The sequence below is a fragment of the Microcaecilia unicolor genome, chromosome 6, assembly GCF_901765095.1.
Source record: "Microcaecilia unicolor chromosome 6, aMicUni1.1, whole genome shotgun sequence".
NCBI classification, from domain to species: Eukaryota; Metazoa; Chordata; class Amphibia; order Gymnophiona; family Siphonopidae; genus Microcaecilia; species Microcaecilia unicolor.
The window spans coordinates 42,545,847-42,663,719 of record NC_044036.1 but is presented as its reverse complement, the minus strand read 5'-3'; the positions used below and the strand labels follow the sequence as shown (position 1 = coordinate 42,663,719).

At 42.9% G+C, this 117,873-nt stretch overlaps 1 protein-coding gene across 1 annotated transcript; it reads right to left on the bottom strand.

The window, feature by feature from the left end:
• Nucleotides 1-3,432: 3,432 nt before the first annotated feature.
• On the bottom strand, nt 3,433-92,791 carry LOC115471817 (leptin receptor-like). The gene is made up of 8 exons (XM_030205656.1): nt 92,716-92,791; nt 61,069-61,124; nt 42,401-42,709; nt 38,488-38,611; nt 17,025-17,221; nt 7,324-7,469; nt 5,358-5,493; nt 3,433-3,659 (listed from the first exon to the last, which is right to left on the bottom strand). Exons 2-8 carry the CDS (start codon nt 61,106-61,108, stop codon nt 3,433-3,435), a joined length of 1,179 nt encoding a protein of 392 aa, XP_030061516.1. The 5' UTR covers nt 61,109-61,124; nt 92,716-92,791.
• Nucleotides 92,792-117,873: the final 25,082 nt, after the last annotated feature.

The following is a 117,873-nucleotide window of genomic DNA, read 5'->3' as shown; positions in this document are numbered from 1 at the left end:
AAATTAGTTTGACTCCTAGTTTTGACTGACTCCCTAAGTTAGTTTTGAAACCCATTTTAACTTTCTAAATTAGTTTTCACTCCCTAATTAGTTTTAGATACCCTTTTGACTCCTAAATTAGTTTTGACTCCTTCAATGTTTTGACTCCCATTTTGACTCCCTAAATCAGTTTTGACTCCCTAAATTAGTTTTGATTCCTAGTTTTGAATCCCTAAATTAATTTTGACTCCCATTTTGACTCCCTAAATTAGTTTTGACTCCCTAAATTAGTTTTTTCTCCTAGTTTTGACTCCCTTAGTTTTGAATCCCTAAATTAGTTTTGACTCCCATTTTGACTCCCTAAATTAGGTTTGACTCCCTAAGTTAGTTTTGATTCCCATTTTGACTCCCTAAATTAGTTTTCACTCCCTCAATTAGTTTTTGAAACCCATTTTAACTCCCTAAATTAGTTTTGATTCACATTTTTGACTCCCTAAATTAGGTTTGACTCCCTAAACTAGTTTTGAAAACCCATTTTAACTCCCTAAATTAGTTTTTCACTCCCTAAATTAGTTTTGATACCCATTTTGACTCCTTAATTAGTTTTTAGGTCCCTAAATTAGTTTTTGATTCCTAGTTTTGACTCCCTAAATTAGTTTTTTTCCTCCTAGTTTTACTCCCTAACTTAGTTTTGACTCCCTAAATTAGTTTTGCTCACATTTTGACTCCCTAAATAAGTTTTGACTCCTAAATATTTTTTGACTCCCATTTGACTCCCTAAATTAGTTTTGATACCCATTTTGACTCCCTAAATTAGTTTTACCCTCAAATTAGTTTTTGATTCCTATTTTTGACTCCCTAAATTAGTTTTGACTCTTTAAATTAGTTTTTTTCCTAGTTTTGACTCCCTAAATTAGTTTAGACTCCCTAAATTAGTTTTGACTCCCATTTGACTCCCTAAATTAGTTTTGATACCCATTTTGACTCCCTAAATTAGTTTTGATTCCTAGTTTTGACTCCCTAAATTAGTTTTGACTCCCCTAAATTAGTTTTTTTTCCTCCTAGTTTTTGACTCCCATTTTGACTCCGTAAATTAATTTTGACTCCCTAAGTTAGTTTTGATTCACATTTTGACTCCCTAAATTAGTTTGACTTCCTAAACTAGTTTTGACTCCCATTTGACTCCCTAAATTAGTTTTGATGCCCATTTTGACTCCCTAAATTAGTTTTTTCACCTAGATTTGACTCCCTAAATTAGTTTTGATTCCTAGTTTGACTCCCTAAATTAGTTTTTTCTCCTAGTTTTGACTCCCTAACTTAGTTTTGACTCCCTAAATTAGTTTTGACTCCCTAAATTAGTTTTTTCTCCTAGTTTTGACTCCCTAAATTAGTTTGACTCCCATTTTGACTCCCTAAATTGCTTTTGACTCCCTAAATTAGTTTTGATACCCATTTTGACTCCCTAAATTAGTTTTGACTCCCTAAATTAGTTTTTTTCTCCTAGTTTTGACTCCCTTAGTTTTGAAACCCTAAATTAGTTTTTGACTCCCATTTTGACTCCCTAAATTAGTTTTGATACCCATTTTGATTCCCTAAATTAGTTTTGACTCCCTACATTAGTTTTGATTCCTAGTTTTGACTCCCTAAATTAATTTTGACTCCCATTTTGACTCCCTAAATTAGTTTTGACTCCCTAAATTAGTTTTTTTCCTAGTTTTGACTCCCTTAGTTTTGACTCCCTAAATTAGTTTTGACTCCCATTTTGACTCCCTAAATTAGTTTTGACATCCATTTTGATTCCCTAAATTAGTTTGACTCCCTAAGTTAGTTTTGATTCCTAGTTTTGACTCCCTAAATTAGTTTTGAAACCCATTTTAACTCCCTAAATTAGTTTTCACTCCCTAAATTAGTTTTGATACACATTTTGACTCCTTAATTAGTTTTTACTCCCTAAATTAGTTTTGATTCCTAGTTTTGACTCCATAACTTAGTTTTGACTCCCTAAATTAGTTTTTTCTCCTAGTTTTGACTCCATAACTTAGTTTTGACTCCCTAAATTAGTTTTTTTCTCCTAGTTTTGACTCCATAACTTAGTTTTGACTCCCTAAATTAGTTTTTTTTCCTAGTTTTGACTCCCTAACTAACTTTTGACTCCCTAAATTAGTTTTGATTCCTAGTTTTGAATCCCTAAATTAATTTTGACTCCCATTTTGACTCCCTAAATTAGTTTTGACTCCCTAAATTAGTTTTTTCTCCTAGTTTTGACTCCCTTAGGTTTTGAATCCCTAAATTGGTTTTGACTCCCTAAATTAGTTTTGACACCCATTTTGACTCCCTAAATTAGGTTTGACTCCCTAATTAGTTTTGATTCCCATTTTGACTCCCTAAATTAGTTTTCACTCCCTCAATTAGTTTTGAAACCCATTTTAACTCCCTAAATTAGTTTTGATTCACATTTTGACTCCCTAAATTAGGTTTGACTCCCTAAACTAGTTTTGAAACCCATTTTAACTCCCTAAATTAGTTTTTAGTCCCTAAATTAGTTTTGATACCCATTTTGACTCCTTAATTAGTTTTTAGTCCCTAAATTACTTTTGATTCCTAGTTTTGACTCCCTAAATTAGTTTTTTCTCCTAGTTTTTTTTTTAACTTAGTTTTGATCCCTAAATTATTTTTTTTTTTTTTTTTAATATTTATATACATTTTCCAATATTTTACAAGACAATCCGCTTGTTCAGGAAAAGTATCTAGTAATTTACAAATTGTAAAAAATAATAAAAGGAAAAAAAAAGTGAAGCTAAGCTTCACATAACAGGAAAACTATACTCAAGTCCATACATATGATCCAAGATTTCAGGAAAATACTGGAGACAAATTATCTAAAGGTTTATCAAAAAGAAAAAGGAAATTATACAAATACTGTTAAGTAGAGCAAACATTTATAATTAACGCTTATCCGTTTTCACTGAGGTTATGAGTGAAGATACATGAGACGGCTCTGTAAATACATATTTTTTCTCCTTAAGCCTTATTATACACTTGCAGGGGTATCTTAAAAAAAGGTACCCCCCAAGTAGAACTTCAGGCCTAAGGAGCAGGAATTGTTTCCTTCGTCGTCGAGTCTCCTTAGAGACATCAGGAAAAAGTAAAACTTTTAAACCCAAAAAAGGGTTTATCTCTATTTCGGAAAACAAAACGAAGATCCAATTCTTGTTTGGTAATAATGCAACTGTAGCCACCAATGTACCGCAGTTGCTAGTTTCGTTATCAGAAGTCTCAAGCAAGAGAGAGACATCAATCGAGCTTCGGGTTGAGAGGTCCTTTCCCAGGAATATAATAAACCATAGTCATTGGGTGGCAAATTCTGTTCGGAAATTAGTAAATTTTCACGCATATAGCGTTTCAGCATATCCATAGGAGTAACATTTTGAAGTCTAGGAAAGTTGATAAATCTTAGGTTATGAATTTAGTGTAATTGTCAAAGGTTTCCATTTTATCTCTAAGACTCGTCATGTCTTTCACCATAGTAGGTTGTAGCGTTTCAAGCTTCATAATTCTCTGATTCCAAATTAACAATTTCCCATTCAAGTCTTTAATCTGCTCCTCTTGTACCCCTAAGTTACTTTCCAAAGATTTAACTTTAGGCTGAAGATCATTTATCTGCTTAAGGAAAACTTGTCCTAGATTGGAAACCAAATCCCACAAAGCTTCTAATGTCACACTTTTGGTCTAGTCATAAATTCTTTAGGTAATTCATCCCTAAATTAGTTTTGACTCCCTAATTAGTTTTGACCTCCCATTTTAACTCCCTAAATTAGTTTTCACTCCCTAAATTAGTTTTGATACCCATTTGACTCCTTAATTAGTTTTTAGTCCCTAAATTAGTTTTGATTCCCTAGTTTTGACTACCTAAATTAGTTTTTTTCTCCTAGTTTTGACTCCCTAACTTAGTTTTGACTCCCTAAATAGTTTTGACACCCTAAATTAGTGGGAACCAGGTCACCCTGAGTGAGAAGGGGTAGCACACTAATTTGCATATGATCTGCATATTGAGAACTAGGTCACCCTGAGTGAGAAGGGGGGATATCACAATATGGACTATGTAGGAGGCTATAAAGGACAAAAAACTTATTATTATCATTCATATACTCAGTCGCCTACCATTAACCATTGTATTGTGGAAAATAATTTGTATGTGTATAAGGACATGTTTGGTAACATCTATATGAGCAAGATAATAGCACCACAGCAATACATAGAAATTTCAGATATATAAAAATATAAATCTATTCTTATTCTTTGCTATTTAATCTTTGAAGAATAGTACTAAATAATTGTCCCTCCTTTTAGTTAATTTCTATATTGAATATCCAGGGTCTGTGCTTATGCGGGCTGCCTTCTGCAATCTGAATATCAGGACCACTGTGTCCCCAAGTTTTTAACAATTCATGGGTATCCAGATAATTTATTTGTGGGTTTTACTTTTGGGTAGAAAGTGATCTTGCATTTTGCTTCCTACAGTAGATAATGTATTTTTATTTCTCCTGTGCTGTACTGCTTATAGAGAATGTGATTTCTTAGTGTTTCCTTTTCTAATTTTTGGTCCTTATTTTGTAATTGGTGAAGATTGGTCTGTATTCTGTGAGTGACTGAAGTAAGAGATTTTAAAAATGTCAGTGTTTCCAAAGCTTCCATAAGTATGAATATGGTTTATGTTGACACAGAGCAGACTGTTTACTTAGAAATCCATCATAAAGTTCACTCTAAGGCACTATTTGGTATACTCCCAAACACTAGTCACACCTATATGCCCCCCCCCAAAAGGTTAACTGTAGCCCCCCCCCCCCCCCCCCAAAAAAAAAATGTCAAGTCTGGCTATGTCCCTGTATTGCTGGTCTGCTTCTGGCTGTTTCCTGCTATGATTTCTTGTAGTTTGCCGCCTCTTGCCTCTCTACTGCACTGTGCTGTACCTCTAATGCATTTATTTACAATTAAGGACAGATGTATCAAATGTAGCTCCAGATTACTGATGAAAACATTCCAGTAATTTCAATAGGGATTATCACCAGAAAAAAACTAGAACAAAACTGGTTCAAATATTTGCTGTATCCATCCAGATCTGGTCCACAAAGAATTAAAGGACAGCTTTCTAGAGAATGCCTGAGATTTAAAGGGATATCTATCACAGTATGGGTGTCACAGCTCGAGTGTACATTTTAATAAGGACAATTTGAGGAATAAAACAGACTGACTGGATTCCTGACCAAGAACAACATAACTGAGTCAAGAGAGATGTGAACATCAATGCTGCAGCACAAATATATACGGACCATGAGTCCTCAAAAATACCAATACTAATATCACCATGAACAACGTACCTTCTGAATTTAGATCATAAAGGCTACTCCAGTCACTCCAGAATCCTGGTCCGTGAAGCCTCCTGCAGCGCACTTGAACTAAGTGTGAAGAGTCAAGCTGCTTATTATCTATGGTCACAGAGGTTTCTCTAACAATCTGTAAAACCCGGCAACATAGTCAAAAGTCTTAGAAATGCCAAATTGCAATTGTTTATTCAAGATCCAAAACACAAATTTGTTTTTCATTGACTATATCAGTGCCTTTCTCTTGCAACAAAATCAGAACAGTTGGACCAGGCCAGTGGCTTAATAGCAGTACTGGGCACAATTCCTAGGCCAGCTATCAGTGGAAATCTATCATCAATGTATAGATGATCCCATGCACAGAAAATGGGAATTTTTTGCCAGCACCCATGGGCTGTGTTGTAAAATAACCCATGGAGTCAACTACCAGAGTGTTAGATTCAGGATAGATCTTAACCTTGGGTCTTTTTTGATCCTGTATCCCCATACAACCTTCACCTCAAGCTCTCAGTCCTCCAGATCCCTCCAAAGAAGTGTTCCATTTTGGGCACTGGTCTGGGGCTGCACCTCTTCCATTCTTGTTTTTAAAGCACCAGTAAGCACTGCTTAGAGACATTATACTAGAGGTCAAACCAGTACGCCTCCTTTGGGGTATGCATAACGATCAAGGCAATGTACAGTAGCGATGGGTTGTCATTTGCAACAACAAAGGAAACGTCAAAGGATCTGTTATATTGCCTTTCTGTGGTACAGTCAAAGAAGTTTACAATTATTATATGCAGGTACTTTCTCTGTCCCTAGTGGGCTCACAATCTAAGAGCCCTATTTACTAAGCTGCGCTATAGGCATGCTAGAGTTTTTAGCATGCGCTAAGTAGCGTTTAGTGGAGCGAAAAATGCTAGCGCAGCTTAGTATACAGGGCCCTAAGTATTGTACCTGGGGGGCAATGGAGGGTTAAGTGACTTGCCCAGAGTCACAAGGAGCTGCAGTGGGAATTGAACCCAGTTCCCCAGCTTCTCAGCCCACTGCACTAACCACTAGGCTATTCTTCCACTCGTGTTGGTGCATGCTGTTAAATAAAAGATAAAGAGACATGACATTTTGTGCTTTGCCAATAGTCTGCACTCTTTCCAAAGAGGATGCAGTATTTATGAAAGAGCACACCCTCTTTGCAAACAGTATACCACGCATGAATCACTGCACATTCGCGGAATAGTGCGTGCAATCTTTCCAGAAGAATGTGTCCTCTTTGCAAAGTAGGTGAACTAGTAATGACATTGGGGTGCTTTAACTAAGGTGTGCTAATGATTAGCATGCACTAAATGATAAGACGTCCATTATATTCCTATGGGCATCTTATCATTTAATGTTCAATAAATCTATTAATGCACCTTAGTAAAAAGACCCCATTGGCCTTGAAACTAAAATGAAGACTAACCAAAACAAATCAAAGCTCCAAATGACGTGGAAAAGGAAATGAAAAAAAAGTTTTGGCTGCCCATCCCTGGTGTACAGCAAGAATAAACTGAACATATGTAGGCAGGTACACTGCACCTTATGTACAATGCACAGAAAACTATTTCTTAATTCGGGGATTCCTCAACTTGTTCTGGGGAGCCCAGAACTAGTCCAGTTTCTAAGATATCCACAATGAATAAGCTTGAGGTACATTTGCATATATTGGGATTCTAATATATGCAGCTGTCTGGGGGTCCCCAAAACAGGTTGAGGAAATTTTCTAATAACATCATACTTGCACTCTGATTTATTCCTATATAAGAACTCTTCCCTTAAAATATTTTCCCCATAGACACAAAATAGGAAAATTTCCTTTAGTATGCCACACTCAATGTCTAATATTATGTCATTGATATTCCCACTATTTCATATTACTGACTTTGTCCCTGAAAACCTCTTATGATATTCATCTCTATAGATCATTTTAACAACATATGAAAATTACCTGCCAGGCATTTTCAGTAGAATTTACCAAATGTCTCACTTCATATTGAAGCTCGTATGGCACTGGTGCAGGGTTGCTCCAGCAGAGTTTTAGTTCACCTTTTTCTGTGATTTCCATGTGCAGGTTGAATGGAGGATTGGGCTTCACTGTTAATAAAAAAAACAAACAAACAAAAAAAGAAACCAAAACTAGCTTTACTAATCTTAATGGGGGAAATTCTATAACTGGGCACGCTGGGTATGAGACTGTTCTATAAAAGAACCTAGGTGCCTAGGTTCTTTTATAGAATACAAGCATAAACAACATCATACCTAATATTTAGGCATAGGAGAGATAGGGTAGCGGATAGGTCTTCCAACTTGAGACAAACATACACCAGATGATGCAATAATCAGTCTTTATTAGCCTGAAGATGGAGAGGCTGATGGACCCCTGATGCAGACCTTGTGCTGAAACATGGTCCCATGTCGGGTCCCAGAATTTTGACTAATAAAGACTGATTAGTGTATCCTCTGGTGTATGTTTGTCTCAAGTTGGACGACCTATCCACTACCCTCTCTCTCCTACTTCTTGTGGAATCTTCACAGTGGACATCTGTTCCTTTACTTCGGTGGTCTTCCATGTAACATTTAGGCACCCACACTTACAGAAGTCACAGAGATTGCTCTGGTATCAACCTCACCCATCCTTGACATCAGTCTTTCACCTCCTTCCTGAATGATTCTCCTCTCTCCAGCAATCTCTAAACCCTCCCACCCCCCATTCCTTGGCTTCACTCTTTACCCTCCACTCCATTTTCAACCTCTCACCCTTACCTCAGCAAACTCCTCCAGTTTCAATATCTCCCTCTCTATCCCTTCGCCAGCAACCTCATTCCTTCGGCATCAATACGTCCCCCTAATCAAAGCATCCTTTCTCCTTGGAATCAATCTCTTTTCCCTACTTCAGCAGCAACCTTCCCCTTTTCATAGCTGTCCTCTATTAGGCTGCCTAACACACATCTGACACCCATCTTATTTTATCCATGCTGGCTATGTTGCTCTGGTTTTGAGCCTAGCACTCTTTCTGTGCTGGTGAGGTCGGGAGATCTCTGTCAGCCATTTTACTCCTCATCTTTGGCCCTCCGCTGGCATATGCTCCAAGATCCCCAGAATGTAATAGGCACTCAGTTTTTTAAGGTGTACTAACATATGCACATCCCTATTGCTCATACTTTATGGGCATACTAGCTGATTCATCCCTGAAGGATGTAGACTCCAGCTGACTGCCAAGCTACCCAAGTTCTAGGAGGGAGATTTTAGGCTAGTCCTGGATTTCTAACAACTTTATAGAAAACATTTTGGGACTTGCAGCACTAATTTTAGTGAGTAGAATCAGGGACTACAAAGACCGTGCTGACTCCCAAGAAAAGGATCTACGTGTCATCATAAGAACATAAGAATAGCCATACCGGATCAGACCAATGATCCATCTAGTCCAGTATCCTGCTTCCAACAGTTACCAATGCAGGTCACAAGTACCTGGCAGAAACATAATTACTAGCAACATTCCATGCTATCATTCCCAGGGCAAGCAGTGATTTCCCCCATGCCCATCTCAATAACAGACTATAGACTTTTTCTCCAGGAAATTATCCAAAACCTTTTTAAACCCAGATATGCTAACCGCTGTTACTACATCCTCCAGTAATGAGTTCCAGAGCTTAAGCTATTCTTTGAGTGAAATAGTATTTCCTCCTATTTGTTCTAAAAGCATTTTCATATAATTTCATTGAGTGTCCCCTGGTATTTCTATTTTTTGAATGAGAAAAAAATTGATTCACTTTCACCCATTTTCAATATGCTGAAAATCTTCTGCACAGTGTGCAAAATGATGCACATTGGGAAGAATAATTCTAATCATAGTTACTCTGATGCTAGGGTCCACCCTAGGAGCAGGCACCTAAGGAAAAGATCTAGGTATATTTGTAGACAATATGCTGAAATATTCTGCCCAGAGTGCAGCGGAGGCCAAAAAAGCAAACAGGATGCTAGGAATTATTAGGAAAGGGATGGAAAATAAGATGAAGAATACTATAATGCCTCTGTATTGCTCTCTGGTACAACCTCACCTTGAATATTTTATATTTATTTTAAAAATGTCTATATCACCTACAACCTAGGTGGTTTCCATATGAACATACATAATAAAACATGTTTAAAACAAAATACAAATAAAAAAATCATTAAAACCACTCTTCAATACATAACTGCGCAATTCTGGTCACTGTATCTCAAAAAAGATATAGCAGGATTAGAAAAGGTTCAAAGAAGGGCAACCAAAACAATAGGGAATGGAACTCCTCTCTCATATGAGGAAAGGCTAAAGAGGTCAGGGTTCTTCAGCTTGGAAAAGCGATGGCTGAGGGTGGATATGACAGAGGTTTACAAAATTCTAAATGGTGTAGAATAGGTAAAAGTGAATCAATTTTTTTACTCTACAAAGACTAAGGAACATAGTAACGTGGAGGGGCATAATCGAACAGCGCCGGCGAAATACATGGCCGGCAATGTATTTTCGCGGCACCGCAAACAGCTTGCCAGACCCATATTTCAAAAAAGATGGCCGGCCATCTTTTGTTTCGACAATACGGTTCCGGCCAGCCAAATGCCTTGGATTTGGCCGGGGTTTGAGATGGCCGGCTTCGTTTTTTAGCGATAATGGAAAGTTATGTCGGCCATCTCAAACCCCGGCAAAATCCAAGGCATTTGGCCGTGGGAGGAGCCAGCATTTTTAGTGCACTGGCCCCCCTGACATGCCAGGACACCAACCAGCCACCCTAGCCTCCCAAACCCACTACCCACAAATGTACGGCACCCACTAAAATTGCTCCAGGGACCTGCATACAGCCTCTAGGACTTATTGCTGCTGTATAACTTTGGCACACCAGTTCACACCTGAAGACTAACTAATCTCTCTGAAAAAGTCCTTTCTTGAAATAAGCACGTTTACTCACAGTTAACTGCAGATCAGAGGTTGTGCCCCACTGGCAAAGAGTGCCCTGGTACTAAGATTAGCAGTAGGTCAGAGCTGGCACAATGGTGTACAATGCCCTCTTTCAGCACCATTCAAGGTAAGAACTACGTTCTCTAACGTGGGTAACACAGGAAAGGGAACTAAAACTGGCTTACAAAAATGGCCACTACTGCATGGACTACAACAGGAAACAAAACAGGGCACACTCTGACCTGGTTGGCAGGAGGGAAAAGCACCATGGGAGTAGAGCCCAGTACCCTACACCCAACACAATGCATTGGTAATGTGACTCTGCAGGGCACCTAACAGAAAAGGTGTCACACTCATCCGAGAGCCACATCGCAACCAGGGAAAGGCTGTCGGAGGATACAACACATTCAGCAGCTGTCATGGAGGTGGGTACGGCATTTGAGGCTGGCATACAGGCTGACAAAAAAAGTTTTTAGTTTTATTTTTTTTAGTTTGGAAGGGGGTTGGTGACCACTGGGGGAGTATGGGGAGGTCATCCCCCATTCCCTCCAGTGGTCATCTGGTCAGTTGGGGCACCTTTTTGAGGCTTGGTCGTGAAAATAAAAGGACCAAGTAAAGCCGGCGAAATACTGCTTAACGCCGCTTTTATTTTCCACTAGTAAAAAAGGCCCGTTTCTGACTGAAATGAAACGGGCGCTAGCAAGGTTTTCCTCGGAGTGTTTATGTTTGGGAGAGTGTATGTGAGAGTGACTGTTTGAGAGTCAGAGTGAAAGTGTGAGTGTGTGAGAGAGAGAGTGAGTCTGGGTGTGAGTGTGTTTGTGAGAGAGTGTGTGTGTGAGAATAAGAGTGTGTGCAAGTGTGTATGTGAGACACAGTGTGAGAGAGAGTGTGTGTGTGTGGGCGAGAGAGAGAGTGTGTGTGAGACACAGATTCTCTGTGAGAGTGAGTGTATGAGACCAAGCGAGTGTGTGAGTGACTGTGTGGCACATAGAGAGTGAATGTGATACAGTGTGAGACAGAGTGTGTGAGAGTGAGAGTCAGAAAGAAATTGTATATGAGAGAGAGAGTGTGAGCCGTGGCCTCCCAATCCATGGCCATCTGTCCCCTGCCCCCTCCATTCATCCTTTTCCAGCAATTCCCCTCTCTCCCTGAGCCCTGCCCTCCCAATCCATGGCTATCCATGTTTCTCTGTCACCTGCCCCCTCCATTCATCCCTATCCAGCATTTCCCCTCTCTGCCTGAGGCCTGCCCTGCAATCCATATCCATCCATGCCCATCTGTCCCCTCCATTCATCCCTATCCAGCAATTCCCCTCTCCCTGAGTCCTGCCCTTCCAATCCATGCCCATCCATGCTCCTCTGTCACCTGGCCCCTCCATTTTTCCCTATCCAGCATTTCCCCTCTCTGCCTGAGGCCTGCCCTGCAATCCATATCCATCCATGCCCATCTGTCCCCTCCATTCATCCCTATCCAGCAATTCCCCTCTCCCTGAGTCCTGCCCTTCCAATCCATGGCCATCCATGCTCCTCTGTCACCTGGCCCCTCCATTTTTCCCTATCCAGCATTTTCCCTCTCTGCCTGAGGCCTGCCCTGCAATCCTTATCCATCCATGCCCATCTGTCCCCTCCATTCATCCCTATCCAGCAATTCCCCTCTCCCTGAGTCCTGCCCTCCCAATCCATGGCCATCCATGCTCCTCTGTCCCCTGCCCCCTCCATTCATCCCTTTCCAGCAATTCCCCTCTCTCCCTGAGCCCTGCCCTCCCAATGTATGCACATCCATGCTCTTCTGTCCCCTGCCCCCTCCATTTATCCTTTTCCAGCAAGTCCCCTCTCTCCCTTCCATGACCCCCCCCCCCTCGCATCCATGCTCCTCTCTCTCCCATGTTCCAGCCTGGGCCGCCCTCTTCCCCCCCCCCTTCGCATCCATGCTATCGTTTCTCCCCTGCCCTTACTACTACTACTACTGGCCACCCTCTTCTCTCCCCCCAACATCCGTTTTTGTTTTTTTTCTTCATTTTAAATTTACCTCCGTGGCGGTTCCGGCAGCGAAGCGTCAGGGAAGGAGGCGGCGCTCCTGACATCTAGCTTTCCCTTCGCTCTGTTCCGCCTTCTTTTGACGTCATCCTTGACGTCAGAAGAAGGCGGAACACAGCGAAGGGAAGGCTAGAGGTCGGGAGCGCCGCCTCCTTCCCTGACGCTTCGCTGCTGTTTTTTTTTTCCGCCCTCGACGTCATGACGTTTGACGCGAGGGCGGGGCAGCGAGTCTTCGTCAGTGGCTTCACCACCACGAACTTACGAACCGTTCTGAGAGAGAGTCTGAGTGACTTCAGAACGTTGTCCTCAGAACGTTGAGGGAGCGTTTTATTATATTAGATTATCGGCGAAAGCCAGCCATCTGGTAACCACGCCTATGCCCGCCCATGTCCCACCTTTGCTAATCTACCGACATGCCCCCTTGAACTTTCGCCAGCGAAGCGACGGGAAAGCGGTGATGCTGTAAAAAAAAGCAGCTTTCCATTATACCAATTTCGCCGCTTTTCTGAAATCGCCGGCCATCTCAAGATTTATGTCGGGAAATGGCCGGCGATCACTTTCGAAAATAAGCTGGATAGTAACATAGTAGATGACGGCAGAAAAAGACCTGCACGGTCCATCCAGTCTGCCCAACAAGATAACTCATATGTGCTACTTTTTGTGTATACCCTACTTTGATTTGTACCTGTGTTCTTCAGGGCACAGACCGTATAAGTCTGCCCAGCACTATCCCCGCCTCCCAACCACCAGCCCCACCTCCCACCACCGGCTCTGGCACAGACCATATAAGTCTGCCCAGCACTATCCCTGCCTCCCAACCACCAGTCCCGCTTCCCACCACTGGCTCTGGCACAGACTGTATAAGTCTGCCCAGCACTATCCCCGCCTCCCAACCACCAGCCTCACCTCCCAATCTTGACCAAGCTCCTGAGGATCCATTCCTTCTGCACAGGATTCCTTTATGCTTATCCCACGCATGTTTGAATTCCGTTACCGTTTTCATTTCCACCACCTCCCGCGGGAGAGCATTCAAAGCATCCACTACTCTCTCCGTGAAAAAATACTTCCTAACATTTTTCTTGAGTCCGCCCCCCTTCAATCTCATTTCATGTCCTCTCGTTCTACCACCTTCCCATCTCCGGAAAAGGTTTGTTTGCGGATTAATACCTTTCAAATATTTGAACGTCTGTATCATATCAACCCTGTTTCTCCTTTCCTCCAGAGTATACATGTTTAGTTCAGCAAGTCTCTCCTCATACGTCTTGTAACTCAAACCCCATACCATTCTTGTAGCTTTTCTTTGCACCGCTTCAATTCTTTTTACATCCTTAACAAGATACGGCCTCCAAAACTGAACAAATATTCCAGGTGGGGCCTTACCAACGACTTATACAGGGGCATCAACACCCCCCTTTCTTCTGCTGCTCACACCTCTCTCTATACAGCCTAACAACCTTCTAGCTACGGCCACCGCCTTGTCACACTGTTTCGTCGCCTTCAAATCCTCAGATACTATCACCCCAAGATCCCTCTCTCCGTCCGTACCTATCAGACTCTCCCCGCCTAACACATACTTCTCCCGTGGATTTCTATTCCCTAAGTGCATCACCTCAATGAAGTTATACAGTAATACTTTTAAAACAAATAGGAGGAAATATTTTTTCACTCAAAGAATAATTAAGCTCTAGAACTTGTTGCCAGGAGATGTTGTTACAGCAGTTAGCGTATCTGTGTTTAAAGAAGGTTTGGACAAGTTCCTGGAGGAAACGTCCATAGGCTGCTATTGAGAGAGATATGGGGGAAGCCACTGTTTGCCCTGAGACTGCTAGTATGGAATGTTGCTACTCTTTGAGATTCTACCAGGTACTTGTGACCTGCATTGGTCACTGTTGCAAGCAGGATACTGGGCTGGATGGACCATTGGTCTGACCTATTATTGCTATTCTTATGTTCTTATTTTATGTTCTTTGGACATAAGTTGAAAACAAGACTCCCTCCTGGAAATATGTGACTAGGGAGCTCTATGAAAAGGCTTATCTATGCCTGTTCCACCCCCAAAAGGTTTATTTTTCCACCTAGATATATGGCTTTTATGAATCTCCTTGGGGTTTCTATCTTTAAAACATTTATTTTAACTCAGACCAGGAATACGTTCTGCAGGCTTCCTGTTTGACAAAATGTATTCTTTCTAAACTTTCTTTTCCTCATGGAAACTCACAAAAGACAGCCCATGCCACAGTATTTTCCTTTGACTCTATTCAATATCACTGGAATGGAATCAGAAAAGGTCTCAGAAGTAGTTGCAAAAAATCTTAGTCTAAAGCCATTTTTGCATTTATCTGTTGTGAAGCAGCTTTATTAGACCCTACCTGTTGCACAAACCACAAAATATTATCCACACACATCCCCCTCAGCCCCCCACCCCTTTATTTACTTATTTATATATTTATTTATTTATTTACTTGAATTTTTGGCCTGCCAAACACGAGTACCAAGATGTTACAAAATAAACACACAAACCATAGACTGGACAATCAATGAAAACTGTCCCCCGATCACTCTCACAAGTATATACTATCTGGACCACATAGCCCTATATTTTTGGACAGAGCTCATGCCTTTCCAGTAGCAGTTCAAGGTGAGTTACTTTTCTGTACCTGTAGGGCTTGCAATCTAAAAACTTGTATCTGAAGCAATGGAGGGTTAAGTGACTTGCCAAAGTATACACATGCACTCATAGCCATCATTCATGCAGATGTCACACAGCTGCCAAGTTACTCAGTTCTAGGAGGGAAGTTTTAGGCCAGCCCTGGATTTCTCAAACCAAAACAAGCAGAAGCATACAAACTGAACTACAGACAGTGCTGGTATCTTTATATGACCTTTTTTTTACAAACACCAAAGGCACAAACCTTTTTTTACAAACAACAAAGGCAGAAACATAATGAGAGCCTATTCTATGAAGAAAAGTAGATATTACTTTCCATTATAGAATACTAGTATAACAGGGTACATACATACATATGTGTTTAGATGTGAGCATTTACGCCAGCCACAGAGCTGGAAAAAATGTTCATGTCTAGATTCGGGAGGTATCGTGTAAGTGCGAGTCCTACCCATGCTCTGCCAAAACTCTGCTACTATGTGCATAAATAAAAAAATTAATCTAATCACTATCCTATAAATATGTACCTATTTTAAAGGCAGGAGGAAATCCAGAAAGAAAACATTGCGAGGCTGGTACTAAGAACGGCTAAGGGGGAGCCCTTGACACAGCCTTTTAGGGCGAAACATGCATGTCGGGCATTGTTGAACCCCTAGTCTGACCGTTCAGTGCAAGTTAAGTATTGCTTATAAGTAACTTAGAGATTAAAAAGTAAAATGAACAGTTAAATAAGTAAATGAAGAAACAGTTTAATAAAATATTATCGCCAGTGAGGATTTGGGTGCTGTTGAATGTCCAATAAAAGAGTGAAGTTGGTCATGTGCACTGCTGAGGCGATAAAAAACATAAAAAAACATATGAATGATTTCTATATGATATATGGTTAAGGTGGAGGTTAAAACCATATATGAGCCTTGTTAGGGGAGTACCTATTTTAAAGGCAGGCATACATTTGGGTGGAGTGTGGATGGGGGTGGAATAGTTACTCATGTATCAGGGACTCAAGTACAAATCCACCTATGCATCCAGCTTTTCCTACCTAAGCGCACAAATATGGAACACATTGCCAAAAGTAGTAAAAACTAGTTTCGACCATTTAAACTTCGGGAAAGCACTAAAGACGGAACTGTTCAGAAGAGCATACTCCACCAACCCAACATAAAAAACTTGGACATTTGCGACACAATGCAACCAAAGACCGCAACTGAACTCTACTTGTACCTCATTCCATCACATTATCACTTTGTATTCATTCATACCATGTATTTGTTCTCACCGTAATCGCCTAATACCGCTAATGGTAATATGTAAGCCACATTGAGTCTGCAAATAGGTGGGAAAATGTGGGCTACAAAAGCAACAAATAAATAAATAAATAAACTTAGATGCCCATACACACCAGCTCTATGACTGGCATAAGGCTCACTCTATGTGAACAGCCATCTGAGGCTGAATAAGGCTAAGTCTGAAGTTGCAATTTGCCAGCCAATCATTGTAATAATAATCCCAAGATGACCAAGTAGATGAGCATTTGATATAAAGCATAGCATGCATTGCGCACTTCTGCAAGGTGCATTGAACACTGCATGTATGAATCCACTTTTCACCAGAACTCAAAGCAACTGTTACAACTGCATTACAATGAAGACAATAGGATACTAATCTAGACACTACCCAGACATGACTTAAATCCCGGCTATTCTAAATCTAGTCATTTGATATTTCTGGAGGGGTTCGTGTACATCTGTGTGAAACAGTGTTAAATAATCACTATAAACATTGAATTACAGAATGGTAATGCAGAATGAATCACAGTAAAAATCAACAGCTCCCTCCTGAGGGGTCATGTGCCCTTTCTAATGAAACTGTAATCTTACATTTTATTTTCCTAATGACATTTTCTGTTTACAAAGAGACGTTTCAAATATAAATTTCAAAGCAATGAATTGGGCATGTTTTGGCAAGTTGTGCTAAGTTGTCTTCCTCTGTGCAGAAAAAAATGGAGCCTTCCTTACCAATATCCAGGGGCTTGACCGACATTAAAGGTGATGACACTCCTGTTTTGATTTCTACCCACACAGTATATGTTTGTTCCGGTTTCACAGAAGGTATCAGGCATTCACAGATTTCATGTGCACTGCAGTTACATGAGGTAGCCAAAATATTGTCTTTCTGAGATATTATGGATGATTCTCCAAATGAGAAATTTGACCTGTTTAGAAAACAGAACAAACAAAAACCAGGCATAGTTTATTGATCAATATTCTATTATCCGTGAACCCCCTCATTCTATAACCTTAGTGCCAAATATAATTTATACACTAAATTACAGCATATTAGCTCTTATGCATGGCACTGTCACACATACATAGTTGGGCACTTAGACATAATCCATAGCTTTAGCAAGTAAGTTGTTTAGGGGTTCTTTTACATAGGCACGGTAGCATTTTAGCACACGCTAAATGCTAGAGACCCCCATAAGAATATATAGGCATCTCTAGCGTTGAGCGCACGCTAATGATTAGTGCGCAATAAAAATGCTACGCTGTCTTTGTAAAAGGCCCATTTAGGGGCCCTTTTACTAAGCGTTGGTAAGCCCAACGTGGGCTTACCACTTGCTATTCCAAAACTACTGCCGGGCTACCACAGGAGCCTAGTGGTAGTTCCCATCTCCTGAGCGTGCCATTAAAGAATTTGCACTTAGTATGCTGCATCTTAGCATCTATCTTTTGGTTCCCTTTATAGAATTGCCCTTATTTGGGTGACATTTTTTATGATTCTACAATAAGGAAGATGTGGACGGACATAATCGAACGGCGCCAGCCAAATAACTGGCCAGCCATCTTCGGGGCCGGCGCCGTAAGTGGGCGGAGCCAACCGTATTTTCAAAAAAGATGGCTGGCCATCTTTTTTTTCGCTAATACGGTTGGGCCCGGCCAAATGTCAGAGTTCGCCGGGTTTGAGATGGCCGGCATCGGTTTTTGGCCATAATGGAAAATAATGCTGGCGATCTCAAAACCGGCCAAATCCAAGGCATTTGGTTGTGGGAGGAGCCAGTGTTTGTAGTGCACTGGTCCCCCTGACACCAACCGGGCACCCTAGGGGGCACTTCTAAAAATTAAAAATAAAAATAGCTCCCAGGTGCATAGCTCCCTTACCTTGGGTGCTGAGCCCCCCAAAACCCACTCCCCACAACTCTACACCATTACCATAGCCCTTAAAGGTGAAGGGGAGCACCTACATGTGGGTACAGTGGGTTTTGCAGTTTTTTGGAGGGCTCCCATTTACCACCACAAGTGTAACAGGTAGGGGGGGATGGGCCTGGGCCCACCTGTCTGAAGTGCACTGCACCCACTAAAAACTGCTCCAGGGACCTGCATACTGCTGTCATGGAGCTGGGTATGACATTTCACGCTGGCATAGAGGCTGGAAAAAAAATGTTTTTTAATTTTTTTTTGGGTGGGAGGGGGTTGGTGACTACTGGGGGAGTAAGGGGAGGTCATCCCTGATTCCCTCCAGTGGTCATTTGGTGAGTTGGGGCCCCTTTTTGAAGCTTGGTCGTGAAAAAAAAAGGGACCAAGTACACCCGATGAAATGCTCTACAAGCCTGGCTTTTTTTTTTTCATTATCGGGCGAAGCCAGCCATCTCGTGAGTATGCCCCCGTCCAGCCTTCACTACCCTACCGGCACTCCCCCTTGATGTTTTGCCGGCTCCGCGACGGAAAACAGTTGAACCCGGCCAAAATCGGCTTTCGATTATACCGATTTGGCCGGGTTGAGGAGATTGCCGGCCATCTCATGATTTGTGTCAGAAGATGGCCGGCGATCACTTTCGAAAATGAGCTGGATAGTTGTGTAAAATAACCTTTTTATCTTGCTACTGTAGCAGCATTACAATCTACACTTCAAACCACTGGAAAGCTGCAAAATTCTGCACATATTTTTTGTTTCTTCACAGGTAACTCTTCAGCATTACATGGAACCATCATCAGATTGCCCACTAACATCCAATGCAAAATGTGATGGTTATAGCAGGCAGCATACTGCCTGCCAACGGCTAGACAGACCACACACTACTTCTCCATCTCACTGCCCTACCAACAGCAGCCCCTAACACCTCCACCGCAGGTGGGAAAATGTGGATACAAATGCAACAAATAAATAAACTGATAATATTCAGTGGAATATAACCTATTGTCTCCGCTGAATATTGCCGGTTAGTGCCTCCAAAGAAACATGACTGTTCAGGTCCTCCACGTGCAGGAGGTATACATGCATGCTTGCATGTGGAGAGAATGTGCTGTCGTTGCCAAAGACGTTTTCTTGATGCAAGGACAAGTACCACCGTTGCGTGTTTTGCGTAGTGTATTTTCAATTGGTGGAGAAGTTTATATCAGAACATCTATGATGTTTGCAGTGTGTCCTCTTTCTAAATATATTTTTGTTGTCTATTTTTGAGTATCGGAACATTATGGACTTGTGTTTTTAAATATTTTCCAGGAAACTTTTATTTCACCTTTTGAAAGTCATATCGAAAATGCTTCTTTATACCTCTTATGCTCACCAACTGATATGAATGGGAATATGTGTGTGTATATATATAGATAGATAATGCACACACACATATATAAATATATAATAAATATTATATTTAGATATAGATACATAAAACGTTTTTTTATAAGAATGGACTGGTGTCTTAACATTCAGTACAAGGAGATTTTTTTGGTTTAAAAAATAGGCATAGAATATGTACTTATTTAGACTTTCCACATAAGGAGCCCTATGACAAAATTACTCCATGTGACATATTTACAATGTTTTATATTTATTTATTTATTTACATTTTGCTCACACCTTTTTCAGTAGTAGCTCAAGGTGAGTTACACTCAGGTACTCTGGATATTTATAAAAAATTATTCATATTATCTTGTTTAAATTTAAGTGCCTGCCAGTTTATAGGAATTGCCAATAATTAAAAGCACTATATTACACACTGCAACAGATTCCCTTTTACGTGCAAAGTAAAGAGAATTAAAATATTAAAGATATTCATATTTCACCATAGCCTTCCTGTTGCAGGGATAGACAATCTCCAATCCTTGAAGACATCAATATGCTCAGGTAGATTTGCATGTACTTCAGCAGTGGGAATACAAATTTCATTAGGAACATCCTAAAAAACCAAGTGGATTGCTGTCCATAGGAAGTGGACATTGCCTGCCTTGTTGTTGTGTTGAGTTTCTCTATGGTCCAAGAGAGGACAAGAACTCCAACCTTGTGACTGCCCTGTGCTGATCTCCCAATCAATTTTGTGGAGGATCTCAGTGCAGCTCTGAAATGACAGACGCAAATCACCAAGATAACTGTACAGCAACTTCCTGACATTGTAGAAGAGGCCATGGTTGATTATCGAGGTGAAGGAAGGACCATTATTGCAGAGCTAAATCAACAAGCTAAGTAATTTGCTACTATTAATACAGTGTATGTAACACTAGAGCTGAGCCTGACATGAACTTATGAGGTTTTGGCCAATGACGAAGAAGTCCAGCCCCCGTAAGGATTATTAAAACTGGGGGCTTCTTGAGACCTTTCCTCTATATAAATGAACACTTTCGTCTAGACGCGTTATAGCTACATATTGTGATACTCCTCATTTTCTAGTGATTGTAGAAGAGGAGTCCATAACCTGGCCATGTGGCCAGATAAACAAAAGAGATAAAGGATATGGGGAGGAATTAAGGGCAGCGAGGATGCATGTAAAGGTCAAGAGGCTTTGCTCCCAACAGTCTCCCACAGCAGCTGAAGGTGAGGGAAGCAGTAGCAGTGGCAAGAGCCCTAACCAAAAAAAAAAGGGAAGTAGAATGTGAGGAGGCAGCAATGACATGTGACTGAAAGAAGATGCCAAGCTGAATGGGTTATTACTAACAGTCTCTGCAAGGCCCTGATGTTCACAATTCCTGGGGTTAAGCCAACAGTGCTGAAGCTATACTGACAGAAAAGCGCAGAAAATTAGCTCACCAATGCTCAAAGGAAATGGTATGCAAATTATATGTGCGTGATTAAAGCAAATGCAAGGAGGCGGGATGTGCTTGGCACACACACAGAAGAGTTTCATGGTAAGCCCAGCTCTTGTGTGAATGTGCCAGGCAATCCCGAACGTGAAGCACACATTGGCATCTGTTTTCCGCGCCTTTAAATATAATTTTCTCAAATGTCTTTTACTTGAAAGGCTTATATTTAAAATGCAGGAAACAGGTGCCAATGTGTGCTTTCACTTTTGGATTTGCTCAGACTCACGAACATTTGTTTCTCACTACTGGTGCTTAGGGGCTTGCATGGGCTTCCTTCTACTTCAAAATTAAAGAGCCCTTATTGCCACCCTTAGTGGTAAGGGCTCATGCGCTACCCACACGGAAACCATGCAGTGTGCACCAATGCTGGTTACCGCTGGGGAACCCCCCCCCCCCCCCCAGTAGAAAATTATTTTATAGTGCAAGATTCGGCATGCACCAAAATCAAAATTACCACTGGGCACACATGCTAACCCGGCGGTAGTGCCAATCGGGCATGTGCTACCTGCGTGTTAGCCCTCCCACGCCTTTGTAAAAGGGCCCCTAAAGTAACTGTTGTTGCCTTTACCTATAAAACTTTCTCTATTTATCAACCACTATAAAATGTTGTCCAGTACATCCATCTCAGAAATATTTTATTTTTGCTGTGGCTTTAAATTTGTTTCCATGCTACCTGACAAACTTCCTGTTAAGTTAAATAATTTCTTGTCATTTTAACATCTGTATATGACAGAGGTGGTGAGATTCAGTATCTGAAACCCACAGTTATCTCATCAGAGAGCAAAGAGACACATCAAATGTGCAATAGATGTGGCAAAGGAATCTCCTGGGCTTGCAAATAACTCAGATAAGAGCAAATGTCAATCACTGCCTGATACACAGTAACAAGAGTCCTAGAGTTCCATGTTCCAATTTACTGAATCAATCACATTGTTAAAAAGAAACACACTTGCGGAGTATCTGGGGTGACTGACTTGAATACAGCATGTCTTCTAACTACGTTCTGGCTGTACTTCAAGATTTCAGCTTGTGTTCCTATTAATGTTTTCCTGCTGGATAGATAAACTTGGAATGTGTTCCCCAAAGGTTCCCGCGGTTGTAAGTAAACAAACAAGGTACTATTGTTCTTAGATTTCCAAGAGCTTCACTGCTTCCTTTGGTACAAGACAGAGAAAGGGATGACGTTCCCATGGTTTAGCATCTACCAATTATTGCACACTAGTAAAACATGCCCGTTTCTTGCGGCAATGAAACGGGCGCTAGCACGGTTTCCTTCCGGACCTCCCCCCCTCCCTCCCTACTCACCCCGTCGGCGTTTGTCCGCCATTGTTGCGGACCTCGACACGCCACCTTCAATCTGCTGACATTGCTCCGCCTTCGACGTCATCACGTTTGACGCGAGGGCGGGGCCCCAACACTGTGTTTTCGGTGGCTTCACCACCACGAAGGCTTCGAACCGGAAGGAAGTGCCCGCACGACCTGACAGTGACATCAGTGTCCTCAGAACGTTGAGGGTGAGTTTTATTATATAGGATGTAGCTCTACAGCGAACATATATATAGTAAATGACAGCAAGCAAAAGACCATCTGACCTACCCAGACTGGCTAATTATTCACACTCAAAGATATATCCCTACTGGCAGACAGAAAGATGTATCCCAACTGCAAAGACAGTCTTTTTTTTTTGTCTTCCTCCTACATATTCCACCACCTCGAGTAGAAGACTTTTCAATAACTGAAATAGTCAGTAACATCAACATAGCCACTGCCCAAGAACCTGGCCTCCTGGGTTCCCTTTGTATTCTGTCAGACAGATCTGTCTATAAAAGCAGTTACATTTCCCCTAGGAATTCTAGCTGTCAACATAAACTGTAGCCTGCAAGTTAGGGTCAATATTCAAGGTCAGTTAACTGGATAAGAGGGCTTATTGCACAGTTAGCTGGGGCTGACCAGGCCCTGTGGTAGTGCAACTAAATACCCCCTCTAACAGCTAAAGTTGAAACTACTACTACTACTTAACATTTCTAGAGCGCTACTAGGGTTACGCAGCGCTGTACAATTTAACAAAGAGAGATAGTCCCTGCTCAAAGAGCTTACAATCTAATAGACAAGTGAACGGTCGGTCCGATAGGGGCAGTCAAATTGGGGCAGTCTGGATTCACTGAACGGTAAGGGTTAGGTGCCGAACGCAGCATTACCAGCTACTGTGTGGGTGGTCCAGAGGAGAGGAGCTGGCACTTAACTGGGTAAGTGCTGATATTCAGCCCTCAATCGGTTAAGCTAACTGGCCAAATAGGACTGCATAAATAGCAGTCCTATCTCTGGTCAGTTTAACAACCTTTTATTTATTTATTTAGAAAATTTGTATCCCACAAATTCACACCAAGGCAGGCTAACAACTTTTACGTTAAAAACAAACAAAAAAAACCCCATAGTAAGTCAGGGTTGGAACAGAAAGCAGTAACATCTTGGTTGGTGTGCACACAACTGGAGAGACACACAAGGAACGGCAGGAAGTTAAGTGACAGAGGCGAATGTTTTACCACATAGATAACTCTTAAGGGACTTTTTGAACAGAATGGAGGAGTGGCCTAGCGGTTAGGGTGGTGGACTTTGGTCCTGGGGAACTGAAGAACTGAGTTCAATTCCCACTTCAGGCACAGGCAGTTCCTTGTGACTCTGGGCAAGTCACTTAACCCTCCATTGCCCCATGTAAGCCGCATTGAGCCTGCCATGAGTGGGAAAGTGCGGGGTACAAATGTAACAAAAAAAATGTGGTCGGTAGTCTCCTTAAGTGTAGATGGTAGAGCATTCCAGTAACGAGGAGGCGAAGTTTAAGGGCTGAACATTAGAAATTATCTGGTTAAGTGCTGTACGTCCACATATACCTGAATATTTAATGCTGGTACCCGGAAATGGCCTGGCATTGAATATCCATGAATAATTTTGGCAACAGTGGTTAGTTAGCATTTTTAAAAATGCTGACTCCGATAGGCTGAATATTAACCCCTTTGATTCTAGCATCCCAGCCCGTCAGATAACTCATCCATATGGATGCCTATTATTACTACAAATAAACAGAAGCAAAAACAAAAAGGGAAATGAGAGATACCTTTTTATTATGTCAACTTAAAATACTTTTGACTAGCTTTTGAAGGACAGGACTTTCTCAGGTCAGGACCAATATTCTCTCTAAGGATTCAGTTAACATGAGCAAAACGTTTTCATCACAATTACCCTGTGAACACTTCTTACAGATACAAACACAGATATTCATATATGGGCATGCATGCATGCACAAACACACACAGACATACAAAAAAATACTTGCAGGGAGGTTGGAAAGAATTCCATGAGCCATGCTCTGCATGCTTTCCCTACTTGTCTGTAGTTTAACTATATATTTATAGCTACTCTGAATTTTACTCAGCTACTGGATGTTCAGACCAGCTTAGAGGGAACATTGCTTCTTCTGTATGAGCATCACTCTTTAAAAAAAATAAAAGGCGACAGTTGGGGCACATTAAAACACATCTTGGGAACGAGCCTTCATTGTATACCAGCTGCCTCCCCCAGTATCTCTGTTACTGAGGGTATTATGCATACTTCATACACTCCAGGGAATTATGTACTATAAAATGAAAATAATGCTTGCCAAAACAATACAACACATTAAACAGAATATTATTTGCAGCATTCTAGAAATATATGCAGGTACTTTAAGATTTGGCTCCCAATAAGCCCTAGCTCCCCAGTCCAGCATCATCCTGTTGGCCATATCATTTATTCATTTTATATACCGTTTCTTGAAGTTTGGTTACATGTTTGGGATCACTACTGTTGCGACAACGTTAGATTAAAATGTAGCTTGCGGAGGGTAGGGGGGAAGGAAGAGGGGGGGGGTTAATGTTGAAGAGTTAAGGGGATTGGAAGGGGGGGGGGGAGGAGGGGAGTTGCAAAGTATAACAATTGTTTCTTGAAGAGATGAATGTTATATATTTAGAAAATGTTGTATATACATATTTGTTTGAAAATTCAATAAAAACCGTTTAAACATGAAAAGTGATGTTCAGCAACACTGTAACAGAAATCATGAGGTTATTAGCAACCTATCAATGTTTTTGGCAGGTTGCCAAATGGCCACCAGGCTTCAGCTCTTCTAGCCTTTAGTTTTCTGTTTAGTTACTAAATATTAGGTGCAGCTAATACAGAGTAACAGGTTGAAAACCAGGGAAGTCAGGGTTCAAATCCCACTTCTGTTCCTTGAGATCTTGGGCAAGTCACTTAACCCTCCACTGGCTTAGGTACAAATCTTAGGGGTCATTTTACTAAGCTGCAGGAAAAAGGGCCCTGTGGTAGCAGCGGGGGCAATTTTTCCCTGCACACCAGGGCCCTTTTTACCACAGCGGGTTAAAAAGCCTCTCCAAAAAGAGCCATGCGGTAACATAACCCATTGAGGTGGCAGCAAGAGCTCCCATGGTAACCCAGCGGTAACCGGGCAACACACGGTAATGGTCGATTACCACAAGGTTAGCGCCACGCTAGAGAAAAAAAAATTTCTGGAGTGCCAGAAATGGCGTGCACTTCAGCCACAACTACTGTCAGCGGCTGCCTTGGGCCGGCGGTAGTTCCAATTTGACATGTGGTATTCTCATTCCTAAGCCAGGGTGTATGGAGTATGATCTCAGTCTCGCAAATTTAGTGCTAATGCTTGTTGTAGAACTTGCATCATGCAAAAGGGAGCTTCCCTCTGGAGTTCATAAGATGTAAAATGTATAGATAAAAACCATGGGAAATATTTTTGTATCTTTCTGCAACATTGGTCTTGGACTGCATTCCTTAGTACTTAAAAGATCTTCTGTCTCTCCAAACAATTCAGAGAGATCACTTAGGACTGACACCTACTACTACTACTACTACTATTACTTATCATTTCTAAAGCGCTACTAGACGTACGCAGCGCTGTACACTTGAACATGAAGAGACAGTCCCTGCTCGACAGAGCTTACAATCTAATTAGGACAGACAAACAGGACAAATAAGAGCTAAGGGAATATTAAAGTGAGGATAATAAAATAAGGGTTCTGAACAAGCGAGTAAGGGTTAGGAGTTAAAAGCAGCATCAAAAAGGTGGGCATTTAGCTTAGATTTGAAGACGGCCAGAGATGGAGCTTGACGTACCGGCTCAGGAAGTCTATTCCAGGCATATGGTGCAGCAAGATAAAAGGAACGGAGTCTGGAGTTAGCAGTGGAGGAGAAGGGTGCAGATAAGAGAGATTTACCCAGTGAACGGAGTTCCCGGGGAGGAATGTAGGGAGAGATGAGAGTGGAGAGGTACTGAGGAGCAGCAGAGTGAATGCACTTACAGGTCAATAAGAGGAGTTTGAACTGTATGCGGAAACGGATAGGAAGCCAGTGAAGTGACTTGAGGAGAGGGCTAATATGAGCATAACGACTCTGGCAGAATATTAGTCAGACACCTCTATGATCAATACCATTCTGGTGTTTTTCTCTTTTACCATTATGTCCAGTTTCCTTGCATCCAACTTTTTATGAATCAGAATAGGGGTGTCCAGGTAATCATAGCCTCTTCATTCTCCATATTTTTCTTATGGTCATAATCCCAGTGTTTTTCCAGTACAGTGATGTTATAATATTTACAAAGTTTCCAATGGATGCAGAAATCCAAAGGAGCTGCATGTGATAGGGGGTCAGAGGCTGATACACATGGAGCAGGAGAGGAACCTGGGAAGACAGTAACTGAGGATCCAAGGTGGCTTCTTATTTTATAGTTTTGGTCCTCTCCCTCCCCCCCCCCCCCCCCCCTCTAGTTATGTAAGATGTTAAGCACCGGAAGACTGTCACAATCTGTAGTCTTTTTCTTTCATAGCCCTACACACTACTATCCAGTTATTTGCCAGAAGGGATCTTTAGTGGTTTTGGAATGATGTGCATCCTGAATTGGGGTTTACCATATAACAGCAGACAGGTTTATTGCCAGAAGAACATTCTGTTTTAAACTGTGAATTTTTCATAAATGAACTAGCCTAAGAAAGTGTTGGCCAACAAGGGAACTGGCCCTCAACCAAATCCCCCTTTTTAAAAATTCCTTAGCAGGTTTGCAGAAAGAAACCATTGTTTCCCTTCTGCCAGGGGAAAAAAAAAAAAGAATTTAACAAGTCATTACCCAAAGAAAATGAACCACAACCAGAGTATACATTTTGTTAACAAACAAGTAACCAGTCAGAAGAAATTCAGCATTTAAACCCAAAGAAACATCCCTAATGCACAAACTCATCATGAACGCACAACTGAATTTTTCTAGGACAGGTTAGCTGGTTTTAACACAATTTCATTGGGTTTTTGCTTTTATATTACAATATTGCATGTGAATGGTAGAGTCAGGGTTTTTTTTGAGGGGGTACTGAGTACCAGCACCTTTTCCATTGTTTGCAAAAATTGATCCATGGACCCCAAGTTTTAAAGAAAGAGCTCAGGCTCTACACACCAATTCTGCCTTGTCATAGATTCTGTGACCGGTTGCAGGGGGCCTGGCTATTGTGGGGTGGGTTCATCAACTGTGCCTTTCTCTTCCCCCGTATATTCACCACACTTAAAACTCTACCCACAGATAAAATTGTTATACCCGAATGTTCTCTTGCTATTGCTCTATCGCCCTATCATTTTTCCATTGTTACATTCCATTGTTCTATTCCCCTAATGATATTTTGACTTTGACTTTGTCTTCCCATAACTCTTCACAATGTAACCCATAATCGTATTGTAACAAATTATATTTCCATCATTCACAATGTATTGTAAGCCACACTGAGCCCGCAAATAGGTGGGAAAATGTGGGATACAAATGCAATAAATAAATAAATAAATAAAAAATCACCACCCACCCCTGAAGGGTGGCCTAGCATTTGAGTACTGGCACCTTTTTTGCTAGAAAAAACGCACTGGGTAGAGTTAAAGATCTGACTGAATGAAAGCACTTGATGGCTTCAAGAACTGCCACAGCATTGTCAAAGCATTTCTCTTCCAGGTCACTAGATCAGATTAAGGGCTTTTCTACCATACGAGTTAACATCTGGAAATGATTTAATGGCTTAGGTGACATGACTTGGAAATCTCAGTCCATTTTCAAGTGAACAAGTATCTACATGCCAAAAAATGAAAACCATTAGCTCTCTGATTGAAACTCTTCAATGTCAGGCATAACCACGACTAACTTGTCTTTGGCAGCTGAGGCTTAGAAGATTACTTGATAGGGGAAATCTGTATAACTTTCCCAGTGCTAAATCCCTCGGGGCAAAACTGTGCCTTTCTGAAGAAGGCTCCCTCATTGCCAGTCGCTGTGCAAGTTTATAAAATGCCCAATATACATGCACAAAATGGTGTCACACACACATGCACGTGGCTGTTTAAAAAATTGAGTGCACACTTATACGTCTGTAACCCACTATGACACCACTCTTTTTCGGCATTTACGTTTACAAAATAGACTTTTCTCTTCAACACAGTGGCAAATATATGTGCATCTTTAGTGGCATTATACATATTTTATAAAGGCTTGGCATTCATACCTATATAATGACAAAATAAATTGCATTTAAAAAAAGAACGAAGCTGCAATAACATTAGCAGGAAAGTAGAACCCTGTAAAAATAAAGAGATGTCAGCCCTGACAGCCTCATCAGATAACTGAACAGAGGACAATTAAACGTAGACTCTTAAAGATGTATTGTGACACAATCAATCAAAACTTCTATCCTTTGGTATCCGCTAACAGTGCTCAAGACCTGCCATGGCCCACGCCCTCCAAACAGGAAGTTTGGAAGGGGTGAGTTGTGTCACAGATCTTAAGCATGTGCATCTGTTCAAGGCCCCACACTGGCTGCTGTCACTTTACGTTAGGGTTGGCCTGGTGGAGAGCAGCAGTGGCAGTAGCAACAGCATTGATGGCATGGGTAGAAATGAATAGGAGAGATGCTGCATGTACACCTCGAGGGAACATAGGGGAGGGAAGATGCTGGACACTTTGGGGGGGTATGGAAGGGATGATGCTGGACACTTGGGTGGGGGAAAAGAACAGAAGGGTAGATGAAAGGCAACTGTAGGGGAGAAAAAAGAAGAGATAAGCTAGGCACCTGGGAGGAAGGAGAAGGGAGATGCTGAATACCTGCAGGAGACAGGGAAGGGAAGATGTTGTATATATGTGGGGGGAAGCTAGAGCCAACTGAGGGTACATGGCTGAAGGTTCACTTAGGGCATCAGATACTCTTGGGCTACCCTGGCAGTACTATTTGAGTTCGATGAAAAAAAAACCTTCCCATTTGTTATTTGCTTGATAATTTTTTATTTATTTTATTTATTTGTTCTTCTATCCCACATTATCCAAAAACAAGTTTCAGTTCAATGTCACTTACAATTATCAATTAGAAGATGCTACAGTCTTTTGTAGTTATTATTGCATTACAATCAGTGGTCGCCATTTGTATCATGAGTAATTAGCCATAAAATTTCTTGAACAGATAAGTTTTTAGGTCTTTCCTGAACGTCAGATATTCAATAGTGCTTCTTATGGCCTTGGGGATTAAGTTCCACCATTTAGAACCCAGATAGCTAAATCCAGCTTTGTAAATTGATTTGTAGGTTATTTATTTATTTGTTACATTTATACCCCACATTTTCCCACCTGTTTGCAGGCTCAATGTGGCTTACAAGTACGTAAAGGCATTTGCCATTACGGTTGATAACAAATACAAAATTGTGTTGTGGTCAGATGAGGTAGGTGTGAGTCAGGCATCATTGGGTCAAGGGGAATGGTGGTGATTAGTTGGTTATGTATTTGCAGTTGGGCAGGAGAAGTAGTAGATAACTTCTAGCTTTAGGATGCATATTTCTTGGTGATAATTCAATCAGGTCTAGCATATAATCAGGAGACATTTCAAATAGTATCTTGAAGATGATAGTGCTGGCTTTGAAGAATAGTCTGGCCCTGATTGGAAGTAGTGTTGCAAGCAGTGGTGTAGCTCTTTCATATTTTGATTTTTTTTTGAGTATCAGTCTTGCTGTTTTGTATGGTCTGTAGCGACCTTAGTAGGTTGTCTGTGCATCCTACGTATGCTGCATTGCAGTAGTCTAGTTGGAACAAAATCATTGATTGTACTATTAGACAGAAGGATTGTCTAGGGAAATAGCCTCTGATCCTTCTTAGTTTCCATAGGATTTTAAAGCTTTTCTTTGTGACTGCTGAGACTTGATTTTCAAGAGATAGGTGTTTGTCAAGAATTATTCCTAGTATTTTGTGATTCTGTAGGGTATATCTTTTGGTTGAATGTGAAGTTTTGGTCGGACCTGGGATTGTGTTGGCTAGATAGAGCTAGGAATCTGGTTTAGTCTCTGTTTAATTAAAGTTTGGAAGTCGTGGCCCAGTTTTCCATGAGGTCCAGGCCCATTTTAACCTTGTCTGAGATCTCTGTGATGTATTTGTTGAACAGTATGTAGATGGTCACATCATCAGCATATATGAATGGATTGAATCCCATTTTTCCATTTTCCTGCTGAGTGGGGCCATCATTATGTTAACCAGTATTAGTGAAATTAGGGAGCCTTGTGCCACTCTGCAATCCGAGATCCAGGAGGCTGAGAGTTGGTTGGCCATCTTTACTAGGTATGACCTAGTTCTTAAGAATCTGTTGAACCAGGTTGCAACTGCCAAGTTGATTCCCATGTTGTCAAGTTGGGTCATTAGTTTTGTGTGGTCTACCATATCGAAGGCACTCGACATGTCAAATTGTAGTAGTAAGATTCTATAGCCTGGGCTCATCAGCCTTCTGAATTTTATCATCAGCGTGGTTAAGACTGTTTCAGTGCTGTGTAATGGTCTGAAGCCTGATTCTGAATTGTGAAGGATTGAGAAGTTTGTTAGATATTCCATTAGTTGTTGAGATACTAAGCCCTCCATCGTTTTGGTCAGTAGTGGAATTGATGTCACTGGTCTATAATTTGTGAGTTCGTTGATCTTATTCATTGTGTTTTTGGGGATAGGGGTCAATATGATGTTGCCCTTGTCTGGGGAGAATTGACAACTTAGAAACATGTATTTTGTGTGTAGTGTGAGACAGTCGATGAACCAGTCTGGTGGATTCATCATCAAGAAGTTGGGACACTTGTCCAGTAGGCAGTTAGCATGTGCATATTTTGTTAGCATTGTTTTAACTGATTTGGTTGTCGGTATCAAGAATGATGTCCACATTTTGTCTACTTTGATATGTTCATTATTGTTCTGTACTCGCAATCGCGTAGAAAGTCCATGATGGATGTGTGCACTTAACTAGATTTGAGCGTAGGTTAGCTATTTTTTGTTCACAGTTGGTGGTGTTTCATTTGATGCTAGTAGCTTTTTGGTGCTTAGTAAGTTGTTCATGAGTTTGTATACTTTTTTTCGTGTTAATCTGATCTTGGCTCACATATGTGCTGTAGTATTCGGCTTTTGCTCTTTTTATCTTGTGTTTGTATATTCGTATTGCTTTCCTCCATTTGGTTTTTAAGTCTGGTTTATTTTTGGCCCAGTTTCTTTCTAGTTTCCTACATAGATTTTTCATTTCTCATAGCTCACCACTGAACCACAGGCGTGGTTGTTTCTTGTGTGTTATTTTCATTTTAAGTGGTGCTATTTTGTTCAGTGTGTTTGTGCTTAGTTCATCCCATTTACTCATGAAGTGGATGTTGTTGGGTGATATATTTGTTTGTTCTGAAGTGATGTTTACAAAAGGTGTGGTTGTCCACTTTTCCTCTGGTTGTATACCTGTGTGATTTTTTTGTTTCTCTTTTCTTGCCTTTTTCTTTCCATTGAAGCGTGAATGTGAGTTTGTTGTGATCTGACCATATCACTTCTTCCCATTTGTGATTTTCTAGTTTGTGGTTGTTTTCCGCTGAGAATCTGTAGGTAAGTATGTCCAGTAGGTAACCGTTTGTTTGGGATGATGTGCCTTGTGGTGTTTTGAGGTCCCATTGGGTCAGGAAGTTTGATAGCTTTCTAGTATTATGGTCTTGCTGGTTTTCTAGGTGCAGGTTAATATTGCCCAGTAGAAGGACATCTAAGGTACACCACACCCTAGCATAAGCTATTGAGGTGGATCTTTTCCGAGCCTACAGCATTGTAGCGATAACTTTGTCCGGATACCCTCAACCTCACCCTTTCAAGGGCCAGGCCGTAAGACCAAAGGGGGAGGGATCCTCCATCGTGACTGGCCCCTACAGCAGGAGACCATCCTGCGCCGGTAGCAGAAAGGGACGATCGAACAGAAGCCTGATCAACATCTGCATACCAGGGTCTTCTGGACCAGTCCGGGGCCACAAGGATCACTCGACCAGGATGACTGGTGTATAATCCTTCCTATACTGCCATGTTGTGTGGTTATGGCCCGTATAAAGAATCAGCTGGATCTCAGGGCTCAGCTGGCTCTGGATCCCAAGGCTTAGCATGCTATCCATATGATGGGCCAGCAGGCTCCCAAGTTTTCCTAACCTTGTGTTCCTGCAGTTGTACTATGCTTTCTTAGGATATGGGATATGCATGTTACATGTCACGGTGACACAAGGAAGGAGCTGGGGGCCCTGCAGTCCATGTATAGCAGATATAATTGGATGTAACCTTGAGACTGAGGACCATGTGAGCTCAGGATGTTGCTATGGAAATATGTGCTCGGAGTGGAAGAGACACCAGGTGTTTCATGATATGTACTAGCTGGTTTCATGGTCATTTGCTATGAGCACAGCCATACTGATAAGAACTAAGTTAGTGGTCACATGTGCGCATGTGCATATAAGAGGAGAGGATGATATAATGTAGGAAATGTCCATATATGTATACATATAAAGAATAACAGAATATTACAAGAATATCCATATATGATCATAAGTTAGTTTGGGAGAAGTCACATGATTTCTGGGAAGGCAGAACTCGTAACAGTATTTATGTGATATCCGGGAGATGTTAGCTGAGCAGTCCTTGTCTTTCAGGGTGCGCACCTGACTGACAACCTGCTCCAGAGAGAAAACAATTATTTTGTATATTGGCTCTGTGAGATATAAATAAAGATATGGCTGATTGCACCTAACTGAGTCTAAGTTTTCTCTCTTATTTTTTACAGCCTATGAGGCTGTAATGTTTCTCCCCTCCCTATCAGGGCTAGGAGATGGGGAAAAAACACACTAGCAAAGCGAATCAGTAACCTGCCCAGCATTGGCCACGGGGGAAAGGCATAGAGCAGGCCCATGGGCCAAGGTTGAAGAAGGGCATCGATGCCTTTTGAGCCCAGCTCTCGTCCCCTGCTGAAGAAACGGAGAACCTTCGCAGTGGCCATTAAGTCCATCTTTGGCATCCCCCAACGGGCAGTTATCTGATCAAAGGCCAGAGGGGAGAGCGTCCACTCCCCCAACTCCAACTGGTGGTGACTGAGAAAGTCTGCTTGCACATTCTGTGGCCCCGTTATATGAGCCGCTGTCAAGAAAGAGAGATGAGTCTCTGCCCAACAGCAGATCAGAGCCGCCTCACGCGCTAGGGGTGAACTTCTGGTGCCCCCCTGACGGTTTACGTAGGCGACCGCCATCGCATTGTCTGAAAGAACTCGAACTGGGCAACCACGGAGAAGAGACAGAAACTCCCAAAGGGCCAGAGGAATCGCCCGTAACTCCAAGCGGTTGATAGACCATGACGCCTCCATCCAAGTCCAAACGCCCTGGGCCGTCTGTTGCAGGCAATAAGCCCCCCAGCCAAACAGTGACACATCCGTATTGACTATCTCCTAGTCCGGGATTGCCAGAGGAATATCCGACACCAGATTCTTTTGAATGACCCACCAGTGAATGATTGTGTGAAGACAGGCCGAACATGGCACCCGAACCTCATAATCCTCAGAGAGCGGAGACCAACAGCTCAGAAGGTGCCACTGGAGGGGGCGCATGTGAGCTCTGGCCCACTTTACCACGTCCAAGGTAGAGGCCACGGAACCTAGAACTTGTACATAGACCCAAGCCCGCGGGTTCGGAGTTTAAAACAGCACTCGAAACTGAGCCTGTAACCGCTGTACTCGAGCTGAAGGAAGAGAAACTATCCCTGTTTGGATATTAAAGCATACCCCCAAGTATTCCAGTGTTTGGGAAGGCATTAGGCTGCACTTCGGGAAGTTGCTCACCCAACCAAGCGACTGAAGCAACCCACACAAGCTAGTCATCTAGATAGGAATGGACCTGAATCCCTTCCTTCCTGAGAAAGGTTGCCACTACTACCAGGACCTTGGAAAAGGTCCGAGGCGCTGTGGTTAGGCCAAAGGGCATCGCTTTGAATTGAAAATGATGACCGAGCGTTGCAAAGCAAAGAACGCGCCTGTGGGGAGGCCAGATTGGAAAGTGTAAATAAGCCTCTTTGAGATCGAGAGAGGTCAAAAACTCCTCTGGCTATACCGCTGCGATCACCGATCGGAGGGTTTCCATGCGGAAAAGCCGAACCTGTAAGGACCTGTTGACGCACTTGAGATCTAAGATGGGTCGCCAAGAACTGCCCTTTTTTGGCATCACAAAATAAATGGAGTATCGACCACACCCTCTTTCTGCTGGGGGTACAGGCTGGATGGCAGGAGGGTGTGTCGAATGGCCCGCACCTTGGCAGGACATTTGCAAGGAGATTCCAGAAAACAGTCTACTACCGGACGAGTCAATTATAACTTGTAACCATCTCTGATAACTTCCAAGACCCATTCGTCAGATGTTACCCTGGTCCACTCCACCAGGAATAGGTACAGTCTGCCCCCAATAACCGGCTGGATATGGACCAGGGCCTCATCATTGGGCAGACCTGGCTGCAGGCTGGTTTCTGTTACCGGAAAGGAAGGCCCGCCTGTCACCTCGAAAGGGCTGAGGCCTCTAAGAAGACCTTGCTCTCTGAAAAGAGGCCCCGCGACCTGGATGGTAATGACGTGTATCCCTAAACTTAGGTCTAGGTCCCGCCAGTTGTACAAACTTGGACCTGTCCTCCGGGAGGCGCAGGCTCTTAGAGTCACCGAGGTCCTTCACAATCTGTTCTAAGTCTGTCCCAAACAAAAGCTTTCCCCTAAAAGGAAGCCTTGCTAAACATGACTTAGAGGCCACGTCTGCAGCCCAATACTGCAACCACACCAGCGATGCACGGTGACCGCTAGGGAAACCTCCTTCACCGAAGTCCTCAAAAGATCATAAAGAAGATCTGCAAGGAAGGCTAAACCGGACTCCAAGGCCGGCAAAACAGCCACGAGATGTTCCGGAGAGGAGGCTTTCTGTACCCACGGTAAGCATGCCCGCCCACGCCGCATAGGAGCCACAAACTGATGCCTGCAGGGAAAGGGCCGATTCTTCAAAGGACAGCTTCAAGCAAGTCTCCAACTTATGATCCTGAGGGTCCTTGAGCACTGTGCCACCCTTCACAGGAAGAGTGGTTTTCTTAGTGACCGCTGTGATTAAGGAATCCACCGTAGGGACCTTCAGCAAGTCTAAGTCAGGAGCAGGCTACGCGTAAAGACGCGACATAGCTCTATGCAACCTTAAGCCCACTCTCCGGCATATCCCACTACGCCAAAATAAGGATCTTCATGGCCCCATGCACATGAAAGGAACGAGGTGGGCATTTGGTGCCAGACATAATAGAGGGCATCTGACCTGTTCCCCCTGACGATTCAGGGGGGAACTGGCCAAAACCTCAAAAGCCCTAACAATCAGGGAGGGAAGCTCTTTCTTGCAAAAAAGGCAGGCAGCTGTCGGATCATCCCCCTCCTCAGAGGGCAGGGTGACCTCATCTGCCAAATTTAAAGATTCTGAGGGACAGCCCGGAGACAAAACCGGGCCATCTGTGTCAGATAGCTCCTCGGGATCCAAAATCTCCACCCGGGGACGTTTTGGCAGGAAAGACTGAGAGGCTGCAGCAACCAAAGTTTGCTGAGGAAGAGACGGGGCTGCCTGAAGAGAAGCTCCTGACTTCTTCAAAAGAAAGGCATTATGCATTAATAAAACAAAATCCGGGGGAAAAGGAACTGCAAGAGACGCCCCTGCTCCCTATACCTGTACATCGCTTCCCTCCATCAGAGCCTGTGTCTATCAACTGCCATGTGCGGAGTGGGTCGCGCCTCAGAGGGAAAAATGGCACCTGCCAACACGCGCTGCACTAACTGCCCCGAGGAAACCACCAAAACTATCCCCTGCGCTTCCGACTCATCGGACGCCTCAGGGGAACCCCCGCTGCGGGCTGACGGTGGCAGGACTCACACTCCCCTGATGCTGCTCTCTGGCCCCCACACAAGGAGCAGCGCTTAGCCGCCTCAGAAGGCACTGACATGCTCCACAAACTCTTGTCCCAAAACTGACTCGGCAGAATGTCTACTTCCTCCGTATGATTAAACAAAAACAAAGTCTCTTACCTTTTTTTTTAGTCAGGAGAGAAAGGAAACACCCGATCAGGCCAACAGCCCCGGGCGACAGAGGTAGAGGGAGACCGGGAGGGACCTGGCACCACCATGTGTACACAAGCTGCAAATAGCAACTCAACTCCTGTCTGTGCTAAACTAGGCCCAAAAGACACCAGTAGCCAGATCAAACCAGATCTGCACAGAGATGTCCCTCCACCTGCTAGATAGAGAGAATACTGAGGTTTAGCTGGCTGCACAGGTCCACATATAGAAAACCTCGGAGGTTCTCTGTACAACCACAAGTCTCTGGAATGATCTGTGGGACGCCATGGAATAAAAGCTTGGGAGAAGAGTCAGGTTTTCACCTGAAGTAGAAGTAGTCTCAAGTTATACGTAGCCCCTCTGGGAGTAAATTCCAGAGCGTGGGGGCTACTCCTGAGAAGGCTCGCTGGTGAGTTTTGGAGGGCTTACAGTTTCCACCACAAGTGTAACAGGTAGGGGGAGGTATGGGCCTGGGTCCACCTGTCCATAGTTCACTAGTATACTCCACCACTAGACTACTTCAGAGATTTGCATGCTGCTCTAATGGACCTGAGTAGTGAGGCTGGCATAGAGGATTGTAAGTAATTATTTTAATCACATTTTGGAGGGTGGGAGGGGGTTACTGACCACTGGGGGAGTAAGGGGAGGTCATCCTTGATTCCCTCCAGCGGTCATCTGATCATGTAGGGCACTTTTTGTGGCTTATTCATTAATAAAATAGGTCTAGACCAAAACATCCAACTATAGCCCTGGAAGTTTTTGTTTTGTTCCATTATGGCAGAAAAATATCTAGTGTTAGGAACACCCAGATCTCACCCTTAACACACCCCTGACACATCCCCTTGTGAGTTGAACGCACTTCTGACAGACTTCACAGAAAAATGTCCAAATGTAGATTTATGCCACTGTTTGGAATTTTCCCCTTTTGAAAATGAGCCCCATAGTCTCTTGGCATTCCTTTAGCCCATTTTTCAATGGAAACAGATAATGAAAAAGAATAGAACACGTGACAGTGAATGCATGATCTGCATGTCCCTACAAACTCTTTGGGATGGCCTGCCATTTGCAAAAACACAGAATATGTCAACGACAAGTCGCTTGCATGCTGTTGCATGTCAAACAAAAATGAGCAGGAAAAATATGCCATTTTGTATTTTTTTGTTTACCCATAATGGTGTGCACTCTTTGCAGAGTGAACACTATTTGCAAAGAGGGTGCACTCTCTTCCAATAGAGTGCAACTGCATGAACCATTTCATATGTGTGCACTCTTTTGCAAACAGTGTGCTCGCTTAATGACATTCCCCCAAATTCTGTACATGGCGCCATAAGTTGTGTGTATTAATTTGGCCGCATGGCCAAATTGTACACACAATTTAATTGACTAACAGTGTAATCAGAGGTGATAATTGGTACTTAACAACCAATCAGCAACATTAATTGGCTTTAATTAGAACTTACACACAGAACATTTTAGGCGTATTCTATAACACGGTGCACATAAATTCTAATGCAGACAGTTGAAAAGGGGGCATAGCCATGGGTGTCGAATGAGTGGGTTGTGGGCATTTAAAAAAACTATGCACACTATTATAGAATACACCCAATCTACATCTAACTTGGTCGCAGGTATTCAGGCCTGGTTTTAGGTAGCCTAAATGGGTGCATCTAAATTTTGGTCGCAAGAAAGGCACATGAGCGTATTCTAAAACCAAAATTGGTTTTATGGCGCCAATTTTTAAGGCGCCATATATCAAATTTCTCCCACTGCTCCCATAATGACAAAATGTCAAAGAAAACACCAAATAAAATTCCTGGAAACAGCATGGGAAATGACGCAAAACAAAAATTTTCCAGCTGCCTGACCCTACAAACTCCCACTGATAACAGGAGAAAATTCACAGATTTGGTACTTACAAAACATAGAAGAGATTAGCTCTGTGTTCACTATTCACTTGAGACTTCTCATCAGACGCTTTCAAGTTACAAATTACAGCCTCCATGTCTCCTCTAGTCCAACACCACATGTTCCACTTTAAATCTACATTACAAAAAATGTACAACATATCTGTAGAAGGGCATTTTCAATAAATTCACAAGAAAAATACTAAGCATAAAGAAGAGGAGAAAAAATATATAGATAGATGCTTATTTCCCACCACAAAAATATATTTACAGGTAAGTGTTACAACAGAATCAAAAGCATTTTGGCAAAAGTAAACACTACATTTAAAAAACCTGCAAATACTGGAGGAAGGGTTTTCCCTTCTTTTCTAAGGACAATCACCATAGGGGCTCTTTTACTAAGCTGTGGTAAGTACTAACGCGTGCTTACCGCAGGTTAAAATTCACTACCGCGGAGCATGATCAGATGTCCTGTGGTAGTTTCGGATTGGCATCCGTTTCCCACATACTAAACAGTACCATTTTGTAGCCCTGGGGCATGTTTGGGAGTGGAGAGGTGTGCCTGTGCTCTAATCGGTTAGCGCAGCTACACTGGCACAGGCCAACCAATTAGCATGTGATTAGCACGGGAGCCCTTACCGCCTAGAAAACAGGTGTTGGTAAGGGCTCCCGTGCTAATGGCCATGCGCTATTTGCAAAATTAGCACATAGTCATTAATGTGGGAAACGGGAAACCCAGCCATTTTACAGTCTCACTAATAGTGGCCTCAGCGCATGGGAAATCCACGCACTAGTCATAGTGTAGGCTACTTTTTAGCACAGCTTAGTAAAAAAGGTCCCATAGGCTTTCACTCTCCAAAATTCAGATACATGCAAAAATTTATGCACTGATGGGACAGTGCTGAATGTTGTCCAAGCTGTTCGAATATCTTTTATTTATAGCATGAAGTGAACATACAATGTTGTCTAGTTCCTCCCACTTAAGGAATTCAGAAACTGAAGTCTGGAATCCATAAGAACATAAGAAAAGCTATGCTAGGTCAGACCAAAGTCCATTGAGCCCAGCATCCTGCCTCCAACAGCGGCCAGTCTGGATCACAGGTACCCAGTATATCCAAAAAGGTAGATCTATTTCTTTTAGTTCATTTTCACTGTTGAACAATGAATGGCTCTCCCAAGTCTACCAGGCAAATAATATTTTATGGATTTTTCCTCCAAGGACTAGTGTGTTAATCAACTTGACCATATCCTTTGGCAACAGATTCAACAGCTTAATTATGTGCTGCATGAAAAATAAAACTTTCCACATTTTGTTTTCAACCTGACAGTCATTTGTTTCATGGTGTGTTTTCTTGTTTTTTGTTGTTTCAAAATACTGGCTGGTGCCCAGTTAACTTCTATTTTGCTGCCTCAACCTTCCAAGTGCCCCCCACCCTCCCTGCGATGCCATCACCCTCCAACTCTGAAGCCAAGTAAAGCTGACCAAGTCCAACCCCATCCTTCCCACCACTTAGGTCCCCCAGGACCTACTCTGAAGAGTCCTGGTGGTCCAATGGCATCCTAAGGGCAAGGAGATGCTACAATGACAGCCATTTTCAACAAGGAGCCACCATGGGCAGGAGTAGGCGTTGCTCCCACCCTTAGGAGCACACTGAACCACCAGGACTCTTCATGGTAGGTCTAAGGGGGGCTTATGGGCTCAGTTGGCCCTGCTTGCCCTCAGGGGTGTGGTGGGAGTGGGATCAGTACTGCAGGGGAGGGAAGCAGAATCAATAGAGCAGAGGGCACCTGCATCCTTTATGCGGGTCCTGGCTGAATGTCGGCCAGGATTCGCATAATCCCAGCAGTCAGATCCACTATTATTAGCCCCGGGTATTCAGTGCTGATACCCAGACATGGTTTGGCATTGACTATCTGGGCCTAATTCTGCTTGCAGCGATCAGTGTTTAAGAAAATGCCGATTGCCGCAGGCTGAATATCAGTCCAAGGAAATCTTATTTGAGCTTTCATAACTTTAAAAACTGATGCAGTGGAAGATTCAGAATAGGAAACAGAATCAAACATCTCAGCATTAGGGGGAACCTTGGCAGATTTATATGCAGAGCTATTCCTGAAGCAGAATAAATCAGGGGCACCATCTGAGACCCAACATTCCAATACATTCCTCCTCAACCCCTATTTTGTTCTCCTAGGCAGGAGGAAAGCGACACTTCTGAGCTGCGCTTGCTTCCTCCTTTGTTGGATTCAGTTTGAAGCTTGAAGTGAACAAGGCTGGCAACACTACAGAATGAAATTAGAAGAGGAGGTGACAGAAACAAGTAAGAAGTGTTGCACTCCTCCTCCTAGTGGAAGAACATAAGGAAAAAATTATGCTGAGATACAGAGAGTTGGAAAGGATGCAGGAAGAATGGAAGAATGTTGGAAAAGTTCATGCAGGGATGGGATAGGGTCAGAGAAGATCATATGATGGGCTGGGGGACACCCCACACAAGCATATTTACCTCATGCCCACTTTGGGTCAGCGTTGGCTGACGGTCATAAAGGTGGGGAAAAGGAAACTTGTACAATGCCTATCTTGTCTACTCAACTCTGATCAGTCTTTAAGCCTTCAATATTCAGCCTGTGTTTTTGAAACTGCTGACCACCATAGGCTGATATGTGCCTATACAGGTACCAGCACTAAATAAACGGGCACTCTGTAGATAGTACAGCAATTTATGTGGTCCTGTATGCCCAGTCAGTTATTCAGGCCTGCCACTAAATGTCAGCAGTGCCTGGGTAACTTCTGGGTCCACCCCAACTGTGCCCTGGCACTCAGTGGACAGTGCTGAAGTAGTCTTGCCTAGATTTTAATTATTTATTTATAAATGTTCAAAATACATCAAGTATCATGTGAAAAAAAATAGTGATATACAATAGATTCATCACTGAAAAAAACTAGGAAAAAGAGAAACACAATATTATCATTAACAAGTGAAAAAAAGAAAGGAGTGGAGGAGTGGCCTAGTGGTTAGGGTGGTGGACTTTGGTCCTGAGGAACTGAGTTCAATTCCCACTTCAGGCACAGGCAGCTCCTTGTGACTCTGGGCAAGTCACTTAACCCTCCATTGCCCCATGCAAGCCACATTGAGCCTGCCATGTGTGGGAAAGTGCGGGGTACAAATGTAACAAAAAAAGATGAGAGAAATGGGGAGAGGTGAAGAAAATCACTCCACATCCGGAGAAATGTGAAGGAAATAAAGGAAACTTTAAAAAGGCAAACAAGAGCTAAACTCATCAGGAGAGTCAAAGAACAAAAACTACCTGAAGGAAAACAATTCAGTTACAGCTATTCAAATGGATACTGGGCTAGATGGACCATTGGTCTGACCCAATATGGCTACTCTTATGTTCTTATGTAACAGTAACCACTAGACTCGACGGAGACTTTTTGCCATCAATAAAACTCTTCAATTCTTGAGGATCAAAAAACATATAATTACCACCCTCAACTTTACCACAGCATTTACAAGGAAACTGAAGGATAAAGGTTGCCCCCAAAGCCACCACTTGCAGCCTTGCACCTCACTTGCGTGGACCTGGATAAATCAGGAAATATAAACATATACGATGACCAAAAAACAAGTAATCTCTATAACGGAAAAAAAGAGTCTCAGAACCCAGTTCTGGTCAGGTTCAAGGGCAAAAGTAGGTATAAGTGTTGAGTCTGCCTAGATTTTAAACGGTAGCACTCTGGTTAAGTGCCATTGAAAAAAATGTATATAACCTGGTCACTGCGATTTAACTTGGTCTTTCCTGACCAGTTAAATTGTTTTAAACATTGGGCCCTAAATTTCCAACAAATTAAGGACAAGGCAATAAACTGCTTTTATGTGGAAGCTTGAAAGAAATATAATATTTTATTAAATGCTTTTTGGATACCCACCTGTCATATTTGACAAAAAAGGCTTAAGTTCTGTATCATTTTTAGGTGAAGAACAAGTCACATCTGTTTCACTTGAAATACAACAGAAATCATCTTCTTTGGCCTCTAATTCTGCTGAATTAGCATGTGTCAAATATATCATCATTAGATTTAATCCTTGATCTTCACTCATACTGTAAATGGTCTTTGGCACCCCAGTAGGCAAAGAGGAATGTGAAGTTTTGTTTGAGAGTATACAAGATAAAGTAAAATTCCATGCTGGAATCTGAAATATTGAAGCATGTGATGATGTTGACAGTTGAATAAAACCTGAAAATCCAAAAAGAGACAGGGGAAAGTGAAAATGTAGAAATCTGAAGAAATTAACAGCATGCACACACGGGTACTAAAGCCTTTGTGCTTTATGACAGTATACAATTAAAATCTGTTGAGATCTCTCCCTCTGATATTTAGCCCACAGCAATCAGTACTTTTAAAGCCTGAATCTAGCCTAGAAAACTGTTTCCTGTTGGTTTATGGGAGGCCTCTCTCTATACACTCTCTTGCAATGCACTGAATCTATTTGGTACTTCCATCTCTACGGTTGATTCTTTCCGTTATTTAGGTATTACACTGGACTCAAATCTGTCTTTACTCCTCAGATCTCTGGTCTGTGTAAATCAGGATTCTATATCTTGTATCAACTTTGTTCTGTTAGGAAATACTTCACCCCTACTTCCTTTCATGTGCTTATCCTATCCCTACTGTTCATCAGATTGGACTACTGTAACATCGTTTGTTTAGGTTGTAGCTGGGTCAATCTCAAACATCTTTCGTCCTTACAAAACACTGCTATCTGCACTCTTTGTCAACACGTAGGTTAAATCATGTTACCCCCTTGCTGCAGAAATACCACTGGCCAACTAGGCGCCCAGAATCCATTATAGAATAGATCATGTTAGCACCTCAATGTTGGCATTGCAAACGCCATCGCCTACACCATGTATAAGGCAAATTTAAATGTTAGCATCCAACTCTTGGCCCTTATAAGAATTCTTAAGATGCATACATAATGGGGCCAATATTCAGACTGTGGGAGTTCGCTGCTCTGCCTCCCACAGTTGACGGTGAACCCAGAAATTCAATGCCAGGCCGTATTCAGTGACCAGCATTGAACTTCTGGGGGAGGGGGTGGCCACTATGCACATAACCAGTTAAGCCAATATTCATCAGCTGACCGGTTCTTTATACTGCGCCTAAATCTAAGCACCGCTTATAGAATACATTTAGTTGGCAGTGATTTCCATGCCAATTTTTTAGGCTCCATATATAGAATCTCCCCCTAAGTGCTAATATTCAGCCAAGATAGCTGGCTATCTTGCACTAAATATTAGCGCTTAGCCGGTTAAATAGCTCTGAATATCAGGTGGACTATATATATATATATATATATATATATATATATATATATATATATATATATATATATATATATATATATATAATTAGGAGGATAGTATTTAGAAACATAAATATAAAAACCTAATACACCATAAGATATTAGCCTTTAGAGTATGTCAAAATGGTTTTCAAATGGGAGTATTTGCCCCTTAACAGCAGATTTGTGGTAATAAAATCTATATTGTGATATGACAAGGTAAAAGAAGGGGACATTTTGGGGCTGGCTTCCTATAAGCATAGGAAAGTTTTAAATGTCACAGTTGATTTCATGGGAAGTAAATATTAGATGTGTTACTGGAGTATAAAAGGCACATACCCTGTAAGGTGTTGAAAGAAAGGATGTTTGTGAATAGGGTTAATCGTATTAATAAAGTGCACAACTTATACAGTGAGTTCACTTGGCCAGGGTAAAACTTGTTGCCTAAATGTAATTCACCTTGAGCATGGATTTAGAAATGGTGAGTAATTAAGAAGGGTAATTATTAGGCTGAGGTAAAATAACACATTTCACCATACATAGCTCAATTTGCGTCACTAATCTGCACTACCTCAGTACAGTAGGTAAGAAATTGGCACGTGCCTGGCTGTACCAACACATAGACAGCAGGGCCTAGGGCGGAGCTGCTATCTTGTCAAAGAACCAGTGGTATAGGTCTGCCCCCATTCCATCCCTAACTTAATCAAACATACCCCCTAAAGAATCCTATCCAATCAAATATCCTCCATCCTCCCACCACCAACAATACCTACTTGGATTCTCCTTAATGTTTAGTTGGGGGGAGGGGGAAGGAGCAATCCCAGGTCAGTGCGGCCCTGTGGGCTGTCAACTTCAAAATGGTGCTTTGTGACTATTAGTGAAATCTGGTGTTACTACTGATAGAGGACAAGCTACCAAATAAGGGTAAATGCATCGGCTCACCCATTTTCTGTCCCCAGGGGCACCTATCTGTATATAAAATAAAAGCAGATGCAATGTTGTCTGACTGTCTACTTATATGTGCATATACCCCAAGGAAATTTGATGTGCCTACTTGAGCATGTAAAACGCTGCTGTAAATGTTCAAGTTACTTATAAATGTACCCTCTTTTGTGAACTACCTCAAGCAATATATAGCATTTCATCAGAATATCTCTCCTCTAACTTTTACAATGCCCACTGGACCTACTTGCGTTTGTAAAAATATTTTCCTTAGCTACAGTAGTCTATTGAAATTGTATATAAAGTATGCAAAAAGCTCTCTGAAAAAATATTAAATTTAAACTAAAGAACACACTGATAATTGTCTCTTGCATATACTGCTGTAAAAGCTTGAAAAATATACAGCATTAAAACAAACAGAAATGATGATCTCTGTCTTGGGTTATCTTATACAACAAGATCTGCTCATTAAATTTTCAATGATAATAAAACATGAATTTAGTAACATTGTGGGGCTCATTTTAAAACAGAAAAATGTCTCAAAAACAGCATAAAGTGGCATTTGGACATTTTTCTCCAAAAAACATCCAAATCGTGATTTTCAAAACTCAGATTTGAGTCATTTTTCTCTGCAGTGTGTGCAAATCACAATCAGGCTTGTTGGAGGTAGGAGTATGTCACAAAAAGGCGCTATAAATGACCAGATGACCACTGGAGGGATTAAGGCATGACCCCCCCTTATTCCCCCAATGACCCCTTCCCACCCCTCACCCCCCAAAGATGTGAAAGAAACAGTGCATATCAGGCTATATGACAACTTCAGAAGGTATGGCCAGTCCTACATATCTCACACTAACTGTTACACTTGTGGTGGAAGTGAGCCCTCCAAAACCCATCAAAAACCTCCTTTACACCAATCCTATCCTAGTCCACCTATTCCCTGCCCCCTGGAATGCCTTACCATATGTAAGTGGTCCCCACACCCAACAGCTGACTTTACCCTACAATTTACCAGATCAAAACTAAGGAACAGTCACAGGGCCAAGATCTACCTCAGGTAAGGAGCCCTGAAATGAGAGGCTCCATCTTATTTAAAAAAAGGATCTCGTATTTCTCTCTCAAAGGCAAAGAGGAAAAATAATGGCCCCGATATTCAGACCAAGGGAGATAACCGGGTTGTCTCCCGCTAAACCCGGATATATTCAATGCCAGTCCATTTCCGGTGACTGGCACTGAATATCCAGTTTAATTTTGGCCAGTCCGATTTTAACCAGCCACGCTGATATTCAGCATTGACCGCTTAAAGTGAGACCAACCAAAGTTACTCCACCTATTGTGGCAGCCAAACTTGGCCGCTCTCACTTTAAAAATTGGTGGATAGCTGGTTATATCACCCGATATAACCGGCTATCTTTAAGCCGCTAAGCAACGGAATTCAGTGCAGGAGAGCCAGCTATCCGGTACTGAATATCGTCAGATAGCCACTTAAGTGCTGTTAATATATATGTATGTGCTGAGAAAAGATGTTACACTCTGATTTAGATGTTGGTGGAGGAAGTCTTCAGAGGTAATGCACTCCAGAAACCAATCAGCCACATTTAATTTGTATGTATGTATGTACAGAGAGAGAGATAGAGAGAGAGAGCTGCATTTCGATTAAAATTTCTAATTGGCATTAATCACGAAACAAAAAATGTTAATCTCGTGATTTATCACGTGATTACAGGTGGGGCATACACAGCAATCCATTGGGTCAGCATGCATTTCTTCCCCCCACCCCGGCATCTTTTTGCGAGATGTAATTATCTATTTATTTTGAATAAAAAAATCAATTTTCTTTATATCTATAGGGAAGGCTAAGTTTGCAGGAATTACATCAAAGCATGTAGCTAATTTATTTCTAATGTCTTGCATATTTTTTGAAATTAAATCAAAAAATGTAAAGTTCAGAAGAGGAGGGAGGAGATTGAATTGTTAGTAGTGTATCTCACTTGCTTTTGTCAAAGCTAATTTGCATATTTTTGACAGGTGGCCATGCCCGCTTTTGGTCCTAACAGCCAATGAGAATCAAGGACATGCCAAAACCCTGCCCATACCTGTCCATATCCCCGCCCCCTTGATGACATCACCATATGTGACATTGTAGCCCAAATCCTAATTTTATTTTATTTTGTGTGTTTCAATTGTGAGCCGCCTAGAATCTTGGATGGTGCAGTTAATACATTTTTAAATAAATAAATGAATTCTTGTGATTAACAGAGAGCTAACCAAGCCTTTCATAGACAATATGATTTCAGCTGCACAGATACAATTAAATTGCCAAAAGGATAGGCAAACATGAATCTGAATATGCCAATTACCCTAAAAACTAAAGTTTTTCTAATGCAATTATCTGTGGGTTCATTAAACCTGTAACTCAATAGGGAAGATTCAACTGAATGAAAGGATAATTACTTTGTAGTCTATGATGAACAAAAGTAAAGTAGAATGCATAATAGCTTCATGACCCACAAATTGATACACAGGCAATAACATACTAGAGCTCACCAAGGGGCCTATTTACTAACCTGTGTTAAGGTTTTTCACCCAGCATGCATTGAAAGTCATAATTAAGGCACACCAGGTGAAAAAAAAAAACAACGTTTGATCACTAATCTTTTGACCACTATATATCAGTTGACATTGACATTATTGTATAATCCACTCTGCTAGTTTGACAATTGGAGGGTGTGCCAAATCTGTGTTTCATTTGTAAATTAAGATGAATAAATTCACCCTCTAATTCAAAAGAATTAACACAAACAGATGTACCACATCTAAAATTACTTTTATCTTCATCTGTACAGTAATGTGGAAAGTGGTAACTCAGCAATAACCATAGTAATTTCTGTGGGGGCGGAGATGATCTCCATGGTATTACTACGGGGACAGGGACGATCTGCACGGTATTACCACAGTAACAGTAATAATGATTATGGTTTTACTGTGGGGATAGGGAGCATTAAAGCAGTAGCACCCTCAGGTTTCTAAGTTTCAAGCTTATTCACCATTTGATATACTACTAATCGGTAGAACCATCTCGGCAGTTTAGAATGCATTACAAAATGGAAAAATAGGAAAGGAACTACAATAACTTTAAAGAAAAGTCATTCAGCATAGCATGCATACAGAGGGCATCAAATCTGCAGCCACAGTCAGGTGGTAACATACCTATGGGTCAAGCATTAAAGGATTCAGAGAAAAGATGTGTCTTTAGACCTGACTTAAATTGAGAATTCCAGAGTTTAATTACACATTGAGTGAAGAAACTTTTCTCCGATTTGTTTTAAATTTACTACTTTCTAGCTTCATTATGTGCCCCCTAGTCCTAGTATTTTTGGAAAGAGTAAGCACACGATTCACGTCTACCCATTCCACTCCACTCATTATTTTATAGACCTCTATCATATCTCCCCCCAGCCGTCTTTTCTCCAAGCTGAAGAGCCCTAGACCTAGCCCTAGCGCACTGATTTGGAAGAACTGCTTCTTAATGAACTTGGAAACTTGTGTGGCCTACAGTAAGCTTAAAAAGTATCTTTATGCTGTTCCAGCAAGCAGTACTTGATCTGAAAAGACATTTTCATGTGCTAGATCTACCACAGATGGCAAAAGAATACAGCTGAAGCTTGAAACAGTTGATGGACTCTTATTTTTACATGAACTTTAGGAAATGATGAACTATATAATCAGTATTTTTCTTGATTGTTAAATAGATTTCTTCTTCAAGATATGTGTGACTTATTTCCATATTTAAATTAGTGGGGATATGGTGGGGATGGGGACCATTTTCATGACTGTGTCACTCTCTACTTTGTGGATTCAGAACCTAGTGCTCTGGCTTGACTGCAGCTGCTCTTTGTGCCTGCTAGAAGCTGCCACTCTAGGCAACAGCCTAGACTTCTTAATGGTTGCCACTACCCTTGAGATATAAAATAAGTGTATTTGTGGATATTTCACATAGGTACCCTATTATGAAATGACCCCTGTCAGATTCTAACCAGATGTATCCAAAGCACTCAGATTGCAAGAAGTTCATTAAGCTGCCCTAGAGAATGACGGATGTGGGGGTTATGTTTGCCCTGAAGTTCTCTTGCAAATCTATTGTAGATTATTAGGGTAATGGGTTTATTTTTCTTCATCCAGACCATCTTATTTCATTTCCACAAGTAAGCCCCCTTAAGCCAGCTGTGTAATCAGATAAGTAACATAGGCTGATTCATCACCTTTTTTGTACTGATATAAATGTATACACATCTTTAATTTTTGTTTCTTTTTACTGCCTGATTGGGTCCTACCAACTATGGATTTAGGTTCACTTGTGTTTGGCTTTCTAGTATCTGTTATTTTTTTTGTGTGATCGACTTCCATGCATAATGTTTACATTCTCATAATTTGAACTTTATGAATCATAAAAAAACCAACATCCAGTCCTCCCCACAAAACATTATACTTCCAAAGTGAAACAAAACTAACATTTTTTTTCTTTCGGCAATGAAATAAATATACTGCATTACCAAGCATTTTTAGGGATGCCTTAAAACTGCTTTGTGCTTCTGAGCAGGCTGTCTGTCTCCAAGGTCTTTGGTGTATAGGCATATGAGGCTGTCTGATAAATTACAAAACTTAAATTTTCTCATTCATGTTATAATATTGATATATTTCCCCCAGTACTATTGTAATTGTTAAAATTGGTGCTACTCATACATATTTTCCCAACAACAAAAAAAAGAAGAAAGAAAGAAACAAAGCAGCATTATTACAAATGGCGTTTTTGAAATTGTTTTGCAATGGCTAACCAAGGCTCAACAAGTCAGTTGAGTGTAATCAGTTATGAATCAAGGAACATGGCAATCAAAGATAATCAATAAAAAGACAAATTCAGTAACTGCAAAATTAATACTGTGATATTTATAAACAGATCATTTTACTTATATGATACTATAGCCTGTGTGTGGAAACTCATACTGAAAGTGTTCCAAATTCTTGCTGAACCCTCTTTTGTCTGCCCTAAAGACCTGGCAAGAATTCCATCCTAAAATGTTTGTTTTCTGTTCATACCACTGTTTTGCTTTTACCTTACGGTACTTTGTCCCTAATTATTATCTTCTCCTGTCTCTGAGTGTCAGTTTTATGTTTAAGTTCTGCCTGAGTTTTTCTTTCCTTTTTTGATTTATAATCCCTTTCCTATTTGTTTTGTTTTTAGATTATTAACTGCTGTGATCTGCTAGTTAGCTAATGGAAGTATAGCAAATTTTAATAAACTGTGAACTATAACGTGTATACTAAAAAACTTCTTAATGTGTGATACATTTTAACACCTGTATGATAAAATTTAGTGTACTATCATGCAGATCAACCCCCAAAGGTATGGCATACATGTACTAATAGGAGGTAACTCTATAAAAGTCACCTATATTTAGCAGTGGCGATCCTAGGTCCCCCCCCCCCCCCCCAGGTGCAGCGGCGTCCGTCCCCCCAGGGTGCAGCACGACACACACACACCCCTGCGCAATGACACCCCCCTCCCCGGAGCATCAAGACCCCCCCCCCCCCACCCCCGGTGCATTCTTGGCTGCTGGAGGGTGCAGAGAGCAGCCGCGTGCCTGCCAGCTCCACTGGCTCCCTGGTCCCTCTGCCTTGGATCAGGAAGTGGCCTGTTCTGGGGCAGAGGGAGCAGGGAACCAGCGGAGGTGACAGGCGCACGGCTGCTCTCTGCACCCTCCAGCAGCATGCACCCAGAGCGGACTGCCCCCACCTGCCCTTGCTACGCCGCTGATATTTATGCACTAAAATGCTGGGTGCACAAACCACCCGATATTCAAAAAGTTAGCCGGAAGATTAGTGGGCAAACCTGGCACATAAGCGGTTATATCAGACAAGGCCAGTTAAATCCGATATTCAGCGGGAGGCGCACAACTGGATATTCACGAAGACCGGCTTTTGCAAGGCAGGTAGGTTTGGCGGCAATTTCCTGAGTTTGACAGCCAAAGGTAATAGTCGGTACAGCGTGTACGGTCAGCACCTGTAATATGGCCAGCTATATATACACCAGCTTTTCCGGTTTTGAAAATTCTAGTGCAACTCGGAGCGGTGAAATTCAACAACAGGTATGGAAGCTAATATGGTTCAGAGATACGATTCTTCTCTCACTTACTTCAATTTTACACATTCTGCCATGATGCCTCTTTTTCTGTGAAGTATCAGAATGCTGAGTTCCCCATTTGATGAGCTAGAAGATGCATCGTGGGAGCGGGCAAAAGATGAAACCATGGCATGCGAGATATAGGAGATGGGTGAGTATATGAATGTGCAATTATTTATTCTGTTCAGCAGTAGGTAATAGCTAGACAAAATGCTAAGGAGTAAAAACTGGCATTTTACAGTAACTGGGTATGTCGGTTAACCTGCTAATATACTATTCCTGGCTTTCATTTTAGCCTGTTATATTTCATTTACCTGCCTGAAATTCTGAGCCATGCCTTTTCCCTGTTTGCAACACCATCGACTAGACCAGACAGCAAGCACTGCGGAGCAGAGATCTGAGAGGAGAAGGCAGCTTTTCATTGCAGCTCTGCACGCACAGCAGGGCCAAGCCCCAGCGCAGCCCCAACTTCAGCAACATAGGTATAAGGCCCACAAGGTGTACAGGCTGAGGGAGAGTTACCTCCAACTCACATAGGAAGAGGCATTTCAGCTAACTCGCTTTAATAGAGTCACCATTGCTGACCTCTGTGAGCTGTTGAGAAATTATCTCGAGGCCCCCACCCTGAGGAGCCATGCCTTGACAGTGGCTGTGAGGATCACCACTGCTCTGATCTTTCTGGCAACTAGCAGTTTCCAGCATTTCGTCGCTGGCACCACAGGCATCACACAGTCTGCCGCCTGCCATTGCATACACTCTTCTCAGCCACCTGCATGGCTATGTCAGCTTTCCACGCACCCCTGAGCAGAGGCAGCAGACCACGAGGGATGTTTTTGCCATTGCTGGGTTTCCCTCAGTGTTGGGGGTCATAGACTGCACACATGTTGCCCTGAAACCACATGGAATGGATGAGCGAGCCTACTGCAACAGAAAGACGTTCTATCCAATGAACATGCAGGCAGTCTGCAACGCTAGGCTCCTAATTACTGATGTATGTGCCAGATTCCCTGGTTCCTGCCATGATGCCTTTATTCTCGACCAGTCCAGGCTGGGGTAGAACTGTGCCAATGGACTCATGGGGGATGACTGGTTGTTAGGTAAGTATCAGCAACAACATCAGCTCTGGTCACTACATAAGGTTGTAGAATGCAGGCAGATGCACTCAGTGATCTGGCAGGCCTGAGTTTTTGGCCCACACCAATGCACATAACTATAGTCACCATCCCACCCTCCCCACAAATGTATGAGGGTGGCACACATATGGGTTCTCAATCACACCTGCAGGGTTGTGAGCACTGTTACAGGTGATCCTCTAGAACTGGGCTCCACTACAACACTGCCTGTGGGACTTCCGTGAATGGCCATTGCTGTCAAAGATAATGGTATGCACAATTGGCTTTTTCTAAGGAACCAAAGTTGACTGTAACCAGGCAGAGGCAACCTTGCTGGCCAATGTAACCAGTTCTTTTGCTCAGCCTGTACTGGTCTCCTAGATGTGACCCATAATGGTCTTAGCTGTAAGGCAGCTGCCTCCCAATGTCAAAGTCATGGATTCAAGCCTGGCAGTCTGCCTGATCCAGGAAGAAGGGAAGGGGGTGGCAGAAAGCATGTATATATATTTTGCCTGTGAAATCAAATGGCATGCCGGGGGATTATCCGGAATGCTGAAAAAAGGGGTCAAAGTATCAATGCATACTGGCTACCAAAGAACCTGGCTGGAGCCCACAGAACTTTACCCTTATCAGAATCCTCACAGTTTTCCTTTCTCTACACTCTCTGCTCTAGGTGATAGGGGGAATCCCCTTGAGAAGATGGCTACTAAAGCTGATACGACGTCCTCAGACACTACAGGAGAAGCGCTACAATGAGACCCACCAGAAGACACGCTCTATAATAGAGCACACCTTTGGCCTGCTGAAAAGCAGTGATCTCCCCACCCCAGTCCGCCATGCTGTGATCCACCCCCTGGCCCTCCCCCTTCAATCTAGTGTGCTTCCTCCATCCACATCTACTGGCCTCTCTTCCCTTGTTGGTGCTCCTCCATTCTTCCCAAGGTCCTTTTTACAGTGCATGTGCTGCGGTGCAATGGTGCTGCCTCAGAAGCAGAACTGCCGCCCTCCTCCTCCTCCTTCTTCTCTTCCTCAGTGGCCCTGGCTTCTTGTTGCTATGATGCAGCTGCTGGGGTGATGGGTGGGTGCTGGCTGCCTGGCAGTGTCTGCTGCCCTGAGCCCCGAGCCCCTTCCCACCCCACAATGAACCTCTTTCTTTCCCCCTCCCCCAGCCCTTGGCATTAACCACCCCCAGCAGTCCAGGTAGGCCCTCCCCGGGGGTCAGGTGGTTCATGTCAGGAGCTGGGGGAGGATGGAGGAAGATGGAAAGAGAGTCATTGTGGGGGACAGTTGGGGTCTTTTTTATAATAACCCCCCTCCCTCCGAAAGAAAAAGCTACGCGGCCCTGGTCGGATATTCAGCCAGGGCCGCATAACTCTTATATGGGCTCGGCGCATAAGCTAAAGCAACCTACCTGCCCCAAATTATCCCCCAATATTCAGTGCCGGTGCCCAGATACAGCCCAGCACTGAATATTGGGGTATAATTTAGCCAGCGATGATCAGCATTTTAAAAACACAATGACTACCACCGGCTGAATATTGGGGGTTAAGTCTTTATTTTAAGAGACTGATCGCAACCATTGGTTTACCAATGCTAAGCTGACTACTTACACCACACTCTGTGGGCACAAATCAGGGTGGGGATGAGAGGTAATGGGCAGAAATTGATGCCTGCCATTTGTCATCCTAGATAGCATAGTCAACTTCATGAGCGAAGTTGTGCAACTGTTTGCATCCTACTTTTGTTTTCATGGCCAATCTGCAATCCTGTTGGCACTCTATGATTCAGCTCCACAATTAGGAATGCAGTGACCCTTTGCCATCATAATCATAGGTATCAACACTTAGCCCTAGCTTAGTACTAAAACTGAACACATTCTGGCTTTACCAGTAAAAGTTGACAGGAAAATGCCCTAGACTGTGTGATCCAACATGCATTACTTTAACTGGACAGTGTGTGGCCTACATAAACACCAGGGTCAGAGGGTGAGGGAGTCTGTCTTACCTCCACATCTGGCTCTGGAACCTTCTCCAGAGATTGTTGGAGGTGCAAAGACTGTCCCCTCCGATGGGTGGGATAAAGCTGGCCCTCATGCCGGAGGACCAGTCTGCACATTTCAACCACCTCTTCTTGGGAGAAGTTCGGCAGTTTCTAGCCCTGCGACATTCTTCTCTGAAACCTCCTAGCCACAGAAGGCACTACAGTAAAGACGGGCAGATATTACAGTGTTTTCAAACATATCCAGTTATGCTGACAGCATACCCGGTTTATGAAGATAAGTCGGCCTTTTGTGGCCAACATACCTGGTTAACATGCAATTTGTATCTGCTTATAATAGTGACACCAGCCAAGGACATGGTCAGTCAAATATGACCACCTCACCATCAGCCCCCACGTACAGGGGTGCGAAGGACCTTACTTACCTGGAGATTTCGCATGTGGGTTGTGCAGGAAGGCAAATTGTTGTACTGTCACATATCACAGAACCACTTAGGATCCTAAGCGATATTCAAAGCTGACCGGACACTAGTTTGTCATTTGGACTATCATTTTGAAAACTGAGCGGCTTGGAACACATCGAGTCCAATATTTATTACTGCGGTTATGTTGATGTAAGCGGCCATGTTTTGGGGAAAATATCCATCAATATTCAGAACTGTAGCTGGATAAGATTCATGGCTGAAAATCTGGGGCTATAGTTGACCGGTTTATGATAGTTGGTTATCGTGGAGTTAGCCACACTGCTGAATATCAGGCAGAAATTCTATATCGGAAACTACATGTGTATAGAATGCTAGTGCAAGTCTGCATTTTAGCACCTAACTTTAGTAGCAAGAACTTACACCATGTCAAAAACTGATGTAAATGCTTGTGCATTACAGACAATATTCTAGAACTTTAGCACATAAGTGCTAGGCACATCCCTCCCATGCCCCTCCCACATCCACACCCCTCTAGCAGTAGTACAAGAAATGAATTATGCTCTAAAGTTACAAGATTAAAACTAAGAGTAGTCACGCACATAACTGCAAATTAGTGTCAATTAGAACCAATTAACTCCAACTATAGCCTATTATTCATAGCCAGTGCCAAGTAGCACCTAATTTAACAATTAAGTTTCATGCATAAGTGCCATAACTTGTAGTATTCTGTAAGTTATGTGCATAAGTGTGAGCCCTGTACACACTCCACCAAAGTGAACGTTTTAGGGAAGACATGTACGTAGTTCCAGATAACACAGAGGATTACTGGCATTTACACGCATATGTGAACACTCACACACATATGCCAGCATTGTGGTCATTTATGCATGTATTTGGCACCTAACTACTGGAGCCCAGAAAGAGGAAGACAGGTGACAATATCTGGAAAAGCTATGAGAAGTTGGTAAAGTAGGAAAGCAAAGGTGGAAATGGAAGAAAAAAATTGTCAATGTGGTAAAATGGGGGGGGATAAGACATTTTTTTTAGATATGCCACTGATAGAAGGAAGTACAAAAACAGAATTTTGAGACTCATGGGTGTAGGGAGGAAATATGTAGAAGATGACGTGGATAAGGCAGACTTGCTTACCAAATGTTTTTGTTCGGTGTTCACAAGAGAAGATTGCAGAAGATAAACACAAATAGGAATAGTAGAACCTGAACAATATTCAGAGGACTATGTTCGTGAGGAGCTAGCTAAACCAAAGGTGGACAAAGCAATAGGGCCAGATGGCATATATCTGAGGGTACTGAAAGGAACTTAGGAATGTTCTGGTGGCTCCACTGTCTGATCTTTCAATGCTTTTTTTAGAGTTGGACGCAGTCCCAGAGGACTGAAGGGCAGATGTAGTCCCCCTCCACAAAAGCCAAAGTAAGAAGGTTAGGAGTCTGGCATCTGTGGTAAGTAAATTAAGGGAAATGCTTCTACAACAGAGAATGGTGAGGTTTCTGAAATCCAATGATTGCAGGATCTGAGGCAGCATGGTTTCACTAGAGGTAGACCTTGTCAAGCAAGTCTGATTAATTTCTTTCACTGTGTGACCAGAAAATTGGATTGAGGAAGTGTGTTAGATGTGGTGTACTTAGATGTTATCAAACCTCTGATATGGTTCCACATAGACAACTTATAAATAAACTAAATGCCCTCAGTATGGGCCTGTGAGGGAGTCTATAGGATGCTGTCACTTCCCCTCAAGGACACTCCCTCATAGTGTCAGAGCCACATTAAAACCCCATAATCCCGTCCAAGGGGGAAGTGACATGGGAGAAGTGGAGCCAAGAGGGCATGGTCCAGAAGTATAAAAGGCCCAGAGGGAAGCATCAATGACCCTGCACATGCCTCCACCCAGAAGCTGAGAAAGCATAGTTGCTTACCTGTAACGGATGTTTCCCTTGGTCATCAGGATAATGCATACACACTTGGTAGCCTTTCTCTTTGGGCTGCCGACTCAGATGCTCTCTCCCTAGTTTGATTGTTTGAGTTGTTCAGCCAATCAGGTAGTGAGGAGCTCTTCCCACTCTATGGCACGCCATTGTAAATGCCAGTTCTTTGAACAGCGAGATAGCAACAGATTGTGTAGAGTTTGGTACCAGCTGAGTTGAAGTGTTCAACGTTCCTCCTCCCAAACTTTTAAACAATGGGTTGCACCATTGATAATGGGAGTCACCAAGTGTGTATGCATTATCCTATACCATAGAGAAAGAGTAGTTACTTACCTGTAACGGATGTTCTCCGTGGTCATCAGGATAATGCATATACAACTTGCCGCCCACCATCCCCTCAAAACAAAAAACACCAGAGCAACACCAACAGAACCAACAAAATAAAGGACGAACAGAACATTGATCATCTCCTCTGTCAGTGTTGGGACAGAGGAGATGATCAATGTTCTGTTCATCCTTTATTTTGTTGGTTCTGCTGGTGTTGCTCTGGTGTTTTTTTGTTTTGAGGGGATGGTGGGCGGGAAGGTGTATATGCATTATCCTGATGACCACGGAAAGCATCCATTACAGGTAAGTAACTACTCTTTCTCTATGGTATAGGATAATGCATACACACTTGGTGACTCCCCATTATCAATGGTGCAACCCAGTGTTTAAAAGATTGGGAGGAGGAATGTTCATGGGAATAGACTTTGGAGGACTGCTTGTCCACATTTGGCATCAGTTCTTGTTGCATTGTCCAGACAGTAATGTTCAGAAAAAGTGTGTGGAGTAGACCGTGTAGCTGCTTTGCAGATATCAAGAAAGGGAATTTCCTTTAGATGAGCAGTGGAAGTAGCCATAGCTCGAACTGAGTGAACCTCAAGTTGGTGAAGAAAAGTTTGCCTAATGATAACAGAAAGAAATACAGTCTGCTATCCAAAGTGAGAATGTGGATTTCAAAACTGGTTGACCAAGTTTCTTGAGATGGAAGGAAAGAAACAGCTGAGGAATGTCTGTGAGGTTTTGAACGATTTAGGTAAAAAAGTAAGGTCCTGCAACAATCCAATATATGAAGAGTTTGTTCAGTAGGCAAGAAATGTGGTTTTGGAAAAAATATGACCAACACAATATCTTGATTTGAGATGAGATGAGTACGGAGTACCACCTTTGTCGGGAAAAATCTGGTATATGGAGGGTAATGAATCAAAATCTGTATTTCACTGATGCGATGAGCTGGTGTGACTGTGATGAAGAAGACAGTTTTCCAGGTTAGAAACTGTAAAGACGCAGATGCTGAAGGCTCAAAAGGTGGCTGCAGTAGTTGAGTAAGTACCAAATTGAGGTCCCAAGCAGGTGGAGGAGGTTAAAGAAGAGGATGCAAATGTAATAATTCTTTGACAACATGCCTGACTAATGGATGAGATGAAAAAGATGACTGATAAGCAACTGTATGATATGATATGATGAAATGGCTGCTAGATATACTCTAATAGATAATGGGAGAGTTGGAGAGCTGCAATAAATATTGAAAATGATTTTGGACTGAAAAAATAAAGAGAGGGCAAAGTTTTTGTCCATGCACCATTTTGTAAATCTTTTCCACTTATAGGAATAAAATATTTGGAAAGGATGGAAGACACATGGGGGAAGATAGACTTTTGGGGGAAAGGCATCTCTAGACTTTATGATCATATACGGGGGACTACCTTTGTAAAACATGCATACATGAGGGCCTGGGAGAGAGATTTGAAACAAGAACTGTCCGATTCGGATTGGAGACGGGTGTGTAGGGAGGTTAAAAAAGCCTCTTTATGTGTACTTCTCAAAGCGAATGCATATAAAATACTTAGATGGTACTTTACGCCAGAGAGAGTAAAAATCATGTTCCCTGGAGCATCGGACATATGCTGGAGATGCCAGGAGGAAAAGGGGACATTTTATCATGTGTGGTGGGACTGCGGGTTAATACAGGAATTTTGGAAGGGGGTCACAGGACTCTTGACTGAGGTTTTAGAAACTCCATTCACATATGATTCTAAATGGTGTTTACTGGGGTGGGCAATCAGAGAGGGGCCAAATGGGAACAAAGGCTCAAGCGTGTAGGCTTGGCAGCTGCGAAATCTTTAATAGCAGTGTTCTGGAAGAAGGCAGAGGGGCCCACAGTACATAATTGGATTGGGAGGATTAGGGGACTGATAACGATGGAAGAATTGACCGACAAACGGAGGGGGAGGTATAACTCTGAAGCAGCAGAATGGATGCATTTTGACCGGATATTGGGGAAATATCCTACTGGAGGAGGGAGGAAGGGAAGCAGAGTGGTGACTGATTGAGACTGAAGTTAAGGTGATAAGGGTATGGGGGGAGGGAAGGGGAGGGGGGAAAATTGAGACTGAAGTTAAGGTGATAAGGGTATGGGGGATGGAAGGGGAGGGGGGAAATTGGAGGAAACATGGGGTTGATATTATATACTGAATATTGGTCTGTAACTTGAAGTTTGTATTTAGGAATGAGATTTTATGAGATTGAAAGATGTAATAAAGATGAATATAATTGCAACAGTTGTCAAGTATATTATATTATATTTAGGAATGGGGGATATTAATGATGTACAGGCTGAGACATTGTGTTATTGAAAATGTTTGAAGTATGTTTAATAAACTTCACAAATTTAAAAAAAAAACAATTTTGGGTAGATTGTTTAGTAGGTGGGGAAAGAAAATTCTGCAATGTGAAATGTCCTAAAGTTATAGAGAGCTCTTGAGTCACCAAGCTGTGAGGGCTAGCTTCTGGAGATTGGGAAGAAGTAACCACCCATTCTGTTGAATCAGTAATTGAGGGTGAGTTCCCAGTGGTATGGGATGTTCCACTGAAAGCTGAAGATGCCAAGGGTACCATGGTTGCCATGGCTATCTTGGAGCTATGAGAATGATGTCTGTCACATCATGAATTATCTTCTGAATTACCTTGAAAAGCGAGGGAACTGGGGAGTAAGCGTAAAAAAGGTCCTCTGTCCAAGGGAATGCAAACGTGTCCTATGGAAGATTGTATTGGGATGAAATTCTTGAGCAAACGGTCTTGCTTTTGGTGTTGAAATCCGATGCAATGGGATTGATTGATGGGGTTCCCCATTGAAGGAATATGGAGTAGGCTATATGAGGTGAGAGAGACCATTCATGTGAAGTAAGCACTCTGCTGAATTTGTCTGCTAACTTGTTGGATAGGCCTCATCCTCACTCACTTACCACAGGGCCCTAAAGTGACTCACTGGGTTAGTAATTGGTTGAGTGAAAAACAACAGAGGATAGTAGTAAATGGAGCTCACTCTGAGGAAAGGGATGTTACCAGTGGTGTGCTGCAAGGATCAGTTCTTGGGCTGGTTCTTTTAACATTTTTGTAAGCAATATTGCAGAAGTCTAGTAGATTTCCCTCTTTGCAGATGATACTAAAATCTGCAATAGGATAGACACTCCTGATGGTGTGGATAATTTGAGGCGGGACCTAGCAAAGCTTGAGGAATAGTCTAGAATTTGGCAGCTATGATTTAATGCTAAAAAATGCAGGGTGATGCATTTTGGCTGCAAAAACCTGAGAGAGAAATACACTTTAGGGGGTGGTGTACTGTTGTGTACAAAAGAGGAGTGGGACTTGGGTGTGATTAAATGTGATGATCTTAAGGTGGTCAACCAGATAGTAAAGGTAACAGTGAAAGCTAGAAGGATACTTGGGTGCATAGGGAGAGGAAGGCCAGCAGGAAAAAAAGAGATGGTAATGCCTCTGTATAAGTCTCTGGTGAGACCTTATTTAGAGTATTGTGTATAATTCTGGAGACTGCAACTTCAACAAAATAAAAGCAGAATGGAATTGGTCCAGAGGGCAGCTACTAAAATGGTCAGCGGTCTTCATCATAAAGTGTATGGGAATAGACTTAAAGATCTCAATATGGAAGAAAGGCAGGAGAGAGGAAATATGATAGAGACATCTAAATACCTCTAAGGCATAAATGCACAGGAGGCAAGTCTCTTTCAATTGAAGGGAAGCTCTGGAACGAGGAGGTATAGGATGAAGGAGAAAGGGGGAAGACCCAGGAGTAACCCGAGGAAATAATTTTTCACAGAAAGGGTGGTGAACTTGTGAAATGGTTTCCTTGAGGAGGTGGTGGAGATGAAGACTGTATCTGTATTAAAGCAAGGTTGGAGCAAGTACATAGGATCTCTAAGGGAGAGGAAGGGATAGTATATGACATGGATGGGCAGACTGGATAGTCCATATGGTCTTTATCTGCCTTCATTTTTCTATGTATCTACAGATTTACCCCTGAAGGTCAACTGTACGAAATGGATTTTGTTCAGTCCTTCTCCAGTGCAAGAAATCCCCCAGTTTTACCTGCTAGCATTCACAAATGTATGGTACATCTGGTCTAATGGTATTCATTCTTTAATACAGATTATTTTAAATTAGATTACCTTAGATGTCTGTATTTCTATTAGCTTGGAATACTGAACTCTACAAGTGCATGATTATGAAACACCTTAATGCTGTTCATGACCAACCAGATTCTTTGTAAGCACAAATGTTTCCAGTATCAGTCTCTTTCTGATAACTTACCCAACTGTAGAAATGCAGCTAAAAGAGCTTGCCAAAACATAGCTGGATCAGTGTATCTGAAAAACATCAAAATTATATGAGGTTAAAACTGTGGAATCATCCCAGACCAAATGTTATACACTACTGAGAAAAGCATTGTGAAGCCCCTAGGAAGATCTATATTTTTGCACAACTTATACTTAAAATATGACTAGTTCCTAATCTGAACTCTGATAACAGGCATTGATACAACATTTCAGTAGGTTTTAGGTCAGGGCTTCAACTTGACCAATGTAAAACAAAATATCTTCTTTGGCCATTCTGTACTACGAGTTAAATAATTTGGGTCATTGTCTTGAATGACTTATTATCAGCTCAGCTTCAACTCAAAGATAGATCTTTCGACAATCTCCTCTAGAATTTTCTGATATAAAGCAGAATTTGTATGTATGTATGTATTTATAAAAATGTATATACCCTCTCCTTGTCACCCCAAAATGCCAATCATGATGCTATCAAGCTATCCATGTTCTGATCAACGAAAGCAAATACCCAAATTGAATTCCACCCCCTCTCCTTCCAGCACCCCCCTCCAAAGTAAATGAAATACCTGTGTTGACAGGGATCCCCTCTTGGGGTAATCTGAGAAGGATGACTTTTGCTGAATACAGTTACTGTAGATATCAGTCTTTTTGTTTGTAGATAGTGGATGGATGGAGCACTAAGGACTAAATTCTATAAATGGTGCCCAACTCTGGGTACCGATAAAAATGAGCATTAAGCATTATTCTATAAATGGTGCTCAGAGTTGGGCAACATTTATAGAATAGTGCTTGGCACCAGGATCTGCAAACTCTTGCACCTACATTAGGCAGAGATCTCCTTTGATCTGTGAAACTGTGTATAAATTCCAGTCAGTGCATGTCCTTCTAATGGCCGAACCCTTTCTGCACAGATCCTGGTAACTAAAGATGAGCACAAAACCAAGAGGAGCTAATCTGCCCACTGAGAAATCAACAAGATAAAAGCTGATTACATAAAAACCACAGAAATGTGTGAATAAAAAAGGAGAAGTGGTTATTAAAACAGTTACCCGATGTGGTCACGTCATATGAGAGGAATTCCATCCCCTTTATCATTTTGGTCGCTCTTCTTTGAACCTTTTCTAATTCCGAAATATCTTTTTTGAGATACGGCAACCAGAGCTGAACACAGTACTCGGTGCGGACACACCATGGAGCAATACAAAGGCATTATAGTATTTTCGGTATTATTCACTATCCCTTTCCTAATAATACCTAGCATCCTGCTTGCTTTTTTGGTCGCTGCCACACACTGAGCAGAAGATTTCAGCGTATTATCTACAAGGACACCCAGATCTTTTTCTTGAGCATTGACCCCCAAGGTGGATCCTACCACTAACCTACAATTCCTCCTTTAAACCCCAATCTATTGGAGAACAAAGAAGATACAACAAAAACAAGAACAACAAACCTATACAATGAGAGGTAAAATAGACCCACTAACATTCTGGCAACAATTCTACACTGATGAATGGACAACACCTACAGACTCACCCCAGTTTCTCCAAGAATGGGATAACAGATGCAGAACAGTATTAGACAACATAGCACCATTCCAAACCAGAACCTCACATAGAAAAAACTCAATACCATGGTTTAACGAAGAATTAAAAGAACTAAAAACACAGGTCAGAAGGTTAGAAAGAGCATGGAGTAAGAAAAAAGACGAACACATATTCAAAGACTGGAAACAACTACAAAGAAAATACAAATACAATATCAGACAAACTAAAAGGACGTATTATAAAACCAAAATAGGACCAAACTACAAGGATACACACAAACTCTTCTCACTCATAAACAATCTCCTAAATATTACAACGGTTACCTCCAACAACACAGACACCCCATCAGCAACCAATCTTGCGAACTACTTCAATGAAAAAATAACAAAGCTCCGACTCAAGATTCCTACCAACACAACAGAGTACACAGACATCCTCGACTGTCTAGACCCAAAACCCGGGAAATACCCAGCAGATCAATCTTGGACCAATTTCGACACACTCTCATCAGTCGAAATCTCTCACTGGCTCGGAAAATACGCCAAATCGCAATGCAAACTAACTAGCCCTACTAGTCTGATAAGATCTGCACCCAAACAATTCAAAACAGACCTCACGAACCACATAATCTACAGGCTTCAAAATGGGCTCTTTCCCACGGATAAAGGAAACATCCTACTTACACCACTGCCAAAAGATCCCAAGAAAAACACATTGGACCTAACCAATTATCGCCAAGTAGCATCCATTCCGCTCATAACCAAACTCATGGAAGGCGTAGTGACGAAACAACTTACTGAATACCTAAACAAATACTCAATTTTGCATGATTCTCAATCAGGATTTCAGTCAAATCACAGTACTGAAACCATTCTAGTGTCCACAATGAACTCATTCAGACAAGCAATTGCAACAGGTGACAATATACTCCTCCTACAATTCGACATGTCCAGTGCCTTTGACATGGTTAGTCATAGAATACTATTATATATACTAGAATACTTCGGAGTAGGAGGCACAGTTCTCAAATGGTTCAAAGGATTCCTGACCACAAGATCTTACCAAGTAACAACGCACTCAAACAAATCATCCCCATGGACACCTGAATGTGGAGTACCCCAAGGATCCCCCTCTCACCAACCTTATTCAACCTAATGATGATACCGTTAGCCAAACTCCTAGCCAATCGAAACCTCAATCCTTACGTATATGCAGACGATGTCACAATCTACATCCAGTTCAAACATGATTTAAATGAAATCACCAACGAGATCAACCAAAGCCTCCAAATCATGCACACCTGGGCAGATGCATTCCAATTAAAACTTAACGCAGAAAAAACACAATGTCTTCTACTCACCTCCCAACATAACACAAAAAACTTCTCCACCATAATCACACCTTACTGTTCTCTTCCTGTCTCACAAAACCTGAAAATTCTCGGAGTTACTATTGATCGAAACCTCACTCTCGATACCTACGTGAAAAATACAACGAAAAAGATGTTCTACACCATGTGGAAACTCAAAAGAGTAAAACTATTCTTCCCGAGACACATCTTCTGCACTCTGGTACAATCAATGGTAATAAGCCATTTGGACTACTGCAACGCACTATATGTGGACTGCAAAGAACAGATTATCAAAAAACTCCAAACAGCCCAGAATACGGCCGCCAAACTCATATTTGGAAAAACCAAATACGAAAGTGCAAAACCCCTTAGAGAGAAACTGCACTGGCTCCCACTTAAGGAACGCATTGCGTTCAAGATATGTACGATTGTACAGAAAATCATTCACGCAGACGCCCCTACCTACATGTTGAACCTAGTGGACCTACCACCCAGAAATGCCACAAGAACATCCTGCAAATTTCTCAATTTACACTTCCCCAGCTGTAAAGAACTAAAATACAAGCTGATGCATGCCACCACCTTCTCTTACACGAGCACGCAGATATGGAATGCTCTACCCACAGATCTGAAATCAATCGTCGATACAAATAACTTTCACAAATCTCTGAAGACACACCTCTTCAACAAAGCCTACAAAGAGAACCAACAGCTTCAATGACCAACTCTACCAACCCAACCAGCTATGAAAATCCACTCCCACAATCACCCGCCTAATTACTTCCTCTTTCCTCCCTTACTCAATCTCTGCACACTACTAACTGTATCTGATATTCTGGAATGACAATGTCATAACACAACTATGTAAGCCACATTGAGCCTGCAAATAGGTGGGATAATGTGGGATACAAATGCAATAAATAAATGAAATCTAAGTTCCCAAAGCACAAAGCAAAATAATGTTCACTTACCAGAGAAATGTCCTCTTTAGAATGTTTTAATTTGTACCCTTTTTATTTCATTGCAAAAGACTGGCTTCAATTTAACAATAGTGTATGAACTTGTAATTCTCATGATTGTACTTGGGGTTCAAAAAAACTTTGTTGGCATCATATGCTTTCAGCTTAACAATAGACACTAATTACTGTGATGTGTTAAACTAAGTTTAACAAAACATGACTCAACAAGCCCCATTAAAATCCAGCTCTGCAAGAGAATGTACTCGTGTAAATCCAATATGAATTTGTTGTCATTTTTTTAAATAGTCTAATTAACAAGGTCTCTGTTTACATGAGGGCAGCCAAGGATAACAGCGTGATGAAGAGGACAGTGATAACTTTTCACCAAAAACTCTGTTCAAAGCAGTAATTTCTTATCAAGCAGCTAAACTGGCCCCATTAAATTCACCGTTCTTGGATTTTTCATTAAATGATCGTCATTTAATGTACTGGGTCCTTAGCAGTACTGTGATTCCATGCTGCTTCAGCTCTGGTAAGCGACACAACCATGTACGTTTACTACAGTGATTTTCCCATTTTGTATCTATTAGCAAAGATGCTAAGTGCATCTGGCCTATTGTTAATAATTCAGAGAATAATATGAGAATAATGACTTAGCTTGGCACTCTTAAGAGAAGGTAGAAAGAGTAATGGCTGAGAACCAAAGAAATCAGGTATCAAATCCCACTTCTTCCACAGAAACTCCATGTAACTTTGAATAAGGGCAAGCCACTACTAGGGAAATTTTGAAACTAAGCATAGGGCTTGGATTTGGATTTTAGTTTTAATTATTCATATTCACCAGACCCAAGCTCAAAGCAAATTAAATATTCTGTCACAGTAGGCATGTGCCTGCCTGAGAGGGCTTACAATTTAAGATGCACATGAGGCAATAAAAGGGTAAAGTGAGTTGCCAAAGGTCACAGTGTGAGGGATTTCTATGAAAGGCATTCAAAATCTGTCACTGGAAAAAAATAATTCTATAAAGGGCATGCACACTTTATAGAATCACGTTTAGCACCGATTCCTGTGCCTAAATTTTGGTGCCAGAATTACACCTGCTGAAACCTGGTATAAACACAGATGCCCAACTTAGGTGCGCTGAGACAGTATTCTGAAATAACTCATGTAACTTATTGGAATGCCCCTCCTATGGCCACAACGCCTTTTGAGTTAGCCACCCTGCCTGATAGAATAGCACACAGCCAGATGCACGCAGATTCTAATGGGTGCCAATCAGTGGTGTGCTGGAGCAGGCTCTCACAGGCTCGCAAGAGCCGGTTGTTAAGTTTTTAAGAATTTTGGGAGCCGGTTGTTAAAGTAGGGCCCTCCATGGCTACTTTAACAACTGGCTCCCAAAATGTGGGCTTGGGCCCCCTGCTGAATTCTCTTTTACTTTGCTGGTGGGGATGCTGAGCCCTGCCAGCCAAGTAAATAGACTACTTCTGCTCCCCGCTCCTCTGGGCAGCAGGCTGGGACTTCTCGAGCATGTGAGAGAAGTTCCAGCATGCTGCTCAGAGTAAGACGTTGGGAGTGGTGGCAGTCCATTTATTGACTGCCAGCAAAGGTATGCCTAGCTTGCCCGCACGAAGGGAGGGAGGAGAGAGAGGCAAGTGTTGCTTCCCCACCCCCCAGCCGCCCCTGGCCCTTCCAACTGCAGAGCTGGCTACGTCCGGAGAAAGAGCCTGTTGTTAAAAATTTACCAGCACACCCCTGGTGCCAATTATCATTAATAATTGGTTGTTAGCACCCAATATGGTTTAAAGTCCATTATTCAATTAACTTGCACACATATCTTGGGCGTATGCACAAATCTGGGTGTGCAAATATGGGCACCATATAGAGAATCCAGGGGAATGAGTATCAGCAAAAGAAGCGGGATCTTAATTACGGCTTTCTTGGTTCTCGCCTCACTACTCTAACCACTAGGCTAGTCCTTCAGCCCTAGAAGAGAAAAAGAGAAGTGTGCTAATGTTCTAATGTGTGCTTATTAGGTGTTTCATTGGCATTATGCCATGTTATTTGAATAGTCTTCCATACTGTCTATTATGTTATCATTTGTATTGTACTGATATTTAGCATTTCTGTTATATGATTGTTCTACAGTGTATGTGTATATTTCTGATACTATTTCATGTTAGTCTATTACTAGTTTTCAATTCAACATTTCCAAGTTTACTTCATTGACTGTATTTATTCTTATATTTGGTCATTATTATTATTATTATTATTATTATGCTGTTAACAAAATTGTAACTTTTACATCAAACTGTACTTGCTGTACATCGCCTTGAGTGAATCTTTTTATAAAGGTGGTACATAAATCCTAATAAATAAATAAATATGAAGAAGGCTGCATGCTTAGTTTCAAAGGAAAACTCTCTATAGAACTAATTTCTCCTTCTTTTGCATAGCACAGATCAATCCAGGACTTATGGGATGTACCAAAGCAGCCCTCAAGTAGGGTGGGCACTTGGAAGTCCCACATGGAGAACAGCTGTGCCAAAGAAAGCAGAAGCTTGCGCCACAACATCCAGTCTGTAATGCTTAGACAAGGTGGACGACCAGGTGGCTGACCGACAGATTTCCTCCAAGGCAACCAAAGGAAATAGCCACCCCCTGAACAGAGTGAGCATTAACAGCTGGAGGAAGAACCCTGCCTAACAACAGATAAGCAGACAAAATGGCCACCCAGCAAGAAATTGTAGCCTTGGAAGTGGCCAGGCCCTTCCTCAGACCCGCAAAGAGAACAACGAGATGGTCAGAATGTCAAAAGTCATTCATCATTTCCAAATACTAGAGAAGAACGTGACAACATCCAAGAGCCGAAGCTTAGGATACTTGGAGCCACAATTCTCCTGCCAAAATGAAGGCAGCAGGACAGACTGATTCAAATGAAAGGATGAGATCACTTTCTGAAGACTGGAAGGCACCATATAAATGGAAACACCACCCTCCATGAAGACCAGGAAAGAGCCTGAAGCTGAGAAACCTGCCTAGCCAAAATGACAGTTACCAAGAAAACCAACTTAAGGGCGAGGTCCTTACCAGACGCACTAGACAGCGACTCAGTCCTCTGGAGAGATTTCAAAACCAGACCAAGGTTCCATGGAGGACAGACAGCCTTGACACCCCCCCCCCCCCCCGGAAGAAAATGGACAACATCTGGGTAAGCAGCCAGGGAGGAATTGCCTACATGGCCCCTATAGCAAGCCAAAGCTGCCACCTGGACCTTCAAGGAGTTTAAGGCCATCCCTTCTTCAAACCAGCCTGCACCCTACGCCTGGAATAAACTTCCTGAGCCCATACGTCTTGCCCCATCCTTGGCCACCTTTAAATCTAGACTGAAAGCCCACCTCTTTAACATTGCTTTTGACTCGTAACCACTTGTAACCACTCGCCTCCACCTACCCTCCTCTCCTCCTTCCTGTTTCCTAATTGATTTGATTTGCTTACTTTATTTTTTTGTCTATTAGATTGTAAGCTCTTTGACCAGGGACTGTCTTTCTTCTATGTTTGTGCAGCGCTGCGTACGCCTTGTAGCGCTATAGAAATGCTAAATAGTAGTAGTAGTAGTAGTAGTAGAAGATGGGAAATGGATGCCTGAAAGGGAGAAATCACCACCTCATGGCAGCATACTTTAAACAGTCTCCACACACGAGCATAGGCCGCAGACATTTAGTGCTTCCTAGCTTGCAGCAGATTGTGATCACATCCTCCGGATAACCTTTTCACCTCAGTCTCGACTACTCAAGAGCCAGGCTATCAGATCAAAGCAGGACGGATCCTCCAATGGAACAGAACCCTGATGAAGACCGACCCCCAACGGAAGGAGGAGGAGGTTGTTCACCAGAAGATGAACAAGATCCACATACCATGGCCTCATCAGCACATCTGGAGCCACCAAGATCACCTGGCCATGGATCCCAGAACTCGCATGAAGTCCCAGGCCCTGGGACAGGGAAGAGCCAGCAGGTGACAGATCTGTGACTACAACTTCCCAATCTTGGAAGAAGGAAGAAACACCCTGCCGATGCAATTGTCGAAATGAATCCCAAGATATTTCAGGGACTGAGAAGGAACCAGCTGGCTCTTGGAGAGGCTGATCACCCAGCTAAGAGACTAAAGCAGGGACACCACCTCCCGGGTTGCCTCCACGCTGGCCTGGAAGGAGGAAGCCCTTATTAGCCAGTTGTCCAGATAAGGATGGACCCTGATGCCCTAACATCGAAGGAAGGAGGCCACCACCACCATCACCTTGGAAAGGGTTCCAGGAGCAGTGGAGAGACTGAACGGCATGGCCCAGAACAGGAAATGCTGCCCCAAGATCGCAAATCTACTACTACTACTACTACTATTTAGCATTTAAATCAAATGCGAAGCCCAAATGGGAATGTGAAAGTAAGCCTCCTTGAGATCCAGAGTGTTGAGGAACTCCCCCAGCTAGATCGAGGCAATCATGGATTGAAGCGTTTCTTTCCAGAAATGAGACAACCGGAGGACCTTGTTCACCCGCTTGAGATCCAGGATGGGGCAAAAGGCACCCTCCTTCTGGGAACCACAAAATAGACTTAATATATACCATGACCTTCTTCCCCTAAAGGCACTAGAACCACCGCAACGAGCCACAAAATATCCCCTTTGGGTATAGTGAACAGCCTGCCTCTTCCAAGATGCACCGCATGGGGATTCCAAGAAAACAAATCTGTGAGAGAGGAGGAAAACTCCAGCTTGCAGCCCTCCTGAATGATCTCCAGGACCCACTGATCAGTTGTAATCCTGGTCCATTCCTTGTAAAATTCAGACAACTAACCTCCTATCCGAAACCCCAAGGAGGGACTCGAGACACTCTTCATTGGGAGGAACAAAAGGTGTTTCGAGGTCTGGGGGGCTGTCCCCTAGCCTTTCCATTCAACTGAAAGGAAGGCTGTTGCTGCTGAAACCGGTACCTGGAGGAGGCCGAAGAATGACCTGGCTTGTAGCGCGTCTGAAAAGAACAGGAAGACGGCTTAGGCCAATCCTCAGGCAAACGATAAGACTTGAATTCCCTGAGATCCTTTACCAAATGCTTCAAATCCTTTCCAAACAGGTGCCCTCTTAAGCATAAGGAGGACAAATACTGGGGAGAATGGGCACTCTCCCGAAGGCAAAACTGTGCCAGAGAGAGCAGCAGCAGCAGAACTGGCCACCAAATCAGACAAGGCAGGCCTCAACTCTAACCCCGTGGTAGGCGTGAAGGAGAAACATGTGCACAGGAATCCAATATGGCTGCCCCCACCACGCTGGCTGAAGCGGTTTGTGAAGTCAGGTAGGAAACCCTATGCGGCTCCCGATTCGCGACTCCCTCCCAGTCCTGGCATTCACTAAACTTCCCCATCAGAACTGGTCTGCTGAGTTTTGTGTCTCTTGTATGTCAAGCAGTGCTTGACTGTTTCCGAGGGTGCTGCCATCCCAGGCGTGGGAAAAACCCGATACTCACCCCCAGAGGACCCTTTCTCAACAGCAGCCGCGAAGAATCCTCTGGTGTTGCAGGCTGACAGCAGAAGCTCCCTTTGGCATACTCAAAGAGTAGTGTTTTGTTTTTCTGAACAGAGGAAGGAGACCAGCCAAGAACAGGAAGCAGCCGGGAGAAGGGGAACGGATCTGGCACCACCAGGCAGTGGTGTTCCTAGGGGGGCTGGCACCCGGGGCGATTCGCCGATGCGCCCCGCCCCCCCGGGTGCAGCGCCCCCCCCGATGCCACGCGGACCCCCCCCCCGGTGAAAGGACACCCCCGCGAAGGAACCCCCTCCCCCCCGCCGGGTGCACGCCGCCGGGGGGGGGGGGGGGGGTGCTGCGCGCGCCTTTCCTCTGTTGTTTGATGCTTCTTCTCTGCCCCGGAACAGGAAATAACCTGTTCCGGGGCAGAGAAGAAGCATCGAACAACGGAGGGCAGGCGCGGCGCGGCACCCCTCCCCCTCCCCCCCCCCCCTGCGGTGTGCGCCCCCACCTAGGAACGCCACTGCCACCAGGTTTTCCCAGGCCAACCCCAATCCAGGAAGGCCCCCCACTCAGCTGACACCAGGGATCCTGGTGCAAGAGAAATGCTACCACCAGATTGCCAAAGCACGGCAAAACCAGGAGGGAGATGTGGGCAAACACATCTTCCACCTGCTGGAAATAGAGGATACTGAATGGTTTCACTGTGCACTGGCTCTCAGGGACAGTGAAATTCAGTGCCCTCTATCTCCACCTGCTGGCAGATTGGCTTAACCCACAAGTCCTGGAATGATCTGTGCTACACTAAAGAAAGAGCCTATTAGTTACTCCCTGCAGCAATGCGGGGCTGTGCGCTGATGTCTACCACTGGAGCACAATGCCAGAAACCTACTGCCAGATCTGAGGTGGTGTACAGCCCCCGTGATCTGCATCAAGCCTTATCTCCTTTCCCTCTTACAATCCCTTGCCTCACCAGATATTTAAAATAAACTCCTTCTGGTACCTTCCTAGCTATTCCATATGGCTTTGAGGCTTTCTGCATCAGTCCCTGGCATAGGGATAGCCTCAATTCCTATGCTAAATTCTCCCCACAGATGCCCTAGAGAACCTTGCACTGTTTCTGGAAGTCACCGAGATATAGTTTCCGCAGGTCCTTAACAATCTACCCCAAATCCTCACCAAAGAGCAGATGCCCATGGAAAGGGGTTAAAGGGAGTTTGCTGCGGCACATCTCAGGGCAATGTCAGGCTATGACAAGAGAGGAAGGGGAGATGCTGGAAATGGTGGAACTATGTGGGAGAAGCTGGGAGGCAAGGAGATGAATGAGAAGAGGATACTGAATACAGAGGGTAGAAATCTGGTAATGGGGAGTAGATAAAAGATGGAAGGGAACATGAGGCTAGGGAAAGAGTGAGGTGGGAACTGGGCGAGCTCATGGGCGAGAGAAGGAGATGGAAAGTTCATAGGGGAGTAAAAAATATATAGAAGGAAAAGGATGACACAGGGTGCGAGAGGGTGAAATTTGAGGGGAGAGGCAGAAAATAAAAACACAGGAAAGAGCTAAAAGGAAAAGATCAATATGTCGCTCAGGTGTAGTGAGGGAATGGGACAAGATAGGATGACACTGGAGAAAGCAGAAAAGACAAATAGACAGCAGCCACTGGAAAGAGAATTAGCAGAAGACAGACAGAAAAGCAGAAAAGAGAAAATGGGACCAACAAGATAGAAAAAAAAATATTCAGACAAGAAAGGTAGAAAAAAAAGTTTTTTTTTTAAATTTATTAACTGGGATACATTTCAGGAATGAAGACTGGCAAGGATTTATAGTGCTTCAACAAGGACAAAAACAGATCATAACAATGATGAGGAGTAGTAGCAAATGTAAGGCTTTACTGCATCAAAGGGATAGATGAGCCTGACATGGCCATGTTTTGCCTGGACAAGGCTGCGACAGGGGCATGGACTAGAAGGAATAAATGGAAAACACTTCTTTTTAGAAACAACACAGTACGGCAATGCTTTCCTTATGAGCTGCCTACAATAAAGCCTCAAATTGCTACTATTCTTCATTGTTGTTTTTGATCCGTTTTTGTCCTTGCTGTATGTTAGCTTTGGGAAATGAGCATTGAAGATGTCTTTGTATTGTGTTCAGTACAAAAAGAAATGCAATTCTGATGTTATTTCTCCAGTGTTGCAGTACATGCGGAGTTTAATTTCTTGGGGCTCCAATTCAATATTTGTTTTCATATTTCTATTTCTAATTTGTGATCCCTTGTTCTGTATTTGGTGAGGGTCTACCTGTATCTTGAGCGTGAAAAGGTCATTTTAAAGTTTTTTTAATGTCTCGTAGTAATTGTGGGTGGGGAGATCAGGGGGATTGGGAGAATAGGGGATCAGGGGTGCCACTTCCTTAATTTTTGCCCAGGGCCCCAGTATATCTCATACCAGCCCTGCATGAGGTAGAGGAAGAGAAGGAGATGTGAAGGAGAGCAGGATGGGGCTGGCACAAGGATATCACCCTAAAGTTTTTAAGTTCTGTTAAAGTCTTCAGTGAAGGAATAACTAGCAATCCTGGAGTCAATATTCATCCAACCGCAGTAAGCATTTTTTTTTAGCCACTGCTGGCATTATTCTCAGATATTCAATTCCAGACCATGTCCAGGCTCCAGCAATGAATATCCTGGTTTATGCAGTTGGCTCTCTCTTATGCAGTTAAGTGCAATATTCAGCACTTAACCTCCTAATTGACACCGCAAGAAGATAACGAATAAATCAGACCACATAAATGTCAGTCCTAAGGGCTAGATTTTATATTTGGCCCTGAAAAAAAATCAGCACCAATGTAAAATGTACCTACGAGTATTCTATAAACTGCGCAATTTATAGAAAACACATAGCACTGTCCATGTGACTAAAATTTAGGCGCAGTCATTTACGCCAATGAAAAGCTGGTGTAAATGCCCACACCTAACTTTAGGTATGGAATGGGTTATTCTATAACACTGTGTAAATTTTAGGAATGTCCTGCCCATGGTCAAGCCCACTTGAGATCCACATGGTAGAATTTGCATTGACTACTTTATAGAATATGCTTAGCGAGTAGTAGTGGACATAAATTCTAATTAGTGCTAATTAGTGCCCATAATTGCTTAACACCCAATTATTGGTGCCGATTGGCTCATTAACTAATTGAGTTGCACACACAAATCAGAATATGCCAAGATTTGCACGCACAACTCTAGTCACACTATATAGAATTTGGAGGTGAACGTAAGTGGTTTTAAGTGCTGAATATTGGCATTTGTGACAAGGCAAACCCCAGAGATTCCCCAGTGAAGCAGTTGAGCCCAGAACCACGGGTCCCAGAAGTCCTTGCAAGAACGAGTAAGGAGAATAGTCCTAAAAAGATGGAATGAATTCCCAGTCCCAGCAGGGGGAGCAATGGCTCGAGGCAGGGTGAGCCTGTTACTTACTCCCTTCCCCACTAGAGGGCGCGGGAAGGATGAAGCTCAGTTTCCCTGGCTTCGCCATACTACTACTACTACTACTAAACATTTCTAGAGCGCTACTAGGGTTACGCAGCGCTGTACAAATTAACAATTTAGGACGGTCCCTGCTCGGAAGAGCTTACAATCTAAAGGTCGAAATGTCAAGTTGGGGTAGTTAAGTTTTCCTGAGAAGAGGTGTAGTGATTAGGTGCCGAAGGCGACATTGAAGAGGTGGGCTTTGAGCATTGATTTGAAGATGGGTAGGGAGGGGGCACGGCGTATGGGCTCAGGGAGTTTGTTCCAGGCATGGGGTGAGGCGAAACAGAAGGGGCGGAGCCTGGAGTTGGAGGTGGTGGAGAAGGGTACTGAAAGGAGGGATTTGTCTTGAGAGCGGAGGTTACGGGTAGGGATGTAAGGGTAGATGAGGGTAGAGAGGTACGGAGGGGCCGCAGATCGAGTGCATTATATAATACTAGTAAAAAAGGCCCGTTTCTGACACAAATGAAACAGGCGCTAGCAAGGTTTTCCTCGGAGTGTGTGTGTTTGGGAGAGTGTATGTGAGAGTGAGTGTTTGAGAGTCAGAGTGAAAGTGTGAGTCCAATCCATGCTCCTCTGTCACCTGGCCCCTCCATTCATCCCTATCCAGCAATTCCGCTGTCTCCCTAAGGCCTGCCCTGCAATCCATATGCATCCATGGCCATCTGTCCCCTCCATTCATCCCTATCCAGCAATTCCCCTCTCCCTGAGTCCTGCCCTTCCAATCCATGCCCATCCATGCTCCTTTGTCACCTGGCCCCTCCATTTTTCCCTATCCAGCATTTCCCCTCTCTGCCTGAGGCCTGCCCTGCAATCCATATCCATCCATGACCATCTGTCCCCTCCATTCATCCCTATCCAGCAATTCCCCTCTCCCTGAGTCCTGCCCTTCCAATCCATGGTCCTCTTTCACCTGGCCCCTCCATTCATCCCTATCCAGCAATTCCCCTCTCTGCCTGAGGCCTGCCCTGCAATCCATATCCATCCATGGCCATCTGTCCCCTCCATTCATCCCTATCCAGCAATTCCCCTCTCCCTGAGTCCTGCCCTTCCAATCCATGCCCATCCATGCTCCTTTGTCACCTGGCCCCTCCATTTTTCCCTATCCAGCATTTCCCCTCTCTGCCTGAGGCCTGCCCTGCAATCCATATCCATCCATACCCATCTGTCCCCTCCATTCATCCCTATCCAGCAATTCCCCTCTCCCTGAGTCCTGCCCTTCCAATCCATGCCCATCCATGCTCCTCTGTCACCTGGCCCCTCCATTTTTCCCTATCCAGCATTTCCCCTCTCTGCCTGAGGCCTGCCCTGCAATCCATATCCATCCATGCTCATCTGTCCCCTCCATTCATCCCTATCCAGCAATTCCCCTCTCCCTGAGTCCTGCCCTTCCAATCCATGCTCATCTGTCACCTGGCCCCTCCATTTTTCCCTATCCAGCAATTGCCCTCTCTCCCTGAGGCCTGCCCTGCAATCCATATCCATCCATGCCCATCTGTCCCCTCTATTCATCCCTATCCAGCAATTTCCCTCTCTCCCTTAGTCCTGCCCTCCCAATCCATGCCCATCCATGCTCCTCTGTCCCCTGCCGCCTCCATTCATCCTTTTCCAGCAAGTCCCCTGTCTCCCTTCCATGACCCCCCCTTGCATCCATGCTCCTCTCTCTCCCATGTCCCACTCCCAGCCTGGGCCGCCCTCTTCCCCCCCCCCCCCCCTTCGCATCCATGGTGTCGTTTCTCCCCTTGCCCTCCCGCTCCCATTGTTTTTATTTTGTGGCCACCCTCTTCGCTCCCCCCAACATGGTTTTTTTTTTTTTTCTTGTTTTTAAATGTACCTCCGTGGCGGTTCCGGCAGCGAAGCGTCAGGGAAGGAGGCGGTGCTCCCGACGTCTAGGTTTCCCTTCGCTGTGTTCCGCCTTCTTTTGACGTCATCCTCGGAAGAAGGCGGAACACAGCGAAGGGAAGGCTAGACGTTGAGAGCGCCGTCTCCTTCCCTGACGCTTCGCTGCCGAGCGTTGCGATTGGTTGAGTGTCATTGCTCCGCCCTCGACGTCATCACGTTTGACGCGTGGGCGGGGCAGACACAATGCGATCTCACCCCCTTCACTTTTGGCTAACAGAGGCTTCATTCGAACGTTGGAGGTGCGTTTTATATAGAGAGATAATTCCCCCCAGCTGTGAGAAGGGAAGAGCAGATTTCCTGGAGGCTCTCAGTCACCAGGAGAGAGGGGAGACGAATGGAGAGAGAGATTCCATGGAGTATGTGGAGGAAGGAAGTAGCCTGCCACTAGAGCTGCCTAAGGGAGAGGAGCCAGCTACCATGGAGTGGGAGAATTCAAAGGTTGCCCTGCCCAGCACTTGAAGGCAGTGGAGGAGGCCACACCGGGCGTGGTGCTGAGAGGTGGGAGAAACTGCCAACCCTGCTCCTTACAGGGTTCCCTCTGTGCTGTGAAAAGGCAGGTGATTTGTGGTATTGTTTTGATGTGCAAAGACTGTCCATGAAGATTTGTTCTGAACTGTTGTGCTATATTGGAAGTGTGCTGAACTCTTACTAAACCCTTCTGAAGGAGTGGGGAAGGGAAAGCTGGGACCTGGACTGTACCTTTTTTTTTCTTTTGAAGATTATCTTATGAGGACTGCACCTTTTTCTTTTGAAGACTATATTAAGAGGGCTGTACCTTTTGTTATTTATTTATTGCATTTGTATCCCACATTTTCCCACCTATTTGCAGGCTCAATGTGGCTCAATAATACATCATGAATAGTGAAAATATATACGAGAATATACATTTAGTATTACATAAGGATCTTGGGTAGCATGATAGTGATGAAACATGATAGTAGTTTAACAAGCAAACAATGTAAGACAATTCTGGGTATATGTGTAGGAGTTCACATTTGTTGATCTTTGTTGGTTGCCTTGTTAAAGTTATGAAGAATTAATTATGATTTTTGGAATGAAATTGCCTTGACAATAAAATACTTTGGCCCTGAGTCCCAGTATCAGCAGTATTCTGTCCAGGAACCCCTGGGAGCCCCGCAGGCTTGCTGGCTCCACCCAAGAGGAGGAAGCGGACCCCCCTTTACACACTTAACCGCATGTATAGACTCCGCCCCCGGCCCGCACATAAAATAGCTGGCTTTGAGTTTAGCAGTCTGTGATGATATTCAGCAGTACTAATCAGTTAAATGCTGTTAAATTTCAGCAGATAGCCCCAAACAACCAACTTAACCGGCCAGGAGCTGTTTTTGGCCAGTTATATTGCTTTGAATATCGAGCCCCCTGTATTTAGTATATTTTATAACAAGATACTAATTACCGTATTTTTCGGACTATAAGACGCACTTTTTTCCCCCAAAATTTGGGAGGAAAATGGGGGGTGCGTCTTATAGTCCGAAGGTAGATTTGGCTGGCTGGCAGGCCGCCCACCTTCCGAGTTCCGGATCGCCGTCAGGGTTACCTCCTCCCCCCCCCCCCCCCCCCCCCCCCGGGCCTGTCACCACTTCTCCCTACTCACGCGATCTTCCCTGGTGGTCTAGTGACGTCGGGGCAGGAAAGAGCCCCCCTCTTTCCTGCCCAGCGCGCTGCTCTCCATCCTCCTGTATGCAGCCTGACGGTCTCGGCAAGATTCAAAATGGCCGCCGAGACTGCAATTCTCTGCGGCCATTTTGAATCTCGCCGAGACCGTCAGGCAGCAATGCATACAGGAGGATGGAGAGCAGCGCGCTGGGCAGGAAAGAGGGGGGCTCTTTCCTGCCCCGACGTCACTAGACCACAAGGGAAGATCGCGTGAGTAGGGAGAAGTGGTGACAGGCCCGGGGGGAGGGCGATCCCGAACTCGGAGGGAGGGATTCAGACAAGACGCACCGGAGCACCTAGGTTTTAGAGGAGGGAAAAAGGAAAAAAAAAATTTTCCTATTTCCCTCCTCTAAAACCTAGGTGCGTCTTATGGTCCGGTGCGTCTTATAGTCCGAAAAATACGGTACACCACAAATGTTTTACATATTTCAAACAGCTTAATAATAATTCCATATACTTAAAATTATATACATGTTCAGATTTTTACCATCATGAAGTGAATATCCTATTATTGTTCTTTAGTCTGTTTGATAAAAAGCAAATTATTAAAGAACTATTATGTCATCTAAAAAACACAACCACCCTGTTCCTTCAGAATTTTTAGTTCATAACACTATGCAACACATGTTTTCCTCAGCGTTATATAAATTGTCATCATATTCTCAAAGCAAAGAAAATGCTGAGGTCCAGAAAAAGGAACCTATGTTTGCTCTGCAGCTATAAGACATTGAACATAGGGCAACTATAGGCTATAAAGGACATGCAAGCTGCAGAGGAGAAAGAACCAGGTAGGTAACCTCTGTGATACTGTTACAGAACATAATCTGCTTTAAAAACATAAAATAAATAAAAGAATACTGCAGTTTTGAATAATAAAAAAATAATTACAAAGTCAAATATGTAATTACATAGTTAGATAATCAAAAGTTTTAATGAGTCAGAAAAATCTGATCCAAACTCTTGTTTTTAAAGTTGAACAGATTAATAGTAACCAGACCATTAGATAGTCACCTGATGCGTGTGGCATTAAAAAAAAGTCTTAAATCCCAGATTCCTAGGTGTCTTATCACCTAGGTTTCCTCCTACTCTTTGCTGACTGAAAAAATATTTGAAAATAGGACCTCAGCTGTGCTCTGTAAGACTGGTTTCTAAAATGAGCAAAGCAAACAAAGCTAGTTAATACACATTTTCTGGAACCCTCTGATTGAAAAAGAAAGATTTTCAGCTTTCCGTATTCAATTATTCTATATATAAAAAGTGCAATTTAAAATCTTAGAAATATCTTAATTTCAATACCATTATTAACTGCATTGTTTTATTTTTATTTTTTCAAATATATATGTCTATAAGCTGGTATTATAGGATGGAAAAAGGTTATAAGTCATATGACATCACAAAAGGAGTAGCATAAGAAGGTCGTAGTACAGTAATTATGATACCATGAACCTGTAGTACTAACCAGAGTATAACTAACAGGGTCACTCCCCATTTTGCTCTGCTGGCACACTGAAAAAAAATTACATTTATTATAACAGATATCTGTAACTGATGTATGTGGGCACAAGTCCTAGGTACTCTTTCTATTGCTGCTGCCATCGAACCCAGGACCTGCATATAGTCCCACTCCCAACAACTATTAAAGGGGTGGTTCTTCAAACTCAAAATTAAATCTACTGCACGCTGTGTCTTGGAAAATACACTTTGCCCATTTTTCTTTGAACTTGCTTCCAGTGCTAAATGAACTTGGACTGAATGAGCTTGCTCTTAACAAATGCACACGCACTGACCACTAGGCTACTCCAGGGACCTGCTTGCTGCTTTAGTAGGACTGGCCATAACATATGAAGATGTCATAGAGACTGGTATGTACTATTTCTTTAACATCTTTGGGGGGTGGAAGGGGCATGCCTTAATCTTGCCAGTGGTCATCTCATCATTTAGGCAACGTTTTGTGACTTAGGCATGATTGAAATAGGTCTAGACCCAAACATCTAACTTTTAGGCCTGGATACTTTTGCTTTGTTCTATTATGGCAAAAAAAAGGTCCAAGTTTGGGGAATGCCCAGATCCCACCCTCAGCACCCCCTCCTTGTGATTTGGTCACACTACAGAGAAAAACATCAAATCCGAGTTTCAAAAATCTCGATTTGGACTTTTTGAGAAAACCATCCAAATGCCACTTTATGCCACTTTCTCTTTTGAAAATGAGCACCATAACATCTCAACCTGTACTTCCATGACTCCCTAAATTGAGCCCTATAGGGCTAACCACAGGAAGGTTTAGACCTATGTATCAGCAATCTATGAGATTTAGGTTCTCCCCAATCATTAACTAGCATCTGTATGTGGTCCCCTGTAGGGGTATGACCCCTGCAATACGGAGCTTGGTCTACAGCCTCCTGTATTCCAGAATACAAATGAGCAGTACTGATGCTTCAATACAGAATGTACTTGCACTTCAGAAGGAAAATACCCATGAACCACTTTTGGCTGGTGCAAGAATGGGGCAACCATGGGAAGAGCGCACTTGGTCACTTGGACCCAGCCTCCCTGCTGCCAGAATTCAGAGAAACGTTTCTGGAATTACATCAAAAGACATTCTTATGGTTTTCCAACCATAACATACAGGCTACAACTAATCATCTATCTAATCTCAGAAGATAATGTTCCGTGGAATCTTAGCGGAGATTGGGTGGCAACGTCGGTAATTGGAAACAAAATGGGAACTGGGCAGACTTCTACGGTCTACGCCCTCATTGTGACTGAATAGATAGGGATGGGCTGGAGTGTAAATTTTAAGGGGCTTCGATGTTAGCTTCAGAACTTAGTACAAGAACAGTACTGGGCAGACTTCTACAGTCTGTGCCCTCAGAAAGGCAAGGACAAATCAGACTCGGGTATTCACATAAAGTATCACATACCATGTAAAATGAGTTTATCTTGTTGGGCAGACTGGATGGACCGTACAGGTCTTTATCTACCATCATTTACTGTGTTACTATCCTGCTTATTTTCGAAGGAGAAGGGCGGCCATCTTCCGACACAAATCGGGAGATGGCCGGCCTTCTCCTAAGGCCAGCCAAATCGGTATAATCGAAAGCCAATTTTGGACGGCTTCAACTGCTTTCCATCGCAGGGCCGGCCAAACTTCAATGGGGCGTGTCGACAGTGTTCCGAAGGCAGGACAGGGGCGTGGTTAAGAGATGGCCGTCCTCGGCCGATAATGGAAAAAAGAAGGCCGGTCCTGACGAGCATTTGGCCGGCTTTACTTGGTCCCTTTTTGTTCACGACCAAGCCTTGAAAAGGTGCCCAGACTAACCACATGACCACCGGAGGGAATCGGGGATCATCTCCCCTTACTCCCCCAGTGGTCACCAACCCCCTCCCACCCAAAAAAAAAAAAATTTTAAAACATTTTTTTTGCCAGCCTCAAATGTCATACCCAGCTCCATCACAGCAGTATGCAGGTCCCTGGAGCAGTTTTTAGTGGGTACTGCAGTGCACTTCAGTCAGGCGGACCCAGGCCCATCCCCATCCCCCTCTACCTGTTACACTTGTGGTGGTAAATGGGAGCCCTCCAAAACCCACTGTACCCATATGTAGGTGCCCCCTTTCACCCACAAGGGGTATGACAGTGGTGTACAGTTGTGGGGAGTGGGTTTGCGGGGGGGGGGGCTCAGCACACAAGGGAAGGGAGCTATGGACTTGGGAGCAATTTTTGAAGTACACTGCAGTGCCCACTAGGTTGCCCGGTTGGTGTCCTGGCATGTCAGGGGGACCAGTGCACTACAAATGCTTGCTCCTCCCACAACCAAATGGCTTGGATTTGGCCAGGTTTGAGATGGCCGCAATTAGTTTCCATTATCGGCGAAAACCAATGTTGGCCATCTCTAAGGGCGGCTCAAATGTTGAGATTTGGCCGGCCCCGACCGTATTATCGAAACGAAAGATGGCCACCCTTTTTCGATAATACGGTCGGGTACGCCGCTTTACGGGGCTGTCATTAGAGATGGCCGCCCTTACAGATGGCCGGCCCCATTCGATTATGCCCCTCCATGTTACTATATTGAAAATGATATAAAAAGGGCAGCTCTCATGAACTCCTCTGAACTTATCTCTACTCATCTACTGGAACACTTCAGTGCGTGTCCAACTAGCACAGGACCACCTTCTGATCCCACCGTTCCCGAGGGCAAGAGATTTGCCTCACCGTCAGGTTGCATAAGACCAGCTCTGTATTTGCTACTGGGTAATAAAACAGGTGACCTAATTGTGAGCCGAAGGTTGTGTGTTTACTCCAACTAGTTTCTGCTAAGTGTTCATTCTAAAGCATTTAAAGAACATTTATTTCTAACTTCATTCTAAGCTTACCTAGCATTTGTAGATAACTTTTAAGCCTTGATTATTTCCATTTTCAATCTTGGTTATTTTCTTGTAAATAATAAAGCTTCCATTTTTATTGTATTTAGAACTTGTGTTACGTTGCCTATCAGTACAGGAGTGAGAACTCAGATTTGCCAGTTATGGGGACATTCCAGAGTGCTTTACATAAATATTCTTTGCACATCCCTTGCCTTGATTATTTCCATTTTCAATCTTGGTTATTTTCTTGTAAATAATAAAGCTTCCATTTTTATTGTATTTAGAACTTGTGTTACGTTGCCTATCAGTACAGGAGTGAGAACTCAGATTTGCCAGTTATGGGGACATTCCAGAGTGCTTTACATAAATATTCTTTGCACATCCCTTTCTGCACTGTCACATAGGAGGTGGTATAGTTACTGATTTACTCCCACAGCCCAAAAAGCAACTTCCTTCTAATGGGAAGCCTACTGAAATGAGATCTGAAGGAAGAATCATCTGAAACAGATAGAACCATACCTCTAGCTGAAGTACAAATTAGGTCAAACAGAAAATTAGACAGATAAGCTAAACTAGCTTCCAATTGAGTAACCTGGGAAACTGTCCCGTGCTCTCCTGAAGGAGCCTCTAGATCAAGATGCACCCAAATCTAGGGGCTCTCTGGACTCATAGACACTACACAGAATCACTTGGATCCCTGGGGTTTAAACTTCAAGATTTGATTTAGTACCAATTCTAATCTTCTATCTTACATATTCTTCCATAGGAGTCTTCTTGGTGAATGCAGCTAAAAATATATCTACCTTAGGCTGATTGGATTTATCTTACCCTTCAGACATAAGAGAATATAGCTATGTGCTACAGCCCTGCCAACTTAAAGACCTCCTTTTGGGGACTCCCACTCAGTTTAAATGATGTTTTAATTGCCAGGGCCAATTGGCAAGTTTTAAATATCTTTCTAATGCCCTCCAGCATGGGATCTCCCACTGAAGACACCTTCTAAGTTGTGGGAACTGAATAATTAAAGCTTTAGTAATGACAGCAGGGAGAAACTTTCTTCCACAGGAAGCTCCTTTCTTTAGGGGGTATCCCTTGGACTGGCACTGAAGCCATGAATACAGCACGTTCAGAGATATTCCCAGATAGTACCGACCAGAAATCGCCCTCATCTAAAAGTTCAAAATGACCTCCAGAATCTATGTGGTCCTTTTACAAAGGCGCACTAGCATTTTTAGTATGCACTACAAATTGGAGTGGAGGGGTGGCCTAGTGGTTAGAGCACCGGTCTTGCAATCCAGAGGTGGCCAGTTCAAATCCCACTGCTGCTCCTTGTGATCTTGGGCAAGTCACTTAACCCTCCTTTGCCTCAGGTACAAACTTAGATTGTGAGCCCTCCTGGGACAGAGAAATATCCAGAGTACCTGAGTACTACTGAAAAAGGTGTGAGCAAAATCTAAATAAATAAATAAGGATGCACTAAATACTAGAGGCACCCACAAGAATACATAGGTGTTTCTAGTGTTTAGCACATGCTAAAACTTAGCACACACTAAAAACTCTAGCTTTTGTAAAAGACCCCCTACGGAAACAGGAGATAGAGCAAAATCTTTTCCTCCTAGAGTTCTCTTTACAAAAATATTCATTGTGGAACACTAAATCAACTCAGAATAAAATGGCACCTCTGCTCCCAGAGGTCCCCATGTACCTCTCAGATACTGCAAAGGTGTCTCGAGAAGCCTGCTCACGAATACCGTTAGCCAAAGCAGGCTTGCTAACCAGCACTGAATTAGAAATCTGAGTCTATGTAGAGAAAATGACCACCACTCCTGCACTTGCTAAATGAGAAGTGTGGGACTGTGAGGCCAGCAATGGGAATTCATTCTTCAGGACTGCAAACAGTTTGTTTTGTTTCACCAAAACCAGCATGTCTGCCTGAGAAAGGAAGAGGGATAACAAGAATATATTTTCCTGCCAGGCCAGGCCATCTTTCAAAGTGTGAGCCCTGCTTACCTCTTTGCCAGTGCTTGCATCCTGGAAAACTGTCCAAGCCTCACAGAAACAAAACAGAACAAAAACAATAAGAGAAATTACCAGCTGAAGCAGTCAGCGAGTACCGCTCTTGACTCACTACTGCAGTCATGTAAAGGCTGAACTCCTTCAAGGCAAAGCCAGCTGAGAGAAGTCCCTCACCCATCAAAATATTACTCAGCTGGCCTGCACATAGTAGAAACTGATATAAAAGGGGCATTCAAATGCTACTTTCAGACAGGTACCATTCCTGTTTTTCTCTTCCGACAGTAAGAAATTAGTATGAATGAAGACATTTGGGAAGTGGGAAGGAGGGTGAAACTCAGACACCTCCTATAGCAGTCCCTTGCTGACTCCTCTGCTTGAATTTTTTTTAACTACTGTGAGCCCATTACAGACAGTGCAAAGTACCTAACAGAAACTGTAAACTGCATAGCCGCCTTAGGGATCACTTGCGGTATATATCAAGTGCTGAAAATAAATAAATAGAAACATTTGCATAACAAGCCTGTTCTACTGATAACCAATGTTCAAGCCTCACAGACAAATCCAGAAGCTGTATGGTCTGTTCTTTACCACCCTACTGAAAACAGAAAAAGTACTGATGCCCTCATGCTGCACAGTGCCATTATAGAGGGAAGCATGAAGGACTTTTTATTTCTCTGTCTCCATCCACTGGTAGATAGACATAACCCACATGTTCTAGACTGATCTGGTGAGGACAACAAGGAAGAGAGAGTGCTTGGAGGGAAAAAGATAGAATACCTATATGCTAAGAGCCAGAAACACACACTGTCTAATACTTACTCTACTCCCTTCCTCACCCATCCCCGAGACATCCCCACCACAGCCATCCACATTCTAAAAGCTGCACTGGCAACAGTACAGCAAGAGGTTACCATTTGTATAACACATATCATACTGCAATACTGGTCCTAAGACAGAGGCACAAAAGCAGAATTTGAATCAGGGTACCAAAACTCCTTGAGTTGGCCCTGTCCATAGGCATAGGTTTATTCGTGCACACACAAATAAATCTATGTGTAAGGATAGGACAGACCCGTTTGAACATGTGCTATCACGAGCAAAATGCACCTATACAAAGGTACTGTAAATTCCAGAGTTTTACAAAATTATACCTTCTTTGGTGTCCAATTGTTTTGAAACACTAATGGGCTCATTTTCGAAAAAGAAGGATGTCCATCTTTCGACATAAATCGGAAGATGGATGTCCTTCTCCCAGGAACGTCCAAATCGGTATAATCGAAACCCGATTTAGGACGCCCCCAATTGCACTCCGTCGCAAGGACAGCCAAAGTTCAAGGGTGTGTGTCAGAGGTGTAGCGAAGGTGGGACTTGGGCATGCCTAACACTTGGATGTCCTTGATTCATAATCGAAAAAAAACAAGGACGTCCCTGACAAACACTTGGACGTTTTCACCTGTACCTGATTTTCTTATGACTAAGGCACAAAAAGGTGCCCGAAATGACCAGATGAGCTCCCCTTACTCCCCCCACTGGTCACCAACCCCCTCCCACCCTCAAAAAACATCTTTAAAAATATTTTGTGCCAGCCTCAGATGTCATACTCAGGTCCATCACAGCAGTATGCAGGTCCCTGGAGCAGTTTTAGTGGGTGCAGTGCACTCCAAACAGGTGGACCCAGCCCCATCCCCCCCTACCTGCTACGTTTGTGGAGGAAACAGCGAGCCCTCCAAAACCCACCACAAACCCACTGTACCCACATCTAGGTGCCCCCCTTCACCCATAAGGGCTATGGTAGTGGAGTACAGTTGTGGGTAGTGGGTTCTGGGGGGCTCAGCACTCAAGGGAAGGGAGTTATGTTCCTGGGAGCAATTTATGAAGTCCACTGTAATGCCCCCTAGGGTGCGCGGCTGGTGTCCTGGCATGTCAGAGGGACCAGTGCACTACAAATCCCATGACCAAATGGCTTGCATTTGGTCGTTTTTGACATGGACATCTTTGGTATCAAAAATCAGCAAAAATCAGAAACGTCCATGTCTAGGGACGTCCAAATCTAGGGACAGCGAAATTTAAGGATTTGGACATCCCCGACTGTATTTTCGAAACAATAGATGGACGTCCATCTTGTTTCAAAAATGTGGGTTTCCCCGCCCCTGGATTTGGACATTTTGCAAGGACGTCCAAATCGCAACTAGGACGTCCCTTTCGAAAATGCCCCTCTTAGCAGTACACTGATAAAATAAAAATTTGGCCAACATTGCATTTACAACAAAAAGGTGAAATATTGTAAACAGAAAAAAACCCAACCTTATTCTCCCATATGTGCTTTATGCTCCTTACGACAATCTTTTTATTGTCCCTTCTCATTCCCAAATTAAGGGCTCCTTTCACTAAGGTGTGCTAATGGTTTTTTTTTTTTTTATTTTAGTTTTATTTCAATTTTTTAAAACAATTCAAAGTGTAAAGCCAAAATATAGGAGGCAGCACATAGCTTAAATACAGTCTATAGAACTGTGAGGAGGAAATTTAAGAAGAAAATAAGATAACTGTGTCAAAACATAACACTGATATCTTTTTATGGAAAAGAGGAAAGCAAAGTAACACACTCCAGAACAAATAGTAAATTACTGTGGTAAAAAGGGCCCTGCGATAGCGGCAGGGGCCATTTTTGCCACACGCTGAGGCCCATTTTACCTCTGCGGGTATAAAGGCTCAGGGGTCCTTTTACTAAGGCGCACTGAAAAATGGCCTGCGCTGGTGTAGGCGCAAGCATTGGATGCGCGCAGGTCCATTTTTCAGCATGCCTGGAAAAAAGGCCTTTTGTTGTGACTGAAAATGGATGTGCGGTAAAATGGAAACCAGCGCCCGTCCATTTTTGGCCTGAGACCTTACCGCCATCCACAGACTTAGCGGTAAGGTCTATGCGTTAACCGGGCGGTAATCGTCAGTGCGCGTACACTGCCGATTACCACCCGGTTAGTGCCACGTGGTAGAAAATAGAAATTATTTTCTGCCGTGTGTTTTGGATGTGCGTCAAAAATAGAATTACCACCCGGGGCACGTGGTAGCTGGGCGGTAGTTCTAATTTGCTGCGTGTTGGACACGCATAGGCACCTACGCGCCTTAGTAAAAGGGCCCCTCAAAAAAATACATGGCCACACGGTAAGATTGCTCTTACCGCGTGGCCATGTGGGAGGGGAGCACTTACTGCCACCCACTGCGATGGCAGTAAGGGTTCCCACGCTAACTCGGCAGTAACCGGGCAGCGCGCAGCAGTGCCTGATTACCGCTGGGTAACCCCCGCGCTACAAAATCAGGTCTGATTTTCTATAGCATGGGAAATGGAACGTGCTGAGGCTAGAACTACCGCCAGCGTCCACGTTGAGCCAGCAGTAGCTCCAAATTGGCGTGTGGTAAGCCCACGTTGGGCTGCCGCTTTGTAAAAGGGCCCCTTAGAAAAGCTGAGAGCTGCAAGGTTCAAATAAAACATACTGCACTGATTTCCATTTAATAATTCATTTACATGAATATTTTTATTTAAAAAAAAAGAGGGCTCCCAGCTGGAACGCTGCTGGCTTAAGAAGAAGGAAATTCTTCTTTCTCGTTTGCGTCTCTTTGGTTAAATCCGTAAAGATCCTGACCTAACAACCCAAGAAGGAAACATCTCTTTTTTTGAAGAAGAAGAGTTTTAATAACCATTCACCATAAGTAGGCAAAGCCAGTGAAACTATAAAAGTCAGAAACAGCCTCAGAGTCCGAAGTCTCCAATAACTCAGATACATTTAGTAAGTCAGTCTCAGTATCAGGGGCACCTTTCACAGATTCCTTCTTAGCCAGTGGTAGATACGTGCATTAATGGAGGCATTGAATCGTGTGGAACCAGGAGAACTTCTTTCAAATAGCGTTGAAACACACGTCTAGCAGACACCAAAGGAAGTTTAAGAAAATTAATTACTCGCAAGTTTGAAAATCTCACGGACTTTTCCAGTAATTCATTTCCTTTTTATAACAGAGATCTCCTTAATAGATTTAGCATGCGCTAAATGCTAAGAAGTCCGCAGGAATAAAGTGGGCTTCTTAGCATTTAGCGCACGCTAATCGCTAACATGCACTGTCACGAAACGCCTAGCCACCCGGCCGAGGTTACACCGCGGCCACTTAGAGAGTCTATCCCCAACACAGCTCAGGTCAGCCTGTACCTGCCGCTTGTGCTCTACACTAGCACCCTCCTCCCACCGACTGGGTCACAACTGCCTCTGGGCAACTCTCCCACTCTCAAATTATCCCTGGCGATTTCTAGGTTGCTGTGACCCAAGGGCGGACTGAGCGTGGTCTGGGCCCCCTGCCAGGCTGCTGCTGCCCTCCTTACCGCAGCAGCCAGCGCCCAAGCTGCCCCGGTCCTACCTGAACTGCCCTGGTGGTCTCTGCGGGGGGAGCGTGGAAGCATGTTCTTTCCTGCCCACTGCGCTGCTGCTATTCCCCCGCCTGCCAGCGCTGCCGTGTTTTCAAAATGGCAGCTGAGATGTCCCGCAGTAGTTTCACAGGCCTCAACAGTCTCACACGACTTCCGCAGGGAGTCTCAGCCACCATTTTTAAAACACGGCGGTGCCAGGTGGGGGAATAGCGGCAGCACAACGGGATGGAAAAAACATGCTACCCCCCCCCCCCCCCCCCCGCAGAGGCCACCAGATCACCAGTGGAGCACCTTTAAAGGTAGGACCGTGGAGGGCTGTGGTGTGCGGCAGGCATCCGGACAGAGCCTCTGGGCCCAATGGTCAGTCCCCCCATGCTGTGGCCACATTCCCAGTGGTCCCACAGTTCCCAGAAAGCACTGGCAGGACAGTAGGTGGAGTACTCCCACTCAGCTTAGAGGGAACAGTGGCAGCAATACACTTTTTTAAAAATAATTAAGGTGCCCTCTTGCTAAGCTGTGGGAATAAAGTGGCCTTACCATGGGGTTTTCTCGTGTGCTAAAGCCATTTTACCACAGCAGTAAAATGGCCGGTTTTCCATTTATTCAATTGATGGCCATGCACTAATATTGCCAATAGTGCGTGGCCATTCACAAAAATTAGCAAGTGAGCACTTACCGCCCCCCATTTTGTAGGTGGTAAGGACTCACACCCTAATCCTGCACTAATCAGTTAGTGCACAGTAATGTAGATGTGCTATTAGTGCAGAAAAGCCCACTCTCCGTTCCTGACAAGCCCTTTCCACGGAAAAAATAAAAAAACTTTTGTTGCATGTGATTTGTACATGCAAATGTCAAACTTACCACAGGATGCCTGTGCACTTAGTAAAACTACTACACTACTACTAATAGCATTTATATAGCGCTACCAGACGCACGCAGCGCTGAACACCTGACATAGAGAGACAGTATCTGCTCAAAAAGCTTACAATCTAGATAAAACAGACAGACAAGACATTATGGGCAAGGGAAATACAGGGTAAAGAGGATCAGGGGAGGAGGGCAAATGAGTAGCGGTTAGGAGCCAAAGGCAGTAGCGAAAAGGGACCCTTAAGCAAATAGTTAAAGCAGCAACATAATTCACATAATTTCTGCTCGAGTTCAGATTTTTCCTTAATTCCTGAGGAGATTTTAGTATTTAGTTTCCTTCTGCATCATTATAATCACCCTGGGGTCCTTTTACTAAGGTGCGCTAACAGATTTAGTGCTTGCTTGCTAAATAAATTATAAGACGCCCCTAGGAATATATCATATCATTAAGCGCACGCTAATCATCAAACATATAAACGGCGAGTGACCGTACTCACTCGCAAATGCGCAGTAGAGACCTTCTCTGCCTCGCCCCCACGTCAATACGTGATGACAGGGGGCGGAACACAGAGGGTCTGTACTGCGCATTGCTGAGGGAGGGACACCGCCGTCTAACGCTCCTCCCACCCGAGTCGCCACCGCCACCCACCTTCTACCCGGTCGGGCCCTCGCTCCACTATTGAAACAGCGAGGGTCCGGGAACGCAGCACTGAGCTCTGCTGAGCTGCCGACATCGCCCTTCCTTCTTCTTCTCTGCCTCTGTCCCGCCCTCGACGACGTTACGTCACACGAGGGCGGGACAGGCAGCTGCAGGCAGAGAAGAAGAACGAAGGCCGACGTCGGCAGCTCAGCAGAGCTCAGTGCTGCGTTCCCGGACCCTCGCTGTTTCAATAGCGGAGCGAGGGCCCGGCCGGGTGGAAGGTGGGTGGTGATGGCTCGGTGGGGGGGGCGCGAACTCGGAGGGGGAGGGGCAGCGGCGAACTCGGCGGTGGGGGCGGGCCTTTCAACCCCCCCTTCCTATAATAGCCTGTTTTTACGGGCTCAAAGTCTAGTTAGCACATATTAAACACATTAGCGCACCTTAGTAAAAGAACCTCCCACCAATTAATGTACATAAATCAGGGCGGTGAAGTGCTGACACATATGAGAACCCCATGTAGGCATCATACTGACGGCACCTGGTCAAAAGAAACCAGACAAAAAAGTTCCAAACAAAAAAAGTTCCCGACATAAAAGTCCCTGACAAAATAGACTCCGGACAAAAGGGCTTGATGAAATAGATTTATTTTTGAATGGTACGAATTTGAAGGGTACAAAGAAGTGGAGGAGCCATAAATTACTGAGAAAGTCCACGGCTTGTCACTTGAAAGTCCTGGCGCCTGCCTATGGCTTGACTTCACTATCCACACTTGGTATCTAGTGAGAATCATAAATCTGCTTGAAAACATAATCCAGCTTGATTAAGAGGCTATTTTGTCTTGGGTTGTTTTGTTGTGGGGTTCTTTTGGGAGGGTGTTTTTTTGTCATGGTCTGTTTTGGTTTTAGTCTGTTTTGTTGGGGGTTTTTTTTGTATGGTCTATTATGTTGGGGTGCCCATACTGACACATGGAAAGAAATAATGTGTGAATAGCTGACATGAGTACCTACAGTAGGGTAAAGATGAGGGTTTGTTTTTTTTAAACAAGGAGATCACAACCAATGGTATGAACTTTTTTATATGGTTAAAATGAGACGAGAACTATCTAAGACCCGGGTTCAATACCTAGTCTTATAAGGTCCCCCTGCAATTCCTTAGAATCTATTCCTGATTGTGTGTCATCTTCAAATTTCATCACCTCATGCGTTTCCTTTTCAGATCATTTATAAATATTTTAACAAGCACTGCCCCAATACAGATCCCTGGGGCATTCCACTATTTGAGAAAATTGACCATTTAGCCCTACTCTGTTTTCCTCTTTTCGATACATAAACTAGACAGTGCAAAATGTTTTTTAATATTTATATTGGGTTTGCTTTTCCGAAGTAGGCTGTGAAAATCACAAGGCTGATTATAGCTATTCTGCATCTCTTTTAGATTCTTTAATTGTCATTTTTCAATTTGTATTTTGGATTTCTTATCTTTCAGTACTTTTTATTCGTGATTAATCACAAGATTAAAGGTGTGGTAAACAACATACCATCATGTGATTAATCATGATTAAAATTTTAATCGCGATGCAGACCTAATTTATAAAGTGGGCATGGGATCATATTGAGAGCATAATTCTGTTATAATTGTTAAGAACAACCTACATCTATGAAAGGCATGAACAAGCTTCACCCCTTACTTACTGTTATGGTCTGCAGTTAAATTTTGTGAATTGTGCAAGTTGCAGAGTGAAATTCAACTAGTGTTTTCCCCTTTGTGAATTACAGAAGCAAAAGAAAAAGCCTCTTCTAGACCCCATGATGTCCAAGCCAGAAACTGTGTTATGCCATTTACCAGAGCTACACCATACCAAACAAAATCACTTGGGCAGCCTATCACGGAATATGTCTTGTTATTTACCACAGGCGCTTTGAATCTAAAAACACTTCATACACAAACGGTAGCACAGGTATAAAGAACAAACTCCAATACAATACTACATATGCTCTTGTAGTGCTAACACAATGAATATTCACGGACTTTTCTGTCTGAAGGGTTTTTAGGGGTTTTTTTTTGTTTATTATTATTAGGAGGAAAAAGAATCTAAAGCCATTTATCCATCAGGCAAATATGACAGAAAAACCTGAATTCAGAAGAAAAAAAAATAACACAGAAAAAGGGTACAGAACAGGACAACACGCAATCTTCATCCATTCCGACCCTCCACTTATACCGCATAACATCACTATACAACTTTGTATTTGTTTATTTGCAGCATTTGTATCCCACATTTTCCCACCTATTTGCAGGCTCAATGTGGCTTACATTTGCCGTAATGGCGGTTGCCATTTCCAGGTAGTAGAATTACAAATGGTATTGTGTTAAGGTGCATACATACATGGAACATAACATATATGATACAGGTATATATATATATATGTACCATGTGCATACATACTTGGTACAGAATAATACATTATGGTGTTGTATAAGGTTCCTGAGTAATACATTAGGTCATCGACTATAGAGAGACCCTATTTGGCATAGGGTTTAATGTGGTTATCCACCGACTGGGCAAACGCCTTTGACGGTACCATTGAGCCTGCAAATAGGTGGGAAAGTGTGGGGTACAAATGCAACAAAAAAATAAATAAATAAAAGGCTCTATTTGTACACCAAAACTAACAGTACTGTAATAACTCTGGGTGTTTTAAAAAAAATGTTAAATACAGTTCCTTATATCACCAAGACCGCTTCTCGAAGAATTAAAAGAAAAGAACTACCTACCAACAAAATGCTCTACAGATACAAATATTAATGAACTACATATTTAAGGAACCGTGGAGCCGTCCTTTCTCAGTTTTACCTTGGCTAGTTGCTGCTTTTCTTAGTTGGCCGCTCGGAAACTTGTCACATCTGTCCCAACGAGTCCCGCATCTGACCAGCTCGGTGAAGACTGAAGAGGGAAACCCTTAGCTGCCTGGGGAAGGCGGCGCAGGGCGCGCGTGAGGGGGAGGAGTAGAGCTGTGACGCGCTCCAGGTTGCTCCTCGCTGCGCTCTGCACTGCGATTGAACAGGCAGAGAGAACCGGCGGGGGCTCAGGGGCTGAGCGCGTGGGTGGATGACGTTTCCTCTGAGGGGGCTTTCTGCCCTAGGAGACAAATCGGGCGCGCGGGAAGGGGAGCGGATAGTGTACACTGTGTCCTTGTTGGAAAGCTTCGCATCGAGGGGGCAGTGTAGTAAACCAAGGCGCTCTGTGACAGGGAATAAGGCAAAAACAGTGCACATGTGAAAAGCATTGAATGTAGTGTACGACTTTTGAAGGACCTTTTAAAGTAATTTTCTGTCATTTTTGCACCCGGCTACGCAGAGCCTGAGAGCTTAACATGAATAAAAGCAGACAACACTGTTTTCTTACTCAGTACAGTGTATCACGTCACTTGTTTGTAGGGGTTTAAAATATAAACCGCTTTGGTGGACCACAGAAAGGCGGTATATCAAATCCATGACCTTTTAAACTTTAGAGGGCTTGGTGGGGGTGGGGGAGAAGAGGGAAAGGCTGAAAACCGTTCTAGCAACCCACAAGAGTATCGTCAAATAATTAACTGCACGGCATCTGCAAATATCAAGTCGAAATTCACTTTATTGGATATAAAAGTCTAAGCGGTTTATTTATTTATTTTTCATATTTATATCCTGCTTACAACCAAACCGGGGTAACAAATCAAACAAACATAATGAAACAACATTATAGGCTACCTCATAACAATACTCTAAACTGATATACTGAAACACGCATACTAGAGTCAAAACTATGGGGGAGGAGAGCATGAAGCTACTTAGCAAGACAGTTTAACATCAAAACAATACCAAAAAGGGAGAAGGAAGAATTGCAACAAGGGAGGGGGGGCATAATAGATGGGGAATACATTCTTAAAATCCAGTGCTGGCTGCCAATTACATAAAAACTAGTTTTAACTTTAACTATAGTTACTTTACTAAAATAATAAAAAAATAAAAAGTAGTTTACCTGGTTAACTACATTTTTCTTATAGTAAGAAACTACAAGAAAACTGCTGCAAAAGTAGTTAACTAGTAGTTACCTACTTCAATGGCATTTTAATTTGCCTTAACATCAATTGCACAATCATTGCACTTAGTAAAAAAATGTGTTGATAAATTCTCAGCAAATCACAAATTAACTAATGCTAAATACTTTTTGATTTCTCTCCTTTATGTTTAAAATCTCAAAATTCTCAATATGTCACTTCAGTTTATACGACAGAAAAAAAAAAAACAGTTTCCCAAAGTTATCGTCACTAAGAGAGCATCGTTGTGGCACTAAAATTTGTCCTGAGCAACTAAACAACCGTTCTACTGCTACACTGCTAAAAAGTGCATCATTGAACTTGATAAAAGCTTTTGTCACTTTTGGAACACAAGCAAAGTTGTTTGTGGAAGTGTCTGAAAAAATAAACCCAGAAAGTGGGAAACGGAAGAAGGCACCAACAATGGGACTTAAAAATAAAACAATGCTTTAATTCCTATAACACATGGAAAAGTCCATTTGTTGCTGTAACATCAAACGTTCAGCTGTTGCAAAACAAGACTCGCAGTAGCACCGCGTTTCGGCCCAAACAGCCTACCTCAGGAGTTTTACAGATGTTTGGCCATGAAAAGGGAAAATAACTGCTACAATGATAAGTGATGGTCTTTAAAAGGACCTTAAAAGAAAATGAAATCAACTCCCTTGAAGGACATGAAATCAATTTCCAATAAATCTCTGAAACAATAACAAAGAAAAACGCTCCTCTGTAGTCAGTATGAACCGCTTCATGTAGAGACCATGTGAAGTGTCTGAACATTCCAGGTAACGCTCGACCTCTTCCTTTGTTCCAGAGTCGGCTCTGGGAGGCTGTTCTTTGCAGTGGACAGATAATCAAAGGAGTCTTCACCTCCAGTAGCCGTCTATTCCTTGGAGGCTAACTGTAACTTTTGCGCAAATGAAAGTGGAACTACACCACTAGCTCTGACTTCAGTCTCTGTTGCAACCACAGCACGAATGAGCAGCTGCGCCTTCTCATACCATTTTTGTTCTGGCAAATATCTCAACTTGAACTTCCGAACAAGCATTGTTGCAATTTAGTAGTCATCATCTTCAAATACTGGACCAAACCTTGAAGCAAATCCTTTTGTCAGAGCTGTGATTAGTGGTTGCATTGTCTTATCCAAGTGGACATCATCAGCCAGTCCCTGTAATTTTGACTGAATTCCCATTATCGTGGGGATTACATGTCCAATATAGCAGTCATTTTCAGCTTGCAGAATATCAGCTGCAACTGACAATGGCTTCATGATGTTGACTTAGTTCCTCAGGTACACTGCTAATATGCTAGATAATCTAATTACACCTATAGCAGAGATTTTATTGCAAATGAGGGAAAAGTCTCAACTGCTACGGCTATTTTTACACATTGGTGTTCATTCTATAGCTCGTAAAAAAAGTCATCACTGACTCAAAACCCCTCAATTGTTTGTTTTTTCTTTTTTTGTTTCAATTTTTAATTACAATGTCCTTAGTATTAGATCATATAAGTGTCTTTTTAAGACTTAAAAAACTGTTAAACATATCAAAAAAGCATAGAACTGATTCACTTATCTTGCCAAATATTTTTTCTCAATGCTGTGCCAATTTCTTCTTGGTGATGCGCTAGATCCAATTTCTACTGGGTAATGCACTGGTTCCTACGGTCCTGTTTCGAATATCTTCATCAGGGAACCTGCTCACACCTAGAATGCTGCGCCGTGACCACTAGATCAAAGCAAGAAAAGTAAAAATAAATCTTGTAGTTACATACTTTATCACGTCTGACTACGATGATAAATACCGTATAGAGCTCTCGTAAACTTGTAACATAATCGTCCCTCAAGAGCAAGTCATGTCATCTTGCCTTTATCATCAATCTGAATCTTCTGAAATAATTCTCGGCGTCCTCACCTGAACTTGATGAGGAATTAAAAGAACCTTTATCCAATCACAAACTAGTACGTCAACTACCTCACTGATGACTCACGCTGACAGCTCAACTGAATCTTTTAAAGGGCAACACACTATTATGTTGAAAAATTTATGTTGAAATATAAATTTATATTGAATAGTAAATTTATAAGAATGCTCCCCATTGTAAGGACGAATTCAAACCCAAAGGTTCCAAAGTTTTTAATCTGTGGATCCATCTTTGTTCTGCTTGTAATAACAGTTTACTACGATCTCCGCCCCTAATGTGTTCTTGCACATGATCTATCACTAAACATTGAAAATGCCCGAAACTGTGATTAAATTCTCTACAATGAGAAACTAACGGAGCCCCTAACTTCAAAGAGTTTATACAGGACTTGTGTTCGCTCAGTCTTTTTTTCAAACTCCTGTCAGTCTTACCAATATATAATTTCTCACACGGACATTTGAGAGAGTATATCACATGATCCGTCTTACAAGTAGTGAGATGTCTCAATTTGTACATTTTATTATCCACTGGGTTGCGGATTCGAAGAAATTGGGACATTGTACAACAACATCCATTGTTCAATAAATCGGAGTTACAGATAGCTTTCTCAAGGGAACGTAATCTAAGGGAATTATTATGCCCGGCAGACATTGTTCCCAGAATGAAAGCTATGGATGGAACCCACAAAAAATGTGGATCATGTTCGTTTTGCGACATAATGATTGAAGGGGACAGTTTCCGCAACCCAGTGCATTACCCAGTAGAAATTGGATCTAGCGCATCACCAAGAAGAAATTGGCACAGCATTGAGAAAAAATATTTGGCAATATTTGGCAAGATAAGTGAATCAGTTCTATGCTTTTTTGATATGTTTAACAGTTTTTTAAGTCTTAAAAAGACAATTATATGATCTAATACTAAGGACATTGTAATTAAAAATTGAAACAAAAAAAGAAAAAACAAACAATTGAGGGGTTTTGAGTCAGTGATGACTTTTTCTACGAGCTATACAATGAACACCAATGTGTAAAAATAGCCGTAGCAGTTGAGACTTTTCCCTCATTTGCAATAAAATCTCTGCTATAGGTGTAATTAGATTATTTAGCAAATTAGCAGTGTATCTGGTGTTGGAATTTTCATATTTGGATTCAGATTGTTGTCATGTCGAATTCATGGAAGACTGGCTTTAGTTTTTCGTCAGAGTCAGTTACTTCCTTGTTAGATGATAACACGTTCTTTGGATCCTCATCTTTTGGAGTGGGGTCCGGAGATTGGGATACCCTACTCACTAAATTCAAGACAGCCATCAAATTAGAATTGAACAGTACAGCATTAATCGAGTACTGTAAAAACGAACGCATTCCTCGGGGCTTAAGGATACAAAAAGCGCCGCAAGCGTTCAAGTCCGATGAAAATTTTGTGAACAAATGGAATATAATTCTAAACAAATGCTCCTTGGACTTGATGGTGCTTATCATTGAGAAAAGCAAGGAAGTTTTAGAAGCAGAGAAGACAGCTTTGGATGTGGATCTTAAAAAACTCAAAGAAAACAGCCAGACGGCAAATTTTGATTATCAACATGATAAATTGAAAGAAAATTTGAGATTATTTAGGGAGAACATCAGAGCCCTGAAAATAAAGAAATTTGAAAGGGATGCCAAGGATTATTCAAATAATAATGTATACATATGGATGCGCAGGGATGCTCAAGCGATTAATGGAAGGGATGAGTTACAGGCTGAATCTTTAGACAACATCTTAAGTGACAGTTCATCTTCAGGAAATGAACGTGGTGATTTTTTAGGCGGGCGCCAATACAGAGGAAGAGGGAGAAGCGCCCGAAGAAGAAGGGGTGGAAGCGAAATGCCTCGTCCATACACCAGATCACAGAGACAATTCCACCAAGCTCCACAGTGGTAACTAATTTGTCTAAACGAACATTATCCAGTGCAGAGCTGAGTTTATTACAAAAAGGTCTGTCATTTGTACCTATGAGAAAGTTTGATATTTTTCAGTTTCGGATAGACCTAGAACGGTTTCTCCGACAATTACAATTGAGAATTAATTTTGGTAACACAGATCAATATTATGAAGAATCAAGGATACAGATCAAATCTTCCTGGACACCCCCTGGACCTTTGGATCCAATCATCAAAATATTTAAGGATGTCCTTTTACGGGACATTACAAATTATTCTGAATCCCAGGGGTGGATAACAGATAATTTATCCAAGGAAGAAAGAAAGTCCATACAAAATCTGATATCGGATGAATCGATTGTTATTAAAAAAGCAGACAAAGGCGGAGCCATTGTGGTGTTAGATAAAGAAAGTTATCTAGAAGAAGTTTTCACTCAATTATCAGCCATTGATGTGTATTCGAAGATAGATCAAGATCCTACCATTGAACTTCAAGATATCATTAAAGTAATAACAATGGAAGGATTAGCAAGTGGGTTCCTATCGAAAAAAGAGTTCAGATTTTTAAACTCTAAACATCCGAGAACTCCAGTTTTATACATGTTACCAAAAATTCACAAAAATGTAGAAAAACCTCCAGGCCGCCCCATTCTGTCACTGAGAGGATCAGTGCTTGAACCCCTCTCAGTGTTTGTGGATTCTTTTTTGAAACCCTTTGTCACATTGACATCTGCGTTTTTGAAAGACACTACTCATTTTTTTAATATTCTGGAAGGAGTGATCTTGGAACCTGATGCACACGTCATTATGGTAACATTAGACATAAAATCGTTATATACTTCAATACCTCAAGAAGAAGCAATGGAAGTTATAAGGGAGGTTTTAGAAGCTCGTCCAAGACCATGTGATGTCCCTACAGAATTTTTGATAGAACTGGCCGGATTAGCTTTACAAAAAAATTTTTTTCTTTTCCAACATGAATATTTCCAACAGATTTCAGGAGTGGCGATGGGGGCTTCGTTTGCCCCCTCGGTGGCTAATTTATATATGGCCCGATTCGAAGAGAGACATCTTTCGAACCATTATTGGAAAGACTCTGTGCTGGTATGGAAATGATTTATTGATGACATTTTTCTCCTATGGAGAGAGGATGACAACACCTTAAAACAATTTGTCATCTGGTTAAATTCGTTGAATCCAGCTTTACAGTTCACAAGTGAGAGTTCTACATCAAACATTCATTTTTTGGACGTCGATATAAAATTAACAGCGGGTGTTTTTCAAACAACTGTTTTTAAAAAATCTACAGACAAAAATACGATGTTACAGTACAACAGCTGTCACCCTAGATCATTGAAGGACAGCCTACCTTTTTCACAGTTCTTGAGGTATAGGAGAATTTGTTCAGATGACAGCCTCTTTAAACAACAGGCCAAAGGATTGGCCCATGCTTTGCATCAAAGAGGCTATCTGGTGCATGTATTGAAGAGATCATTCACCAGAGCAAAATACAATAATAGAGCCTTATTGTTATCCAACAACGCTAAATCTGGTAATGAAAATAGAAACTGCAAGCATACGTTTGTGGTAAAATATCAGAAGGGTGGGGAAGAGGTGGCTAAGTTGATTCGAAGAAATTGGGACATTGTACTACAACATCCATTGTTCAATAAATCGGAGTTACAGATAGCTTTCTCGAGGGAACGTAATCTAAGGGAATTATTATGCCCGGCAGACATTGTTCCCAGAATGAAAGCTATGGATGGAACCCACAAAAAGTGTGGATCATGTTCGTTTTGCGACATAATGATTGAAGGGGACAGTTTCCGCAACCCAGTGGATAATAAAATGTACAAATTGAGACATCTCACTACTTGTAAGACGGATCATGTGATATACTCTCTCAAATGTCCGTGTGAGAAATTATATATTGGTAAGACTGACAGGAGTTTGAAAAAAAGACTGAGCGAACACAAGTCCTGTATAAACTCTTTGAAGTTAGGGGCTCCGTTAGTTTCTCATTGTAGAGAATTTAATCACAGTTTCGGGCATTTTCAATGTTTAGTGATAGATCATGTGCAAGAACACATTAGGGGCGGAGATCGTAGTAAACTGTTATTACAAGCAGAACAAAGATGGATCCACAGATTAAAAACTTTGGAACCTTTGGGTTTGAATTCGTCCTTACAATGGGGAGCATTCTTATAAATTTACTATTCAATATAAATTTATATTTCAACATAAATTTTTCAACATAATAGTGTGTTGCCCTTTAAAAGATTCAGTTGAGCTGTCAGCGTGAGTCATCAGTGAGGTAGTTGACGTACTAGTTTGTGATTGGATAAAGGTTCTTTTAATTCCTCATCAAGTTCAGGTGAGGACGCCGAGAATTATTTCAGAAGATTCAGATTGATGATAAAGGCAAGATGACATGACTTGCTCTTGAGGGACGATTATGTTACAAGTTTACGAGAGCTCTATACGGTATTTATCATCGTAGTCAGACGTGATAAAGTATGTAACTACAAGATTTATTTTTACTTTTCTTGCTTTGATCTAGTGGTCACGGCGCAGCATTCTAGGTGTGAGCAGGTTCCCTGATGAAGATATTCGAAACGGGACCGTAGGAACCAGTGCATTACCCAGTAGAAATTGGATCTAGCGCGTCACCAAGAAGAAATTGGCACAGCATTGAGAAAAAATATTTGGCAATATTTGGCAAGATAAGTGAATCAGTTCTATGCTTTTTTGATATGTTTAACAGTTTTTTAAGTCTTAAAAAGACACTTATATGATCTAATACTAAGGACATTGTAATTAAAAATTGAAACAAAAAAAGAAAAAACAAACAATTGAGGGGTTTTGAGTCAGTGATGACTTTTTCTACGAGCTATACAATGAACACCAATGTGTAAAAATAGCCGTAGCAGTTGAGACTTTTCCCTCATTTGCAATAAAATCTCTGCTATAGGTGTAATTAGTTCCTCAGGAACATCATCTCAGTATCAGTCATCAGTTCTAGTCCTATGATTGTTGACATTCTTGTGTTTTCTTCACTCCAATTGTAACCAACCAACTGATGGCTACGTAATCTAAAACCCACCATGTACAGGTTGGATTGAGGAATGTAAGACCAGCCCCCTCTTCAATATCTACATGTTTGATACTCTGATTGACTGCATTGCTAAGAACCAGTACTTTCCCCATGGCCCTGTCAAACATTCACTTGTAGTGCAAATCTTTTCATGCTTCATGGCTGTCAACAGCTGCTACAAGATTGCGTGTGAATATGTGATTGCAATCTCTTGTGCATGTGAAATCAGTTGGAGTTAATGTCATCAGCAAACGAATCACCTTTGATTGCTCAGTGGAGCAATCCAACAGAGATCCAACATCAGCAGCTTCGCCCTCCTCTGACTTGGAAAGTGACTGGTTGTTGATCTCTGTTGAGCATTGTCACAAAACGCCTAGTCACCTGCCTGGGATTACCCCGCAGCCACTTAGAAGGTCTATCCCCAGCACAGCCCAGATCTGCCTGCACCTGCCACTTGTGCTCTACACTAGCACCCTCCTCCCACTAACTGGGTCACAACTGCCTCTGGGCGAGTCTCCCGCTCTCAAATTATCCCCAGTGATTTCTAGGTTACTGGGGCCACACTCCTAGTGGTCCCATAGTTCCCAACACACAAACCACCAGGATTCTTTATCAGTCCAGACAAGCATAGGCAATAATTATTAATTGCCTTTAAAAAATTGAACAATGGAATAAAATAGTGCAATATGGATCAATTATAACACTAACTAAACATGGTTACTTCCTAAAAAGTACCTGGGGAGATAAGGACATATATAGCTGTTCACCAGTTATCAAATCTAACTGTTTTTTACAGGGCTTCAGCAAAGAGCTCTCTCTCTCTCTCTCTCTCTCTCTCTCTCGGGCTGAAACTGGAGCAATAGCCAGTACAATTGAAATGAAAAAAATTCCTTGGCCAATCAGAGCCCAGTCAATAACAACATTTGAAAAAAGCTGGTTACATCACTCAGGCATTTCCTTATCTGTGTTAACTAAGGAAAGAAAGGTCAGTTCTTTGTAACAGCTTATAACATAACATGCACCACCTGCTGGCCAAACTAGAGAAATGCACATTAAGATTTAATAAAGGCAATTTTACAGGCTTAAAGCACATTGTTCTGTCACAAGCATGAACTGCCAATCTGTTCATTGCCACTGGAGCAAATGTCTTTCAGAAGACTTAAGGCTTTTGTAGTATTTACTACATTGTCAGTAATGCAGCAGATGCTCTTAGTTGTTATGTGGAATTCCGCAAACAGCCATCATTTATTTGAGCAATCACCCCAGCCAAAGCATGGGAATGGTGCAATATTGTCTCCTTGTTTATGTAATGAACGGTCATTCCAAGAAAATTTCATTTGCGGCTGCTCCAGCAATCTGCTGTTACAGAAACATATTACAACTGTTGTAATTCTGGTAATAAGCAACTTTTTATGATTGTCATACAGTTTGTTTAAGCTTCACGTTAGATTGCATCTACATGGAAGTTGGACAGCAGGCGTTCATCACTGGCAAAACTTTCTGAAGTCGCTTTATTCAGCTGTTGCAAGTGGCATCATATCTTCTGCAATCATCAATAAGATCCCATGATCAACTGTTTCTGTGAAATAGTTCCTTGTCTGGGCAGAGAGCTGTTGGATATATTTTTCGCTGGTGGCTCTGGTTGCTTGGGTTGATCACCTCCTTCACCACTCCACTTCTTGCCGTTCTTTGCTGTCATTGTTGACTGCATATCCTTGAACCTTATGATGACTAGGATGATGTTCCTTTTTTAATGCAATGTTTTGCATAGGTTAATTTATGGAAGTTAGACTAAACATCCTTAGTCTCACAGAAGAAAATATACTGCATAAATGAAGGGAGTGGGAGAGATTAAGGGGTTCTTTTACTAAGCTGCAGAAAGGCACTAGCGTGTGCTTACCACAGGTTAAAAAGACACGAGCATGTCCCGTGTTAGTTTCGGAGTTGGTGCACGCTTCCCAGGTGCTGAAAAATAGATTTTATATTTTAGCCTAGGGGTGTGTTTGGAGGCAGAGAGTAGGCAGGATTAATGTGGGAGCCCCTATTGCCTACAAAATAGGTGACAATAAGGGCTCCCACACTAATGGCCACTCTCTAATTGGGAATTTAGTACGTTACCGTTAATGTAAAAGAAATAAATTGAAGCCATTTTACAGACTTGTTTCAGCGTGCGGGAAACCCACATGCTAAAAATAGCATAGACCATTTTTTAGCACAGCTTAGTAAAAGGGCCCAGAGTGATTTTAAATTTTATATCACAACTGAATTGCAACAGGTTTAGAATTAGATTTTTAATTTGTTTGTCAGATAGTTATAAATCACAACAGCATTTTAACAAATTGCAGCGGTTGGTGAAATATGTGCTGCTGCCATGCTTTAACCTGCCAAACCAGCACCATATAAATGGAAATTGTATGAGAATGGGAAAATAGCAAGCAGACAATCAGTGCATCAGTAGCCTATTATACTCATCTTGAGATGCTTGATGAAGTTGGTGCTTGAAGCAATATTGCCAGCCATCTCACATCATACACAGAATTTACAGTTTGCTACAACATTTTTCTCATCCGGTTTATCACTTTTCAATCTCAGGTTCTGATAAATTTCCCTCACTATTAAACTGATTCTTAAATCAATGACAAGCACTAGCTATAACATAACACAAAAGAAAAAATGTCCCAATGTAGTTTCTAATTTTAACAAATCACAGACTAGTACTTCCTTCCTATCCATCCAATCCCAGTACACTTTCTCTTTTTATCTCATCACAGTGCAGATTCCATTACTTCCCAAGGATCAGTCCAGACAAATGGGTTGTGACCATCCACCAGCAGTGGAGATAAAGAACTCTAATGAGATGTACCTCATAAACTCCTACGCTTAGCAACCAAGCCAGTATTCTCTATCTCCAGCAGGTGGGATAGCAGCTCCTGTGCGCTGTGGTGACTTTTGTGTGGCCTCCCGTCCTGCTTGCAGGTTCAGTTGAGTTTGGGGTTCAGAGTATCCTATGCCTCAGGTGTAAACCTAGTTGTCTAGGTCACTCCTTGCTCCCCTGTTGCCACTTTCTACCTCTTATCTCAGTCTTCCCTTCTCTTTTCCCCTGCCTCTATATTAAAAAATAAAAGCAGCCACTGTGGTTATTTTTGAGCGCACTTGTGCTGTGGGAAGATTATGGGGCTTCAATGCCTGGGAAATCACCAGACTGGCTGTTTTCTGTGATTATATTTATTATTCTCTTTGTCTGAGCCTATTTAGTCTTGTGTGCGCTGCGGGGGTAAGCTCTCAGCTACCGGTTCCTGCATGCTTTGCTTTATTTCTGTGGATGTGCCGCTTTTGCCTACTTGGCTGTCAGTACTCCATCTCTGGGAGTTCAATCCAGCCCTGCTCCAATGGTGGTTTTGGCGGGCTCAGTGCCAACGGCTCCTGTGCTCCGCGAGGCTTCAGTAGCCATTTTGTCAGCGGGTTGCTCGCCCGCTACCATGTCCCAGGATGTTGGTTTTGAAGGGGTAGGTGTCTCTGCCTTGCCATTTTTGTCCTCTTTGTGGGACCCCCAGAAGAGTTTGCCTGCCTCCAAAGCAATAGTGACTTGATGGCTTAAGGAGGCTATTTTCTTTCTTTATTTATGAAATTTTAACAAATTAAATCCAAGCAATTTCACTTGTACAGAAAAGTGTTTCTAAAGGTAACATAATCTTTTACAAAGAATTTCTAAAAAAAAAAAAAAAGGAAATATAATTAACACTCAAGTCCACAATGTTGGATCCAAGACTTAATAAAGAGGAAAAATAAGAAAATTTAAAGGCATATTATACCTGAGGTACATGAGCTAGATATTTACTTTATGAAGAGCTCTATTCAATCTCCTGATGTTCTCTTAGTTGCCAAAAATGCTGACAAGTGAGAAGATTCAAAGCAAACATATTTAACATCTTTATATATTATAGATAATACGCTGAAATCTTTTGTTCAGTGTGCGACAGTGACCAAAAAAAAAAAGCAAACAGGATGCTAGGAATTATTAGGAAAGGGATGGTGAATAAGACTGAAAATACTGTAATGCCTTTGAATTGCTCCACGGTGCATCCGCACCCTGAGTATTGCTTTCAGTTCAGGTCACCGTATCTAAAAAAAAAAAAAGATATAGTGGAATTAGAAAAGGTTCAAAGAAGAGTGACCAAAATGATAAAGGGAATTAAACTCCTCTCAAATGAGGAAAGGCTAAAGAGGTTAGGGCTGCAGCTTGAAAAAGAGACGGATGAGGGGAGATATGATTGAGGTCTACAAAATCCTGAGTGGTGTAGAATGAGTAAAAGTAAATCAATTTTTTACTCGTTCCAAAAGTACAAAGACTAGGGGATACTCGAGGAAGTTACATGGAAATACTTTTAAAACAAATAGGAGGAAATATTTTTTCACTCAACGAATAGTTAAGCTCTGGAAATCTTTGCCAGAGGTTGTGGTAACAGCAGTTAGCTAAAATTGGGTGGCGGAGCAGTTGGGGGGAAGAGGGGGTGGTGGTTGGGAGGCGAGGATAGGGGAGGGCAGACTTATACGGTCTGTACCAGAGCCGGTGATGGGAGGCGGGACTGGTGGTTGGGAGGCGAGAAATACTGCTGGGCAGACTTATATGGTCTGTGCCCTGAAAAGGACAGGTACAAATTCAAGGTAAGGTATACACATATGAGTTTGTCATGGGCAGACTGGATGGACCATGCAGGTCTTTATCTGCCGTCATCTACTATGTTACTATGTATCTGGGTTTTTTTCTCTGAACCCAATTTAGGGGCATAGAGAGGCATTTTTGATATGATGTCTAACTCTGATTTGGGACATTTTGTGAAAAACATCCAAAAATCAAGTAAAGAATAGAGCACTTTTCAAAGCAGATGGACGTCTCAAAATGGTCATCAACCGTCCATCTGCTGAAAACATTCAAATCCCAATTTTTGAAAGGCAGAATTTGGATGCTTTCCACTGTAGTTTGTCCAAATAGCAAGGGGGTGTGTTGGAGATGTGTTTTGGGTGTGACTAGGGCAGGCCCAAAATTAGGACATCTTACAGTGATAATGGAACAGGAAGAAACATCCATGGCAAAAAAAGAAGGATGTTTTTATCTAGACCTGTTTCAATTACATCCAGGGTACTTCCCACCCACCTCGCACCCACCCCAAGAAGTGAAAATGACAGTGGCTATCAGGCTCTATGACAACTTTAGGTATTATGGCCATTCTTCATACAGCAGCAAGCAAGTGTAAGGAGTAACTTAGTGGTCAGTGCAGTGGACTTTGAACAACAGGACCTGATGTAAACGCCCACACCTAACTTAGACACAGATTGGGCATATTCTATAACAGTGCACGTAATGTTTAAGAATGCCCACGACCCATCAGTGCCCCTTTCATGGCCATTCCCTCTTGAGATCTGCACATTATGCACACCAAATTACAGAATACGCTTACAAAGTTGCACGCTTAAATTCTAATTAGTGCCAATTAGTGCTGATAAAATTGCTTGTTATTGACCAATTATTGGCACAATTGGCTTGTTAATTAAAGATAGCCAGCCTGGTTGAAAAGTGAGGTGAAGGAAGCTATTAGGGCTAAAAGAAATGCCTTCAGAAAATGGAAGAAGGAACCGTCTGAAAATAACAAGAAGCAGCATAAGGAGTGTCAAAGCAAATGCAAGGCACAGATAAAGAAGGCCAAGAGGGATTACGAAAAAAAGATAGCATTAGAGGCAAAAAAACATAGTAAAAGTTTTTTTCAGTGTATTAAAAGCAGGAAGCCTGCAAAAGAATTGGTTGGGCCGCTGGATGACCGAGGGGTAAAAGGAGCGATCAAGGAAGACAAAGACGTAGCGGAGACATTGAATGAATTCTTTGCTTCGGTCTTCACTGAGGAAGATTTAGGTGGGATACCAGTGTTGGAAATGATATTTCAAGCGGACAAGTTGGAGAAACTTACTGACTTCACGGTAAACCTGGAGGATGTAATGGGGCAGTTCAGCAAACAAGAGTAGCAAATCTCCTGGACCAGATGGTATTCATCCTAGAGTACTGATAGAACTGAAAAATGAGCTTGCAGAGCTACTGCTAGTGATATGCAATTTATCCTTAAAATCGAGCGTGGTAACGGAAGATTGGAGGGTGACCAATGTAACACCCATTTTTAAAAAAGGTTCTAGGGGAGATCTGGGAAATTATAGACCGGTGAGTCTGACATCGGTGCCGGGGAAAATGGTAGAGGCTATTAATAAAAACAAAATTACAGAGCACATTCGAGGACATGGATTACTGAGACCGAGTCAGCATGGCTTTTGTGTGGGGAAATCTTGCCTGACCAATTTACTTCAATTCTTTGAAGGAGTAAACAAACATGTGGACAAAGGGGAGCCGGTTGATATTGTGTATCTGGATTTTCAAAAGGCGTTTGACAAGGTACCTCATGAAAGGCTACAAAGGAAATTGGAGGGTCATGGGATAGGAGGGAAAGTCCTATTGTGGATTAAAAACTGGTTGAAGGATAGGAAACAGAGAGTGGGGTTAAATGGGCAGTATACACAATGGAGAAGGGTAGTTAGTGGGGTTCCTCAGGTGTCAGTGCTAGGACCGCTGCTTTTTAATATATTTATAAATGATTTAGAGATGGGAGTAACTAGCGAGGTAATTAAATTTGCTGATGACACAAAGTTATTCAAAGTCATTAACTCGCAACAGGATTGTGAAAAATTACAGAAGGACCTTACGAGACTGGGCAGCTAGATGGCAGATGACGTTTAATGTGAGCAAGTGCAAGGTGATGCATGAGGGGGAAAAAGAACCCAAATTATAGCTACGTCATGCAAGGTTCCATGTTAGGAGTTACGGTCCAAGAAAGGGATCTGGGTGTCGTCGTCGATAATACACTGAAACCTTCTGCTCAGTGTGCTGCTGCAGCTCGGAAAGCAAATAGAATGTTGGTTATTATTAGGAAAGGTATGGTAAACAGGTGTGAGGATGTTATAATGCCGTTATATAGCTCCATGGTGCGACCGCACCTTGAGTATTGTGTTCAATTCTGGTCGCCGCATCTGAAGAAAGATATAGTGGAATTGGAAAAGGTGCAAAGAAGGGCGACGAAAATGATAGCAGGGATGGGACGACTTCCCTATGAAGAAAGACTAAGGAGGCTAGGGCTTTTCAGTTTGGAGAAGAGACGGCTGAGGGGAGACATGATAGAGGTATATAAAATAATGAGTGGAGTGGAACAGGTGGATGTGAAGCATCTGTTCACGCTTTCCAAAAATACTAGGACTAGGGGGCATGCGATGAAACTACAGTGTAGTAAATTTAAAACAAATCAGAGAAAAATTTTCTTCCCCAACGCGTAATTAAACTCTGGAATTTGTTGCCGGAGAACATGGTGAAGGCGATTAGTTTGGCACAGTTTAAAAAGGGGTTAGACGGTTTCCTAAAGGACAAGTCCATAAACCACTACTAAATTGGCTTGGGAAAAATCCACAATTCCAGGAATAACATGTATAGAATGTTTGTACGTTTGGGAAGCTTGCCAGGTGCCCTTGGCCTGGATTGGCCACTGTCGTGGACAGGATGCTGGGCTCAATGGACCCTTGGTCTTTTCCCAGTGTGGCATTACTTATGTACTTATGTGGCCACACTGCCAAATTTGCACGTGCAACTTTAGTTGCCATCTATAGAATATGGTCCTTAGTGTGGACATTAAAGTGGTCCGGGAGGATGTTAGTGTGAACACATTAAACTTAGCATGTCCATGCATGCAAATGTAGGAATTCAATATGCAAATAAGGATTTAGCATGAGTAGAGTAATTGTGGTATGCATACCCACTATGCTATTTATTTCAGTTCTCTCAATGCCCTCCCACAAAGTGCTTTGCACAATTATAAAGAATGGTACAAGCATTGCTAAGAATTAAAAAAAAAAAAAAAAAAAAGCTAATAAAATGAATCTAGCTGAAAAACTACAAATCAACATGATGGCAGACAGAAGAAAAGCAGGCCATTAAATTGACTAGGACCAAGCGAGTCCATAGATAGTAAGATGCAAAAGACTTTAAGGACAGTGTCCTTCGGTCATTCTTTAGCTGTGGCATTTTGGTTCCTGCTGTTATTTGCTGCTACACTGAAGTCAGGCAGGACTTTATATCTCCTCAGGGCTCCAACATCACTGCTGGCAGAGAAGCTATATGCTGGAAATGGGCATTCTTCAACCCTGACACCAGGGCCACCACTCCATGCACAAAATGAGTCCCTGAAAATGGAAGAGCAGCTGGCTACAGAAGTAGCACAATGACACAGCCTCAGATAGGAGCCAACAAGCAGACAAAGTCTGCTCCATGTCTGCTGCTGCTCATGGGTCATGGATCAGAGAGCAGCATGGGGGGGGGGGGAGGTGGGGGGGAATTTAAACCTCTCATGTGCACTGATGTTCATATATAATCATACAATAAAAGGTGAAAAGGAAATTAGTACATAAGTAATGCCACACTGGGAAAAGACCAAGGGTCCATCGAGCCCAGCATCCTGTCCACGACAGTGGCCAATCCAGGCCAAGGGCACCTGGCAAGCTTCCCAAACGTACAAACATTCTATACATGTTATTCCTGGAATTGTGGATTTTTCCCAAGTCCATGTAGTAGTGGTTTATGGACTTGGCCTTTAGGAAACCGCCTAACCCCTTTTTAAACTGTGCCAAACTAATCGCCTTCACCACGTTCTCCGGCAACGAATTCCAGAGTTTAATTATGCATTGGGTGAAGAAACTTTTTCTCTGAATTGTTTTAAATTTACTACACTGTAGTTTCATCGCATGTCCCCTAGTCCTAGTATTTTTGGAAAGCGTGAACAGACGCTTCACATCCACCTGTTCCACTCCAGTCATTATTTTATATACCTCTATCATGTCTCCCCTCAGCTGTCTCTTCTCCAAGCTGAAAAGCCCTAGCCTCCTTAGTCTTTCTTCATAGGGAAGTCGTCCCATCCCCGCTATCATTTTAGTCGCCCTTCGCTGCACCTTTTCCAATTCTACTATATCTTTCTTGAGATGCGGCGACCAGAATTGAACACAATACTCAAGGTGTGGCATTATAACATCCTCACACCTGTTTTCCATACCTTTCCTAATAATACCCAACATTCTATTCGCTTTCCTAGCCGCAGCAGCACACTGAAGTCTGCTTTAAGAAATTGTTCTTAAAGCAGAGCTTTTGCTGTCTTCTTGAATTGTTTCCCCAGTGTCTTATATTATTTTAATACTCTTTTTCTTCCCCTCATTATAACACAACCATATGCATTATTGAAAAGAACATAACTTAAAACAAATGTTATTTTTTTTTTCTCTCTGCATTTTGGGATCCTCTGCACGCTGGCAAGAACTCACTATTCCTTTTCTAGTGCTGCAATAACTATCCTTCGAAGTTTCTCCTTCCTTGCTTGACTTATAAGTAAAGCTTGTCCTTGATTGCTGTCTCATTCCACCTAGCAGTGCATATAATATTCACAAACACCTTGTCTGAAAACTATAAATGCTTGCAGGAAATGTCAATGATATAGACTGTCTATTTGAAGTCATGATGCTTTCATGATAAGTATAGGTTCTATGTCAAATCTAAGAAATGTTTCTATCATTTCGTCAATAACCTCAGACACTGGACATGTATAAAGCTTTTGTTTAATCTTTGCATTCACTCTTAAAGACACAGCTAGAAACATTTTGCTGTAGTCTTGCTGTATAATTGTAACATCCATTTGAAATTTTACAAGAAAATCTAAACAGCAGAGAACCATAAATTCAGAAATTAACAGATAAACATTATCAGGGCAATTTTATAAAGAAGGAGCCTACATTTACATACCAGATATATGTATAAAACTTTAGCATACCAGCACATACACATGTGCATATGATGAATTTTTGCCTAAGTGCTATTCTATAAATATGCATGTATCCTGCATAGTGTGTAGTTTGAGGATGGGCATACACATAGGCCAGTGTTCTTTAATGCAAGGTCTGGAGGCCAGTGGTGGACCCTGAAGACCTCTGGGGTAGCTCTCATCGTCATTCTGGCTTTTTTTCTGTTACGCTGTGCCTCTCACACACACAAAGAGACAATCTAGTCCGGTTCCTGCTGCAAGTCTCATACACAGAGACTTGCAGCAGTTGCTGTTGGCCCATCGACACATACAGGGCCAGATTTTGGCAGAGCTCAGGATGCTCCATGAGGAGCAGCAGCAGCCTCAATGAGGCCAATAGACCAGCACCAGCGTATATAGTTTATAGTGTTACATTTTAACAAATACAATATTTACAGTTTTGGCATTCTAAGGTCTGTGTCTACACTCTATAAAAAAAAATGTGTTGATTTCCTGATATGCAAGTCTCCCCTCCCCTCCATCCATGTGCATCTTCTTCCTGTTTTCCCTCTCCTCCATCCATGTCCAACATTTCTCCTGCCCTCCCCTCCATCCATCCATGTCCTGAAACTCTCCTCTCTCCCCTGCCCTCCCATCCCATCCATGTCCAGGATTCTCCTCTGCCCTCCCCTCCCATCCATGTTCAGTGATTCTCCTTTGCCCCTATCCTTCCCTCCCAACCATGTCCAGCGATTCTCCTCTCTCCCCTGCCCTCCCCTCCATGTCCAGTGATTTTCCTTTCCCCCTATCCTCCCCTCCCTTCCATGTTCAGTGACTCACCCCAGGCAAAAATTAGGTGATGGCAAATGTCTTAGGACCTGCCACAGCCAGCAATAATGGTTGAACTAAGGTTGCCCACAACCGTATTTGTCAGAGGTGTGAAATCTATGGAAGTTCTATCTAGTTCCCCAAGGGAAGGGGGACACCACACAGGACTGCAGTCTACCTTTCCACTCTCTTCTCCAAGCTCATGGCTGTAGGGCATCTGGCAGTGGGGCCTTTCCCAAGCTGAATCATGAGGCCAGATATTGTCGTTGTGTCATCCTCTACTTCTGCTTGTATTGTTCAGATATTGCCCTGCCATGTCCTGGGCACAGGCCAACCCTCAGTAGGTAGGAGATGGCCAAGAAAATTGTCTGAGAGACTTGTGCAGAGAATGTTGTTGGTGCACGCACATGTCTCTCAGACAGATTCCTGGACCATCTCCTCACTGAGGACTTGGCAGGGTAATATCTGGCCTCTTGACTCAGATCAGGCCCCACTCCCAGATTCCCTACAGCTGTGAGCTCAGCCAGTGACACTCTGGGGATTAAGGGAAGGGTTTGTAGGTGAAATGACCAAAGGAAATTATCCCCTAATGTAGCTGCAGTTACCCAGATATGAGAATACAAGCAGGTTATAGAAACAGCATTTGAGTCACAGTATGGGACAGACTGCCCACCTACATCACCATTGCATTCTGTAGCCGTCGGTCCCCTGGGGATTCATGATCTGGCCATTATCCTATACCAATGCTGCCACCAGATATCTGGTCTCAGGGAAAGCTAGGGTTGATGGGGCTGCATGGTCCATGACATAATCATTGGTGGAAACCCAGCATGCTGATCCCCCAGTTTGGAGGCTGGAACCAAATTCCCATCACACGTGTCCCTTGCCAAAGATCCTCAGTAGACATTTGCACTGTTCGCCCCATGAAGTGGGCCACATCTACTGGTATCAGCCACAATTTGCCTACTCTAAGCATTTCCCTGTCTGTTCCTGACAGCTTGCAGCAGGATACCAACCCCATAAACCCCCACCCTGCCTGTCTGGTACCAACCAGTAGGTGTGCATAGGCAGTACCTGAACTATACTCTCTGCTCTGAATGCTTCCTTACCCACAACCAACATGGCTGAGGGCTTTGGAAGATGTGCAAACAGCTGCTTCATATATACATATTTACAGCAATGGTGGACATTGGAGGGGAGGGAAGGGAAACACATTATATACATGAGGAGGGAATGGAACTGTTATACACATATCTGTTGTCTCACAATAGCAACCAGTCAGGTACTAACTAGCAGATGTTCTTGGCCATAGCAGAGATTAGAGTTTACTCTGTGTTCAGCAGGCCAGAGGGCAGGGAAATAGTGTAAGAACCAGCCAGGAGCCACCTGCAGGGGAGGAAGAGCAGGAACAGTTACAGGAAGAACCCACCCCCCACCCCCCTGTGGAATTTGTAGATGGCTCTGTAGAGGGTGATGGGCCCCACCTCAGGACCTATTGAACTTGAGGGGCAGGACAGAGGTAAGGTTACAAGATGTGGGAATTCTGATGATTGTGGGGGTGGGGTGAGTTAACCTTTTAGGGAATTACAATAAATAAATGAAATGGTCCCCTTCAACCCTGAGGATGGATGGGCACATGGGCAAGTTTAATAGGGTTTACCACACAAATGAGATGTGGAAGACTGCCACTAAACAATAGGAGCCAGTTGAAGAGAGACATAAAATGAAGGTTGGAGAGAAGCCACCAGATGTGGACTCTGTGAACCTCAGACCCATTCCTAGAGTATCCTCTCCTCCCCCACCCCCTTGCAGGTCAGGCAGGCAGCCACAAATGGGTGTCTCCACAACATTCACAGCTGCACATATCTCCACAGCCCCATAGTATCAGTTTTAATACAATAAATAGGCCAATAGCATTAAAACTGTTTGTATCACAGTCTACTGCTGTCCCTTGTGTTCCTACTGACCAGTGCCTGTGCTCTATCCTGTCCAGCAGCCTGAAAAAAGCAAGGAGTCCTTTGTTAGCAGAAACATATGGCAGACCAGGTCTCAGGTCAGCTCCCTAGCCAGGGGCGTATCCAGACCTGGAGGTGGGAGAGGGCTAGAGCCCAAAGTGGTGGGGCACATTTTGGTTCACTGCCCCCCCCCCCTGCCGCCCTGCCACTCCCTACCCACTGCCACCACTGGCAGGGGTCCCCAACCCCTGCCAGTTGAAGCCTTTGTCCAGCGCTGGTCTCCAGTGCCACCGCATTGTCTGCCCTGCTCTCTCTTCCCCTCACGTCCAGCATGCTCGTTTTAATGAAGCTGAGCATGCACGCAATCCACTGACCTCAGAAACACCATTGCACACACCTTCATCTACTGCACCTCATGAGACCCAGCACCAGCACCCACACCAGCACACAGTAGTGAAACACACACCAGCTCCCCAAAACAGTCACTCTCCCACCACCAACAAACAGTCCTGACACACACAGCTGCAGCACTAAGCACTCACTCTCCCACCACCAACAAACAGTCCTGACACACACAGCTGCAGCACTAAGCACTCACTCTCCCACCACCAACAAGCAGTCCTGACACACACAGCTGCAGCACTAAGCACTCACTCTCCCATCACCAACAAACAGTCCTGACACACACAGCTGCAGCACTAAGCACTCACTCTCCCACCACCAACAAACAGTCCTGACACACACAGCTGCAGCACTAAGCACTCACTCTCCCACCACCAACAAACAGTCCTGACACTCACAGCTGCAGCACTAAGCACTCACTCTCCCACCACCAACAAACAGTACTGACACACACAGCTGCAGCACTAAGCACTCACTCTCCCACCACCAACAAACAGTCCTGACACATACAGCTGCAGCACTAAGCACTCACTCTCCCACCACCGACAAACAGTACTGACACACACAGCTTCAGCACTAAACACTCACTCTTCCACCAACAACAGTCATCACACACATTGTTTGCCTTTCAGCATTTTACAGGACCAGGACACTGTACCAGTGACTTCATAGTGAGAATCCTGAAAGGTAACTTTAAAACCATACAAGAACGTAAGACCTTTGAAGTCAGAATGATTGAATATTTTAACACCTAACAGAAAGGACTTAACAAGGATCTGGGGTTCCTAGCCCATTATAAACCATAAAGCTGTATTTCTCTCCACCCCTCACCTATCCACACCCATCCTGTTAGAATATCAATGATATGCTTTGATGTCCCCATGCATACCTCCTACCCACCCCCATCCTCCCACCCTGTCAGACTGTCATAGTAATGCTTGAATGTTTTCACTTATATACACTGTCAGCTAGCACATTTGCTTATTTCCGAGCTGACGAAGAAGGGCAGCCTTCGAAAGCTAATCAAGAAATGTATTAAGTTATGTCCAATAAAAAAAGGTATCATCTTATTTTCTTTTCCATGTTTTATTTTGTTTGATTTCTATTGATAACCTTAAGAGTGGACTAACACAGCTACCACACTCCTCTACCTTTCAAACTGCTAAATTTTGGAAATTTATACCAGTTAATTTACAACTTATTGCTAACTATATTATGTTTAAGAAAGGCTTAAAGACATTGTTGTTTCAGGTATATGTGACTAAGAAATAATTGATTGCAGTTACCTTTATTATCTATTTTTCTCTAATGATACTGTTTAGGGTCAAGTACATCTTGTAATCATACTATGTAATTTTCTAGGATATTGTGTTCTAGAATTTTGCTGTAATCCGCTGTGAACTATTTATATGGGAACGGTGGGCTACAAGTGAATTAACCGTAACTGTAACAACAGCAACACAAAGCACAGTGACAAACTGGGAGTGGACAGAGGAACAGTGAGAGACAGAGGACAAGAAGGCAGGGAGGAATAATAGGAAGTGGGGGGTTTGGGGACAGTGAAGGTTTGGCGGGGTAAGGGGGCCATATACAGAGGAAAGGATAGATATGGCTGAGGGGGCTATCAGGTATGGACAAGGAGTTGAGGAGGTGAGACGCAGATGAGGCAAGGCAGGAAATTTGAGGGTCAAAACTGTAACGAAGTATTCAATACCTGAGCAGGGAGTCTCATGCACTAACAGGAAGAAAAAAAAGACTTGGGTCAGAGCACCCCTGGCCTGGGCACCCTGCACAGGGAGACCCTCTTTGATGCTAGGTCCTGTGGAGGCATCTGTGGACATCTTCTTCCACCTACCACCATCTTGAAAAATGAAGGTGGTATGTCAGGACACACCATGAGGGGACAATCTGCCAAATAAAGGAAGTGCTCCTATTTTCCTTTTCCAACCAATGGTGTAGTAAGGACTGATTTTTTTTTCTTTCTTTTTTTTTTTTGTCTTTTGGTGGGGCTTGAGGTTTAACATGGATGAGAACTAAGCGACGCAGCTTCTCCCTCCCAAAAATGGGACCGGAAGGCCCCAAAATCCCTCGGGGAGCGCCACTCCTCCACCGCAGCGCTCCCATCTAGAAAAACGGCCCCAAAATCGGCCCTAAATATCTTCTCACTCCCGGGGATGCTCAATTATACCCCGGGAGTCCACAAAACATCAGCGCTACCTCCCTAAACCCCCGGAGCCAGGTAAGTATTTATTTTTGTTTCTTTTCTTTAACCCTAGGTTACTGTAGGGCCAAGAATGGGATTTCGGCGTCGTTGATGATACGTTGAAATGCTCTGCTCATTGTGCTGCGGCGGCTAAGAAAGCAAATAGAATGTTAGGTATTATTAGGAAAGGAATGGAAAACAAAAATGTGGAGGAGTGGCCTAGTGGTTAGGGTGGTGGACTTTGGTCCTGAGGAACTGAGTTTGATTCCCACTTCAGGCACAGGCAGCTCCTTGTGACTCTGGGCAAGTCACTTAACCCTCCATTGCCCCATGTAAGCCGCATTGAGCCTGCCATGAGTGGGAAAGCGCAGGGTACAAATGTAACAAAAAATTAAAAAAATAATGCCTTTGTATTGGTCCATGGTGCAACCACACCGCGAATATTATGTTCAATTCTGGTCGCCGCATCTCAAAAAAGATATAGTGGAATTAGAAAAGGGCGACAAAAATGATAAAGGGGATGGGACGACTTCCCTATGAGGAAAGGCAGAAGCATCTAGGGATCTTCAGCTTGGAGAAAAGACGGCTGAGGGGAGATATGATAGAGGTCTATAAAACAATGAGTGGAGTGGAACGGGTAGATGTGACTCATGTGTTTACTCTCTCCAAAAATACTAGGACTAGGGGGCATGTGATGAAGCTACAAAGTAGTAAATTTAATACGAATCAGAGAAATATTTTCTTCACTCAATGTGTATTTAAACTCTGGAATTCGTTGCCAGAGAATGCGGTAAAGGCGGTTAGCTTAGCAAGATTTTAAAAAGTTCTGGACAGCTTCCTAAAGGAAAAGTCCATAGACCATTATTAAATTGACTTGAGTAAAATCCACAACTTATTTCTGGAATGAGCAGCATAAAATGTTTTGAACTTTTTCATGATCTTGCCAAGTGTTTGTGACCTGGATTGGCCACTGTTGAAACAGGACACTGGGCTTGATGGACCTTTGGTCTGTCCCAGTGTGGCAATACTTATGTGCATATGTAGGATTAAATGGACAATTCTCTCAATGGAGGAAAATGAATAGTGGAGTGCAGTTAGGATCTGTACTGGGACCAGTGCTTTTTAATATATTTATAAGTGGTCTGAAAATGGGAATGATAGCGTGAGGTGATCACAATTGCAGGTGACACAAAACTAGTCAAAGCTATGAAATTGTTTGCAGACTGTGTGAAATTGCAGAAGGACTTTGGGAAGCTGGAAGACTAGCTAGCATCCAAATGGCAGATGATATTTAATATGGACAGTGCAAAGTGATGCACATTATGAAGAATAACCTAAATTATAGCTACATGATGCTAGGTTCCACATTAGAAGTCACCACAGAGGAAAAGGATTTAGGGGGTCATTGTGGACAATACATTAATCGTCTACTCAGTGTGCAGCAGCTGCCAAAAATGAATAGAATATTAGCAATTATTAGGAAAGAAATTAAGAACAAACCAAAGAATATCATAATAGCTCTGTATCAGTGACGATCCTAGGTCGGCTGCCACCCGGGGCGAATCGCCAATGCGCACCCCACCCCCCCGGGTGCAGCACGACACCCCCCCCCCCCGGCGCAATGACACCCCCCCCCCCGGCGCATCAACCTCCCCCCCAGGTGCATTCTTAGCTGCTGGGAGCAGCCGCGCGGCTCTCGGCTCCGCTGGCTCCCTGTTCCCTCTGCCCCGGAACAGGAAGTAACCT

Bases quoted from the DNA above. Each gene is read 5' to 3' on its own strand.
- LOC115471817 (XM_030205656.1), bottom strand. From the start codon at position 61,108: ATGTTTTGGCAAGCTCTTTTAGCTGCATTTCTACAGTTGG. The intron at 42,710-61,068 runs GTAAGTTATCAG...TTGGATTTTCAG, and splicing joins AGCTGCATTTCTACAGTTGG to GTTTTATTCAACTGTCAACA. The intron at 17,222-38,487 runs GTAAGTACCAAA...TTTTCTAAACAG, and splicing joins GCTAATCTCTTCTATGTTTT to GTCAAATTTCTCATTTGGAG.